Source organism: Podarcis bocagei (genome assembly GCF_964188305.1).
Source record: "Podarcis bocagei genome assembly, chromosome: 3".
Classification (NCBI taxonomy): Eukaryota; Metazoa; Chordata; class Lepidosauria; order Squamata; family Lacertidae; genus Podarcis; species Podarcis bocagei.
In genome coordinates, this window is record NC_138127.1 from 111,835,371 (window position 1) to 111,972,993 (window position 137,623).

The 137,623-nt window shown below is 51.8% G+C and overlaps 8 protein-coding genes and 3 long non-coding RNA genes across 14 annotated transcripts in view; 5 read left to right on the forward strand and 6 right to left on the reverse strand.

Annotated features, from left to right (window-relative positions):
- The window catches only part of ABHD1 (abhydrolase domain containing 1), a 128,457-nt gene extending 128,181 nt beyond the window's left edge, over nucleotides 1–276 (forward strand). The window contains exon 10 of the mRNA XM_081188736.1: nucleotides 1–276. This exon is cut by the window's left edge and continues 621 nt beyond it. The gene's annotated coding sequence lies outside the window, so the exon portion shown is untranslated.
- A 926-nt stretch (nucleotides 277–1,202) lies between these two features.
- Nucleotides 1,203–7,152, reverse strand: PREB (prolactin regulatory element binding). The gene is made up of 9 exons (XM_081188728.1): nucleotides 6,959–7,152; nucleotides 5,885–6,101; nucleotides 5,302–5,522; nucleotides 5,124–5,204; nucleotides 4,017–4,141; nucleotides 3,762–3,935; nucleotides 2,681–2,753; nucleotides 1,744–1,894; nucleotides 1,203–1,651 (listed from the first exon to the last, which is right to left on the reverse strand). The coding sequence occupies exons 1-9, from the start codon at nucleotides 7,091–7,093 to the stop codon at nucleotides 1,557–1,559; spliced, it is 1,272 nt and encodes a 423-aa protein (XP_081044854.1). The 5' UTR covers nucleotides 7,094–7,152; the 3' UTR covers nucleotides 1,203–1,556.
- Nucleotides 7,153–12,106: 4,954 nt separating this feature from the next.
- Nucleotides 12,107–14,863, forward strand: TCF23 (transcription factor 23). The gene is made up of 3 exons (XM_081186851.1): nucleotides 12,107–12,444; nucleotides 13,634–13,864; nucleotides 14,434–14,863. Exons 1-3 carry the CDS (start codon nucleotides 12,205–12,207, stop codon nucleotides 14,569–14,571), a joined length of 609 nt encoding a protein of 202 aa, XP_081042977.1. The 5' UTR covers nucleotides 12,107–12,204; the 3' UTR covers nucleotides 14,572–14,863.
- Nucleotides 14,864–19,392: 4,529 nt separating this feature from the next.
- Nucleotides 19,393–41,201, reverse strand: SLC5A6 (solute carrier family 5 member 6). 3 transcript variants are annotated; one of them, XM_081188614.1, is made up of 17 exons: nucleotides 41,025–41,173; nucleotides 37,009–37,117; nucleotides 34,403–34,956; nucleotides 33,393–33,458; nucleotides 31,399–31,450; nucleotides 31,085–31,152; nucleotides 30,244–30,398; nucleotides 28,777–28,917; nucleotides 28,261–28,390; nucleotides 27,230–27,318; nucleotides 26,272–26,384; nucleotides 26,079–26,146; nucleotides 25,761–25,847; nucleotides 24,697–24,869; nucleotides 22,999–23,102; nucleotides 21,806–21,927; nucleotides 19,393–20,202 (listed from the first exon to the last, which is right to left on the reverse strand). In XM_081188614.1, the coding sequence occupies exons 3-17, from the start codon at nucleotides 34,739–34,741 to the stop codon at nucleotides 20,023–20,025; spliced, it is 1,887 nt and encodes a 628-aa protein (XP_081044740.1). In that variant the 5' UTR covers nucleotides 34,742–34,956; nucleotides 37,009–37,117; nucleotides 41,025–41,173; the 3' UTR covers nucleotides 19,393–20,022. The 3 variants fall into 3 exon arrangements, with proteins under 3 accessions (XP_081044740.1, XP_081044741.1, XP_081044739.1); XM_081188615.1 differs by lacking the exon at nucleotides 37,009–37,117 and having other exon boundaries at nucleotides 41,126–41,201; XM_081188613.1 differs by lacking the exon at nucleotides 37,009–37,117.
- Nucleotides 41,202–50,959: 9,758 nt separating this feature from the next.
- LOC308584010 (uncharacterized protein) lies at nucleotides 50,960–61,165 on the reverse strand. The gene is made up of 5 exons (XM_081188627.1): nucleotides 61,070–61,165; nucleotides 54,912–54,987; nucleotides 54,559–54,641; nucleotides 53,710–53,836; nucleotides 50,960–53,121 (listed from the first exon to the last, which is right to left on the reverse strand). The coding sequence occupies exons 2-5, from the start codon at nucleotides 54,970–54,972 to the stop codon at nucleotides 51,131–51,133; spliced, it is 2,262 nt and encodes a 753-aa protein (XP_081044753.1). The 5' UTR covers nucleotides 54,973–54,987; nucleotides 61,070–61,165; the 3' UTR covers nucleotides 50,960–51,130.
- A 3,545-nt stretch (nucleotides 61,166–64,710) lies between these two features.
- On the reverse strand, nucleotides 64,711–66,497 carry LOC308583118. The gene is made up of 2 exons (XR_014006061.1): nucleotides 66,176–66,497; nucleotides 64,711–65,613 (listed from the first exon to the last, which is right to left on the reverse strand). It is a non-coding gene; the product is annotated as an uncharacterized lncRNA (long non-coding RNA).
- Nucleotides 66,498–73,979: 7,482 nt separating this feature from the next.
- LOC308584194 lies at nucleotides 73,980–80,573 on the reverse strand. The gene is made up of 2 exons (XR_014006619.1): nucleotides 80,435–80,573; nucleotides 73,980–74,339 (listed from the first exon to the last, which is right to left on the reverse strand). It is a non-coding gene; the product is annotated as an uncharacterized lncRNA (long non-coding RNA).
- Nucleotides 80,574–82,421: 1,848 nt separating this feature from the next.
- LOC308583994 (uncharacterized protein) lies at nucleotides 82,422–87,013 on the reverse strand. Its single transcript, XM_081188583.1, has 5 exons — nucleotides 86,121–87,013; nucleotides 85,844–85,925; nucleotides 85,305–85,387; nucleotides 84,438–84,564; nucleotides 82,422–83,859 (listed from the first exon to the last, which is right to left on the reverse strand). Exons 1-5 carry the CDS (start codon nucleotides 86,544–86,546, stop codon nucleotides 82,529–82,531), a joined length of 2,049 nt encoding a protein of 682 aa, XP_081044709.1. The 5' UTR covers nucleotides 86,547–87,013; the 3' UTR covers nucleotides 82,422–82,528.
- Nucleotides 86,893–99,771, forward strand: LOC308584183. Its single transcript, XR_014006594.1, has 3 exons — nucleotides 86,893–87,030; nucleotides 92,772–94,455; nucleotides 99,740–99,771. It is a non-coding gene; the product is annotated as an uncharacterized lncRNA (long non-coding RNA).
- A 369-nt stretch (nucleotides 99,772–100,140) lies between these two features.
- ATRAID (all-trans retinoic acid induced differentiation factor) lies at nucleotides 100,141–117,128 on the forward strand (the record flags this gene model as incomplete). Its single annotated transcript, XM_081187132.1, has 7 exons — nucleotides 100,141–100,403; nucleotides 104,112–104,651; nucleotides 106,556–106,627; nucleotides 112,188–112,259; nucleotides 112,522–112,643; nucleotides 115,393–115,493; nucleotides 116,229–117,128. 7 exons carry the CDS (start codon nucleotides 100,141–100,143, stop codon nucleotides 116,331–116,333), a joined length of 1,275 nt encoding a protein of 424 aa, XP_081043258.1. The 3' UTR covers nucleotides 116,334–117,128.
- A 6,525-nt stretch (nucleotides 117,129–123,653) lies between these two features.
- The window catches only part of CAD (carbamoyl-phosphate synthetase 2, aspartate transcarbamylase, and dihydroorotase), a 44,557-nt gene continuing 30,587 nt past the window's right edge, over nucleotides 123,654–137,623 (forward strand). For both annotated transcript variants that reach the window (XM_081188308.1, XM_081188309.1), the window contains exons 1-12: nucleotides 123,654–123,754; nucleotides 125,285–125,424; nucleotides 127,100–127,229; nucleotides 128,689–128,831; nucleotides 129,823–129,964; nucleotides 130,126–130,297; nucleotides 131,314–131,499; nucleotides 131,729–131,841; nucleotides 132,792–132,934; nucleotides 134,114–134,245; nucleotides 135,243–135,476; nucleotides 136,771–136,992. In XM_081188308.1, the coding sequence (XP_081044434.1) occupies nucleotides 123,670–123,754; nucleotides 125,285–125,424; nucleotides 127,100–127,229; nucleotides 128,689–128,831; nucleotides 129,823–129,964; nucleotides 130,126–130,297; nucleotides 131,314–131,499; nucleotides 131,729–131,841; nucleotides 132,792–132,934; nucleotides 134,114–134,245; nucleotides 135,243–135,476; nucleotides 136,771–136,992 (1,842 nt within the window). In that variant the 5' untranslated portion in view covers nucleotides 123,654–123,669. The remainder of the gene's footprint in view (nucleotides 123,755–125,284; nucleotides 125,425–127,099; nucleotides 127,230–128,688; nucleotides 128,832–129,822; nucleotides 129,965–130,125; nucleotides 130,298–131,313; nucleotides 131,500–131,728; nucleotides 131,842–132,791; nucleotides 132,935–134,113; nucleotides 134,246–135,242; nucleotides 135,477–136,770; nucleotides 136,993–137,623) is intronic.

Here is a 137,623-nt window from a genome sequence, read left to right on the forward strand (position 1 = left end):
GAGAGCAGCTGCCAGTTAAAGAACTATAGAGAGTCAGAACAGCTGGCAAAGGACACCCATCTAAAATGGTCGCAAGTTGCTTTGGGTTGCCCTAAGTGACTAACAAATTTAATCAATAATCAATAATCATAATAAAGACCCAAGAGAGCCACTCTCAGCCAGCAGTGACCACAGGAGGCCAAACTGGTGAAAGGAGAGAAAGGGCTGAGATCTTTGATTGAGTTGGGTTGATTTCCTGTAAAATAAACACACACAAATGTGCACATTCTACTCCCACCTCCCGCACAAAAATCTCTCGGTGCCACTCAGAGCCAGGCTGCATGTTGGGCGGCAGGTGTGGGCTTGTGGGGAGATTGACCCACAGAAGACCATTCATCATCCTTCCCACACCTGCTCTGGGCCTTGTCGCCCTCCAGCCTCTGATTTCCTGGTTCACTCCCTCAGGGGGTGATGGGCAGAGCACACCTGGGCTGCCGCTGAGCCAGGTAAGACTTGCTTGCACCTCAATGAGGGCAGAGGGTGGCATGCAAAGGCTGTTGGTAAGACAACTTCATTGCTGGGGAAATAAAGGGCTGGCGTCATTTCAGGACACGGCAACTGGGAGCCAATGGCATCGGCAGCAGGATCCTCACAGCTGATCTGCGGAAATGTGAGCTTCCTGGGAAGCTGGAGGAACCCAGCAGCAGCTGAGAGATTCCCGACAGGCTTTGCACATGGCGGAGCAAAGGATCGTCTCAGCCGCAGGAGGGGAGAGGTTTAGAGTTACACGGAGGGAAAACAGATACTGGAGTTGAGCAAGAGGAAGGAGGTCAGCTTACAGCTTAGGGGAATTTTTAGCGGCTTAGTTGGGTCATCGCATAAGTCGTGGGTCATCTAAGTCCAACCCACTGCAAGGAGAGAATCTGAGCTCTGATCAGCATTTCCGCAGCCTGATGGCACATGCAACCCCTAAAAAGCGCATGTACCCACAAAAGGCACAAGCCCCCTGCTCCCCTCTTTCTTGTGCCCCGACACCCTTGGGCACAAGGCCAGGTGGGGGCTGCCAGGCTGCAGCCATTTACTAGAGTGGGGAAAGGGTCCCATGCGGCAGACCACCGCCACTGCTCCAAGTCCTGGCGCAGAACAGCCCCTCGCGCACCTGCGGGGTGCTCCAGCCCCGCCCCAGCCAGGAGGGGACAGACGAGGCAGGCAGGGAGCAGAGCTCTGGCTCCATCATCTCGTTTAATGGCAACTTGCAAGACCCCCGTCGTGGGGCTGGGAGGGGCCTCGCTTGCCCAGCGCAGCCGAGGCTGGAATGTTTCAACGTGGCAGTCCAAAAACGGAGGAGTGGGGCTGCCCCACCCCGTAGTCACCAGCGGGGGGGACGGGGGACGAGGAGAGTTCATGCCCCACCCCAAGACTTCATCTGTGGGGGTTCTGCCCCCCTGGCTCAGCCAAGCACACCTGTCCGCAGGCTCTGAGGGGGCAGCCTTCGCCCCGGACCCCGGGGCCTTCTGCAGTCTGTGGGATGAGGAAGGGGTGGGCGCCCCCCAGCGCAGGAAGGGCAGAGCCGAGGCCTAGAGGAAGCCGGGGAAGGCCAGCTGGAGCAGCAGGACCGAGGCCACGACGAGTGCAGCGCACAAGAGCAGCATCAGCCACACGGGGAAGCTCCCTGCGGGGAGAGAGGGGAGACGACTGAGCAAAGCAGGGGAGGGCCCCCCCAAGCCCCCCTGTGGCAGGGCAGGGACCCCACCCCCGACCTACGTCGGCAAGGGATCCGGTGCAGGTGGCAGCGGCTGTCCACGGCCACGCTGAGCAGGGCCGCCTCGTTGTCCCGGAGCAGGTCAGGGGTGTCCGGCAGGAAAGCCAACGCCGTCACCACAATGCCGTGCGCCTCTCGCACGTAGTACAGCCTCTGCGGGAGAGAAGAAGAGCCGGCCGGGTCAGGCCAGGGGCCCCTCACGCCCCACATCCTGTCCTCACTGTCGCCAACCATATTCCCCAGTGGGAAACACATGAGAGGATCCGAGTGCGAGAGCTACTTTCCAGTAGTTTCCAGAAACTGGAATCAAATTGATTCCAAGCCAAAGGCCAGCTGGAACAACTCTGTCTTACAGGCCCTGTGGAAAGAAATCAGACCCCGCAGGGCCCTGGTCTCATGAGGCAGAGCATTCCACCAGGCCGGGGCCAGTGCTGAAAAGGCCCTGGCTCTGGTTGAGGCTAATCTGACTTCCTTAGGGCCCGGGACCTCTAGGGTGTTGCTATTTATGGACCTCAAGGTCCTCCGTGTGGCATATTGGGAGAGGCGAACCCCTAGGTATGAGGGTCCTAGGCCTCACGTGAAGGTCTTCCAGAGAGGGAGTGGGGGGTGGAGGAACAGCGATGGGGATCTCAGGATCCGCACTTGTTCCCCGATGCCATTTAGGCCCCCAGCCCTTGGAGGGAGGCGGCTGGCCATGCCTGCAGCATGCCCCACCCCTCAGGCTCAGCCCCACCCCTGCCCAGCCGGCTGGGGGGGGCTTTTCTTTTCTGACACCAGCACCGCACGGTGGATCCCTCCCAGCTGGACTCCAGCCCTCTCTGTGCTCCAGCCCCAGGACCTGCCCAGGGCCTTTGCTGGCTCTCTCCTGCCCTTGGGCTAGCAGTGTCAGGCTGCCCACGAGGCCAGGAGCCGCCTGGGAAGGAGCGGGAAGTTGCCTACCTGCAAGGAGAAGGCCACGAAGATGGCCACGGAGCCCGTGACGGTGCCCAGCCCCAGGAATGTGCCCGTGTCACTGCAAGCACAGACAGACAGCCATCAGCTTCAGAACAAGGCAGGCAGGTTTGTGGGGGACCCCACCCCAAAATTGCACAGGAAATATAAAGGCGGCATAAAACACATAACAAAAACAGGAGAGCGGGAGCATTGGCACATCTTCAGAAATCTTACGTCAGGGGGAGGCAAAGTCATTGCAAATGCAAAAACAAGCTGGACCTCAACGGGGAGAAGATCGTGCAAGGCAAATTGTTCTGGCGTTTTCAGACAGGTGCTCTTTGCGTGATCCGGAGGCAGATAAAATAATCTCCCTTTAACCTACAGCAAACGTGGGTTGTGGGTGCTTGCAGTGTCGCAAGGGCTCTGACGCCAGGCCCGCCAGGCTACATTGCGCAACGGCTTCTTGGGCTGCGCTTCTGTTTGCCTTACAGCAATCGGCAAGTATCTCAAAAGTTCTTTAGCGTATATACGGAGAGCCCTTTCAAGGCCAGACACATCTCACCCCCAGAGCGCATGAAGAACCCCTCATTGGAGGTGTTTACGCAGAGGTCGGAGGACCAGCCACCAGGGACCCTTTAGTTGTGGTTTTAGAAGATATCTAAAGGCAGCCCTGTTTAGGGAAGCTTTTAATGTTTAATAGGTTATTGTATTTTAGTGTTTTGTTGGAAGCCGCCCAGAGTGGCTGGGGGGGACCCAGCCAGATGGGCGGGGTATTAATAATAAATTATTATTATATTATTATTATTATTATTTAGCCCAACCCAGCAAGGCAGGAATCTCAACTACAGCATCCACCTGGGATTAAAGGAGAAAGGGCTCAACCCAAGGCGGCGCAGTCTGCAGGCAGCCGGGAGCTTCAGTATCAGTCTTGCTCCAGCAGCCGGCCAAGGGGACCGGCCCTCTTCCGACGCCATCAGATTCCAACCCCCAACAGCCAGCAAGGCCAGTGATTAGGGACAGGGGGAGTGGAGCCCCTCAGTGCCGGGAGGACCCCGAAAGGAGGAAAGTGAGAGAGGCGTGGCCCTACCTGACGGAGAGGCAGGAGACGACCTCGTTGCCGCAGGGCCTGGTGAGCAGCGGCAGGAAGCTGTGCCCGTCCCACTTGGTGATGTAGCAGGGGGGCGGGCGCCGCTCCCGCTTGTAGGGGATCTGCACCGTGTAGAGACGCAGCGCCTGTGCCTGGTCCTCCACCGTCCCGAACCTGCGCCAGAAGGGGGAGGAGGCGTCAGGGGACGGACAGCCCACGCAGGGGCCCCGCCTGCCCCCCTGCCCAGCCCGTTACCTGCAGGCCTGGTAGCGGTAGGCCTTTTCCGGGATGCCCGGGAGGTTCTCGTTCCAGTGGAGCCCCGTCACCATCTGGTCCCGCTGCCAGACGCAGCACTGGAAGTCCCGGCCCACCGTCACCACCTGCGGAGGGGCGAGAGGGCGGGGCTCAGGGAGGGCGAGGGACCCCTCCCGGGTCCGTCGCTTTCCTGGCTGGAGGAAGACGGAAGGCAAAGCGACGGCTGCTTCCTGCCTTTGCTCCCTTCTGCACCCAGCCTTGGGAGACTTGAAAGGTCTGGATTGGAACTCAGAGCTTCATTTCCACAAGCCGGGACTTTGCCCCAGGGGGAGCATTTTGCAAGAAGCCCAATGGCCTCACGGAAGGGCTGGAAAAGGCCTAGCGACCCAACGGCGGAGGGGACCCCGTGGGCTCAGAACCGCGCGTTCATTTTGCTCCCTGGGCCTGGCTGTGCAGCGCAGACCCACTGCCTGCCCCACTTTTTAAAAGGGGCCGTTTGCTTTGAGCCCCTGGGCTGAGAGACAAGGAGAGACAAGGAGGCAAAGCCCTCCCCAACCAAAATAAAAAACACATTTCCTTGACATACGAAGAGCCCGGCTGCTAGATTTGGCCCTGCATCCTGGTCACAGAGCGGCCGATCGGAAGTCCCCCTGGGAACCCAGTGAGCAGGATCTGAGCGCATGACCTCTCCACCCTCCTGGGGTTCCCAGAAGCGTCACTGGCTGCGACTGGGGGGGGGGGCACAGCACAGCCAGGAGCCGCCAACAGGCCTTTTCTCCATGAACTGGTCAAATCCATTGCTCCACTTGCCTTTCTGGGGGTCTCTGGAGCCCCCCTCCCTTGCTCCAGGAAGCAATATGCTGGAGACCCCTCTGCACAGTCACAAGAGGAACAAGCCTCTAGCCCCACGGACACCCCAAGGGCACCTGCCTTGGCATCGCCCATCTCCCTCCTCCTGCTCTCTCTGGGTCTCTGAACCCAGACAGCAAAGGCGCCTCTTCCCTTTGTAAGTGAGTGACTCTTCCAAGGACCACCAGGGTGGGGATCTCGGGTGCTTCTGCGCTGCCCCCCAAAAGACCCCCAGGGACCAGACCAGCACCCCCTCACCTTGTTGTCTGGGCTCAGCGCTATGTCCTCAATCTCCCCGTTGTGAGCCTGGAACTCCAGGGATTTCTTCATGCTGGGGAACTGCAGACAAAAGGAGATATTTGGCCCCCCTGGCACCAGAGCACCCCCTCTTGCCCTCCCCACCATCACAGCACCCGTTCAGGCGCCCTCCTCTTACCTCCCAGACGCGCAAGAAGCCGTCCACGCCCCCCGTGGCCAGGAGAGTGTGGTCGTGGTTGAAGCAGACGGCCTTCTGCAGGGCGTCTGGGCTGGTGTCCGTCTGGACGCAGTGCAGCGTCTCCACGGCCACCTCACTCGTCTCGCTGCGCAGGCCGCCGTTGCTGCCCGACCCGCTGGGGGTGGGGGCCTTGCGCCTGCGGGGGCCCTTGTCGCCAGCACCTGGGGGCGCAACGGAAGAGATTGAGGGGTGTGGCCAACGCTGCCCGCTCGACGCCCACCATGCCCCTTCCCTCAGGGGAGACGGAGCAAGACTGCAATGGAGGACGCCCCAAGCTGGCATTCCGGAAGGGACCCAAACCAAGAAAGGAGATTCCAGGGAAATATCAGAAAGAACTTTCTCCCCTGGAACCGATTTTGCTTCCTTGGAGGTTTATAAACAGAGACCAAACGGGATCTTTGAGCTGCGATTCCTGCGTGGCAGGCGGTTGGGCTAGATGTCCCTTGGGGATCCCTTCCCACTCTACCGTCAGCCCCACCAGCGGATCCCCCTCTGCCCCTCTCTCCAGGGGGCCGGCCCCCACCTGCATGGTCGGGAGCCCCTTCGGCCCCCGCCTCTTCCGCTTTCTTCCCACTGGGCTTCTGCAGGCGGAAGCTGAGGATGTGGCAGGAGGCGTCCTGTCCGGCCGCGATGAGGTCCCCGGCCAGCGCCATGGTCATGGTGGCACGGGTCTCCGTGTCGTGGGCATGGAGCAGCGAGGCGCACAGCTCCCCCCCTCGCCAGTCCAGCTGCAGGAAATGCTGGGGGGGGGAGAGAGAAAAGAGAGGGGGGCAGGTCAGCCATTGCTAAGAAGATTAACCCCTTCGTGCATCCCCCCCCCCGGGGACAGGGCTCCCCCTCTTTCCCCCTCGCCTGGGGGCGCTTCCAGTCCCTCCTCCCCCTCGGGCCAAGGGGAGCACCCAAGGGTGCCAAGGGGGGGAAAGGAGAGGGGGGGAGGTCAGCCATTGCTAAGAAGATTAACCCCTTTGTGCATCCCCCCCCCCCGGGGACAGGGCTCCCCCTCCTCCCCCGGGCCCTGGGGGGGTCTTCCAGGCCCTCCTCCCCCTCGCCCACGGTGCCAAGGGGGAACCCAAGGGTGCCAAGGAGGGGGGGGCAGGCCAGCCATTGCTCAGAAGATTAACCCCTTCGTGCACCCCCCCCCCGGAGACCGGGCTCCCCCTCTTCCCCCTCGCCCCCTCCCGTGCCAAGGGGCACCCAAGGGTGCCAAGGGGGATGAAGAGGGGGGGCAGGTCAGCCATTGCTCAGAAGATTAACCCCTTCGTGCCTCCCCCCCCCCCCGGACAGGGCTCTCCCTCTTCCCCAGGCCCTCCTCCCCCTCGCCCACGGTGCCAAGGGGGAACCCAAGGGTGCCAAGGAGGGGGGGCAGGTCAGGCATTGCTCAGAAGATTAACCCCTTCGCGCCTTCCTTCCCCCCCCGGGGACAGGGGTCCCCCTCTTCCCCCTCGCCCCCCCCCGTGCCAAGGGGCACCCAAGGGTGCCAAGGGGGATGAAGAGGGGGGCAGGTCAGCCATTGCTCAGAAGATTAACCCCTTCGCGCCTTCCTTCCCCCCCCCGGGGACCGGGCTCCCCCTCTCCCCCCGCCCCCCCGCGCCCTCACCAGCCCGTTCTTGATGCCCGTCTTGGCCGCGCCTCCTCCGCCCGCGACGAGCGCCAGGCGGGCCCCGCGGTGCACGCGCAGGGCGTAGAGCGGGAAGGGCGCCCGGTAGAGCTCCGGGGGCCGCCGGGGGGCCATGGCGGGCGGGTCAAAGGTCAGCTCATGCCCCCCCTCCTCCTCCTCTTCCTCCTCCGCAGCCCCGCTCGCTCTGCTCCCGAGTGGGCATGCGCGGACTCCCGGCCCACGTCAGCGCCCAGCCCGGCCGGCGAGAGAGGCGTCGCGCGTCGCGCGTCATCCCCGTCGCGCGGCGCGCCATCTTTGGGAAGGGCGGAAGCCCGGAGTCTTAAAGAGACAGCCGCCTCCGAGATGCTGCGCCTGCGCGCGATCCTGAGGTAGTGGCAGGTTCAAAAGTCTTGCCTGGGGCCGACCCGCGGCTGCTGCTTCTCCTGGGTCCCAGCCAGGCCCGGATTGAGGTCTGATGGGGCCCTCGGCTCCTGAAGGGAATGGGGCCCTTTCTCGGTCCAGCTGCCCTTGGTGCTGAATGCATGCTCGATGCTCATTGATGGACCTCATAGGCATCTCAAGCCATGTGCACATCTTTCTATTGTAGCAGGAACCCCCCCACCCCAATCATTCAGTTTGTACAAACTTCACACACTCACACTCACACACTACATATGCCACACTTCTGTTATAAATTCATAGAAAAATCAACCATACATCGGATTTGCACTGTTCCATTTTTATTTTACTCCATATGACAAGGACTATCAAAGGGGGGTGGCTTGGTTCTGGTCAGCCATAATCCCTTCACCATCCCAGCACATCCACAGGAGCCCTGCCCAGTTGCTATGTCAACCCTGATAATCCCAGACAGAAGACCATCAAGATCACAAAGAACTTGCTTATGGGAGTGGATTCAGCATGGACTGAAACAAAGGACAATGATCAGATCTTCCCTCTGGGGGCAGGAAACTGCCAACTCCCCTCTATCACCTGGAAATGACTCATGGGGAAGGGGAAAGGGGGAACCAGCCAGGTGACAGGACACTCAGGTTACCACCACAACTCCTCCCTCAACCCCTCCTTTCTGTAATGTATGCATGATGTTTCTGGGGGTGGGCTTGACCTAGAGGATGGGAATTTCAAAAGTTTTTATAAGGTCTTGCACACCATCTTTCTGGGTCTTTCCTCTCTCCTGCAAGTGAGGGGAACACCCTGTTGCAACAGTTCAATAAAGGCCAAGCCTACAGGCTGCTGTTTTGCTCCAAGTTATCCTGGTTGGTGTCTTTGTTTTTGTCCAAGGGAGCCCTCGGATTTTTCCGGTAACACTATGCAACCAGTCCATGCAAATGTCGGCAGCCTATACAAAGAAAGGAGCAAACCAGGGATCTTTTATGGAGCAGGCGAGCAGGCGGGGGCCATGACTTACATCACAGGAGCCTGCACAGCACAAAACACTGTTGCTGTATGTAGGTTTTATTTCATTTGTTTTTTATCTTACATTTTGGAAATGTATATCCAGTTTTTTTCCTTTAATATTTTTTTTGGGGGGGCAAAAGAATGGAGCCCTAAGCTATAGTTTGTTTAGCCTATACAGTGGTACCTCAGGTTAAGTAATTTGTTCTGGAGGTCCGTTCTTAACCTGAAACTGTTCTTAACCTGAAGCACCACTTTAGCTAATGGGGCCTCCCGCTGCCGGAGCACAATTTCTGTTCTCATCCTGAAGCAAAGTTCTTAACCCGAGGTACTATTTCTGGGTTAGCGGAGTCTGTAACCTGAAGCGTCTGTAACCTGAGGTACCACTGTATGTAAATCCAGCCCTGGTCCCAGCTCTGGCCAGGAGTGAAGCAGCCGCAGCAGCAGCAGCTGCCCTCCTGCCTCCCTCGGCCCTTTCTTCCCTCCCCCCCCGGGGGGGAGCACAGCTGCACCGCCACTTTTTGATCAAAAGCTCCTGGGGAGCAGAGACTTAGGAAGAGAAGTGGCCCATCTGGTCCCACAAAGACCCCAAAGATCCTAGGAACCAAGCTAGACTGCCTCTGGACCTGGAGGTTCCAGAAGAACAGAAGGCGAGACTGCTGGATCAGGCCCAAGGATCAGGCCATCTCGTCCAACATCCTGGTCTCACAGCGGCTGAGGAGAAAACCAGCAACCAGGATTCGAACGCAAGCACCATTCTCCCCTCCTCTTGTCTCCAGGAACTGGGATCCAGAAGCCTTGCTTCCTCGATGATCTACAGGTGGTACATGACCCCAGTCAAGCTAGCAAAAATCTACCATTTGCCTGACAATAAGTGTTGGAAATGTAAGGAAACTGAAGGTACCTTCTATCACCTTTGGTGGACGTGCCCGAAGATTAAGGCTTTCTGGGAAATGATATATAATGAAATGAAAAAGGTGCTTAAATGTACTTTTCCCAAAAAACCAGAGGCCTTTCTCTTGGGCATTGTCGGCCAATTGGTGCCAAAGAGGGACGGAACTTTTTTTATGTACGCTACAACAGCAGCAAGAATACTCATCGCAAAGCATTGGAAGACACAAGATCTACCCACTCTGGAAGAATGGCAGATGAAAGTGATGGACTATATGACATTGGCCGAGATGACAGGCAGAATCCGTGACCAAGGAAAAGAGACGGCGGAAGAAGAATGGAAGAAATTTAAAGGTTATCTTAAGAAATATTATAAAATTAATGAATGCTAAAATGTCGAGGTTTTAGGGGGGAAAGGGGATTACAGCTGTAAAAGATTAAGTAAAAGATAAGGGGAAATAAGGGGGAAATTTGATAAAATTAAGGGCTAGGATTTGCTTAAACAAGTTTGGAAATTGGGATGTAGAAAGGGGAGGTACGGGGAAGTCGGTGAAGGAAGGTTTAAGAAAAGAGGATATGAAATTATACATGTTTGTTTGTGTGTTTGTTTGTTTGTATTGTTTATGTTTGTGTTTATAAAAACTGTGAAAAACCAATAAAAATTTTATATAAAAAAAGAAGAAGCGTTGCTTCCTCAACTGTGGAGACAGAGCAGGGCCGTCCTGACTAGTAGCCATCGAAAGCTCCTCCTGCGTGGATTTGTCCCATCCTCTTTTCAAGCCATCCAGGTCGGTGGCCACCAGTGCTTCCTGTGGGAGGGAGTTCCACAGTCTAACACTGCGCTGTGTGAAGAAGATGGGCCAAACAGGAGACAAAGCAACTCTGGGAGCTAACAGAATTTGTTGTAAACCTCTTTTCAACACAATACCTTTGCTGCCTCCAAAGCTGTGGACAGGGACCAGCTGCACACTGTGCTTGCGATCTCTCAGTGAAAAGAAATGAAATGGACTACTACTACTCGGACTACTGCAATGCGCTCTACGTGGGGCTACCTTTGAAGGTGACCCGGAAACTACAACTAATCCAGAATGCGGCAGTAAGACTGGTGACTGGGAGCGGCCGCCGGGACCATATAACACCGGTCCTGAGATTGGCTCCCAGTACGTTTCCAAGCGCAATTCAAAGTGTTGGTGCTGACCTTGAAAGCCCTAAATGGATTTGGTCCGTATACCTGAAGGAGCATCTCCACCCCCATCGTTCTGCCCAGACACTGAGGTCCATCTCCGTGGGCCTTCTGGCGGTTCCCTCATTGCGAGAAGCAAAGCTACAGGGAACCAGGCAGAGGGCCTTCTAGGTGGTGGCACCTGCCCTATGGAAAGCCCTCCCATCAGATGTCAAGGAAATAAACAACTACCTGACTTTTAGACACCTGAAGGCAGCCTTGTTTAGGGAAGCTTTTAATGTTTGATGTATTACGGTATTTTAATATTTGGTTGGAAGCCGTCCAGAGTAGCTCAGGAAGCCCAGCCAGATGGGCAGGGTATAAATAATAAATTACTATTATTGTTATTGTTATTATTATTATTATTATTATTATTATTATTATTATTATTATTAATAATATACTTGAATTCCCAAGAGTGCCTTCTGCGCCCACAAGGCAGGCTGGTCCTCACTGCTGAAAAGGCCCCATGCGCCCGAGGAGAAGGAAGGCCAAGGATGTGATCCTGCAGAGATTTACTTGCAAGCCAGCCCTGCTGTGTTCAGGGCTGTTTACTTGCAAGCACCCCTGCATAAGGACAGAGCTGCAAGGAGCAGCTGGTCCCATCCTGCCCCCTAAGTATAGCAAGCCAGGCGGGTCCTGGGAAGGAGAGCTCCCCAGCAGGCTGGCAGGGGGGGCCCCAAGCTGCACAGCTTTTAAAAAGAATTAGACAAATTCAGAATGGCTCTGCTCTACCTCCAGAATCAGAGGCAGCCGTGCTCCTGAATCCCAGTTGCTGGAGGCCGCAGGAGGGGAGAGTTGCTCGTGTTCGAATCCTGCTTGCAGGTTTCCCATAATGTACCAAGGAAGAAGCACACCCAGAACTCTGGCCAAGATACGTTTCAATAGTGGGAGGGGTCCCTCCTCGCAAATCAATAGTCAATTGTAACAAAAACTAATCCATTCAAAAGTACGTATTCTGACAAACTCAAACTCATAAGGATATGTATAACACAATAATTTGTCACAGCATTAAAGATAAGAGTTTATGAGTAGAGATAAATTCATGTTAGTCCGTACTCAGATTTGACTCCTTATGAGTTTGAGTTTGTAACCTCTGAGTTTGTAATCCTTGTCAGAATACATACTTTGAATGGATTAGTTTTTGTTACGATTGACTATTGATTTGCGAGGAGGGACCACTCCCACTATTGGAACGTATATTGGCCAGAGTTCTGGGTCTGCATTATTCTTGGTATATTTAATAACAAGGTTTCCCTTAATGGTTGCCCACGGTGAAAACAGGAGGCTGGACTGGACGGGCCCCTGGCCTGATCCAGCAAGCTCTTCTTATGTGCTCTGTGTGTTGCCGAGCCCCTGCCTGCCTGCCTGCCCCAAAGCAAGGCCAGGCATTGCAGCGGGTTGGACTAGATGACCCTCAGGGGTCCCTCCCAATTCTGTATTTCTATGATTCTCTGGCCAGGCTCGCCTGGAGGGCTGCAGGTGCCCCTGCCATGCTCAGGGCTGGCACAGAGGCAGGGGGCCTGCGTTCTCCGAGGTCCTGTGGGTGGGAGGGAGGGTCTCTTTCTGGAGCCAGCTGGGTGGAGCTGCCTGCGCTGTCCCAGCAGGAGGCTGGGCTGGATCCTCCCAGCTGGGATAGGGGCACTGGGAGTCCTCCTGGCGGCCGCAAAGCACATCTGGCCCCAGAGGAGGAGGATCAGGGCCAGCAGCAGGAGGGATGGCTGAGCCGGAGTCTGTGGCTGGGGCCGGGGAGAAGGCGCTTGGCCCCTGCGCCCCCCAAGCTGCCTGCCTCCTGTGCCGTGGGAGCAGCAGCCAGAGGGAGTCCCAGCCGCCCTCATCCTTGGGCCGCAGACGGAGGGGACCAGTGGGGCTGAGCAGGAGCCAGAGAAGGGGCAGCAGAGCCAGAGGAGCCGGCCGGCTGCCCGGGGATGAAGTGCCAGTCGCAGCTGCAAGGAGGGTAAGGAGGGCAGCAGCCGGGGGGGGGGCAGCCGATGGCTCAGGGGAGGGGGTTGCTCTCACTCTCGGATCCTGCGCGTGGGTTTCCCGCAATGGGCATGGGAGGCTAGACTAGGTGGAATCCCCACTGACCAGCAGCTAGGCTGGTGTGATAGAACAACCCAACAAAGGCCCAACAAAACACTGATTGATTGATTGATTGATTGATTGATTGATTGATTGATTGCACTTCTATCCCACTAGAGAGCATAAGGAACATAGGAAGCTGCCTATGTTCCATCTAGCTCAGTATGGCCTACTCTGACCGGCAGCAACTGCTCTCTAGGGTTTCAGGCGCGGAGTCTCTCCCAGACCGGGACCTTTTGCAGGGAAGGTCTGCCGCTCTGCCACTAAGCTACGACCCTCCAAGGCGCTCCAGGTTGTGTGCATGGTTCTGTCCCTCCCCATTTTAGCCTCACAGCAGCCCTGCCAGGGAGGTCAGGCCAAGAGCAACTGACTGACTGACCCACGACCACACCCAGTCCGCTTCCTGGCCGAGTGGGGATTCGAACCCTGGTCTCTGCCAGGCCCCATTTGGACACTTCTGTGGCACACTGGCGCGCTTATGCAGCTGGGGTGGCGCTGTGGGTTAAACCACAGAGCCTAGGACTTGCTGATCAGAAGGTCGGCAGACGGGGTGAGCTCCCGTTGCTCGGTCCCTGCTCCTGCCAACCTAGCAGTTCGAAAGCACGTCAAAGTGCAAGTAGATAAATAGGTACCGCTCCGGTGGGAAGGTAAACAGCGTTTCCGTGCGCTGCTCTGGTTCGCCAGTAAAGCAAGATGAGCGCCGCAACCCCAGAGTCGGCCACGACTGCACCTAATGGTCAGGGGTCCTTTACCTTTACCTCTGGCACATTGGCTCTTATGTGGCTGGAAATGGAGGGAGTCGTAGGTTTGGAAGGGTCTCCCAAGGCTCATCTAGTCCACCCCATTGCAGTGCATGAATTGCAGCTAAACAGCTGGAACAAAGGGACATAAAAGGAAAACAAGGGCACCCTCAGTCCAGCCCCCAGTTCTGTGGGGAGTGGGTCATGTGATGTCCTTGCTCTGGGGCCAGAGGAATGTGTGGCTTGGGCCTGGCCAGGCAGACAGGCAGGGGCCCATTGGTAGCCCCACCTTGGGCTGACGCCGCTGCGTCTCCTCGTCCTCAGGGCCGCAGGAGGGCCCCCGTTGCCGCCCGGGAGCGAAGCCGCGTGCAGACCCTCCGCCAGGCTTTCCTCGCCCTGCAGGCGGCGCTGCCCGCTGTGCCCCCTGGCACCAAGCTCTCCAAGCTGGACATCCTCCTCCTGGCCACCAGCTACATCACCCACCTGAGCCAGACCCTCCAGCAGGGGCCCCTCGCGCCCAGGATGCCCCCAGCAGCCTTCTTGCACCCACTGAAGGTAAGGGGGGGGGGAGAGGGCTGGTCTCCACCTCCTGGGGTCTGGCATTGGCAGTTGCGAACGGGCAATGGAGGGAGCTCGCTTTGGCAGCATCTGCCAGGGAACTGGCAAGCCCAAGTCGCACGTTGAAGCACTGGTGGTTTCCTCACAAGGAGACCTGCAAGGCGGGCGGGAATATCTGTTCAGCAGCCAGAGTCCCAGAGTCCTTTGGGGAAGCCCTGGGGGGGGGTGGTAGTGGGGGTCCCTGGGCCTCCCCCAAGTTTGTTTGCTTTGCACCCTGCTCTTCCACCAAAATGACTTCCAGAGCGACCTATATACATTTGAAATGAGACAGGCCCTGCCAGCAGGCTAACACTCCCCCCACCAAAAAGCCTCACGGCATGCAAGGTAAAAGCAACAGGGAGGGAAGAGGAAAACTCAAAACTCAGGCACCAATTTTGAAACACTTGTTGATTATGATTATTAGGATTGGCTGGCCCAGGCCAGAGGCAGGAAGGACCCGACAGAGTGGCAGGGCTCCTCTCTCTCCTTCTCCCCCTCACCCCCCATCTCACCTTCCTGTCTTGCAGAAGTGGCCCCTGCGCTGCGCCCTCTACGTGGGCTCCTGGCCTGGAGGCCGCCCTTCCGCACAAGCAGCAGTCGCACCCTTGCCTGCCCCCGGCGGGTGGGCTCAGATGGGTCCTGACGCCAGGGGGGCACAGCCATGACCCCTCTCCGTGAAGCAAGACCTGACGGTGGACCAGACTCCCTCGGAAGGGAGACGATTCTCTAGCTGAGATTCCTGCACTGCAGCGGGTTGGGCTGGATGACCTTTGGGGATCCCTCCAACTTTACAGTTCTCTGATTCTCCCAGGGGTGAGGGTGCCATGGGGTGCTTCCTGCCTCGTGGAGAAGCCTGGGGGCCCCCAACCCCTCCTCTGCCCTCTGGGGCTGCATTTGGAGGGACAGTCGAGTCCCAGGCTGCTCTCTTCCCGGGTTACAGGACCCCTCTGGACCCCTTGGACTGGAGTCCATACCATCTAATGCAGGAGGTCTTCGGTGGGTCAGAGGGAGGCGACCTGGTGCAAGACCACTTCCAGCATTTCGCAGAATCCTCGAGTTGGAAGGGACACCTGGGGTCATCTAGTCCAACCCCCTGCAACACAGGAATTTGTTCAGAAACATCTTTTATAACTGCTCTATATAAGCAGCTTGCCTCCTGCAATGTGTGCCTGCTGGAACCCTAGAGGTGGAAGGGACTCCAAAGGTCCTCTAGTCCACTTCTATGCCACCCCCCCAGTCTGTTTCCAGGGCTAATGGAGAGGGCTGGCTTTGACTGCTAAAGCCCTTCGGGGTTTGGGGCCAGAAGGCTGTGGGGCTCGGCTTCCTCTCGGCCTGGAGCCCAGAGGACGGGCCTTTCCTTGCCAGAGACCCTCCCCCAGAAAGCCCTTCCTGAATTTTTGGGGGTTTGGCACAGACAAAACCCTTTTCTCTCCTCAGGCCTTTGAAACTTGCCGCAGCTCTGGACAGCTGTTCTTCTTTGAGTCTTCCATCTTGTGCAGTGGGTCCCAAACTTTTTGGGAGGGGCCTGCCCCCTAGGTTCCCTCCATGCACCCCCCCCCGTGCTCCCAACCCTACAGAAAACCCTATTCAGAATGGCAGCTTGCATGTCTCGCTACGAGGAAGAGAACGCCCTCAAATCCAAACCAGTCACGATCTTGCACAGTTTATTCAGATTCCAGTGCAAACCAGTTGAATTTGATCTGGTGAGACCAGCTGACCGTCATCTCCCCCTCCCTCTCAGCGCCCCCTAGGCAACCCCACCACCTACTTAGGGACCCACTGACCTAGTGCTTAAATCTTGATGTTGCACCATGCTTTTATTGCACTGAATTTTGCCAGCTCCCAAAACACACCAAATCTGTGGCCGCTATTAACAAAACTGCATCCTTTGCACAGTGTGGCTCCGAGCATGTGCAGAGTGCATTTCTACGGCTGCAAAAAGATTGGGGTGGATCCCCTGGGTCCCTGAGGAGGGGGTCTGGGCAGCCTGGGGCCATCTCTTTTTCTAGAAGAACCCCATGGGAGACGTGGGGGGGGGGGAGAAAAACCTACCAGAGGGCTGCCTGTGGGGCTAAGAGGAGCTCAGGCTTCCAGTTCCTGCTTGTGGGGCGATGGGGGGAGAAGGAAAGCAGCCTCGTGTGTTCTTCTCTGGGAAAGGGGGCAGGGGCCAAGGCCGAGCTCATAAATCCACCCTGGCCCCAGACCAAAGCTGCCCTAACAAGCGAGCTAACGAGCTTTTCTGCTCCTCCTCCAGGCAGGACCCTCAAAGGTCCGTGGAAAGAGGGGTCACCCAGCCCTGCAAAAGTCCAGCTGCTCCCAGACAAGAGATATTTTTAGGGGGTGAATTGACGTTCCCAGGAAAGGTTGGCTCAGCCACTCAGCAGCTGGGCCACCCCCCACTCCCTCCCCACGGCTTAAGGGCCCGGAGCAGGAGCCAGGGAGAGCGGCTTATGGGGCAGAGGAGCATGGGGGAAGGGGTGGCATGTGGGGCACCGAGGCGAGGCCTCCAGAGCTGCTAGGACTTCTTTGTGCAGTTAACCTACGGAACTCACTGCCACTGGAGGCAGCAAGGCTCTTGAATGCCAGTTGCTGGAAAGCGGGGGGGGGGGGACGGACACAGTCACGGAACGGAGAAATTACACAAAACAAATGAAATACCGTGAAAATCCCTGAAACGAGAAGTAATCGACTCGAAATAAACTAAATAATAAAAATCAAAAAGTTTACGGAAATCACAAAAACCTAGAATTGTACAAAGCCTTAACGAGGTTTGTGGCCGGCATCCCGTTAAGGCTTTGTACAATTTTCCCTTAAACTTTTTGATTTTTATTATTTTGTTTATTTCTAGTCGATTACTTCCCGTTTCAGGCATTTTCGCAGCATTTCATTTGTTTTGTGCAGTTGCTGGAAAGGGCAGGAGAGGAGAGGGCTCTGGGGTTCCAATCCTGCTTGTGGGTTTCCCAGAATGGGCATCGGGGAGGAAGTTCCACAGTTTCAAAGAATCATAGAGCTGAAGGGACCCCAGGGGTCATCTAGTCTAACCCCCAGCAATGCGGCAATCTCAACTAAATCAGATGGCCATTCAGTCTGCTTAAAAACCTCCAAGGAAGGAGAGTCCACCACCTCCCAAGGGAAACCGTTCCACGGCTGAACTGCTCTTTCCATCAGAAACTTCTTCCTGATGTTTCGTCGGAATATCCTTCCTTGTCACTTGGAAGCCATGGGTTCGAGTCTTACCCTCTACAGCAGGAGAAAACAAGCTTGTTCCCTCTTCCATGGGACAACCCATGAGATATTGGAAGATGACTCTCATGTCTCCTCTTCTCCAGCCCAGACATACCCAGCTCCTTCAACCGCTCCTCATCAGGCTTGGCTTCTTTCTCATTCTGGCTGCCCTCCTTTAACTCTAAAGGCGACGGACCAAATTTGGAAGCCGAAACCCCCAAAAGGTGTTAAACTAGGGCAACCATGGCTGCAGGAAAAGTCAGAGGGTCACAGGGAGCTGCAAAGACACCATTGCTTCTGCGCTGCCTCCCCAATTCCCCCCACTGTTGACCTCTTTTGTGGGGAAGGACACCAGGGACCCACCAAGCCAAGTTCCCCGAAGCTGGAAGCCCCGCCAGGGACCCCCAAACCCAGGGGAAAGAGCAGCAGCTTGTCTCCTGGCACAGAAGGGCCTGGCTGCTGGATCCGGCCCAAGAGGACGCATCTGGACACAGAATCCTAGAATGGCAGAGTGGAAGGGAGCCTGCGGTCATCTAGTCCAACCCGCTGCAGTGCAGGGATCCTGTTCTCGCCGAGGCCAACCAGGGGGCTGTGGGAGGTGGGCAAGAAGGATTCAAGCTCCCTGGCGACTTTCCCACCCAGAGCCTTCTAGGAGTCTTGGTTGACCACAAACTTGACATGAGCCAACAGTGTGACGCGGCAGCTAAAAAAGCCAATGCAATTCTGGGCTGCATCCATAGGAGTATAGCATCCAGATCAAAGGAAGTAATAGTGCCACTGTATTCTGCTCTGGTCAGACCTCACCTGGAGTGCTGTGTCCAGTTCTGGGCACCACAGTTCAAGAAGGACACTGACAAACTGGAACGTGTCCAGAGGAGGGCAACCAAAATGGTCAAAGGCCTGGAAACGATGCCTTATGAGGAACGGCTAAGGGAGCTGGGCATGTTTAGCCTGGAGAAGAGGAGGTTAAGGGGTGATATGATAGCCATGTTCAAATATATAAAAGGATGTCACATAGAGGAGGGAGAAAGGTTGTTTTCTGCTGCTCCAGAGAAGCGGACACGGAGCAATGGATCCAAACTACAAGGAAGAAGATTCCACCTAAACATTAGGAAGAACTTCCTGACAGTAAGAGCTGTTTGACAGTGGAATTTGCTGCCAAGGAGTGTGGTGGAGTCTCCTACTTTGGAGGTCTTTAAGCAGAGGCTTGACAAGCATATGTCAGGAGTGCTCTGATGGCGTTTCCTGCTTGGCAGGGGGTTGGACTCGATGGCCCTTGTGGTCTCTTCCAACTCTATGATTCTATGATTCTATGATTCTCCTTCATACATTTATCTCGTCTTCTTCCCAAGGGGTTGGCCACCACTTCCTCCTGTTTTCCAGGGTCTATCCAGCCTGTGATTTCCAGGTTCCCCCCTCCGCCTGCATCCCTGACTGTGGCTTGCACGAGGCAGCATGGAGTAGTGGTTAGAGTGCTGGACTGGGACCGGAGAGAAAAGGGTTCAAATCACCACTTGGCTACGAAGCTCCTTGGTTGACCATTCCCTGTCTTCTTCTAAGCCTGGCCGACCTCACAGGGTTGCTGTGGGGATTAGGAGGAGGGGGGAAGAAGAGTGGGCTCCACATTGAGCTCCTGGGGAGCAAAGGTGGGTTATAATAGTAATAATAATATTAATAAAATGTATTAATATTTATACCTCGCCCTCCCCGGCCAGAGCCAGGCTCAGGGCAGCTAACACCAATAAAAACTTCAGAAAAACATAAGGAAAAAAGGGGGGAAATTAAATTACAGGTTAAAATGCAATTTAAAATGCAGCCTCACTTTAAAAGTCAAAACCATAAGGGGAGGGAGGGATAAGGGTCAGACTGAGTCCAAACCAAAGGCCAGGCGGAACAGCTCTGTCTTGCAGGCCCTGCGGAAAGATGTCAAGTCCCGCAGGGCCCTGGTCTCTTGTGACAGAGCGTTCCACCAAGTCGGGGCCAGTACTGAAAAGGCCCTGGCCCTAGTTGAGACCAATCTAACCACCTTGCGACCTGGGACCTCCAAAGTGTTGTCATTTGTGGACCTTCAGGGCAGACCAGGAGAGGTGGTCCCATATTATAAGTGTAATAACTAAGTATTATAAAGGTAATGACACAACAATGGGCCCCACATACACATTGGGCCCCTTGAGCAGAGCCCCAGACGTCTTCCGAGAGCAGCCCAGCTTTGAACCCGGCTCCCCCAGCCCCCAGCTTCCACCCACGAAGCAGCCAGCAGCAACAAGAACCATTTTTATTAACAGCAGCCAAAATCCTCCTCTGAGCATCGTCAGAAAGGCAAAGAACCAGGGAAACAGAACTGCTCAGAGGAAGCGCAACACGGGGTACAGAAAACAGGAAAGGAGAGGGGATGACGAGGCCCACGAGCGGACGGGGGGGGCTACCGTCAAGGAAGCCGCTGAGATGGAGGAATGTCTGTGCTCCCCCCCCACTTGGTGGAAGGGCTGCTGGGGGGGGGATGGAATGAGAGGGTCGCCCCCCACCCCACTGAAGGTCCAGGGGGGCGTCTTTGGTGAGGCCTCAGGTGGGTGGGCTGGAGGGCTCAGAGGGCGTTTGGGTGGCAGGGGGACCCAGACACTCCTGCCTCGCCCAGTGTGCTTGAGTTACGGGGGGCAGCAGCCCCCCCACCCACACTTAAGAGATTGGCACATTCACAGTATGGCAGGAGGGACCCCGGAAAGGGCTGCTCCATCACCCAGGCATGGGGTCTGACCTGACCCCCCCTCCAGTGCTCATCCAGGATCCAGTGCAGAGCGGCCCCAAGGAGGGTCCGGGACCCCCTTCTCCCTGGGGGGGGGGGTCCTCTCTCGGAACAGAGCCAAGCCCCACAGACGCTCCTGCCGTCCCGCTCAGAGGGCTGTCTCCCGCAGGATGTAGCTGTGGCTCCCGCCTGGCCGGGCCGCCCCTTCCCCGGGGGGCTCCTCTCCCTCATCGCCCCCCCCAAGGGGCAGCCCCTCCGGCAGACCATTCAGCAGCCCATTGCTGGTCTTCTCCACAGCCAGGGGAACCGGCTCTGGGCAGCTTCCGTCCTGGGCAGAGAGAGAGAGAGAGAGAGAGAAAGGGCACAAGTCAAACTCCGGCTCTGCAGGGATCGCGGTTTTTCTGCACCAGCAGAACCATCTGCATTGCTTAGAACCACAGAATTTTAAAGTTCGAAGGGACCTCCAGCGCCATCTAGTCCAGCCCCTTGGAACATGGGAATCTCAGCTGAAGAATCCCTGACAGACGGCCGTCCAACCTCTGCTTCAAAAGCTCCAGTGAAACGGAGTCCCAGCTCTTATGGTCAGAAAGCTCTTCCTGATGTTGAGTCAGAATCGCCCTTCTTGTTACTAGAAGCCATGGGTTCAAGTCCTGCCCTCCAGAGCAGGAGGGAACAAATTTGCTCCCTCTTCCATGCAACAGCCCTTGAGATATTTGAAGAGGGCTCTCCTGTCTCTTCTCAGTCTCCTCTTTTCCAGGCTAGACATACCCAGCTCCTTCAACCGCTCCTCACAAGGCTTGGTTCCCAGACCCGTGATCCTCTTGGTCTCCCTCCTCTGCCCACCTTCCAGCTTATCAACATCCTTCTCAAATTGTGGTGCCCAGATCTGGACACGGGATCCTAGGTGGGGGTCTGACCAAGGCAGAATCGAGTGGGACTATTCCTTCCCTTGATCTGGACACTAGACTTCTGTGGATGCAGCCTAGAATAGCATTAGCCATTTTTGCTGCTGCATCACATGGTGGACTCATGTTCAGCTTGTGGTCTGCTAAGACCCCCAGATCCTGTTCACAAGCTAGGTGTCCCTCACCTTCTGAACTGCCCTGAGATTTTGTCACGGGGGGCGATATATAAATCTAATAATCATAATAACCTTCTATTTCTGCATCTGGTTCTTCCTGTCTAAATGCTGAACCTTTGTCACTATTGAAATTCATTCTGTGAGCTTGCGCCCAGTTCTGATTCTGACTTCTGATTCTGATTCTGACTTCTGTGGCATCAGCTACCCCATCTGCAAATTGGGCGAGGATCCCCTTGATTCCTTCATCCAAGTCATTTAAAAGGTAAAGGGACCCCTGACCATTAGGTCCAGTCGTGGCCGACTCTGGGGTTGCGGCGCTCATCTCGCTCTATTGGCCAAGGGAGCTGGCGTACAGCTTCCAGGTCATGTGGCCAGCATGACTAAGCCGCTTCTGGCGAACCAGACCAGCGCACGGAAACGCCATTTACCTTCCCGCTGGAGCGGTACCTATTTATCTACTTGCACTTTGACGTGCTTTTGAACTGCTAGGTTGGCAGGAGCTGGGACTGAGCAACGGGAGCTCACCCCGTCACGGGGATTCGAACCGCCAACCTTCTGATCGGCAAGCCCTAGGCTCTGTGGTTTAACCCACAGCACCACCCGTGTCATTTAGAAAGACGCTGAACAACAACGGTCCCAGGACAGGAGCCTGCAGCCCCCATTTGTCCCCTTTTCCCAGGATGCTAAACTTCCCCCTTGCTTACTCTTCATTGCATTTGCTGCTTTAGCGCCCCTTTCTCAGTTTGGGGGGGTCTTTCCGGAGCTCCTCGCAACCCCTCTTTTTTTGCCTTGCCCAGCCTGCCCCCTCCCAGAGCTCCCCCCCCCTCAAGGCGCATGCAGAAGACCTCACCTCTCGGGGGCTGCAGACCCCGCAGCGCAGCTTCTCTCGATACCTCGCCGGCAAGCAGCAGAACAGGCGGGGCAACACGGGGAAGATGGTGCGGGGGTCCACGTCCTCCCCCCGCGTGGGGCCTGGGGGTGGGGGAAGAAGGCAGCGTTACTGGGCTCCAGCAGCGTCACGCCCCCTCCTGATGGGGCCGGGAGAGGCAGCCCTGCTCGGCCTCCTAGGCACCCGCAGTGTGGCATGAGCCCAGCTGCCAGGCAGAATGCCAAGGCACAGCGAAGGCGCACAAAGGGTGCTGGTTGGAAGGGCCCCACCGGCACCCCCCCCCCTCACCCTTCTGCCTTCCATGCCCCCAACTCCAGGCTGATTTTATACATTACTGAGGCTTGATTTTATACATTTATTAGAGGGCCTTCTCGGTAGTGGCGCCCGCCCTGTGGAACGCCCTCCCACCAGATGTCAAAGAGATAAACAACTACCTGACATTTAGAAGACATCTGAAGGCAGCCCAGTTCAGGGAAGCTTTTAATGTATGACATTTTAATGCATTTTTTTCTTTGTTGGAAACTGCCCAGAGTAGCTGGGGAAACCCAGCCAGATGGGCAGGGTACAAATAATAAATTATTATTATTATTATTGAACACCCCCCCCCCACCATGAAATGCTGGTGGAGGCTTCTAAGAGGAATGAAATAAGGATTCCACCCCCCTTCTGCTGAAGGCCACTAGTCTGCAATGGCAAGGGGGGGGCAGAGGCCTCGCCCCCTGGCTCGCCAGGTGCAGAATACGCACACAGACCCCAGCACCTGCCCCCTTTGCCTCTTCCTCCAGTCGCAAGAACCTCTGAAGGGCCCATCAGCCCAGCCTCCTGTTCTCACAGTGGCCAACTGGGTGCCCATTATGGGAAACCCGCAAGCAGGATTCGAACTCAAGAGCAGCTCTCGCCTCCTGCGGCTTCCAGCAACTTCAGAAGCACTGCTGTCTCTGACTTTGGCTGGGAGACATCAACAGCCTTCTTTCCCTCCATGAATTTATCTGATCCTGTTTTAAAAGCATCCAACTTGGCGGCCATCATTGCCTCCTGAGGGAGCGAGTTCCGCAGGTTAACGGCAAACTGCAAGAAGTCGTCCTTTCAAATTTCCTCCGTCCCGAATCTTGGGGCGACTACGAAATCGAGCGCCACCCGTGCTCCCAGCCTACCTGTGAGGAGACTGACCAGCAGTCCCACGACAATGACGGTGGTTGAGTTGTGTGCGCTGTACCACAGGTACGACAGGTTGTAGAACTTGCGCAGCCCCGTGACCCTGCAGCAAGAGGCAGAAAGGGGGTGTTTATCTTGAAGGGAGTGTTTTGAATAATTTTCTACAAAGCACAGAAAGTTCTCCTTTTTTCTTTTCTTCTCTCCCTCCGCCCTTCTTCTGCTTTGAGTTTTTATTTACATCAGTATCTTTAACCTTTGGATATTGGAAATTAACCTTCATCAATCTTCTTTCAAACTTTAATAAAATCTATCACAGAAAGAAAGAGATGCTGGCACCTGGATGCAGCCGCCTGCCCCAGTCCAAAGGATGGTGGGGGAACGAGGGGCTTCCACAAAGGGGGCAGCCGAGACTGGGAAAATGCCCCCAGAGCGCATGGGAGGGGGGCTTTTCTACAACCACCAGCCGCAGGGGGTCTTGGGGGTCTCCCAGTGGGCCGCCGGGGAAGACAACCGCCGGTCCAGACCCAGCAGAGCTGTGCTTACAACAACCCTCTAGGGTTGGCCAGTGCTGCCCCCCCCATATTGCGACTGTGGCTTCCCCAGAGGCTCCCTCGCCCCTTGATGAGCCTGCCTGTCTCCTGCCGCTCCAAAGGGAAGGATCCGACCCAACGGCTTCCCGGGGCAAGAAAGGAGAGTCTGACTCAACACTCAGAAGGAATATCGGAGCGCAAGAGCCGTTGGGCAGAGGGACCAGCTCCCTCGGAAGGCGGTGGGCTCTCCTTCCTGGGGGGGGGGGCTGCCTGCCAGGGATGCTTGAACCGTGCATTGCAGGGGGCTGGGATGGATGACCCTCAGGGGCCCCTTCCAATTCTACAGTTCTGGAAGGAAATGGCAGGATGAGAGCTTGGAGGTAAGAGAGGAAAAGGAGGAGGAGGAGGAGGAAATCCTGGAGCAGACGGAGGAGGCATTCCCCCACCCCCAGCAAAATGCAGTCATACTTTGGGTTGAAGTAGCTTCGGGATAAGTATTTTCAGGTTGCGCGCTGCGGCGACCCCGAAGTACGTTACTTCCGGGTTTCGCCACTCGTGCATGCACAGATGCTCAATATGACATCACGCGCATGCGCAGAAGAGCAAATCGTGACCCGCGCATGCGCAGACGCAGTTTGCGTTCACTTCTGGATGTGAATGGAGCTCTGGAACGGATCCCGTTCGCATCCAGAGGTACCACTGTAACCACAAATTGCCCTGAAGCCACGCTGGGACCTGGGCAGGGGGCTTTGGGGGCTCAGATCCCGTCTGCAGCACAGGGAGCCCAGAGTCCCATCCCAGAATCCCTTGTGACCCACGGCCCCTTCGCTCAGGGCAACCAAACCTCTCTTTCCAGCAACGGTCAGGTGAAGCCAACATGGGGAAGGCATCCTGGGAACCGGAGCCCAACCCCAGACGCCTCCTCTCTGGGCAGGGGAGATGCAGGGGTTAAATGGGCTCATATCCCCCCCCCCAGCCACAAGGCTCCTTCCCTGCCTCTCTCTGCCTGGTCTACCTCGCAGGGTCGTTGTGGGGATTAAATGAGGAGCGTGGAGAATCATGGATGCCTCCTTGGAGAAAAGGGTGGGATAGGAAGGCCATAAACAATAGTAAGCTCTACCTAAACACACACACATCCTGGGGTCTCCCGGCCCCCTTCCCCATTACCTCTGTGGGGTCGCCGTCAAGGTCTGCAGCGTCGTCATGACGGCCGTTGTGAGGTTTCCGTCCAGTTGGGGGACGCCAGTCCCGGGGGCCACAAACACCTGGTTGGCCACCCAGCTCCCGATGCCCACCCAAAACGCCATGGCCAGCCCGGCAGCCAAGCCAGTGACGGCCCCCTGAGGAAGAGCAGGAGGAGGAGGAGGAAGAGAGTAGTAATAATTTATAATAATTTATTATTTATACCCCGCCCATCTGGCTGGGTCTCCCCAGCCACTCTGGGCGGCTTCCAAGCAAATATTAAAAACAATACAATGTCAGACATTAAAAACTTCCCTAAACAGGGCCGCTTTCAGATGTCTTTTAAAAGTAAAATAGTTGTTTATTGCCTTGACATCTCCTGGGAATAATAATAATTGAAGGTGTGTTTTTTTGACAATATTTTTTATTAGTTTTCAATTACAATAATCCAATGGCAGCCTCAGTATAACAGTGCCAAATTATAATACAATGACAAATCCCAATCGTTCAGATGCCAAATTATATAATTTAGGTCCCCCCCCCCCGCATGGTTTGATGACATTGCTTTGTTTCTGAGTCCCAAAATCTTGTTCATCTCAATTGCATTCCAGTCAAAATAGCAATCCCTTACACAACAACTGCAATATTAACGACATCCATTCATCTAGACACATTAAATGGTTTATAAACCCAGAGGTGAAGCATTCAAACTATATCCTTATTCCTCCTGTGTGTGACGCTATTCTGTCCTTGTAAAATGTTATGTCTGTGTATTCCCAGCCGCTGCCGCTCTCCATCCTGCCTTGGGCAGAGCCAACATCCCATTGCGAGGAAGAGAGCGTTAAGGGGATCCCGACCCCCCCATTGCAAGCTAGGCCTAGCCACCCCCACGAAAACCCCCCACCAGCTATTCTGCCACTTTCAACGCTGGCCGCCCCCTTTGGAGCGTGGGGAGAGGAAGGGAAGGCTCCTGACCCCAGAGAAAGAGGGGTGAGGGAACAACAGCTCCTAACACCCCCCCCCCAAAAAAAATAAACAGCAATACTCACCACGGAATTGGCACAAGGAAAGAACATGCCCAGGCAGAAGACCCCCAGCAGAGGGCCCCCCATCATGCCAAAGATGCTGATGGCAGCCTAGGGGGGGGGGGAAGAGAATCAGAGAACTGTAGAGTTGGGACCCCCAAAGGTCATCCAGACCAACCCCCCCAATTATTACTTTAAGAAATCAACGTGCACTGCCTCCAAACCCAGTTTTGTGGTAGTTTTATGTCGTTTTTCAATTTCATTGTTCCGCAAGGGACAATGACAATAAAGATATCGTTTCGTATCCTCCCTCCCCAGCCGCCCCCTCCACTGACCCCTTACCTGCAGCACGGAACCCATCATGGAGGAGACATAAGCCATGCCCAGGCAGAGGAGTCCGTAGGCCAGAGCTGGGGGGAGAAGATCGTCCAGTCAGAGGGAGGGGAGAGGCAAGGGCACCCCTGGAGCCGTGGAGCTAGGGGCACTGGGACGCTGCTGCCTGCCCCCCAACCCCTCTCCCCCAGGGGCAGCTCACCCAGCAGCTTGGAGTAGAGCGTGGCCCGTCCTTCGGGGATGCTGGCCACGTAAGGGCGGATCAGGTCCTCCATGGTCACGGTGGCCAGGGAGTTGAAGGCGGAGGAGATGGTGCTGCCGAGAGAAGAGGCGGGGGGGGGGGGGTTAGACGAAGGGAAGGGGGCAGAAAAAGCCCCTTGGGCAGAGCCCTCCCAGGAGACGCAATGCCCTTCCCTGGAAATAAACACAAGGCTCTAGTCCTCATGTTCCCAAAGGAAGATCTAAGCAGGAACACAGGCTCCGTAATAATTATATATATATATAAAATTTTATTTATACCCCGCCCTCCCAGGCCAGAACCGGGCTCAGGGTGGCTAACATCAATAAAATCACAGTAAAAACATAATGGGGGGGGAATCAATTTAAAATACAGGTTAAAATGCAATTTAAAATGCAGCCTCATTTAAAAGTAGCTGATAAATCAAGACCATAAGGGGAAGGAAACATAAGGGTCAGACCGAGTCCAAACCAAAGGCCAGGCGGAACAGCTCTGTCTTGCAGGCCCTGCGGAAAGATGTCAAGTCCCGCAGGGCCCTGGTCTCTTGGGACAGAGCGTTCCACCAAGTCGGGGCCAGCACCGAAAAGGCCCTGGCCCTAGTTGAGACCAAGCTAACCTCCTTGAGGCCACCAAAAGTGTTGCTATTTGTGGACCGTAAGGTCCTCCGCAGGGCAGACCAGGAGAGACAGTCCTGTAGGTACGAGGGTCCTAGGCCGCAAGTAATGTCGACACTGGCCGGCAGCAGCAGCCCTCCGGGGCTTTTCCCCCCAGCCCTCCCTGGAGATGCTGCCGGCAGGGACCGAACCTGGCAGAGCCTGCGTGCCAAGCCCTGCGCTCTGCTCCCTCCGTGGGCAGAATGAAGGGTTCTAGTCCTCATGAGCCCCAAGGAAGGAAGGAAGGGCTGGCTGCCTGCTGAGCTCACCTGAGGGAGCCGCTGAAGAGGCAAGCCACAAAGAGGCCGGGGAGGCCGGGCACTCCCTGCAGGACGTCCATCACGAAGTAGAGAACCATCTGCCAGAGTGACCACAAGACAAGAAGAATTTATTGATGTACGTCACAATATTTTATTAGTTCAAAGATGGAAAAGTGATGAAAGAACAATGGCAGGAAAAGTGGATGGAATACACAGAAATGGCAAAGCTTAAGATAAGGACAATAAGGACTTTAAGAAAGATTGGGAAGCTTTTATGATGTATATACAGAAATAACATACTGAAATGAACTCACTTGCAGGATTCAAGTAATACATTTACAATGGACAAATATAAACAGAAATTATAAATATGAGGCTAAAATGTTAAAAATGTTTCAATAAAGTATGATTTCAATTTCAATATATAAGGTGTAGAAAATCACACACAGAAGAAATGAATAAGTGATAAACCAGAAAGGGAAGTTGGGGGAATCTGAGGAGGGCGGGAATAGAAATGTATAAGTGACTGGGGAAACCCAGCCAGATGGGCGGGGTATAAATTATTATTATTATTATTATTATTATTATTATTATTATTATTATTATTATTATTATATACTTTTTTTTAGTATTGTGGTAAATTTTGTTGGAAAATTTCAGTAATAACAATAATAATAATAATAATAATAATAATAATAATAATAATAATAATAATAAACTGAAGTTGAGGTTTGCAAAGTGGAGGGGGGAGATGCAAATCAGGGGGCAACTCAGGGAGGGCAGTTGCCCCCCCAATGGAAGCCAGCCTGTGAAGATCATCTGGGGCAGCTCCTGGGACAGAGACCCCCCCCCATTCTCCTCTGATCGATAACACACTTAAGGGGTCCTGGGTCCCTGGATGGGGAGCTGGGCAGCAAAAGCCCACTCCAATTTTTGGTGTAACAGTATTGCCTGCACTGACCGGCAGCCGCAATGCCTCTCCGGGATTTTTTTTTGGGGGGGGGGTGTCTTTCTCCCGGCAGAAGCAGCGCCGGACCCACCTGATCAGAGGAGGCGCTGCTCTGCTCCGGACTCAGCTCACGCTCCTGGTAGTAAGCGAACATCACCAGGCCGGTGAGGCAACTGAGGCAGAGGACCAGCTGCTGGCAGGGGAAGACGGCGTAGCAAGACCTGGAGGGGGGGGGACAGGAAGAGGGAGGGAGGATCAGGCCGCCGGATCAGGCCCCGCATCCTGTTCTCCCCCAAAAGCCCCATAGAATCCAGATAGACTGCCCCTGGAGCTGGAGGCTCCACAAAGCCATCCGAAGAGACTGCTGGATCTGGCCAAAGGAGGAAAATCTGGGGCAGCGGCCAGGCAGATGCTCCCCAGGGAAAGAGGTCAGCCCCCCCCCCAGACAGAAGCCCCCCATAGCTCCCTCTCTCCCCCAGGACATCCTTAGGCTGCCCCCCAGCCTCCTGCCAGCTGCCCCCTTCCTGCTTCCAGACGGGGTCACCCTGGGCCCCTCAGCCCCACGTCTCCCAAGCACCCCCGCCCCGCCCCACGGCGCCCCACTCACAGCACGGCCTGCCGCTCCGAGCGAGAGCTGAGGTATCGCTGGACCTGGGACTGGTTGACCCCGTAGAGAGACAGCATCATGAAGACGCCCCCAAAGGCCAGGGTCCAGAAGGTGTGGCGCTCGTAAGGGTCGGGGTTCAGGCTGGGGAGGGAAGGGGAGAAGAGAACGGTCGAGGGGGAGGGAACCCCAAGGGTCATCTAGACCAACCCCCCCCACAATGCAGGAATCACAGCTCAAGAATCCCTGACTGCTGGCCATCCAACCTCTGTTTAAAACCTCCCAGGAAGGGGAGTCCATTCCCCCCAGAAAGTTATTCCTGATCTTAGTCAGAATCTCCCTTCTTGTAACTTGAAGCCATGGGTTCGAGTCCTGCCCTCCGTGCTCCATCTTCCATGTGACAGCCCTTGAGAAGGTACAGGGATATAAAGACTAGGACTAGCCGCCTGAGAAACAGTTTCTATCCAAATGCCATTTTGGCTTTAAACGCAGTGTAAGGAGACTCTATGGGAGTATATTGTATTTTTAAAATGGGGTATCATAGTTTTTAGGGGGCTAACCAGGCTGGGATAGCTTGGATAGCAGGTGTGTTGGTTAGGACTTGCCGATCAGAAGGTTGGCGGTTCAAATCTCCACAACGGGGTGAGCTCCCATTGCTCGGTCCCTGCTCCTGCCAACCTAGCAGTTCGAAAGCACGTCAAAGTGCAAGTAGATCAATAGGTACCGCTCCGGCGGGAAGGTAAACGGCGTTTCGGTGCACTGCTCTGGTTCGCCAGAAGCGGCTTAGTCATGCTGGCCACATGATCTGGAAGCTGTACGCCAGCTCCCTCGGCCAATAAAGCGAGATGAGCGCCGCAACCCCAGAGTCGGCCACGACTGACCTTTACCTTTACCCTAGCTCCTCAGTCTCCTCTTTCCAGGCTGAACAACCCCAGCTCCTTCAACCATTCTTAATAAGGCTTTGTTTCCAGACACTTGGTCACCTTGGTCTCCCGCCTCTGCCCACCTCCCAGCTTGTCAATATCCAATATTAATTGTGGTGCCCAGAACTGGACACAATATTCCAGAATCGAGTGGGACTCTGATTTCCCCTGACCTGGACCCTCGACTTCTGCAGATGCAGCCTGGGACGGCACTGGTCTTTTTTGCTGCTGCATCACCCTCTGGGCTCGGGTTCAGATTGGGATCCACCAAGACCCCTCGATCCTTTCCCCGTGGGCTTTCCTTGTGCAGAGGTGTAGCGTAAAGGGAAGGATCTGCACCCGTGGCTCTAAGGCCAGGGGCTCCGGGGCCCCGAGTCTGGGTTCTGCTGGGCCCATCTGGCGGGGCAGCAGACGGAAGGACCTTAATGTCAAAGTTTCCCTTTTTTAAAGGGAAATTCCCTTATTCCGAACAGGATTCCTCGCAAAAAAAGGGAAAAGTTGACAACTATGGGAAGGACCAGCCCCCCCTCTGCCCCTCCCGACTTACTCGATGCCGGACACCTTGCCCTTCTCTGCCGCCAGCTGCCAGACGCGCCCCATGCCGCCCACTTTGACGGTGCCCACCACGATCACAGCCACCTGGCCGGCAAACATGACAAAGGTCTGGAAAACGTCCGTCCAGATCACGGCTTTGAGGCCGCCCTGCAAAGGGAAGGAGGGGGCGGTTAAGGGGGGGCAACATTCGGGGCGATCGCACTGCCCCACGGTTTCCACAGTGGGTGGTCCTGCCCCCTGGCGGGTGGGCAATGGGATTTTGTGGGGGGTTCTGAGAGGCACACTGAAGGGGTCCTTGAATATCAGGCTCCCCTGGATCAAGTCCATACATTCTGTGGTTGAAATGGGATTTTGAATAAGCACGGAATTAGTTGTCGCTGTTTTGGAATTCCTCGTGTCATTCTCTTCCTTAGTGGGGAGTGCAAACTGCAATAAATATTCCCCAGAGTGGCTGGGGAAACTCAGCCAGATGGGCGGGGTATAAATAATAATAATTTATAACCTGCCCATCTGGACACTGCAATGCATTTTATAGGGTGAGGGGCACTAGGGGTGGTCTTATGGGAACAAGGGGGCCAGAAGCCACCAATCTAGACTTTCCCAGGGGCACCAGACAGGAGAAGGGGCCACTCGCACCTCCAGCCCCACCCCAGAATCATAGACTTGTGGAGCTGGGTCTCCCAAGGGACAACATCTAGCCAACCTCCAATCAGGGGCCACCCTGTTCATGGCCGGTGGTCAAGAGTTTGCCCTCTTTGGGGGCCCTGTGGAGCCCACAACCTCCTGCAGCCCCCTCAGGCTGCCCCCTTGCCCCTTGCGGGGTCCCTACTCACCAGGGCGGTGTAGAGGGTGCAGACCAGCCCAATGGTCAGCACAGAGGCCCAGAGGTCAAAGTTGGTCACTGCAAGCAAGCAAGAGTTCTCAGGGAGGGGCCCAGTGGCCGAGCGCCGGCCCCTCGAGAGCAGCAGCCCAGCATCAGACCCCCCCCCCTTCCCCGGAGGCCTGGCTCCCACCCCCCTGGGCCAGCCAAGTGGGGGGCTGGCTCCAGATTGCCCACTTTCCCTGCCCCCAGACCACCCAAAATGCTCCAGCTGCCTGCAGTGCGGAAAAGCCTTTCCCCCCCCCAGGATCAGGTCCACTTCCTCACCTGCATTGAGAGCCAGCGCTGGGGTGTAGAGGACGACCCCCATGTACACCACCTGTGGGGAGAAAGGCAGCCCCACTGTGAACTGGACCCCACAGGGCCTTTTTAGGTTGAGAGGCGCCCCGAGATCGGAGGATGGGAGGCAGCGTACAACTGACAACCCCACATGCCAGAGGGAGGGGGAGCCGACTCCAGAGGAGAATCGTGACCTTGATTCCCCCCCCCCCAGGGTCTCTGGGTCTCCCTCCCTCCCCCACCTGCCCAACAACAACCCTGTGAGGGAGGTGAGTCTGAGAAAGAAGGACCTGCACTGCGCCAACCACTGAGCGCCACAGCCGAGGCAGGAAGAATGAGAGGGAAGGACGGGGGAGACAGCATGGGGGGGGGGAGAAGGAAGCAGAAGGAGAAAGGGAAGAAGAGAAAGGCAAGAAGGAAGGAAGGAAGGAACTGTTAATGGAGAAATCTGAGGGCTCCCTTGGACCAAAAACAAGGACCCCAGCCAGGAAGACCAGAGCAAAAGAGCAGCCAGGAGGCTTGGTCTTGATTGAAGACTGTTGCCACAGGACTCCCAGCTGCCACCAGGTGAAACAGGATGGAAACCCCAAACAAAAGGGAACCCAAACTTTTATTAGCTGCTCATCCCCATGTTACACCCCCCAAACTACATCACAGTTACATCATGAAAGGGGAGGTCTGGTGGCAGTACTGTGAGCATCCTGGACCCTGCCCCATGGTTCCCCGTGCCCTCCACCAAACACCCATCAAGTGCCACAAAAGAGATATTTACATTTCCCTGTTTCCAGCCAAGTTAATCATACCCTTATTCCAGGAATGGCTACCTGTCTGGCACTCAGGTATCAGGATGCCAGGAATTACCGTATTTTTCGCTCTATAGGACACACTTTTTCCCCTTCAAAAATGAAGGGGAAATGTGTGTGCATCCTATGGAGCGAAGACGCCATAGCCCCCGACCCTCTCCCGGCTGGAGAGGTGACGCGCGGCTATGGCAGGAACCTCTACAGCCCCGTGTCACCTCTCCAGCTGGGAGAGCGTGCGCGGGGGGCTAAAGCAGCCCCCCGCGACCCTCTCCCGGCTGCAGAGGTGATGCGCGGCCATAGAGGCTCCTGCCATAGCCGTGCGTCACCTCTCCAGCCAGGAGAGCACTCGCGGGGCTAAAGCAGCCCCCCCCCCGAAACCCTCTCCCGGCTGGAGAGGTGACGCGCGGCTATGGCAGGAGCCTCTCCGCTGCCCCTTTCCTCTGCTCCCTGACCTGCTCTTTGGGGCTGGTGGTGGGCTTCCCCCCGCCAGCCCCAAAGAGCAGGTCGAAAGCAACCTGAAGCCTGGAGAGCGAGAGGGGTCAGTGCACACCGACCCCTCTCCCTCTCCAGGCTTCCAAGGTAGCCGCCTGAACGCACCTTAAACGACACCTTGTTTTAGAGCGGGAAAACAAGAGGGGGAAAGTTCTCCCCCTCTCTGTGCAGCGCCTCCTACCGCTTCACTGAAGGGGCGCTGGGCAGAGAGGGGGAGATTTTTTTTTTTCTTGTTCTCCCCCCTCTAAAACAAAGTGCGTCCTATTGTCCGGTGTGTCCTATGGTGCGAAAAATACGGTACATTTATCAGTGAACTCTTACATTTGGTAGGAGCAGAGGACCTTTGAATAGTTAGGAAGAAACTGTGATGAAGTGTTTTGCGGGGACAAGTCACAAAAGTCACAAAAGTGATTGTGCTGATTTTGGTAGTGCATGATATCTGCTGGAGGGGCAACCCCCCCCCAACCTATACAACCTATACATAAATCCCTGCAACAGGAAGGAAGGAAGGAAGGAAGGAAGGAAGGAAGGAAGGAAGGAAGGAGGAAAAGACAGAAGGGAGGGAGAGAGACATGGCAAGTTTTAAGCAGGAGGCCTGGGAGCTTGAGGGAGAAGCTTAAAAAGAAGAGGCCTCCTTTTCCCCACAACTGACGGGGCAGAGAGACCAGGGTGGTTTTCTGCACTCACCATCTGGAAGATGAAGGTGGCTGTTCCACACACCCTCACGACCTTGTTGAACCGCAGCTCCAGGTACTGGGTGGGGCGACAAAGAGAATTGGGGGTGTCAGTAGGGCAGAGAGCAAATATGGCTTGGCTTCCAGGCGCAGCCTTTGCCCTGTCGGTGGGAGGGCAGGAGCCCCACAAGATGGTCCCAGGGACCCCTGCACAGCCCCCCTGCTCTCCTGGGGCATCTGGGGCAGCATTCTTGACCCCCACCCACCCCCACATCCCCATATGCTGCAGGCACCACTTGGGAGGAGGGGAGGACCCCAGGACGGCCAGAGACCTCCAACTGCTGGCCTCCCAGTGGGGCTCTAAGCCGGCCGGCCTCCTTGCAGGACTCGACTCAGCAGCGCCCCCCAGGAAAACATCTCAGGGCAGTTTTGCCAAGAAGACAATGTGATAAAAGTGTCAGCAAGAAGAATTAATACCAGCAACAGTGTAAGACTTTCAAAAAGTTAAAACGACAACAAAATAAAAACAGACCAACTTTCCAGACGCCTGAACAGGCTTGTCTAAGTGAGAATATTTTGTTAGTAGGATTGGAACATCACTTGTAGTTTCAGGGGGCATTCTGAATACAATGGAGATGTAAAAGATTTGGACTATCATAAAAGATGCAGGAAGCAATGATAAATAATAGGACCCACAAAGGTCCAGGAGATTCTTTGGAATCTTGTTTTTATGTCTGATACATCTCTGTAAAATTTTAATTTAAAAAAACAAATAAAGTTTTATATAACAAAGAGAGTGTATTTAGTAGGTGCCAAAAAGAGTGCAATGAAGCCTGATTTTCAAGAGGCAGGGAGTTCTGCAGTGTAGATGCCACCACACCAAAAGAGCACCACACTTTGTGCCTAGGTGCCGGCTGCAGCGGGAGACCCCGAGGGAAGAGGGCCGTGGGTCCAATTCTGACCCCATCTCCAGGCCAGCCCATCTCCCAGGAGACCCTCAACTCCCCACCTGCTGCCACTCACCTCGTAGGTGCTGGTCAGGCGCAAGCGGTAGAAGATGGGGATGAAGACGTGAGCCGGGATGAGGAGCCCCAGGAAGTAGGAGCACCCCAGGAACCAGTACTCGGTGCCGAAGCGGTAGATCTCGGAGGGGACGCCCAGGATGGCCACGGCCGACTGGAAGGTGGCCAGGAGGGAGAGCGCCACGGGGAAGAAGCCCATGCTGCGGTTGGCCAGCAGGAACTCCTGCGTGGTCCTCTGCTTCCCGCCACTCAGGGCGTAGAAGAGTCCGATCCCGGCCGAGAAGACCAGCAGAAGGACGAAAATGGTGTAGTCGGCCACGCCAAACGTCAGCACCGGCATGGCTGTCCCAACGGCGCTGGCTCTCCGGAGCCTCTTTGAGGGCGAGGGGCTTCTACTGTCCCTTGGCCATCGCGGGAGGGACCCCTGCGCTGAAACCCGGCTCCAGCCACTCAGCCTGCCTTGCCAAAACCGGGCGCCGGCTCGTCACCAGCCTGCCAAGCGCCGGCCTCGCTGCCGGAGATCCGTTGTGGCTGCCATGACCCAGGCGAGGCGATCTGGAAGAGAGAGGGAGGGAGGAATGAGCCCAAGGACCCGGGAGCGCGTGACCCAGCCGGCACCCCCTCCTCCAGGCACCCCAGCTCTGGGAGGCAGCAGACCTTCGCCGCTGCTAATCTCCCCGTCTCAAGGCTGCGAGGCGGAGAGGGAGCGAGCAAAGTCTCCTGGCAGGACCCCAAGTGAGGCAAGCGCCGGCTGCCAATCTTCACGGCCCGGAGTGTTTTTGGCACCGGGGAGCCAGGCCTTCCCAGCGAGGGGGCAGGGAGGACTCGGAGAAGCGCCCCAGGAGCAGCGCCCGGGGCCAAAGCACACAGCCTGAGCCGCCCAAAAGCAGCCTCCGCGTGTCCAGGGCGCAGTGGGGGGTGTCGCCAGGAGAAGAATCTGCTGGCGCCATCTGCCCAGCCCAGGAGAAGCAGAATTTGGGGGGGTTTAGTCAAGAGAAGAGGCAAGTAGGAGCAGATGCGATGGGAGTTTATAACATGACGCCTGGAGGGAGGGGTGGAGAAAAGCTCTCCTTCCTTTCTCCTACACCAGAACTTGTCGAACAGGAAACGAAAGGCGTTATTCTCACAGCACATAGTTAGACAGTGGAACTCCCTCCCACAGGAGACTGGGGTGGCCACCAACTTGAATGGCTTTAAAAGAGGGTTGGACAAATTCATGGAGGAGCAGAGGGCTATGGATAGCCCAGTATCCCTGAAGGAGCGTCTCCACCCTCATTGTTCAGCCTGGACACTGAAGTCCAGCTCCGAGGGCCTTCTGGCGGTTCCCTCATTGCGAGAAGTGAGGTTACAGGGAACCAGGCAGAGGGCCTTCTAGGTGGTGGCACCCGCCCTGTGGAACACCCTCCCAGCAGACTTCAAGGAGACAAACAACTATCTGACTTTTAGAAGGCATCTGAAGGCAGCCCTGTTTAGGGAAGTTTTCCATGTTTGATCTTTTATCATGTTTTTATATTGTTGGCTCAGAGCGGCTTGGGAAACCCAGCCAGATGGGTGGGGTATAAATAATAAATTTATTATTATTATTATTATTATTATTAGCCAGGATAGCTCTGCTCTGTCTCCATATTCAGAGGCAGCGATGCTTCTGAATCTCCGCTGCTGGGAATTGCAGGAGGGGGAGAGGGCTCCTGTGTTCAAATCCTGCTTGTGGGGTTCCCAAAATGGGCATTTGGCTGGCCACTGTGACATTGGCCGGTTCCCTCGGGCTTCTCCTACGTTCTGCTCCTGAGGTCAGCTGCACAGAATGTCCTCTCAGCCCCACGGAAGGCCCAGAGATCTTGCAAGGGCTCTGCAAAGGGACGGGGCAGAAAAGGGGCCTGATCCAGTCCTGCTTGCTTTCCGCTTGCAGAGGGGGCCGCTAGGCCTCCCAACAGAGACTGTGGAAGGGAGCCACCCATGCCCAGGCTGGGGGGGAAGGCCATTTAAGGAGAAAGGGGGTGTCCCTGTGGAGGGGGCCTGGGAAGAGTTCATGGAATCACAGCACGGCAGAGTCGCCAGGGACCCCCAGGGCTCATCCAGTCTGACCTCTTGCAGTGCAGGAACTGCAGTTCAAGAATCCCTGCCTGATGGCCCCCCAGCCTCTGTTTGCAAACCTCCACAGAGTGAAGCCCCCACAAAAGCCCGGAGGAGGAAGGGGGTCTGGCCCGGCTGAGATCCCAGAATGTGGGGACTAAGCAGGATGGAGCCAGCTGTGAAATTGCAGCCCCAAATAGCTCCTGGTAGCCTGAGCAGAAATGGGGAGAGGGAGCCCAGCAGACCTCCGTCCAATGGGGGGGGGGAGAGCAGCACAGGCCCCTTGCAAGGGGGGGGGGGAAGGATCATTTGTGGGGGTCCCACATGCAGGATGCACGGCTGGAATCTGAGCTCAGGCCCCCAAAGCTGGACCTGCAAGGGCAGGCTGGGGGGAACGAGGGTCAGCGTGGAGGGAGGGGGGCACTGCCAGGCTGCCCTCTTTGGACTCCCCCCCCCCAGGAGAGAAGCGAGGCTCCTCTGTGTGGCTTGGAAGCCTTCCCCTGGGCAGAGCAGAAAGGAATAAGAAAGACTCGCATTTCAGCCTTTGTTATTCTCCCAATTTGCACATTCTCATCTAGGCATGACCAATATTTGTAAAGTATTTTAAGAAGGCAAAGAGCTGTCCCACACGGCAAGGCCAAGCCTGTGATTTTGCAATAAAAAAGAGTCATGTGAAGAGAAAGAGTGAGGAAGGAGACATTCTGCTTAGTAAAGGTCAAGGGACCCCTGGCCATTAGGTCCAGTCGTGGCCGACTCTGGGGTTGCGGCGCTCATCTCGCTTTACTGGCCGAGGGAGCTGGCATTTGTCCGCAGACAGCTTGCGGGTCATGTGGCCAGCATGATTAAGCCACTTCTGGCGAACCAGAGCAGCACACGGAAACGCCGTTTACCTTCCCGCCGGAGTGGTACCTATTTATCTACTTGCACTTTGACGTGCTTTCGAACTGCTAGGTTGGCAGGAGCAGGGACCAAACAACAGGAGCTCACCCCGTTGCGGGGATTCGAACCACCAACCTTCTGACTAGGCTCTGTGGTTTAGCCCACAGCACCTCCCATGTCCCCTAGTGAAGGTAAAGGGACCCCTGACAGGGGTCCCTTTACATTCTGCTTAGTTGGCTAGCAAAGAAACAAATTCTGGGTAAACCGAGGCAGCGGGTGCATTGCAAGACCTGAGGCGCAGCAAGCGAGCAGCTTGGGTTTATCAAAGCGAGCAGCAGGGGCAGAGTTCTCTTGCAAAGGGCTTTGCTTCCATCTAGCAAGCTCAGGTCTTGGAAAGTGCTCCTTAATCATCAGGCACAGTGCAGTGAGAGATTAAGCATTTAAGCAGGAGGGAGAGAGGGAGATTAGCCTCTACAACTGGCAAACTTTGAGGAGTCAGCCGGCCTCCAGGCTGCAAGTTCAAAGGAGAGGCGGGGAAGAGAACACCATGGAGGAAAATGACTTCTGGAGGGGGGGGGGGAGAAGCCGGGAGGGCACTGATCCTGCAGGGCACTGAGCCACAGAATGCCGAATGCATAGTTCCTGGGATTACGGCCCACGGTGGCTTGCTAGGGCTTGTCTGATCCTAGCAGGAGAAAAGCCGAACTGCCGGTCTGAGGGTCCGGATAGGGGCCCCGGAGAAGCGAGGAGGGGGCTTTCTCTAAAGTGCAGAAGGGGTGCTGCTGCTGCTGCCATGTCTGCTTCCTATTTCGCTTGCAAGAGTATCGGCATTTGAGGCCTTGCAGCAGAAGAAGCAAAGAAGCGTCTGGCTGCAGCCGGATCAGGCCAAAGTGCCCCCCCCCGACCAGCATCCTGTCCTCACAGCAGCCACGCAAAGGCCACAATGGGGGGGGGGCCTTGCAAACGCAACCCAGGCACTCCCTCTTCTCTGCAGCTGTGCCAAGCGGCTCAAGGCCCTCTGAGTTCAGGGGTCTCCACGGCTGACCGGGGGGGGCAGGAATAAGGAGCGGTGCTATGTGTGGCCAGCTGCCCCCCCCCCCGCCTCAGGACTCCCCTGTCTTTCACCTGCCCCAGCAGTATTCCCTGCCCTCACTATTCCCAGAAGCCCGCCCACCCACAAAATGGTCCCCCCCCCCCCCGCCATTCAGCTGAAGAACTGCTTCTGCCCAGAGACGTGACTGGCAGCCCAGCCCAATTCTCCTGCACCCCAGAGATGAGTCAGAGGGGTGGGGGTCTGGGGGAGGGAAGATGGGCTCCCCCTTCTGCCCCCTGCCCCCTGCCGCCCCCTCTCTAGGCTTTCCTGACCTTCAGCCAAGGACAACATCCGAGGAGCTGCGCTGGAGCCTGCAAATTGGGGGAGAGGGAGACTCGTGAGCTCACAGGGAGCAAGGCGGCTGAGTGAGTGGGGATTTTCCACCGCCCAGGCCAGTGGCCCCAATCCCCTCTGCAACTTGCAGAGCTCCAGGGTCCTCTGCCAATCCAGCCTCCTGCCCACCGGGGGTCCGCTAGGAACAGGCTGGCTTCCTCCCAAAGGCTCCAATGAGTCACCCAGAGCTGTGCTGTCGCAAATAAAGGGTGTTAAAGCGGCAAGGGCACCCAGAGGACATCCAGCCCACCCCGCCACTCAGTGGAAACCAGCTACAGCCTCGCTCACGGGGGGGCCATTTCCCACTGCCTCACCCCCTCCAGCAAAAGTAACCCCCTTCCCACCCCACAGCCAGCCCCACTGCCAAACAGATCGTACTGTTCAGAGGACGCTCCTGATATCTTGCGTCTGAATCACACACAAGGGGTGTTGGGGTCTTCATGGGGAGAGAAGAGCCCCCTTTGACTCTCCTTCCCTGGAGGCTTTTCAGCGGAGCTTGGGCAGCCGCCTGCCAGGGATTCTGGAGCTGCGATTCCTGCCTTCCAGGCGGGCTGGACTAGATGACCTCTGGGGGTCCCTGCCCAACTTTACAGCTCTAGGATCCTAGGATCTGGTCACGCATCCAGCGGATAGAGGTGCACTCCGCCCCCCAGCCTGACTCTTTGGGGCAGGCAGGCAAGGGGGGGGTCCCTTCACACTGTCGGCATCACGTGGCACCTCATCTGCAGGATGACCACGCTGTGTCACGCGGCCCCCAGACCCCTGGAGTGGGGGGGGCTCAAGGGGGACGGGGTGGCCTGGAGCCAGAAGGCCAGTCCTCTCCCACACCTCCACCCAGGGCCAGATTGAGGTTTGATGTGGCCCTCAGCTCCTGAAGGTAAGGGGCCCCTTTCTACAACAAATTGTCCCTGTTTTTGGTGTTGAATATATTGACTATATAGGGACGTCGGTGGCGCTGTGGGTTAAACCACAGAGCCTAGGACTTGCCGATCAGAAGGTCGGCGGTTCGAATCCCCACAACGGGGTGAGCTCCCGTTTCTCGGTCCCTGCTCCTGCCAACCTAGCAGTTCAAAAGCACGTCAAAGTGCAAGTAGATAAATAGGTACCACTCCGGCGGGAAGGTAAACGCTGCTCTGGTTCGCCAGAAGTGGCTTCGTCCTGCTGGCCACATGACCCGGAAGCTGTACGCCGGCTCCCTTGGCCAGTAATGCGAGATGAGCGCCGCAACCCCAGAGTCGGCCACAACTGGACCTAACGGTCAGGGGTCCCTTTACCTTTATAACCTATATGGTCATTTATGGACCTAATAGGTATCTCAAGCCATTTGCAGATAACAAAATATGTATTTTATCAAAGTAATTGAAATACAAATAAGAAGTATATTAACAGTGATTGGGGGGGTCCCCAAGAGAGTGGGGCCCTAAGCTATAGCTTGCTTATCTTATGGGTAAATCAGGCCCGGCCTCCACCCCTCTGAAGGGGAATGGAACGGAGCCAGAATGGGTCTAAGCAAGGCTGGGACTCCTGCTGCCCCACATGCCCCTTGGGGTCCCTTCCATTTTATTCTGAATCTCAAGAACAAAATACCGGTTTTTGGCAACAGTTCTAAGGAGAACCGACATTAGATATAAATGGGAATTCCCTGAGGGTCTTTCTTTTACATACATGAAGAGGAGATATCAACTGACATCAGAATTTCTGGATAAAAATAGGAGAGACTTAGACCCCAAAGAAGACAGGGGAGACCCCCCAGCTGAGCAAGAGAAAGTCTTGGAACACCTTGCACTGGAAGAGGCGCATCAGGGAAATCTCTGTTGGAAGCCGCCCAGAGTGGCTGGGGAAACCCAGCCAGATGGGTGGGGTAGAAATTATTATTATTATTATTATTATTATTACTACTACTACTACTACTACTACAGTTCCATGCCCACTTACTACTACTACTACAGTTCCATGCCCACCCGCCCTGGCACAGCGGGCACCCCACCCTGTGCCCAGAGACCAGCGGGTGGCAATGGGGGGGGGCTCCCTTCTTGCGGGGCCGGCAGCCCCAGAGCCCGCGTGGGGCGGGGGGGGGGGCTCCCCTCCTCTCTCAGCCCTGACCTCTCCGGCGAGCCTACCTGGCAGGGCTGTCCCTTCTGGATCTGCTGGATGGGAGGGAGGATCCGGTGGGTCTGGCGAAGGAGCCGCGTCCCTGGCGACCCCCCGCCCGGAGCCCCCACCGCGGGGCGCGCGGCTGCTGTACCTGCTGGGGGATCCGCCGAGAGGGGCAGCGAGAGAGAACACGCGTCCCGCCGCCGCCGCCGGCCCGCTTCCCACGTGCGGGGCGGGCGAGCGCGCACCCACCAGCCGGGCGTCCGCCGGGGATCGCGCTCTCCGCCCGGCCGGCAGCCCCGCCAGAGAGACCTTTGCTCGGGCCCACCACGTGCCGCCGCCGCCGCCGCCGGGTCCCTCCTCCTCCTCCTCCTCCTCCTCCTGGCGGGGTGCGCGCTGCTTGGCGGCGGCGGCGGCGGAGCTGACATTGCCAAGGACAGGCGCCGCCTCCGCCCGGCGCGCGGGGATGACGCCCGGAAGAGGGAGCCCCGCCGGGGCGGGAGGAGCCGGGAGACCCCCAGGGAGGGAGAGCCCCGAAGGGGCGAGAGAGGGAGGCCGGCTGGCGCCCCACCCGGAGCAGTGCCGCAGCAAGGGAGACTGGCTCTGGCCCTGCATGGAGCCAAAGGGGAGCCATCCGGCCCAGGATCCTGCGCCCAGAGTGGCACCCAGGCGCCCCAAGCAGGAGGAGAGCGCCTTTTGCCCTCTAAGGTAGACTGGCTCTGGCCCTGGAGGCTCCATGCAGGAAGAGCCCTGAGGCAGCTGCATGGAGCCAAAGGGGACCCATCCGGCCCAGGATCCTGCGCCCAGAGTGGCACCCAGGCGCCCCAAGCAGGAGGAGAGCGCCTTTTGCCATTCTAAGGTAGACTGGCTCTGGCCCTGGAGGCTCCATGCAGGAAGAGCCCTGAGGCAGCTGCATGGAGCCAAAGGGGACCCATCCGGCCCAGGATCCTGCGCCCACAGTGGCACCCAGGCACCCCAAGCAGGAGGAGAGCACCTTTTGCCGCTCTCAGGTAGACTGGCTCTGGCCCTGGAGGCTCCATGCAGGAAGAGCTCTGAGGCAGCTGCATCGCGCCAAGGGGGTCCCATCCGGCCCAGGATCCTGCGCCCAGAGTGGCACCCAGGCGCCCCAAGCAGGAGGAGAGCGCCTTTTGCCATTCTAAGGTAGACTGGCTCTGGCCCTGGAGGCTCCATGCAGGAAGAGCTCTGAGGCAGGGGCATCGCGCCAAGGGGGTCCCATCCGGCCCGGGATCCTGCGCCCACAGTGGCACCCAGGCACCCCAAGCAGGAGGAGAGCGCCTTTGGCCCTCTAAGGTAGACTGGCTCTGGCCCTGGAGGCTCCATGCAGGAAGAGCTCTGAGGAAGGTGCCTTGTGCCAAAGGGGACCCATCCGGCCCAGGACCCTGCGCCCCCAAGCAGGAGGAGAGCATCTTCCTCCCTGCCTTGTGCTCTGCCATTCTAAGGTAGACTGGGTGTGTCCATGGAGGCTCCATGTAGGAAGACCCTGAGGAAGCTGCATTGCGCCAAGGGGGACACATCCGGCCCAGGATCCTGCGCCCACAATGGCACCCAGGAGGAGAGCGCCTTTTGCCACTCTAAGGTAGACTGGCTCTGGCCCTGGAGGCTCCATGCAGGAAGACCCTGAGGCACCTGCATTGCGCCAAGGGGGACCCATCCGGCCCAGGACCCTGCGCCCCCAAGCAGGAGGAGAGCATCTTCCTCCCTGCCTTGTGCTCTGCCATTCTAAGGTAGACTGGGTGTGTCCATGGAGGCTCCATGTAGGAAGACCCGGCCCAGGACCCTGCCATAGCTGTCCACTTTCAGATTTGAAAAGAAGGGAACATCAGCCTCACCCGTCCCAGGGACAGTCTATGGGATGTCTAACAATCCGGCACCCAGGCGCCCCAAGCAGGAAGAGGGCACCCTCTCCCCACCTTGTGCTCTGCCACTCTAAGGTAGACTGGCTCTGGCCCTGGAGGCTCCGTGCAGGACTCCTCAGAAATAATAATAATAATAATAATAATAATAATAATAATAATAATAATAATAATAATAATTTATTATTTGTACCCTGGGTTTCCCCAGCCACTCTGGGCGTCTTCCAACAAAGATGAAAAATAAACTAAAATGTCACATACGTATTAAAAACTTCCCTGAAGATGTCTTCTGAATGCCAGGTAGTTGTTTATCGCTTTGACATCTGCTGGAAGGGCGTTCCACAGGGCGGGCGCCACCACCGAGAAGGCCCTCTGCCTGGTTCTCTGTAGCTTCACTTCTCGCAGGGAGGGAACAACCAGAAGGCCCTCGGAGCTGGACCTCAGTGTCCGGGTAGAACGATGGAGGTGGAGACGCTCCTTCAGGTATACTGGACTGAGGCCATTTAGGGCTTTCAAGGTCAGCACCAACACTTTGAATTGTGCTCGGAAACGTACTGGGAGCCAATGTAGGTCTTTCAAGACCGGTGTTATGTGGTCTTGGCGGCCGCTCCCAGTCCCCAGTCTGGCGGCCACATTCTGGATTAGTTGTAGTTTCCGCGTCACCTTCAAAGGTAGCCCCACATAGAGCGCATGGCAGTAGTCCAAGCAGGAGATAACCAGAGCATGCTCCACTCTGGCGAGACAGTATGCGGGCAGATAGGGTCTCAGCCTACGTACCAGATGGAGCTGGTAAACAGCTGCCCTGGATACAGATTTGACCTGTGCCTCCATGGACAGCTGTGAGTCCAAAATGACTCCCAGGCTGCGCACCTGGTCCTTCAGAGGCACAGTTACCCCATTCAGGACCAGGGAGTCCTCCACACCTGCCCGCCTCCTGTCCCCCAGAAACAGTACTTCTGTCTTGTCAGGATTCAATCTCAATCTGTTTGCCGCCATCCATCCTCCAACCGCCTCCAGACACTGACACAGGACTGTCACCGCCCTCACTGGTTCTGATTTAAAAGAGAGGTAGAGCTGGGTATCATCTGCATACTGATGAACACCCAGCCCAAACCCCCTAATGATCTCTCCCAGCGGCTGCATGTAGATGTTGAAAAGCATGGGGGAGAGGACAGAACCCTGAGGCACCCCACAAGTGAGAGCCCAGGGGTCTGAACACTCATCCCCCACCACCACTTTCTGAACACGGCCCAGGAGGAAGGAACGGAACCACTGTATAACAGTGTCCCCAGCTCCCAGCCCCTCAAGACGGTCCAGAAGGATGCTATGGTCGATGGTATCAAACGCCGCTGAGAGATCCAGCAGAACTAGGAAACAGCTCTCACCTTTGTCCCTAGCCCGCCGGAGATCATCAACCAGTGCGACCAAGGCAGTTTCAGTCCCATGATGAGGCCTGAATCCCGACTGGAAGGGATCCAAATGGTCCGCTTCTTCCAGGCGTGCCTGGAGTTGTTCGGCAACCGCTCGCTCAATCACCTTGCCCAGGAATGGAAGATTTGAGACTGGGCGATAGTTGGCCATCGTGGCCGGGTCTAAAGATGGTTTTTTAATAAGTGGTTTAATAACTGCCTCTTTCAGCGGGTCTGGGAAGGCTCCCTCACGGAGGGAAGCATTCACCGCCCCACGAAGCCCATTGCCCAGTCCTTCCCGGCTAGCTTTTATAAGCCAGGATGGGCAAGGATCAAGGAGACAGGTGGTTGGTTTCACTCGTCCAAGCAGCCTGTCCACATCCTCGGAGGTAACAGATTGGAATTGATCCCACACAACTTGACTAGACAGGACTCTAGCACTCTCCCGCCCCGGGAAGAGCCCAGGAGCAGGAGCATCGCGCCAAAGGGGACCCATCCGGCCCAGGATCCTGCGCCCACAGTGGCACCCAGGAGGAGAGCGCCTTTTGCCACTCTAAGGTAGACTGGCTCTGGCCCTGGAGGCTCCATGCAGGACTCCTCAGAAACCAGGAAGAGCCCTGGGGCAGGGGCATCGTGCCAAGGGGGACACATCCGGCCCAGGATCCTGCGCCCACAGTGGCACCCAGGCGCCCCAAGCAGGAGGAGAGCGCCTTTGGCCCGCTAAGGTAGACTGGCTCTGGCCCTGGAGGCTCCATGCAGGACTCTTCAGAAACCAGGAAGAGCCGTGCGGCAGGTGCATCGCGCCAAAGGGGCCCATCCGGGAATTTCCCACAAAAAACGGGAAGGTTGACAACTATGGACCAGTCGTGGGGTGCAGGGGGTTCTGTGGTCTATAAGCCACTGAGACTTGGGCTGCTGGGTCTGCGACTGCCGCTCTCGCTGCCCCTCTCCAACTTCAGCAGGAGCTATTTATCCACAGGGGGATACAATCCTGGGAGGAGGCGTTTCATTTCTTTATGCACAAAGGCTTTCAGGGCAATTCACAAAATAAAACCAGAATATAAAACCGCAGAATAATCAAAATAAAAACAACCAGCACCCGATAAACCCTGCCCCCAAATACATTTTAAAAGGCCATAGGATGTCAATCAAATCAACCAAAGGTTAAAAAGGAACATTTTTGCCCAGTACCTAAAGGTGTATAATGAAGGCGCTTGGGGGAACTTCCCTGGGGAGAGCAATCTTCACATGGGGAGCCACTGCAGAGAAGGCCCCGTTCCTGTGCTGCCACCCTCTGGGCCTCTCAAGGAGGAGGGACACGAAGAGGGGCCTCAGAAGATGATCTCAGGGTCCGGGGAGGTTCATAGGGAGAGAGGCGGTCCTTGAGGAATTGTGGTCCTGAGCTGTTTAAGGCTTTATAGGTCAAACCAGCACACTGAATGGGCACCCAGTGCAGTCGGACCAGGATTGGTATAATATGTTCAAACCGTCTTGCTCCGGTGAGCAACCTGGCCGCTGAATTCTGCACCAGCTGAAGTTTCCAAACCGTCTTCAGAGGCAGCCCTATGTAGAACACATTGCAGTAATCTAACCTTGAGGTTGCCAGAGCATAGACAGCAGTAGTTGGGTGATCCCTGTCCAGACTGGGGCGTAGTTGGGCCACCAGCCGAAGCTGATGGAAGGCACTCTGGGCCACGGAGGCCACCTGAGCCTGGAGCGACAGGAAAGGATCCAGGAGGACCCCCAAGCTATGAAGCTGCTCCTTCAGAGGAAGGGTCACCCCATCAAGAGCAGGCCATCTCCCTAGAATGGTATACTAAAAATGATGAAGTAAAATCAGTGATGGGCAAGAGACTTTGGTTATAATATACAATTTCTATCATGGGAAAAGTTATGGAATGAGGATTTGAAGTTTATGGCTTGCTGTTCTGTTGAAAGAAAACTATATGAAAATGATGTACTGTTGGTACCTAACACTGAGTAAAATTGCACAAATGCATAGAACCAGCTCAAATTTGTGCTGGAAATATAAAAGGAAAGAAGGTACCTTTTATCATATGTGGTGGTCCTGTGGAGTGGTAAAAGCATTCTGGGAAACGATATATACTGAATTAAAGAAAGTGTTTAAGAAAAATTTTGTCATCATCAACATCATCAATTTTAATTTGTATACCGACTTTCTATCTTACAATACTCAAGGTGGTTTACAAGCTGAAGAAACAGAAAATGTACATCTTCTAACAATCTAATGCATTACAAAAATGTGATAATAAAACATAACTTTAAAATTGGCATCCTACATCAAAATAGCAACATTCAACCATTAATTAGAGTAGTATAACATAATAATAACATATAAAAGTTAAACAGAAATCCACTCAACAGTTACAATAATATCTAAAGTATAATCAATAAAACAACGACAAGCCACAGTAGACAGAACAATACAAAACACATTGAGAAGCAGAGGGTGGGGCAAGGCAAGTGGAAGGAGGCCTTGCCTGGTGGAGTCTCTCCCCTCACCCTTTGGCAGAAAACCAGAGGCTTCTCTCTTATAATATCATATATGTGATGAATTCCCAAAGGAAATAAGAGACTGTTTACGTACGGAATGACGGCAGCGGGAATGTTTTTGGCCCAGAGATGGAAAGAAGGTGAAGTACCGACTAAGGAAGAGCGGCAGACCAAACTGATGGAATGCGCAGAAATGGCGAGACTAAGGGGAAAGATCAGAAACCAGGAAGAACAAGTATTTTTAAAAGACTGGAATAATTTTACTGTATACTTGAAAGACCACTGTAGACAGTTAAAATCACGGGCAGGGATGCAATGACACTTGCAATGTGAACTGAACTTTGGTTACTATGGTGACATAAGAGATGGATAATGGTAAAAGATGCAGGGAAAAGGGAAAAGATAACATGTTTAGAACTGGAACCCATGTGGGGGAAGGTCTGAAGGTGTGAACGCACCTTGATATTTTGTATGTTTTGGAAAGGTTACAGTTATTATGTATAACTTTATGTAAAACCAATTTAATTTCTTTTAAGAGCAGGCCATCTCCCAGCCATCTGGTCTAGGGCACCACCCACTAACTGCCTCAGTCTTATCTGGAATGAGTTTCCGGTTGACATTGAGTTTCAGACATCCACTCCGCCTTCCTCCCAGGGAAGGCAAAAAGAGCAGAGACTGCTTGTTGTTTAGTTGTTTAGTTGTGTCTGCCTCTTCGTGACGCCCTGGACCAGAGCACGCCAGGCCCTCCTGTCTTCCACTGCCTCCCGCAGTTTGGTCAAACTCATGCTGGTGGCTTCGAGAACACTGTCCCACCATCTCGTCCTCTCTCGTCCCCTTCTTCTTGTGCCCTCCATCTTTCCCAACATCAGGGTCTTTTCCAGGGAGTCTTCTCATGAGGTGGCCAAAGTCTTGGAGCCTCAGCTTCAGGATCTGTCCTTCCAGTGAGCGCTGATTTCCTTCAGAATGGAGAGGTTGGATCTTCTTGCAGTCCATGGGACTCTCAAGAGTCTCCTCTAACACCGTAATTCCAGTGTTGGAGAGCCAGTGTGGTGTAGTGGTTAAAAGCGGTAGTCTCGTAATCTGGGGAACTGGGTTCGCGTCTCCGCTCCTCCACATGCAGCTGCTGGGTGACCTTGCGCTAGTCACACTTCTTTGAAGTCTCTCAGCCCCACTCACCTCATGGAGTGTTTGTTGTGGGGGAGGAAGGGAAAGGAGAATGTGAGCCGCTTTGAGACTCCTTCAAGGGAGTGAAAGGCAAATTCAAACTCTTCTTCTTCTTGAGAGCCAGTGTGGTGTAGTGGTTAAGAGCGGTAGTCACGTAATCTGGGTAACCGGGTTCGCGTCTCCGCTCCTCCACATGCAGCTGCTGGGTGACCTTGGGCCAGTCACACTTCTCTGAAGTCTTTCAGCCCCACTCACCTCACAGAGTGTTTGTTGTGGGGGAGGAAGGGAAAGGAGATTGTTAGCCGCTTTGAGACTCCTGAAGGGGAGTGAAAGGCGGGATATCAAATCCAAACTCTTCTTCTTCTTCTTCTTCTTCTAATTCAAAAGCATCCATTCTTTGGCGATCAGCCTTCTTTATGGTCCAGCTCTCACTTCCATACATCACTACTGGGAAACCATAGCTTGAACTTTGTTGTCAAGGTGATGTCTCTGCTTTTTAAGATGCTGTCTAGGCTTGCCATTGCTTTTCTCCCAAGAAGCAGGCGTCTTTTAATTTCGTGGCTGCTGTCACCATCTGCAGTGATCATGGAGCCCAAGAAGGTAAAATCTCTCACTGCCTCCATTTCTTCCCCTTCTGTTTGCCAGGAGGTGATGGGACCAGTGGCCATGATCATCTTGTCCAGGTCATGGGAAGTAATACTATGTTCCTTCCTGCCTTGGTCAGACCACACCTGGAGTCCTGTGCTCAATTCTGTTGTCCCCCCCCCCCAAATATTTTTATTCAGTTTTCACATATAAAGAAATCACCAAACATATACAGTCCCTTCACCAAACAGGTAACAAACAAAAGAAAAGAAAAAAACATACATCAGCACAAACATAAAATATGAAAAACGTGACTATTTATAACATATTTTTAATAACTAGCTGGACTTCCTCACATCTCCCTTCTCTGCGTTCTCTATAATAAAGTTGAAAACAGCAAGTTGTTACCTTATTTCAGTTCCTATTATGTACTTCTCAAATATTATGTCTCTAAGCTTAAAATAATTTTTATCAAATACTTATCATCTTAGTATAAACATAATATTACCTCAAATTTCAACCTTTTCTTAAACATCACTTAGTCCCCTATATCTTTCAACTATTTTGCTGGTACCATATTGTTTTCAATCGTGCAATTTCTTAGCATTCATACAGTTTGTACTGTTTTGGTAAATAGTCCTTAAATTTTTTCCAGTCCTCTTCCAATGTCTCCTCTCCCAAATCTCGGATTCTGCCAGTCATTTCTGCCAATTCCATATAGTCTGTCAGTTGCATCTGCCATTCTTCCAAAGTGGGCAAATCTTGAGTCTTCCAATATTTTGCGATAAGAATTCTTGCTGCTGTTGTTGCGTACATGAAAAAAGTTCTATCCTTCTTTAACACTTTCTGGCGAACAATGCCCAAGAGGAAGGCCTCTGGTTTCTTGGGGAAGGTATACTTAAATACCTTTTTTAACTCATTGTAAATCATTTCCCAGAAGGCCTTCACTCTTGGACAAGTCCACCAGAGGTGAAAGAATGTCCCTTCAGCCTCCTTACATTTCCAACATTTGTTATCAGACAGATGGTATATTTTTGCAAGCTTGACTGGGGTCATGTACCACCTATATATCATTTTCATAATGTTCTCCTTCAAGGCATTACATGCCGTGAACTTCACCCTGGTGGTCCATAACCGTTCCCAGTCATCAAACATAATGTTGTACCCAATATCCTGAGCCCATTTTATCATGGCTGATTTAACCGTTTCATCCTGAGTGTTTCATTTTAGCAACAAGTTATACATTCTTGAAAGTACCTTAATCTTTGGTTCTAACAATTCTGTTTCTAGTTTCGATTTTTCCACCTGGAATCCTATCCTTTTGTCCAAATTGAAAATCTCCTTAATTTGAGCGTAATGTAACCAATCTTGCACCTTATCCTTTAGTTTTTCTAAACTCTGCAACCTCCAAGTGTCTCCAATTTTTTCTATTCCCAATATTTCGGCCATTTGGCCTCCATATTGAGTCTTTTCCGGGCCTTAGCTTCCATTGGTGATAGCCACCTTGGGGTCTTATTTTCTAATAAGTCTTTGTACTTTATCCAGACATTAAATATTGCTCTCCTGACAATATGGTTCATGAACACTTTATGAACCTTTACCTTGTCGTACCACAGATAAGCATGCCATCCAAAAGCATTATTAAACCCTTCCAGATCTAGGACATCAGTGTTCTCTAAAAGTAGCCAATCTTTCATCCAGCAGAAAGCTACAGCTTCATAATATAACCTTAAGTCCGGCAGGGCAAATCCCCCTCTTTCCTTTGCATCAGTTAGTATTTTAAATTTTATTCTGGATGTCACAATCAAAGGAGGATATTGAGGAGTTGGAATCTGTGCAGAGAAGGGTGACCAATATAATCAAACATTTGGAAACCTAGCCTTTTTAGGAACGATAGAAGGAGCTGGGTAGGCTTAGCCTGCCAAAGAGGAGATTGAGAGGACATATGAGACCCATCTTCAAATAACATGATTCTCCCTGCTGTGAGTTCCTTGATGGAAAGTTAGACTTTTCTTCTTCCTGAAGCTCTTTCCACATTCCAAGCACTGATATGGTTTCTCCCCTGTATGAATTCTTTGATAGGAAATGAGACTATTCTTGCGATTAAAACTCTTTCCACATTCCAAGCACTAATGTGGTTTCTCCCCTATTTATTTAAGTAAATGATAAAGTAAGTATTGATGGGGGAAAAAAACGAGACAAATTAGAAACAAAATATTATGTTTATTAAGAGTGTTAAAATTAAATTACAAATTTTCAAAATTGGTAACATAATAAATTTAAAGGTATAATAAGATGGGAAACAAGATAACAAATTGCTGAACTGGCTAGAACAATGAATGCAATGCCGAGAGGACGTGAGGAGGTCCAAAAGCGAATTGTTGAAAGACGTTATGAAAGTTTCTTAATTTTTTCTTCTTTCTCTCTACTTTTCTCTATATATAAAAAATGTTTCTTGCATGTTGCTATGTAAACAAATCTGTTAACCTATGGAAAGAAACGCAATAAAAATTTCTTTTAAAAAAAAAATAATAATGTGGTTTCTCCCCTGTATGAATTCTTTGATGGAAAGTGAGACTATTCTTTTGACTGAAGCTCTTTCCACATTCCAAGCACTGATATGGTTTCTCCCCAGTGTGAATTCTTTGATGGGAAGTGAGATGGCAGCCCGTAATGAAGCTCCGTCCACATTCAAAGCATTTATATGGTTTCTATCCTCTATGAATTCTTTCATGTGAAGTAAGGATATACTTCTGACTAAAATTCTTTCCACATTCCAAGCACTGATATGGTTTCTCGCCTGTATGAATTCTTTGATGATCTGTGAGCTTAGCTTTCTGCCTGAAGCTCTTCCCACACTCCAAGCACTGATATGGTTTCTCCCCTGTATGAATTCTTTGATGGGAAGTGAGATGGTCCTTCCGACTGAAGCTCTTTCCACATTCCACGCACTGATATGGTTTCTCCCCTGTATGAATTCTTTGATGAGCTGTGAGATTAGCTTTCTGCCTGAAGCTCTTTCCACATTCCAAGCACTGATATGGTTTCTTCCCTGTATGAATTCTTTGATGGGCCTTGAGCGCAGCCCTGTGACTGAAGCTCTTTCCACATTCCAAACAGTGATATGGTTTCTCCCCTGTATGAATTCTTTGATGATCTGTGAGATTAGCTTTCTGCCTGAAGCTCTTTCCACATTCCAAGCACTGATATGGTTTCTTCCCTGTATGAATTCTTTGATGGGCCTTGAGCGCAGCCCTCTGTCTGAAGCTCTTCCCACACTCCAAGCACTGATATGGTTTCTCCCCTGTATGAATTCTTTGATGATCTGTGAGCTTAGCTTTCTGCCTGAAGCTCTTCCCACACGCCAAGCACTGGTATGGTTTCTCCCCTGTATGAATTCTTTGATGGAAAGTGAGACTATACTTGCGAGTGTAGGTCTTCCCACATTCTAACCACTGATGGGGTTTCTCCCCAGTGTGAATTGTTTGATGGGAAGTGAGCTGGCAGCCCCTAACGAAGCCCCTTCCACATTCAAAACATTTATATGGTCTCTCTCCTCTGTGAATTCTTTCATGTGAAGTAAGGGTATCCTTCCTACTAAAATTCTTTCCACATTCCAAGCACTGATATGGTTTCTCCCCTGTATGAATACTTTGATGGGAAGTGAGATGACCCCTCTGACTGAAGCTCTTCCCACACTCCAAGCACTGATATGGTTTCTCCCCTGTATGAATTCTTTGATGAGCTGTGAGCTTAGCTTTCTTCCTGAAGCTCTTCCCACACTCCAAGCACTGATATGGTTTCTCCCCTGTATGAATTCTTTGATGATCTGTGAGCTTAGCTTTCTGCCTGAAGCTCTTCCCACACGCCAAGCACTGGTATGGTTTCTCCCCTGTATGAATTCTTTGATGGAAAGTGAGACTATACTTGCGAGTGAAGGTCTTCCCACATTCTAACCACTGATGGGGTTTCTCCCCAGTGTGAATTGTTTGATGGGAAGTGAGCTGGCAGCCCCTAACGAAGCCCCTTCCACATTCAAAGCATTTATATGGTCTCTCTCCTCTGTGAATTCTTTCATGTGAAGTAAGGGTATCCTTCCTACTAAAATTCTTTCCACATTCCAAGCACTGATATGGTTTCTCCCCTGTATGAATACTTTGATGGGAAGTGAGATGACCCCTCTGACTGAAGCTCTTCCCACACTCCAAGCACTGATATGGTTTCTCCCCTGTATGAATTCTTTGATGAGCTGTGAGCTTAGCTTTCTTCCTGAAGCTCTTCCCACACTCCAAGCACTGATATGGTTTCTCCCCTGTATGAATGCTTTGATGAGCTATGAGATTAGCTTTCTGCCTGAAGCTCTTTCCACATTCCAAGCACTGATATGGTTTCTCTCCTGTATGAATTCTTTGATGGGCCTTGAGCACAGCCCTGTGACTGAACCTCTTCCCACATTCCAAACACTGATGGGGTTTCTCCCTGCTGTGACTTCTTTTAGGGAAAGTGAGAAATGTCTTCTGACGAACCGTCTTACCATCTTCCAAGTACCGATAACGATTTTTCCCAGTAGGATATATTTTATGGGAAGTAGAATGGGAGCTCAGACTATAACTCTCTCCACACTCCAAATATTTATACAACTTCCCCACTGTGTGAATGTTGTCACGGTTCCCCTTGTTCATAATTTCCAATCCATCAGCACCTGCATCAAAGAGAGAAACACATTAGAGCCTCAGGAAGAAATAGAGCCCCAAATTATGGAAGACTGCTAATGAATGTTTGTGATCGATGAAGAACGGAAGGGACTTAGATCTGAGGTCTTACTACAGGGTTCACTGCCTTTGTTGACTCTCCTTGACACACAGATTGATGGGAACCTGAGATTCAAACAGACTGGCATCTTCCGGGAAGGATCTTGTTTGGCCTAATCATGGAATCTCCTCCATCTGCAAGGCCAGTTATCTCTTTGGTCAACCAGAAAGTGACCGAAGCAAAAACAGAAAACCTCACAGAAGCTGCTACTTCTTCTGCCACCACACAGAAAGTTACATTCAAGAAGGTCTGGGCAGCCTAGACCAGCCTGGTCATGCTTTAAAAAGGCATATGTGGGGCAAGAATATTTGCAGACAGAACAGGAGATTCAAGGTGAGCTGCGGGGAAGGAGAATCCCAGATGCTGTTGAGCGCCATCAAAATATTGCAGGATTCTCACAGGTGGAGGTAGGGGTGGGTGGGTTTGGGTGGGTGGGTGTATTTCAAAACATATATTATGGTCCAGCAGGAATCCTTACTGAGAGAGTCCACGATCCTACGATTCTCCTCCATGACGTCCTTATGCAGAGCTCTCTGGTCAGGATCCAGCAACGCCCACTCCTCCTCTGTGAAATACACAGCGACATCTTCAAAGCACAGAGGACCCTGAAGGAAAAGGAAAAAGGTCCTCTTCTGAGACAGCACAAAGATTATCCACTATACATTGCTCAGTTGTTTTCTGCCCATTCCTTGTTGTGTTCTTTTAATGGGTTTATTTGGCTGCACGTTTTAGGTCTGGATGCCTATTTTAGCATTTCAATGATTTATTTTACTGTGCATTCTAATGATGGGTATTAATCTTTGTGTGAATGGGTGGAACTCCGCATGCTGTTCTTCAAATTATTCTGTCTATGGAAGTATTCCTGTCTGCCAGACAGAACGATCCCTTCTCTACTCCCGCTGTGTGATGCTTGGGGGGCGATGGGACCCTCCCTCTGCCCTACAGCCAACTTCAAGGGGCTCATGGGGGCACAGAGAGGGGGAGGAAGGGGATTCCCCTTGTGCAGCTGATGGGGCTGCTGAGGTGAATCCCAGCCACTGTTTGCTATGGCTTCTCAACTGCTTAAAAGCCTGATTAGATTTTGGCATCTAACGATCAATATAGAAATATAACTGCAGCTACTGATAAATCATAATAATAAAAGTGACATTCCGAAGCCCAGTTAAGGAGAGATGGCTGTTCATTCCTGTCAGCACATAAACCTTCCTGAATGGCACTGTCCATCTTTGTTCAGGACAGAGGCTTTGACAGAAGCCAAGAGGAGGAGAAATTCTTTCCGGCCCAGAGGCTCCCTGGCTGCCCCACTCCTCTGACTCTTTCCCCATACCAGATCTGTTTCCACAGCTGCTGCTTCTCCTCCGTTCTCATGAAAAGATGGATGAGGAGGTCTGGGGGGCATCCTTCGGTCACCTGCGAGAGACAAAAGTCAAAGGGAAGCCATCAGCTCCTGCGTCTCTCAGAGCTTCAGCAGCGCATTTCAGGTGACAGATGGGCCTTAGAGAAAGTCTTTCTTGCAGAGTGCATTTAGACATTTGTACTCATTTCAAACTTACTTTGGGTACAAAATACATCTGCCCTCCTTTGGGCTCTTGGCCCCAAGTGCTCCCCCCCAAAGATGAACAGAACCCACAGATAGTTTCAAGATCCACAGAATGAGAAGAAAAACTCGCTTCTCCTTACCCAGTGGCCTCCCTCTGGTGTCCAACGGAGACCTCTGTGTCTCAGAGGAATCTGGGTCCATTTCTGCAAACAGATCCTTTCCCGGAAAGAGGAACAAGGATTCAAAGCAGAGAATAGGGAGAAGGATTAGAACAGGAATGACCGAATAAAGCACTTTAGGGGAGCAGATCTCATCCCTTGCTTCCCAAAAGACGGTGAGCCATTAGAAGAGCAGTTTGGGAGATTATCTCTCATTATAGTTCCAGCAGTTTAATAATAATAATAATAATAATAATAATAATAATAATAATAATAATAATAATAATAAATTTTATTTATATCCCGCCCTCCCCAGCCGAAGCCGGGCTCAGGGCAGCTAACAAGAATAAAACAGTACAAAAGTACAGCCCAAACAACACTCTAAAATCATTCATTATAAAATTAATTCAAATCAAGCCACTGGCAACCATTGGGCCAGAGCTCCGCGAAGATTGCCGAGGGAGGGAGTCAGGCTGTGCCCTAACCAAAGGCCTGGTGGAACAGCTCTGTCTTGCAGGCCCTGCGGAAAGATGTCAAGTCCTGCAGGGCCCTTGTCTCTTGTGACAGAGCGTTCCACCAGATCGGAGCCACAGCCGAAAAAGCCCTGGCTCTAGTTGAGGCCAGCCTAACCTCCCTGTGGCCTGGGACCTTCAAGATGTTTTTATTTGAAGACCATAAGTTCCTCTGTGGGACATACCAGGAGAGGCAGTCCTGTAGGTACGAGGGTCCTAGGCCTTATAGAGCTTTAAAGGTTACCTTAAACCTGATCCTGTACTCCACTGGGAGCCAGTGCAGCTGGTATAGCACCGGGTGAAAGTGGTCTCGCAGCGAAGACCCTGTAAGGAGTCTTGCTGCAGCATTCTGCACCTGCTGGAGTTTCTGGGTCAGTCTCAAGGGCAGCCCCACGTAGAACGAGTTACAATAATCCAGTCTGGAGGTGACTGTCGCATGGATCACAGTGGCTAGGTCAGGACGAGAGAGATAAGGAGCCAACTGCTTAGCTTGCTGGAGATGGAAAAATGCCGCCTTTGTTATAGCTGCAATCTGCGCCTCCATGGAAAAGGAGGTGTCGAAGATTACACACAAACTCTTAACGGATGGTGCTGGCACTAATTGCGCCCCCGCAAGAGATGGGAGTTGCCCCCCCAATCCCATATCACCCCGTCCCAGCCACAGGACCTCTGTCTTCGAAGGATTTAGCTTCAACCGGCTCCCACATAACCATCCAGCCACAGCTTCCAAACATCTGGTCAGTGTGTCTGGGGCCGAGTCAGGATGGCCATCCATCAACAGATAGAGTTAGGTGTCATCGGCATACTGATGGCAACCCAGCCCAAAATTCCGGACAAGCTGGGTGAGGGGGCGCATAAAGATGTTGAAAAGCATCGGGGAGAGTATCGCACCCTGAGGTACTCCATACACCAAGGAGTGGCGCGATGACAATTCCCCCCCAAGCACCACCCTCTGTCCCCGAACAGAGAAAAACGAGTGCAGCCATTGAAGGACTGTGCCCTAGATCCCCACGTCGGCAAGGCGGTGGTCCAGGAGTTCTTGATCGACCATGTCAAAGGCTGCTGACAGGTCTAGAAGAATCAGCAGCCCCGACCCGCCTCGATCCAGCTGTCTACGAAGATCATCTGTTAGGGCAACCAGAGCCGTCTCGGTCCCATGACCAGCGCGGAAGCCGGACTGGAATGGATCCAGAGCCGATGTTTCATCCAGAAACCTACCAAGCTGTTCAGCAACCGCTCTCTCAATCACCTTACCCAGGAACGGAAGATTCAAAACCGGGCAGTAATTGGATAGATCTAAAGGATCTAATGATGTTTTCTTTAAGAGCGGGCGCACCACTGCCTCCTTCAGTTCCCCTGGGAATGTCCCCGTGCCAAGGGACAAATTGATGATATCCCCCAGGAGGGCCCGCACCTTGTCTGGACATGCTCTAATCAGCCAAGACGGGCACAGGTCGAGAGGACAGGTGGTGGGCTTTCCAGCTCGGAGGAGTCTGTCCACATCGGCTGGGGATATCCGGTCAAAGTGGTCCAATACTGGACCTGAGGACAGTCGAGGGGCCTCCGGTTCCTTTATTGTATCCAAATTGGCAGGGAGGTCACAGCGGAGCAACAAGACCTTCTCCGCAAAAAAGCTCGCAAATGCCTCACAGCTGTGTGCCAGATTGTTATTTAAATTTGGCTGTCCCTCAAGGGCCGTTAAAGACCTGATTATACTAAATAATTGCGCCGGGCGAGAGCTAGCAGATGCAATGGAGGCCAAGAAGTAAGACTTCTTAGCAGCCTTCACCGCCATCTCATAGGTTTTCATAAAAGCCCTTTAAGATGTTCTTGAGGCTCCGTCACGGGCACCCCGCCATACTCGCTCTAGCCGTCTGAGGTCCCGCTTCATTTTCCGAAGCTCCTCGGTAAACCAGGGAGCCCGGTTTCTGCGGGGTCACAGAGGGCGCTTAGGTGCAATCTCATCGATGGCTGCCAGGAGCTGGGTATTCCAGCCCTCAACATGCTCAGTCAATGAGTCGCCAGGGGGAGCAAGGTCCCGCAAGGCTTGACGGAATCTATCCGGGTCCATCAGCCTCTGCGGGCGAGCCCAAATCGGCTCGCCACCTAAGCAGGGTGGGGGTGGAAAGTCAATCCTGGCTTTCAGAGTGTAGTGATCAGACCATGGCACCTTCATCGAAGGAGACATGATCACATCTATACTTACGCCAAAGATCAAATCCAGCGTGTGGCCTGCTTGATGTGTGGGGCCCGAAACAAACTGGGAGAGCCCTAGTGTCGCCATGGAAGACACCAGGTCCAGAGCCTGTGAGGAGGGAGTGGCATCAGCATGGATGTTGAAGTCCCCCAATACCAATAGGTTAGGGAACTCCAAGGCCCAGCCGGCCACTGCCTCCAGTAGGCCTGACAGGGTGGCTGCTGGTGCGCTAGGTGGCCGGTACACCAGCCAGACAGCCAAGCTCTCCTCGGAGCCCCACACTAGGCCAACACATTCAATGCCGGGGATCGATGGCGATGGCAGAGCCCTGAAAGGACAATCTTCCCGGATTAATAATGCCACCCTTCCCCCCTGGCCCACAGTCCGCGACTGGTGGAGGACAGAGAAGCCCGGGGACGCCATCTCTCGTAATAATAATAATAATAATAATAATAATAATAATAATAATAATATCTTTATTGTCATTATTGTCGTAAGGTAACTGTTGCCCCTTCGCGCACCCAGGTCTCCGTCACACAAGCCAGGTTGACCCCCTGCGAGATAAAGAAATCTCGCAGGGTGGCGGTTTTGTTGCCTATAGACCTGGCATTGCACAGCACCAGTGACGGAGGTGAGTAATCCTTGCTCACCCTACCCTCGTCCCTCGGGATGGGGCACAGATTGGAAGGGGTACGAGCATATCCATATCTCGATCCCCTTCGCCTATTACATCTGCCCCCACCGCCATACCTCCCTTGCCCCTCCACAGTAGCAATCGGTAGTTTCTCTGACATGCATTGCCCTTAATAAATTCCAGCACTCAAACGCTGTGCTGGCATTTGCTACATGCAATAACTGAGAGTTGCTCAAACACAGCATAATTTGGGCACGGGCCCTTTCATCCAGCCGTTTTTTCTCAGCAGAGTCCCGTCTCAAAACCTCAGTTTCAACACAGTCCCATAGTCCATCTCTCCTTAACAACAGCTGCATTTTAATTGACCAACTCAGCCAGTTGCTTTCTGAGAAAAGTTCAAAAGGGATGCCTCCCCCAATATTTACAACTTGGGAAGACTGGAAATCTGCCATCTCTGCTGGTGCTTGCTGAGCCCCTTCTGTGGGGTCTCCAGCAATCTCTCCTGACTCTCTCTTTAGAGTTCAACTAGATGGTCCTGGCGGGCACTCACCGGCTTCTAGCTGCTGCCTCTGTTGACCCTCAGGTCCCGCCTGGCTCTGCAACTGGTGTAGCCGCTCTGTGAGTCGCCTACTGTGGTCCTCTAGCAGCTCAAACTGTTCCAGTAGCCGACGCTGAGTGCTTTCCTGATCCTCAGATCCTAGCTGCTCCAGCGTCGCTGCAGACAGTTACAGCTTGCCACCAACTGCTCCAACCCACAGCCACTGGCTTCATACACCACCAGGACTCACCAGCTCCCTGCTCAGATGCTGTCAGTCGTTTTGCACTCTGCACATGCTCAGAAACACTGGGCCCATAACAAACTGTCAGAGTTTGTAAAAAGCGGAAAAAAGGAGGAAAGGGTTCTCTTAAACGTAACAAAGTGTTTGAGGTCATAATGCTGCCCCCGGGTGGCAGAGTGGTGTCATGCAAGTGGGTTTACAAAAGGAAAACCCTTGCATCTGGGGAACCACGTTTTCGAGCCAGATTAGTAGCCAGAGGGTTCACTCAGATTAAAGGGGAGAGTTATGATGAAGTGTTTTCTCCCACTGTAAAGAGTAAAACTTTTCATTTAATGCTTTCCATTGCTGCTCTAAGACAACTAGCAGTGCACCATTTTGATGTTGATGCTGCATGTCTGCATGCAAATTTAGACCATGAAGTGTTAATGAGTCAACCCCCTGGGTTTGAAGAGGAGAATGGTGCAGTCTGGCGTTTGAGAAAGGCTGCTTACGGTCTCAAACAAAGTGGAAGGTGTTGGAACCAGTGTTTAAATGAAGCCCTTGTAAAACTTGGGTTTAAAAGGAGTGTGGCTGATCCATGCCTGTACACCAAGGGGACAGGCAACAAATATCTAATGCTCTTAGTCTTTGTTGATGATTTGCTTGTGGCAGGGAGTTCCACAGATGAGATCCAGAAGCTCACAAGTCCACTGGAAAAGAGGTTTAAGCTTAAAGCCTTGGGGCCGGTAAGCAATTACTTGGGAGTAGAAGTAAGGCAGGAAGCTGATGGAAGCTTCCTATTGAGCCAGAACGAGAAAATTCTTCATTTAATAGAGCAGTTTGGCACTGAAAACTGCAAGCCAGTTCAGACTCCCATGACACCAGATTTCCCAAAGACAGTGTGTGATAATAAATTTGATCAGCCTGAGTTGTATCACTCAAAAATAGGATCACTATTGTATTTAAGCCAGTGGTCAAGGCCAGATATTGCATGTGCTACAAATGTTCTGAGTCAACATGTATCTAAAGCCAGTACTGCCGATTGGTGTGCTTTGAAAAGGCTTCTCAGATATCTAAAGGGGACATTAAATGTACGTTTGAAGATATCTAGTACACAAGACGAAAAACTAAAAGTATTTGTTGATGCGGACTGGGGAAGCTGTGTAGCTACCAGAAAATCTATGAGTGGAATGGTTATGATGTTTGCCAATTCCATAATTCGGTGGAGGTCAACGAAACAAGGATTTGTTGCGACCTCATCCTGTGAGGCAGAATACGGGAGCCTGTCGCTAGCATGCAATGAAATCATGTGGTTTATACAGATACTAAAAGATCTAGATTGTAAAGTCAAGTCGCACCTGCACCTCTTCAAGCAATGCACCTTGGGTTTTAACGGTTTTACGAAAAAGGAAACAAACTTGCAAGACGTTTCCGTCTTGCGAAGCAAGCCCATAGGGAAATTCGTCTTGCAAAGCAGCAGCTCAAAAACCGCAAAACCCTTTCGTCTTGCGAGTTTTTCGTCTTGCGAGGCATTCGTCTTGTGGGGCACCACTGTATTGCTGATTTGTTTACCAAGCCTTTGCCAGCAACATGCCATAATGAATTGATGACAAAACTTGGTTTATGTATATAATGCATGTATGTATCGTTTCTGTTGGGGTTTTTCGCATTTAAAAAACAGAAGGGGTGTCACAGCTAAAATGGCCGCTGTTTCTTTAATGCGAATAAAGCTGGGTCAGCATGACTCAGCGGCCTGCAGCAGGATATATATATATATAGTGAGAATTGTGAGTTTGGTGCTGAGGCTGGTGTTTGGGTTGGTTGGTGCTGGTGTGTATTCTTATTCAGTCGTGTTTTGCACAAGGACTTTTAAGAATAAAACTCTGCAAGGATATTCTCGTGGACTCTTTTATGCAGACAAGGGTCCGAGGACCAGGCTGAGGAGACAAAGGGAGGTCAGAACCCTTTTTGCTTTTGCTTTTTACGAACACTGACAGTTCTGAGCCCCTTGGGAGTTTCCAGGGGAAAGTCTCTCTCACCTGCGGCTCTGCCTGCCTTCTCTCCTCCGCCTGACTCACGAGGAAACCTTCAGCCAGGGCCAGGGCCTGGGAAGTGGTCACTGGCCCACAGTTGGGGTCTTAAGCTAGGGACCCTCTTCCTCTCCCACCCCCGCTTCAGGGCCCATTTCCTTCCTGCTTCTCTCTTATTTTCCAGCACCTGGAATCCCCAACGTCCTCAAGGGGTCCTTCTCTTTTTTCTGAGGGCCGGGTGCTTGTCTGCTCAACCCCCCCAAGGGCCAACTGGGCCACTCCAAAGTCCGTCTTCAGGGAGCCTTTCTGTGTTTTAATTTGTTGGAAGCCGCCCAGAATGCCTGGAAAATGTGGTCAGGCGGGGGGGGGGGGCATATAAATCGATGATGATGATGATTAGGGGGGGGGCAAAAGAACGCTGCTAAAAAGCAAGTAAGACTCACCTTCTGTCTGTGACAGCAAACTTTTAAAAATCTGTTTTAAGTAGAGTTTTAATGTTGCAATCTGCCCTGGGAACTCTGGGGGAAGAGAAGGTTAATAATAAATAATAATAATAATAATAATAACCGCAATGGTGATGTCCCATTGCATAATCCCCAGAGCCATAGATGCTTGGGGGTCCTCCTGCCCCCCCCCCGTCTCAGGGAGGGATCCCAGGGGATGCTGGCCCCCCTCCAGGCGGAGCTGCCAGGGGTCCCCAAGGCAGGGCTGGGCTCCCCCTGACCCCCAGCCCCCTCCCCGCCTGGGCCAGGGGGGGCAGAGGCCCCCAGCTGAGCAGCCCCTCGCACCACACGCCCCCCTGCATCCCGGGCTCCCCCTGACCCCAGCCTCCTCCCCGCCCCCCTGCATCCTGGGCTCCCCCTGACCCCCAGCCCCCTCCCCGCCCCCCTGCATCCCGGGCTCCCCCTTACCCACAGCCCCCTCCCCACCTGGGCCAGGGGGGGCAGAGGACCCCAGCTGAGCAGCCCCTCGCACCACACGCCCCCCTGCATCCCGGGCTCCCCCTGACCCCCAGCCCCCTCCCCGCCCCCCTGCATCCCGGGCTCCCCCTGACCCCCAGCCCCCTCCCCGCCCCCCTGCATCCCGGGCTCCCCCTGACCCCCAGCCCCCTCCCCGCCCCCCTGCATCCCGGGCTCCCCCTGACCCCCAGCCCCCTCCCCGCCCCCCTGCATCCCGGGCTCCCCCTGACCCCCAGCCCCCTCCCCGCCCCCCTGCATCCCGGGCTCCCCCTGACCCCCAGCCCCCTCCCCGCCCCCCTGCATCCCGGGCTCCCCCTGACCCCCAGCCCCCTCCCCGCCCCCCTGCATCCCGGGCTCCCCCTGACCCCCAGCCCCCTCCCCGCCCCCCTGCATCCCGGGCTCCCCCTGACCCCCAGCCCCCTCCCCGCCCCCCTGCATCCCGGGCTCCCCCTGACCCCAGCCCCCTCCCCGCCCCCCTGCATCCCGGGCTCCCCCTGACCCCCAGCCCCCTCCCCGCCCCCCTGCATCCCGGGCTCCCCCTGACCCCCAGCCCCCTCCCCGCCCCCCTGCATCCCGGGCTCCCCCTGACCCCCAGCCCCCTCCCCGCCCCCCTGCATCCCGGGCTCCCCCTGACCCCCAGCCCCCTCCCCGCCCCCCTGCATCCCGGGCTCCCCCTGACCCCCAGCCCCCTCCCCGCCCCCCTGCATCCCGGGCTCCCCCTGACCCCCAGCCCCCTCCCCGCCCCCCTGCATCCCGGGCTCCCCCTGACCCCCAGCCCCCTCCCCGCCCCCCTGCATCCCGGGCTCCCCCTGACCCCCAGCCCCCTCCCCGCCCCCCTGCATCCCGGGCTCCCCCTGACCCCCAGCCCCCTCCCTGCCTGGGCCAAGGGGGGCAGAGGCCCCCAACTGAGCAGCCCCTCGCAGGACCCCAACCCCCAACCCCTGCAGCCCCCCCGGACCCCCAAGGCCGAGCCAGGAAAGAGGGGGAGACTCACCGGAGGAGACAAGAGGGGGGGCCAGGGAGGGGCTCCGGAAGACCCGCCCCGCCATTTCCTGTCCTCTCTAGGAAAGGGGCGCAGCTGCTCTTAACCCTTGCCTGGCCTGGCGAGAAGGAGAAAGAGGAGCCCCCTTCCCCCCCCCGGGATGGGGAGGGCAGAAGGCAGGGCGGAAGGGGGGGCCTGGAGGGGATGCAGTTTCCGGCCTCGGGGGGGGCCAGGGCTCCAGTCAGGCAGGGCCAGAGCGGACAAGGGAGCAGCAGCCTCCCCGGTCCCGGGGACAGGCTAGGGGAGGTCTAAGAATCCGGGATAGCAGCGGGAAATAGCGCTGGAATAAGGGAATACCCCCCCCCCCAAAAAAGGGAAGGTTGACAGCTATGGATCCTGCGCCCAGAGTGGCACCCAGGCGCCCCAAGCAGGAGGAGAGCGCCTTTTGCCATTCTAAGGTAGACTGGCCCTGGCTCTGGAGGCTCCATGCAAGAAGAGCTCTGAGGCACCTGCATTGCGCCAAAGGGGACCCATCCGGCCCAGGATCCTGCGCCCACAGTGGCACCCAGGCACCCCAAGCAGGAGGAGAGCGCCTTGTGCCCTCTAAGGTAGACTGGCTCTGGCCCTGGAGGCTCCATGCAGGACTCCTCAGAAACCAGGGAGAGCCGTGGGGCAGGGGCATTGCGCCAAAGGGGACCCATCCGGCCGGGGATCCTGCCATAGCTGTCCACTTTCAGATTGGAAAATAAATAAGGGATCAGCAGCCTCCCCTGTCCCGGGGACAGTCTATGGGAGATCTAACAATCTGGGATAGCAGTGGGAAACGGGGCTGGAATAAGGGAATTCCCCCCCCCCCCAAAAAAGTGAACGTTGACAGCTATGGATCCTGCGCCCACAGTGGCACCCAGGCACCCAGGCAGAAGAGAAGAAGAGTTTGGACTTGATACCCTCCCTTTCACTCCCCTTCAGGAGTCTCAAAGCGGCTCACATTCTCCTTTCCCTTCCTCCCCCACAACAAACACTCTGTGAGGTGAGTGGGGCTGAGAGACTTCAGAGAGAAGTGGGACCGGCCCAAGGTCACCCAGCAGCTGCAGGTGGAGGAGCGGAGACACGAACCCGGTTCCCCAGATTACGTGACTACCGCTCTTAACCACTACACCACACAGGCAGGGGTTTCTGTGGTCTATAAGCCACTGAGACTTGGGCTGCCCAGCGGAAGGTCTGTGGTTCCAGTCCCCAAGACTGAGCTCCCCTTGCTCTGTCCCAGCTCCTGCCAACCGAGCAGTTCAAAAGCACACCAGCGCAAGAAGAGAAATAGGTACCACTGTGGTGTTTCTGTGCGCTCTGGCACTTCTCACAGTGTCCCGTTGCACCAGAAGCGGTTCAGTCCTGCTGCCCATAGGACCCGGAAAGCTGTCTGCGGACCAACATGGGCTCCCTCAGCCCAAAGCGAGATGAGCTCTGCGCCCCAGTCGCCTTTGACGGGACTTGACCGTCCAGCGGCCCTTCCTCACCCAACAGAGGAAGGGAAGGTCCACGTGTTGGACTGAGCAGGAAAAGGGGGGCTGCCTTGGCCTCCCCTTCCCCTTTAGAGCAAGCACCTCTGGGGCGCAAGAGGGGGGTGCTGGGTCTGCTACTGCCGCTCTCGCTGCCCCCCTGCAACTTCAGCAGGAGCTGTTTATCCAGAGGGGGAAACAAGCCTGGGAGGAGACATTTTACTTCTTTATTAAATTTATATACCGCCCTATGCCTGCAGGCTTTCAGGGCAATTCACAAAATAAAAGCAGAATATAAAACCGCAGAATAATCAAAATAAAAACAACAACCACCCGATAAACCCTCCCCCCCAAACACATTTTAAAAGGCCATAGGATGTCAATCAAATCATCCAAAGGCCTGGTTAAAAAGGAACATTTTTGCCCGGTGCCTAAAGGTGTGTAACAAAGGCGCTTGGGGGAACCTCCCTGGGGAGAGCATTCTTCACATGGGGAGCCACTGAAGAGAAGGCCCCGTTCCTGTGCTGCCACCCTCTGAACCTCTCAAGGAGGAGGGACACGAAGAGGGGCCTCAGAAGATGATCTCAGGGTCCGGGGAGGTTCATAGGGAGAGAGGCGGTCCTTGAGGAATTGCGGTCCTGAGCTGTTTAAGGCTTTATAGGTCAAACCAGCACACTGAATGGGCACCCAGTGCAGTCGGACCAGGATTGGTATAATATGTTCAAACCGACTTGCTCCGGTGAGCAACCTGGCCGCTGAATTCTGCACCAGCTGAAGTTTCCGAACCGTCTTCAGAGGCAGCCCAACGTGTAACGCATTGCAGTAATCTAACCTTGAGGTTGCCAGAGCATAGACAACAGTAGCTGGGTGATGCCTGTCCAGACAGGGGCGCAGTTGGGCCACCAGCCGAAGCTGATGGAAGGCACTCTGGGCCATGGAGGCCACCTGAGCCTGGAGCGACAGGAAAGGATCCCGGAGGACCCCCAAGCTATGAAGCTGCTCCTTCAGAGGAAGGGTCACCCCATCAAGAGCAGGCCATCTCCCTAGAATGGTATACTAAAAATGATGAAGTTAAATCAGTGATGGGCAAGAGACTTTGGTTATAATATACAATTTCTATCATGGGAAAAGTCATGGAAAGAGGATTTGAAGTTTACGGCTTGCTGTTCCGTTGAAAGAAACCTATATGAAAATGATGTACTGTTGGTACCTAACACTGAGTAAAATTGCAAAAATGTATAGAACCAGCTCAAATTTGTGCTGGAAATGTAAAAGGAAAGAAGGTACCTTTTATCATATGTGGTGGTCCTGTAAAAGCGTTCTGGGAAATGATATATACTGAATCTTGGGCCCGGTCTTATTCAACATCTTTATCAACGACTTGGATGATGGACTCAAGGGCATCCTGATCAAATTTGCAGATGACACCAAACTGGGAGGGGTGGCTAACACCCCAGAGGACAGGATCACACTTCAAAACAACCCTGACAGATTAGAGAACTGGGCCAAAACAAACAAGATGAACTTTAACAGGGAGAAATGTAAAGTATTGCACTTGGGCAAAAAAAATGAGAGGCACAAATACAAGATGGGTGACACCTGGCTTGAGAGCAGTACATGTGAAAAGGATCTAGGAGTCTTGGTTGACCACAAACTTGACATGAGCCAACAGTGTGACGCGGCAGCTAAAAAAGCCAATGCAATTCTGGGCTGCATCAATAGGAGTATAGCATCTAGATCAAGGGAAGTAATAGTGCCACTGTATTCTGCTCTGGTCAGACCACACCTGGAGTACTGTGTCCAGTTCTGGGCACCACAGTTCAAGAAGGACACTGACAAACTGGAACGTGTCCAGAGGAGGGCAACCAAAATGGTCAAAGGCCTGGAAACGATGCCTTATGAGGAACGGCTAAGGGAGCTGGGCATGTTTAGCCTGGAGAAGAGGAGGTTAAGGGGTGATATGATAGCCATGTTCAAATATATAAAAGGATGTCACATAGAGGAGGGAGAAAGGTTGTTTTCTACTGCTCCGGAGAAGCGGACACGGAGCAATGGATCCAAACTACAAGAAAGAAGATTCCACCTAAACATTAGGAAGAACTTCCTGACAGTAAGAGCTGTTTGACAGTGGAATTTGCTGCCAAGGAGTGTGGTGGAGTCTCCTCCTTTGGAGGTCTTTAAGCAGAGGCTTGACAACCATATGTCAGGAGTGCTCTGATGGTGTTTCCTGCTTGGCAGGGGGTTGGACTCGATGGCCCTTGTGGTCTCTTCCAACTCTATGATTCTATGATTCTATGTGTCAGAGTTGCTCCCCGATCCTAGCTCACAGAGGATCACGCTAGCCAGCGATCATTTAGTAAAAGTCTTTATTGAGTTACAGTTCCCATTCTCAAGCTGCTGCGTGCAACTCTACGTCTTATGGTTAGATCGGCGAAGCTCTGTCTGGGTCCCCGCCTCCTGTACACCAACTTAATATCCTAGCCTTACTCCACCTTTTCCGCCTGACTGTTCTTCTCTGGGTCCCTCTGCCCCCCGGGGTCTCTTCCTTCCGGGACTCTTCTGACGCTGACCCCCCGGACCCTTCTGTCTCCTTGCGCCGGGCTTTAGGACCTGGCTCCCTTTCTGGGCTGCTTACTGCGCCACCTTCCTGTGCATTTGAACTTGGCGCGCGCGCCCAACCTTCCACTTTCCGTCTGACCGTTTCTTCGCTCCCCGATGGAGGTGTGGCCACTCCTGACTCGTGCCCTCCCTCCTGTTGTGAGCTGCCAGCGCTTGATACCTGACTCCCTTCCTCTCCCCTGCTCTCTGTTGGTGACGCTGGTCCCGATTTCCAACTGCTCCCCTCTGAGCTCCCTCTGGCCCTTTCCTCCTGGGGTGTCCCCCTAGGCTCCCCCCTTGCCCTGGCCACTGGTGCTCCTTTCTGTGAATCTTCTGATTCACTGGAAAGACTCGGAGATCTCGGGTCGTCGTCATCACTCATCCTTTCTTCTGCCTCCTCCCCCTCGCTCTCTGTTTCCTCCCTTGCCCTTGCCTCTGCTCCTGAACCCCTGACATCCATCCCCCCCTCGAAGCCCCCTCTTCCCCCCTCCCCTCCCGGTGCGGGAGCTGGGTGCTGCCGTGTCATGGGGACGAATGTCGGATACAGTTCGCTTCCCGTGGCGGGCCTCCATCTGAAGTCTTCCGGTTCTTCCTCCCTGCTCTCGTCGACGACGGTCACTTCCGCTTCCATCTCTGTGCCGCCGTGCTCGAAACCCGGGTCGTCCCCGAATACGTCCATGTCCGTCTCTCCCTCGCTTCCTCCTGGGGGCGTTGCTCGGCCTGGACCCTCCAGCCACTTCCTGCGCCACTGCTCCTCTGGTCTATCGTCCCACCAATACGAAGGTTCTGAGGCAGATCCCGAGGGTGACCCCTCCGGGGAATGTGCGTCGCGTGTCGGTTCCTCGTCCGAGTCGAACCCCCGGAACGTGCTGGCTGAAAGCGTGGGCGTGAAAAGCCAGTCGTCGAAAAAGTCTGCTGGCATGGGCCTGTGTGGGAAGAGGGCATGAAACTCTTCTTTGAGCAGAGGTTCGTCTAGAGCGTAGCCTGGCACCCAGCTGTTGGCACTGGCCGGGGTGCCCTCCTTGGCGAGAAAGTATTCTACCCCCTCTTCCCCCCATCTAGAGTCCAAAATCTCTGTGACTTCGTTGATGCGCTCCTCCTGTGCCACTCCCCCTTGCTCGGTTCTCTCTCGGAGTGGACTTGGTGCCGTGCCTGGTTCCTGAAATCTGTGAGGTGCCTTGTAGGGAGTGAGCACCGATCTGTGGAACACCGGATGCCTCCTGGAACCCTCCGGAAGCGCCAGCCTGAAAGCCACCGGGTTGACCTGCTCTTCGACTTGGTAGGGCCCCAGTTGCTTATGCCCTAGTTTCTTCTTCGCCAACGACCTGGCCGGCACTGCGTGGGCTGCTAACCAGACCCAGTCTCCCACATGGATCTCTTCGCCAACCCTTCTGTGTTTGTCCGCTTGTACCTTGTATGCGTGTTTGGCCAGCTCCAGGTGCCGCCGCAGCTGATCGTGGACCTCCTGCAACTCCGACGCGAACGCATCTGCTGTCTGCGGCTCCCCCTCCCCCATTCTTTCCAGTCCCGGGAAGGTTCTGGGGTGCCTCCCGTTGTTGGCGAAGAACGGCGTGACCCCCGTGGACACGTGCTTCGTGTTGTTGTAGGCGAACTCGGCGAGAGGCAGGTAATCCACCCACGTCGCAGGCTGTTGATTCGCATAACATCTCAGGTACTGCTGCATGATGGCATGGACCCGCTCCGCTTGCCCGTTGGTCTGCGGGTGTCTAGCCGACGCCAGGTTGATCTTGACGTTCAGGAAGCCCATCAGCTTCTGCCAGAAATTCGAGATGAACTGTCGCCCTCGGTCGGACAGAATAGACCGCGGCAGACCGTGAACCTTGAACACGTGGTCTATGAACAGTTTGGCGGTTTGTTCCGCCGTGGCCACCTTAGCACACGGAATGAAATGTGCCATCTTGGAGAACAAGTCCACCACCACCAGCACGGCCGTCTTGCCCCTCGAGCTGGGCAGATCCGTGACAAAGTCCAGGGCCACTCTCTCCCATGGTTCGAACGGAGTTTGCAGCGGTTCCAACAGTCCGGCCGGCGGTCTGTGCACTGGTTTGGCCCTCTGGCAGGTGTCACACCTCGCCACATAGTCCGCGACTTCCCCTCTCATTCCGGGCCACCAGAAGTCTCTGGCGACTAATTCCATCGTCTTCTCCTTGCCAAAGTGCCCGGCAGTGGGCGCGTCGTGCAGCTGCTGCAGTACCTTGGCGCGAAGTTCGTCTCCCGGCACGTAGATGGCCCCTTTACGGATGAGCAATCCATCTCGCAGCTGGAACTCGTCGGTCGCTGCCGTGCCCCTGTGCACCTGTGCCATCTTTGCTTGCGCGAAGGAGTCATCCTGCAACGCTCGTCGCACCGCCTCCAGGTCAACTGTTGCCGCAGCGCATGCCCACACTGTTGGTGCGAAGATGTGCATGGCGGCCGCTGGCGTTGCCTCCTCCAGATACTGCGGCTTACGGGAGAGAGCATCCGCCATGATGTTGGTGTCCCCTGGGACATACTCTATTCGGAAGTCGAAGTTCGCAAAGAACTCAGCCCAACGTATCTGCCTCTGGTTCAGGAACTGTGCCGTGCGCCAGTGCTCCAGATTCTTGTGGTCCGTGCAGACCTGCACCGTGTGCTTGGCGCCGATCAGGAAGTGCCTCCACGCTTTGAACGCTGCATGAATGGCCAGCAACTCCCTGTCCCAGATGGTGTAGTTCTGTTCGGACTTGCTGAGCTTCCTGGAGTAAAACGCTCCCGGCCTCCAAGCCCCCTGCGGGTCCTTCTGCAGCAGGACTGCTCCCACGGCTCTGTCCGAGGCGTCTGTCTCCACCCTCATCGGCCTGCTGGGGTTGACATGAAGCAGCTGCTCTTCCGACGCAAAGAGCCGCTTGAGTGCCTGAAAGGACTGCTCCGCCTGCTCTGTCCAGATGAACTTCTTTTTCTTGGAGCTGAGCGTGTCCGTGATGGCCGCCGTCTGCATAGCGAAGCCTTTGATAAACTTGCGATAGAAGTTCGCGAAGCCGACAAACCGTTGGACCTCCTTCCGGTTGCGTGGGCTTTTCCAATCCAACACTGCTCGAACCTTGGCGCTGTCCATGGCGAGCCCCTTGTCAGACAACTTGTAGCCCAGGAAATCCACCTCCGTCACGTCGAACTGGCACTTCTCCAGCTTGGCGTAAAGCCTATGCTGCTGTAGCCTGCTCAGCACTTCCTTGACGTGTCTGTCATGCTCCTGCTGCGATTCCGAAAAGATCAGGATGTCATCCAAGAAACAGACGCACGTCTTGTAGAGGAGCCCCGCCAACACGTGATGCATGAACGCTTGAAAAACGTGGGAGCCATTTTGCAATCCAAAAGGCATAACTCTATATTCGTAGGTGCCCAGTGGCGTGAACATGGCTGTCTTCCACTCATCTCCTTCCCGCATGCGAATGAGGTTGTACGCCCCTCGCAGGTCCAACTTGGTGAACACGCTGCCCTTCCGTACCTTTGCGAGGAGGTCGTCGATTCGGGGCATGGGGAAGTCCGATGGCTTGGTCACACTGTTTAAGATGCGATAGTCCACGACCAGCCTTTTTTGGGGCGTGTCCCGCTTCTTAACAAAGAATACAGGACTGCCCCCCGCTGCCTTGGACTCTCGGATGAAACCGCGCTCCAAATTATGATCTATGAACTCTTTGAGTTCCTGCAGTTCGTCCTCAGACATGGAATACAGCTTCCCTTTGGGCAGCGCCGCCCCCGGCAGCAGGTCAATTGTGCAGTCATATGGTCTGTGGGGGGGTAGCCTGTCTGCCTCCTTCTCGCAGAAAACCTCCAAAAATTCTGCGTACTTGTGGGGAACCGCTTGCAGCGTGCCTAGCTGCAGCTGTGGCTCCTCTTCCTCTCCTTCCTGCCGGGGCACGATGCAGTGTTCAGCACAAAAGGAAGAGCCAAAGGTCAGCTGCCTCTGGTACCAAGCCAGCGTCGGGCTGTGCTTGTCCAGCCAACTCATGCCCAATACAATGGGCGTGTCCGATAGTTGAGTGACGTTGAAGCTGATGATTTCCCTGTGATTCCCAAGTCGCATCACCATTGGTGGCGTCTGCTTCACCACTTGCCCCCCTAGCAGCTCCCTGCCATCCACCGTGACAACCTGCAGGGGCAGCGTGGCAGGCAGCAACTGTATGGCGTGCCGGTCGACAAAGTCCTGCCCTATAAAGTCCGCATTGCTGCCTGAGTCGATGGTAATTGGCACGTCCATGGTGATTCCATTGGGCAGCTGGAGCGATGCGGTGAGCCTCACTACTGGCTTGGGCGGGAGGGGGTCCATGGGCTGTAAAATCTCTGGGGACTGCTTCACTGACACGTCTGGCTGGGCCCCAGTGCCTCTTCCTCCAGCCAGACTGCGTCGTTTCCCTGCTGTGGTTCTCCTTGCTGCGTTGCTGCAGTTACCATTGCTGAGGCTGCAGTGTGCTTGTGGAGCCTCCGGGGACACTCTTTCGCCATATGCTGTGGATCATCGCAGATGTAACACTTCCTGTTCCCTCTAGGAGGCTTCGCTTTCCCTGTTGCCGGTGCTAGGGCTCTGGCTGCTGACTGAGCCCTTGCACTTCCAACCTCCATAGGTTCCGCTCCTCCCCCTGTTGGAGGCGTGGATTGCGCACGCGCTGCTTCTCTGGGAAGGAAGGAGGAGCCCCTGGCTGGTTCGCGCCCTCCACGCCCTTCGTCCCTGCTCCACGGACGTTCTTCCAGCCGCACTCCCACCGCCAGCGCCCTCTGAACGATCTCCTGCGTGGTCCGGGGTCTCTCCCCCCTCGCAATTTCATCTTTAACCGAGCCGTGCAATCCCTCCCAAAACAGGTCTCTTACAGGAGCCGAATCTCTGTCCCATTCCAGGGCACTGACCAAAGCGAAAAAGCGGGCATGGTACTACCTTACGCTGGCCCTCCCTTGCTTCAGTCCGTGTATCTGCTGCCGAGCAAGATCCACGTCAATGCTTGATAAAAAACACCCATCCATCGCTTTAATAAAGGCATCCGCATTTTGGAGCGCCGGATCCTTATCCCTCCACAAATTGCGCAGCCATGCTTTAGCATCTCCATGCAAATGGGACATGATGAACCCCACTTTCTCTTGCTCATCTCTAAAGTCTTTGTTCAGCAGTTGCAGTGCACACATTACATCTGCTCTAAAGTTGGGGTACTGTTGCAGATTCCCATCGAAGTGAGAGACCAGACCGCCTGTTCTTCTTCCCAATCCAATCCCCTCCTGTCTGGGTGTCAGTTCCCCTTGCTTCGTAAGCACTTCCAACCTGACCTGGAGATCCCTGTAGGCGGCAGCTGCGTCCTCCTCTCTCTTCCTGGATGCGAGAGCCTCGGCATTCAGTCGTGTCACTGCTTCTCTGAGTTCCGCTATCTGCTGTTCAGCCGTCATGTTGTCTGCCGTTCGTGAGCTCGCTAGTAGGCACCCGCTTTCTCTCCTCTCCGTGAGACCGTAGATGCCCACAATTTAAGAGACAGAGCTTACTGTCAGAGTTGCTCCCCGATCCTAGCTCACAGAGGATCACGCTAGCCAGCGATCATTTAGTAAAAGTCTTTATTGAGTTACAGTTCCCATTCTCAAGCTGCTGCGTGCAACTCTACGTCTTATGGTTAGATCGGCGAAGCTCTGTCTGGGTCCCCGCCTCCTGTACACCAACTTAATATCCTAGCCTTACTCCACCTTTTCCGCCTGACTGTTCTTCTCTGGGTCCCTCTGCCCCCCGGGGTCTCTTCCTTCCGGGACTCTTCTGACCCCCCGGACCCTTCTGTCTCCTTGCGCCGGGCTTTAGGACCTGGCTCCCTTTCTGGGCTGCTTACTGCGCCACCTTCCTGTGCATTTGAACTTGGCGCGCGCGCCCAACCTTCCACTTTCCGTCTGACCGTTTCTTCGCTCCCCGATGGAGGTGTGGCCACTCCTGACTCGTGCCCTCCCTCCTGTTGTGAGCTGCCAGCGCTTGATACCTGACTCCCTTCCTCTCCCCTGCTCTCTGTTGGTGACGCTGGTCCCGATTTCCAACTGCTCCCCTCTGAGCTCCCTCTGGCCCTTTCCTCCTGGGGTGTCCCCCTAGGCTCCCCCCTTGCCCTGGCCACTGGTGCTCCTTTCTGTGAATCTTCTGATTCACTGGAAAGACTCGGAGATCTCGGGTCGTCGTCATCACTCATCCTTTCTTCTGCCTCCTCCCCCTCGCTCTCTGTTTCCTCCCTTGCCCTTGCCTCTGCTCCTGAACCCCTGACACCATGAATTAAAGAAAGCGTTTAAGAAAACTTTTGTCATCATCAACATCATCAATTTTAATTTGTATACCGACTTTCTATCTTACAATACTCAAGGTGGTTTACAAGCTGAAGAAACAGAAAACGTACATCTTCTAACAATCTAATGCAATACAAAACATAACTTTAAAATGGGCAGCGTACATCAAAATAGCAACATTCAACCATTACTTAGAATAGTATAACATAATAATAACATATAAAAGTTAAACAGAAATCCACCTAACAGTTACAATAATATCTAAACTATAATCAATAAAACAACGGCAAGCCACAGTAGACAGAACAATACAAAACACATTGAGAAGCAGAGGGTGGGGCAAGGCAAGTGGAAGGAGGCCTTGCCTGGTGGAGTCTCTCCCCTCACCCTTTGGCAGAAAACCAGAGGCTTCTCTCTTATAATGTCATATATGTGATGAATTCCCAAAGGAAATAAGAGACTGTTTACGTACGGAATGACGGCAGCGGGAATGTTTTTGGCCCAGAGATGGAAAGAAGGTGAAGTACCGACTAAGGAAGAGCGGCAGACCAAACTGATGGAATGCGCAGAAATGGCGAGACTAAGGGGAAAGATCAGAAACCAGGAAGAACAAGTATTTTTAAAAGACTGGAATAATTTTACTGTACACTTGAAAGACCACTGTAGACAGTTAAAATCACGGGCCGGGATACAAGGACACTTGCAATGTGAACTGAACTTTGGTTACTATGGTGACATAAGAGATGGATAATGGTAAAAGATGCAGGGAAAAGGGAAAAGATAACATCTTTAGAACTGGAACCCATGTGGGGGAAGGTCTGAAGGTTTGAAAGAACCCTGATATTTTGTATGTTTTGGAAAGGTTACAGTTATTATGTATAACTTTATGTAAAACCAATTTAATTTCTTTTAAGAGCAGGCCATCTCCCACCCATCTGGTCTAGGGCACCACCCACTAACTGCCTCAGTCTTATCTGGAATGAGTTTCACTTTGACATTGTTTTTTTTATATAAGATATTTATTAAGATTTTCAATTTTATACAAGCAAAGAAAAAAATGCAAAAACAAAAATAGAAAAAATATTAAAAACACATACAGTTCACAACTTATTTTTCAATAACATGTTTCCCTGACCTCCTCATACCTCTCCTTCTTGTTTTCTAGTTCAAATTATTTGTTCAGCAAATACTTATCTCATAAGATTACCACTAATTAACACCTTGTTTTCTATCCAACTTCTTGAAACTTAAACTTTTGCCTTAAAATAACCATTTTTCCATAACATTTTATACCATTACAGCTAGGAACCACTTAATTTCAATCCAACATCATTTAACCTTCCTTAATATTGCAATATTTATGTAAATAGTCCTTAAATTTCTTCCAGTCTTCTTCTGCCGACTTTTCTCCCTGGTCACGGATTCTGCCGGTCAATTCTGCCAATCCCATACAGTCAATCAGCTTCATCTGCCATTCTTCCAGAGTGGGTAAATCTTGCGTCTTCCAATACTTTGCAATGAGTATTCTTGCTGCTGTTGTAGCGTACATAAAAAAAGTTCTATCTTTTTTTAACACCAATTGGCCGACAATGCCCAGGAGAAAGGCCTCTGGTTTCTTTTCAAAGGTATATTTAAATACCTTTTTCAATTCATTATAAATCATTTCCCAGAAAGCCTTAATCTTAGGGCACGTCCACCAAAGGTGAAAAAATGTACCTTCATTTTCTTTACATTTCCAACATTTATTATCAGGCAAATGGTAGATTTTTGCAAGCTTGACTGGGGCCATGTACCACCTATATATCATTTTCATAATATTTTCTCTTAAGGCATTACATGCCGTAAATTTCATCCCTGTGGTCCACAACTGTTCCCAGTCAGCAAACATAATGTTATGTCCAACATCTTGAGCCCATTTAATCATAGCAGATTTAACAGTCTCATCCTGAGTGTTCCATTTCAACAGCAAGTTATACATTTTTGACAAAATCTTAGTTTTGGGTTCAAGCAATTCTGTTTCCAATTTAGATTTTTCCACCTGGAAGCCAATTTTTTTATCCAAATTATAAGCCTCCATTATCTGAAAATAGTGTAACCAATCTTGCACCTTATTTTTTAGTTTCTCAAAACTCTGCAGTTTCAATCTATCTCCTTCTTGTTCCAAAATCTCCCAATATTTCAGCCATTTGGCCTCCATATTAAGCTTTTTCTGTGCTTTCGCTTCCATTGGCGACAACCACCTTGGGGTTTTATTTTCCAATAAATCCTTATATCTAATCCAAACATTAAACAAAGCTCTCCTGACAATATGATTTTTAAATGCTTTATGAGCTTTAACCTTGTCATACCAAAAATATGCATGCCATCCAAAATGTCTGTGTTCTCAAGAAGCAGCCAATCTTTCAGCCAGCAAAACACTGCTGATTCATGATAAAGTTTGAAATCTGGCAGGGCAAATCCACCCCTTTCTTTTGCATCAGTTAATATCTTAAATTTTATCCTGGGCTTCTTGCCCTGCCAGACAAATTTAGAAATGTCTTTCTGCCACTTCCTGAAACAGTCCATCTTGTCCACAATTTGCAGTGTTTGAAACAAAAACAACATTCTAGGCAATACATTCATCTTTATAGCTGCAATTCGACCCAACAAGGAAAGCTTCAGATTTGACCATATTTCTAAGTCCTTTTTCACTTCCAACCAACATTTTTCATAGTTATCTTTAAACAAATTCCCATTTTGGGCTGTCATGTTAATCCCCAGGTATTTCACTTTCATCACAACAGTTAAGCCTGTTTCATTCTGAAACTTCTCTCTTTCAGTCAATGTTAAGTTTTTCTCTAGAACCTTAGTTTTTGATTTGTTCAATTTAAATCCTGCCACCTGACCAAATTCTTGAATTAATTCTAATACTCTTTTAGTACTAGATTCTGGCTCTTGTAGCGTCAAAACTAGGTCATCTGCAAATGCTCTCAATTTGTACTGTTTAGCTCCGACCTGTACACCTTTAACCCTTCTAATCATATTCAGCAGGACCTCCAGAACCGATATAAAAAGCAGTGGGGAAACTGGGCACCCCTGACATGTCCCTTTTTCTATCTTAAATTGTTCCGTAACCACATTATTTACAATTAACTTAGCCTTTTGTTCAGAATATATTGCATCTATACCGTTCTCAAAACCTTGGCCTACCCCCATACCCTGTAGGTTCTTTTTCATAAAACTCCAAGAAATATTGTCAAAGGCTTTCTCCGCATCCACAAATATCAAAACTGCTTTAGTGTTTATATTCACTTCTAGCTTTTCCAAAATGTCAATTACATTCCTCAGATTATCTGACAGATGTCTTCCCGGTAGAAAGCCCGCTTGGTCCTTATGAATCTCTTCAATCAGTACTTTCTTCAACCTCTTAGCTAAAATATCAGCAAAGATTTTGTAATCCACATTTAATAAGGATATGGGACGGTAGTTCTTAAGTTGAGTCTTTTCAGTCTCTGTTTTGGGTATAAGTGTAATATAAGCCTCTTTCCACGTTTCTGGTGCCCTTTTCCCCTCTAAAATTTCATTGCAGACTTCCTTCAAGGGTTGTATTAACCAGTCCTTCAAAGATCTGTAATATCTGGAGGTCAGTCCATCCGGTCCTGGAGACTTGCCTAATTGCATATTTTGAATGGCACCTTCAATCTCCTGGTCTGAAATTTTACAGTTCAACAATAATTTACTTTCTTGTGAAATTTTTTGTAATCCATTTGTCTTCAAAAAACAGTCAATGTCTGTTTCACTCTGTGGCCCTTGTGCGTATAATTGTTTAAAGTACTTCTGGAAGCAATTTCTTATTTCATTTGGATTATGTATGTCTTTTCCTTCTACTTCCAAATTTGTAATGGTATTTAATTTCTGTCTTTTTTTCATTTGCCAAGCCAATAACTTCCCACATTTGTGCGCTGATTCAAATGTCTTCTGCCTCATTTGTTTTATTTTCCATTCTATTTCCTGATTCATCAGTTCCATATATTGTACTTGGCAAAGTTTTGTTTCTCTCAAAATCTCCTGCGAATTTGGCTTTACTCTCAATTTTTTCTCACCTTCTTTAATTTTCTCTAAAATTTTATCTTTTCTCATTTCGACTTCTCTGCTTTATTGCATTCTGTTGTATCAGAAATCCTCTCATCACAGCTTTACTTGCGTCCCAGATCACTCTTTTTTCAACATTTGTTGGCATATTTATTTCAAAATAGTCTCTCAAAGTTTTTTGGGCCTTCTTGTATACTTCTTCATCTCTAAATAGGGTGTCATTCATCCTCCATCTAAAGGTGCCGCTTGTTGTTTGCTTCATCTCCATCTTAACAGCATTATGGTCAGAGCAAGTTTTTGGGCAGATTTCCACTTTTTTTATCTTTGGTGCCATTCCTCTAGTAATCCAAATTTGATCAATTCTAGTCCACGTCATCTTGGCTTCAGAGAAAAAAGTTCCCTCTCTCCCCAGGGGGTTCTTAGTTCTCCAGATGTCAATCAAGTCCATATTGTCAGTCATTTCAAAGAAAGTTTTTGGTAGTCTACCATCTTTGGTGACTACCTGTTTTTGTGCCTTGTCCATGTTTGTAGATACAACTCCATTCAAATCTCCCATCAGGATTATATTAAAGTCCATAAGAGTCTCGTGCAGCTTCTTAAAAAATTCAGATTTCCCCTCGTTCGGTGCATACACCCCTACAATCAAAAATTTCTCTCCTTGAAGTTGAATTTCAATTGCCAAATATCTTCCTTGTTCATCTTTAAAAATTAATTTCGGTAAAAGTTTCTCCTTTGCATATATCACCACTCCTCTCTTTTTAACCTTATCAGACGAAATAAACTCTTGTCCCAATCTCTTATTAATAAGTAATTTCCTGTGCAGTCTCATTACGTGTGTTTCCTGTAGACATATCAAGTCCAATTGTTCTTTTCTTAAAATATCAAAAACACCTTTTCTCTTTCGAGGGGAATTCAGTCCATTACAATTCCAGCTTAAAAGTTGCAACACCATAATGAATTACTTAGTTTTTCCTCCTACTGCACCAAGTTGTTGTTCTTCTGTCGGTGGTTTATCTTTCCCTGGGCCGAGGAGTCCAAATGATAAGTTTGCTATATCTAAGATTCCTTTTCCTGGTGCTGATGGCTCCTCACCAGACTCCACTTCCTTCTGTAGATCCTCCTCGTGGTCCTTCAAAAACTTGTCTTTATCAGTTACTGTCCTTATTCTTATTTTCTTTCCTCTATATTTGAAAGACAGACCTTGGGGAAATTCCCACCTGAAGAGTATTTTATTTATTCTCAGTGAACAACCAAATCTCTGTAGTAGGCCCTTACATCCAAAATATGTTTGGGTATATCCTTGAAAATCTCCACAAATGAATCTTGAATTTCCAGTGTTCTTTGATAGTGCAAATTTAAAATTTTATCTCTTTCTTCTTTTGTTCTTAAAGTGATCAAACAATCTCTTGCTTTGTTCTTTCCTTGTCTTTTACCAAGCCTAAATGCACTCACTATCTTAAGTTCTTCATTCCCCAGGTCCTGTTGCCAAAAGTCAGTTAGTTCCTTTGTAAGGAAGTCTACCAGATTGTCTTTCTCACTTTCTGGGACTCCCCTAATTCTTAAATTCCTCTCCTTTCTTTGTAATTCTATCATAGACAGTGTCAGGTCATACTCTTCTAATTTCTTATATACCGGTGGTATCTTCTCTTGAACAGCGGTTGCAATTTCCTTAGCTTCCTCTGCTAACTTTCGAGTTGAGGCTGATTCCTCCAATAATTTCTCGATAGACTGTGTATTAGAATTCACCTTATTTCCCAATTCATTTATACTTGTGGTATTCAAATCAATTTTTGCTGAGGCCTCAGCTACTTGTTTATTTGTCTCTGCAACCTGTTTAGTTAATTTTTCCAAAGATGCGTCAATCTTGCCCAATGCTTGAGCCAATAGCTCTTCAGATGACATAGTCTTTGATTTTACTTGTGCAGCTGCAGCCCCTACTGTACCTGCTGTTCCAGATGTTGAGGCCCTTCTCTGATGTGCAGTGTCAATCTTGTATTGTCTACCAGACCTGGCAGTTTTTTCCTGTGGCAGCTCTATCTTTCCTTTGTCATCTGCCATAACACTCTCACATGCAGCCCAAGGTCACTCTCACGCCTGGAAGAATTTATTTTGAAGAGGAATTTTCCACTGTTCAATTGCTTGGTGGCTTAGTTGTTATTGCAACATAGTCTCCTCTAGGGGGACACCGTTCCAGCTTCGCTTTGCAACTTTTAAAACTGATAAAGTCTTAAATATGCCCCCAGAATCCCTTAAAGGCCACAAAGTCCTTAAAAGTTACCTTCTTTCTTAAAACAGTTTTGGAACACTGTATCTTTTGCAGAATTGAATCACAGTTCTTGCCCCTTAAAGTGGTAACAATTCATCCCACTGTTCGGCTTCCCTAACATAAGCAGTCCGTTCCCAGGTCTCAAAGGCAGCAGAAATACCTTTCCTTCCCTCCTTTCTTGCAGAACAAGTATTTCTCAAATTTCCCCCCTCTGTGCCTGCAAACAGAGGGGGAATCTCCATTTTGGTGTTGGATTTGAAGCTTTTAAAAATACTTCTTTCAAAGTTACAGCTTTGCAGTCTCTTTGCTTTGATCTATTTGCAGTCCGGAAAGGCAGACTTCCTGTTTTTACCTTTCCCGTTTCGGCCAAATTGACAATAAATTTTCTTCCAAATGGTGCATTTACACCTACTCACGAGTAGTTACTTTGAAGTCCAATTGCCCAGAGAAGAAATCAGCACTCTCCGACCCTGGTCGTGCGGCTTCACTCCGCAGAGTTGGTAAACAGCTCTCAGCCCCGCGCCGCTCTCCCCCGTTCCGTTCCGAAGCCTTTAAAAAGGCTCCTTGCAGTGGGGGGGCGCAAATGGAGCCCGCCGAGCCTCCACGTTCACAGGCTTCACCGCCTGTGATTTCTTCGGGTCCCCGCTTCGCTGCAGCGGCAAGACCCAGCTCCGCGAAGCCGATTCCCTCCGGAGCTCAGAGGGAATCCGCCATTAGATCACTGGCGCTGACCGGAAGTGATTTTCAGTTTGACATTGAGTTTCAGACATCCACTCCACCTTCCTCCCAGGGAAGGCAAAAAGAGCAGAGACTGCTAGACTACTAAAAATGCTGAAAAACGGAGGCACACATTCCATGCTGGATGCCATCAGACGGTTGACTCATGTTCAGCTTGAGGTCCACTAAGGCCATTAGACCTCTACAATTCTATGATTCTATGGGAAACAGGGGGCCACTAGGGGGCGCATAGGAAGATGGCTGACAATAACATTGAGGTCCAGCGCCGAGGGCCTTCTGGCGGTTCCCTCACTGCAAGAAGCAAAGCTACAGGGAACCAGGCAGAGGGCCTTCTCGGTAGTGGCGCCCGCCCTGTGGAAAGCCCTCCCATCAGATGTCAAAGCGACAAATAACTACCTGACATTCAGAAGACATCTTAAGGGAGCCCTGATCAGGGAAGTTTTAAATCTGTGATATTTTACTGTATTTTTGGTTTCTATGGAAGCCGCCCAGAGTGGCTGGGGAAACCCAGCCAGATGGGCGGGGTACAAATAATAAAGTATTATTATTATTATTACTATTATTACTATTATTACTATTATTATTATTATTATTATTATTATTATTATTATTATTATCTCTCCGACCCACAGGAGGTAATTTGGAGGCTATGTTGAGAGTAATTAGCCTCCCTACCCACTCAGGTCGGTGAGTGGGGCCATATGCCTGCTGTGCCCGATACCACCCCCAAATTTTTGAGGGGGATGGGGGCATTAGGCACAAAAACCCTCCTGTGGGATCTCGGCACTCCTGGACGCTGTCTCTGACCTGCGCCACTAGCTGCAAGAACTTCAAAGGAAACAATTTGGCACGAAGGAATGCACATACTTCATGAAATGAGGAGGAGTGAGTGAAGACTGCAACAGAAGAGGTCTCTGGAAAAGCAAGTTTTAAATTATGAGAAGATACGTCAAGATACGGTATGGCAAATGACTGATGGGGGAGGGGGAAAAACATTTTATTTTACTAAGTGATACCCCAAGAATCCCCTCCCTTCAGGAGTCAAAAGCCAGAAATGAGGTTTTAAGGACTTAAGCTGTGAATCTAAGGCTGTGTGGAGATAAACTTTCGAACCAAAGCATGTTTTTAGAAGACTGTGGAATGTATAAGAGCTTTGCTTCTGATGCAGTTAAAAATGTCATCGACGCCATCTTAGGAAGCTCTGTCGGAGGAATAAGCCTGGGAGGTGGAAGAGAGTGTGTTTACATCGTGGGAGAGACCCCTCAAAGAGGCTTTAGGTACGACAGAGCTATAAATTTACGAGGGAAAAAGTGATCTTATCTCCGAAGGTGACGATTTATGGGAACTAACTGGAATTGAGGATTTACGACGGGAAATCTACGCAGGAGTATTATTGGTGTTTATCGGCTTAAGGAGACCATGAGAAGAGACAATAAAGGACAAAGAGAAAATATTTGATTAAGAGTGATGTGGAAACAGCAAGATATGAATATATGTTTGGACTGTTTGAACATCTATTTGGACTGATTTGGACATTAATGCAGAAGGAATGATTAGATCAGAATTCTTCCTCGGATCTGGAAGTATGGGCCCCCCAACAAAATTTAAAAAATTCGGCTCTGTAATTTGGAATTTATGTGATGTGGTTTGATTTGATGTGATTGGCCGGTTAATAAAATTTATTTAAAAATAAAATATGATTCTATGGGAAACATCACACTTGCCGGCAGCATATGTGAAAAGGATCAAAGGGTCTTAGGACACCGAAAGCTTAACATGAGTCAACAAGGTGAGTCCGTAGCAAAATAAGCTAATGCTATTTCAGGCTATATCAACAGGCGTCTAATGTCCAGGTCATGGGAAGTAATACTATGTTCCTTTCTGCCTTGGTCAGACCACACCTGGAGTCCTGTGCTCAATTCTGGATGTCACAATCAAAGGAGGATATTGAGAAGTTGGAATCTGTGCAGAGAAGGGTGACCAATATAATCAAGCATTTGGAAACCAATCCTTTTAAGGAACGATAGAAGGAGCTGGGTAGGCTTAGCCTGCAAAAGAGGAGATTGAGAGGAGATAGGAGACCCATCTTCAAATACCATGATTCTCCTTGCTGTGAGTTCCTTGATGGTAAGTGAGACTTTTCTTCCATTTGAAGCTCTTTCCACATTCCAAGCACTGATATGGTCTCTTCTCACAGTGAATTGTTTGATGGGAAGTAAGGGTAACCTTCTGACTGAAGCTCTTTCCACATTCCAAGCATTGATATGGCTTCTCCCCTGTATGAATTCTTTGATGGGAAGTGAGACTATTTTTGTGCCTAAAGCTCTTTCCACATTCCAAGCACTGATATGGTCTCCCCCCTGTATGAATTCTTTGATGGGAAGTGAGACTATTCTTACAAGTGAAGCTCTTTTCACATTCCAAGCACTGATATAGTTCCTCCCCTGTATGAATTCTTTGATGGGAAGTGAGTTGGCACTCCTTAATGAAGCCCCTTCCACATTCCAAGCATTTATATGGTTTCTCCACTCGGTGAATTCTTTCATGTGAACTAAGGGTACCCTTCCGACTAAAATTCTTTCCACATTCCAAGCACTGATATGGTTTCTCCCCTGTATGATTTCTTTGATGATCTGTGAGCTGAACTTTCTGCCTGAAGCTCTTTCCACATTCCAAGCACTTGTATGGTTTCTCCCCTGTATGAATTCTTTGATGATCTGTGAGCTTAGCTTTCTGCCTGAAGCTCTTTCCACATTCCAAGCACGTATAGGGTTTCTCCCCTGTATGAATACTTTGATGGGATATGAGATGGTCCTTCCAACTGAAGCTCTTACCACACTCCAAGCACTGATATGGTCTCTCCCGGCTGTGAATTGTTTGATGATAAGTGAGATGTCTCTTCAGTTTGAAGCTCTTCCCACATTCCAAACACTGGTGGGGTTTCTCCCCTTTGTGAATTATTTCATGTGAAGTAAGGTAATCCTTCCGACTAAAATTCTTTCCACATTCCAAGCACTGATATGGTTTCTCTCCTGTATGAATTCTTTGATGGGAAGTGAGACTATTTTTGCAACTGAAGCTCTTCCCACATTCTAAGCACTGATGGGGTTTCTCCCCTGTATGAATTCTTTGATGGTCCTTGAGCACATGCCTGTAACTGAAGCTCTTCCCACATTCCAAACATTGATGGAGTTTCTCCCCTGTATGAATTCTTTTATGGAAAGTGCGAAATGTCTTCTGACGAAATGTCTTACTATCTTCCAAGTTCCGATGATTTTTGCCAACAGGATATATTTTATGGGAAGTAGAATGGGAGCTCAGACTATAACTCTCTCCACACTCCAAATATTTATACAACTTCCCCACTGTGTGAATGTTGTCACGGTTCCCCTTGTTCATAATTTCCAATCCATCACCACCTGCATCAAAGAGAGAAACCGATTAGAGCCTCAGGAAGAAATAGAGCCCCAAATTATGGAAGACTGCTAATTAAAGTTTGTGATAGATGAAGAACGGAAGGGAGTTAGATCTAAGGCCTTACTACAAGGTTCACTGCCTTTGTTGACTCTCCTTGACGCACAGATTGATGGGAACCTGAGATTCAAACAGCCTGGGATCTTCCAGGGTGGATTTTGTTTGACCTAATCGTGGAATCTGCCCCATCTGCAAGGTCAGTTGTCTCTTTGGTCAACCAGAAAGTGACCAAAGCAAAAACAGAAAACCTCACAGAAGCTGCTACTTCTTCTGCCACCACACAGAAAGTTACATTCAAGAAGGTCTGGGCAGCCTAGACCAGCCTGGTCATGGTTTAAAAAGGCATATGTGGGGCAAGAATATTTGCAGACAAAACAGTAGATTCAAGGTGAGCTATGGGGAAGGAGAATCCCAGATGCTGTCAAGCGCCATCAAAATATTGCAGGATTCTCACAGGTGGAGGTAGGGGTGTGTGTGTGTGTGTATTTCAAAACATATATTATAGTCCAGCAGAAATCCTTACTGAGAGAATCCACAGTCGCACGATTGTCCTCCATGACATCCTTATGCAGAGCTCTCTGGTCAGGATCCAGCAACGCCCACTCCTCCTCTGTGAAATACACAGCGACATCTTCAAAGCACAGAGGACCCTGTAGGAAAAGGAAAAAGGTCCTCTTCTGAGACAGCATAAAGATCATCCACTATACATTGCTCAGTTGTTTTTTGTGCGCTAATTGTTGTGTTGTTACAATGGGATTATTTGGCTGCACGTTTTAGGTCTGGATGCCTATTTTAGCATTTCAATGATTTATTTTACTGTGCATTCTAATGATGGGTATTAATCTTTGTGTGAATGGGTGGAACTCCGCATGCTGTTCTTCAAATTATTCTGTCTGTGGAAGTATTCCTGTTTGGCAGACAAAACGCTCCCTTCTCTACTCCCGCTGTGCGATGCTTGGGGGGCGATGGGACCCTCCCTCTGCCCTACAGCCAACTTCAAGGGGCTCATGGGGGCACAGAGAGGGGGAGGAGGGGATTCCCCTTCTTCAGCTGATGGGGCTGCTGAGGTGAATCCCGGCCACTGTTTGTTATGGCTTCTCAACTTCTTGGAAGCTTCTCAACTGCTTAGAAGCCGGATTAGATCAATATAGAAATATAACTGCAGCTACTGATAAATCATAATAATAAAAGTGACATTCTGAAGCCCAGTTAAGGAGAGATGGCTGTTCATTCCTGTCAGCACATAAACCTTCCTGAATGGCATTGTCCATCTTTGTTCAGGACAGAGGCTTTGACAGAAGCCAAGAGGAGGAGAAATTCTTTCCGGCCCAGAGGCTCCCTGGCTGCCCCACTCCTCTGACTCTTTCCCCACAAAGCTCTTTCCCCATACCAGATCTGTTTCCACAGCTGCTGCTTCTCCTCCGTTCTCATGAAAAGATGGATGAGGAGGTCTGGGGGGCATCCTTCGGTCACCTGCGAGAGACAAAAGTCAAAGGGAAGCCATCAGGTCCTGCGTCTCTCACTTCTTTAGACACACTGAAACAGAAGTCTCTTTCAGAAACCTGTTTCAGTGTATCTGAAGAAGTGTGCATGCACATGAAAGCTCATACCAATAACAAACTTAATTAGTCTATGAGGTGCTACTAGAATGTTTTTTTTTTATATTGTTTCAACCACGGCAGACCAAGACAGCTACCTACCTGTAACTAGAGGTTCAGCACTTAGAGATAAGGGCCATAGATGTGCCATGGAAAAGGTCTTGCTTGTTGAGTGCATTTTGACATTGTACCCATTACAAATTTTCTTCAAAATATATCTTCCCCCGCTTTGGGCTCTTGGCCCCAAGTGCCTCCCCCCCTAAAGATGAACAGAACCCAAAGATTAGTTTCAAGATCCACAGAATGAGAAGAAAGACGAGTTCCTCCTTACCCAGTGGCCTCCCTCTGGCGTCCAACAGAGTCTTTTCTGCCTCACAGGAATCCAGGCCCATTTCCGCAAAGAGATCCTTTTCCTGAAAGAGTGACAAGGATTTAAAACAGAGAATGGGGAGAAGGATTAGAAAAGGAAAGATCGGAGCAAACACTTTAGGGGAGCAGATCTCATCCCTTGCTTCTCCAAAGAGGGCGAGCCGTTAGGAGAGCATCTTGGAAGGCTCCCTGTCTTGCTTGGAGCCCCTTGGGAGTTTCCAGAGGAAAGTCTCTTTCACCTGCTGCTCTGCCTGCTTCCTCTCCTCTGCCTGACTCAGGAGGAAACCTTCGGCCAGGGCTACAGCCTGGGAACTGGTCTCTGCTCCACATTCCCTCACCCAGCTCTCCATCTCCAGCGGAAGGACGGCCAGGAACTGCTCCAAGATCACCAGGTCCAACATCTGAGCTTTCGTATGACTTTCTGGCTTCAGCCACCGACAGTCGAGGTGGTGGAGTCGGCCGCAAGCCTCTCGGGGTCCTTTGGCCTCCTGAGAGCAGAACTGCCTGAACTGCTGGCTCTGCACCTCTGAGCAGAGGGGGTCCTCCCCATCCAGGATCTTTTGTACTGAGTTTTCCCATAATTCCCCACTGCTCCCAGTTTGGAGGGCAGGGCCTCCTCCTGCTTCAGGGCCAGCTGAGTCTTGCTCATCCATCTGGGCTCTCATGAAGCCTCCAAGAGATCCGAAGGAATCCTTTCGTTTTCTGCCAAGTTCTGATGGTCCGATTTAGAGGTGCTAGCAAAGCCTACAAAGCAAACATATTGGTCTGTTATCAGACTGATACATGGTCAGGAGAAGAGAAATGTTTCCTGAGCAAGCGTGGCTGAGTCTTGCTAGGAGCCAGGGCTGGACTGCACCACTGCCCTGACTCTGAACCTTCATTAACAGGAAAAAAGGAAGAGGAAAGAGAAGGAAGCGTCTAGCCCTGGTCTAAGGAAAGCGACCATGCAGAATTGCCTCACTGACAATTTCATGACCCAGAAGGTGGAAGAAACAAGAAGGGGATCATCTGTCTTGGACCTAGTCCTCAACCACAGATGGGAACTGATCAACCAAGTGGAAGTACTGGGAAACTTGGGAGGAAGTGATCATGTCCTCCCCTGAGACAGAGGGAAACGCAAGCTGAGTGTAGTCAGGAATTCACTTTAAGGCTTTCCTTAAAGGAAAGGCAAGTCTTTTTTCATTTGCTTTTGGGATAATTTAAGCTGAGAACTTTCCTCCCTTTGTGGACTTTGTAACCTTAAGAGTCCAGACCTCGGGCTGACGGAGGGGAAAAGAGCTGTCTTTGCGGATACAGTATATATTCGAATTTGCTACACTGTGACATTTGGGCGATACTGGAAGAGATAATTAAGTAACTGTAACTTGCACTCATGAGAAGCAAATAAGCTGCAACTTGGAAAGCTCTGTAAGTGGATAAAGCTTGTGGAAAAAGTTTTAAGAACTATTGCAGAGTTATTATTTAGACGCAGGGACTTCAATGGCGGCTAAGTTTTCTTCTTTCTTCTTTCTTCTTTCCTGAATTGCAACAATACTCCCTCTAGTGGAACTTGGGATTTATTAATTCCTGGGAACTAATTTTGTTTTGACTCTCTGCTGTTTTGTTATCTAATTTGAGGAACTGTCCCTCTTATGGAACAATAGACAAGTTGACCTTGGCGCTTTGACAGGTGTGGAATGAGTGGTCCTCCGAAAACAAGAGCTGCAAAAGTGAAAGCAGGGAAAGGCCAGCTTGTGCAAACAACATTGACTTCTCAGTCGCGCAGATCATCAGTCCCTGCGGTCCTTGAATCTTCAACAACAACAGCCGTGCTGAAGGAAACTGAACAGCCAACAACAGAGGATATGGCTGCAGGGGGATCTGATATCCTCTTAAAGGAAATGCTACAACAATTTGCAATTCTAAACAAGAAGGTGGATGATCAAACAGCAAAAATTGATTTAGCCACATCCTCTATTACTAAACTATCTGAACAAGTGGCACAACATTCTCAAGTAATTGCGGATTTAAAAGACGCCGCTTCTGAGAACCGGAAACTGGCCGAGGCTGCTAGTTTGAAGGCGGACCAAGCGAATCAGAAAGTGGACGAATTGAAAGGAGAGGTAAAGCCATTACAGAAGCATATCAGTGACCAGCAGGCCTACCTGTCATTGGCGGAATTGAGAAATCGGGAAAATAATTTAAGATTACGATCTATCCCAGAGCTTGAAAAGGAAGACCTGACAGGCTATCTGACAACAGAATTTGCTAAGTTCTGGGGTATAGAAGAAGACAAGGATTTCAAAATCACAACTGCGTTCAGACTGGGAAGAGTAGCAAAGAGGGACAGACCCAGAGATTGTCTGATTATTTTGAGGACTAAACAGGAGAGAGACAAAATACTTGACCTCCATTTCAAGAAAGCACTTGAGATCCAGGACAGAAGAGCAGAGATCTACAAGGATATACCAAAACAGCTCTTGGATCTCAGAGCTATTTACACTAACCTAGCTAGACTTTTGAGAAGCAACGGGATATCATACAGGTGGGAATTTCCACAAGGTTTATCATTTAACTACAAAGGAAAGAAAGTTAAAATTAAAACAACAGAAGACAACCAGAAGTTCCTGCATGACCACGGAGAAGATCTTCAGAAGGGAGCAGTAGCTTCTTGGCCACCGGCACCGCCTGGAATAGTACCAACACCTACACCCTCGGGTTCGGAAGAAAAGAAGGACACCCCAGAATAGAAACATCAGACTGATCCAGGATGTCTCTGCAGCTATACAGTTGGAACATTAATGGAGCAAATTCCCCGGAGAAAAGGAAAAGGATCTTTCATATTCTAAAAAAAGAACATTTGGACTTAATTTGCTTGCAGGAAACACACGTGACAAGACTCCATAGGAAAGTGCTAATCAATAAGAGACTAGGCCAAGAATTTATCTCATCAGACAGAGTCAAAAAGAGAGGCGTGGTGATCTACGCAAAGGAGAACTTGTCACCGAAATTTTTGTTCAAAGATGAACAAGGAAGAATCCTGGCAATTGAAATACAAACGCAAGGAGAAAAAGTTTTGATATTAGGAATTTATGCACCAAACGAGGGGAAATCGGAATTCTATAAAAAGCTGCATGAGACCTTGCTGGACTATATGGACTACTCGAACATCATTATGATGGGAGATATGAATGGGGTGGTTTCTACTCTTATGGATAAGTCACAAAATCAAAACTTGACTAAGGATGGCAGACTACCAAAAACCTTTTTTGAACTAACAGACAATATGGATTTGATCGATATTTGGCGGACAAGGAACCCCCTAGGTAAAGAAGGAACTTTCTTTTCTGAGGCCCACCTTTCATGGACAAGAATCGACCAAATTTGGACAACTAGAGGGCTGGCACCAAAGACTATAAGAGTGGAGATCTGCCCAAAGACATGCTCCGACCACAATGCCCTGAAAATGGAAGTGAGATTTACTCCAGCCGGCTCCTTCAGATGGAAAATGAATGACAGCCTATTTAGAGATCAAGAGTTGGTAAAGAAGGCCCAAAAAACTTTAAAAGATTATTTTGAAATCAACTTGAACACCTCGGTGGAAAAAAGAACGATCTGGGACGCAAGCAAAGCTGTAATGAGAGGGTTTCTGATACAACAAAATACGATTAAGAAAAAACTCTGGAATGGAAAAAAGGATAAAATACTAGAGAAGATAAGAGATGGAGAGAAAAGATTGAGATCCAACCCAAAATCAAAAGAGATTCTGCGAGAAATTAAATTCCACCAGTCACAATATATGAAATTGATAAATCAAGAAGTGGAATGGAAAATTAAACAAATGTAACAAAGATCTTTTGAGTCAGCGAACAAGTGTGGGAAACTGCTGGCATGGCAGTTGAAAAAAAGACAAAAAATGAACTATGTTACCAATCTAGAGGTGGAAGGGAAAAATATCCAGAAACCAGTTGAAATTAGAAGGTGTTTCCAGAAGTATTTTAAAAAGTTGTTTGCACAAGGGCCTGAGGAAATGTCTGAGATAGACCAGTTCTTGAAACTTAATGGCTTACCTAAACTATCTCAGGAGAAGAGATCAATCTTGAATTGTAAGATAACACAACAGGAAATTGAGGATGCCATTCAGAATATGCAGTTGGGCAAGTCTCCAGGCCCAGATGGACTTACCTCCAAGTACTATAAGACGTTGAAAGACTATTTGATACAACCACTAATGGAGGTGTGTAACCAGATTATGGGGGGAGGAAGGGCACCGGAAACGTGGAAAGAAGCCTTCATCACATTGATACCCAAAGTGGAAACTGAAAAGACTCAACTAAGAAACTACCGTCCCATCTCACTCCTAAATGTGGATTACAAAATATTTGCAGATATTTTGGCAAGTAGACTTAAAAAGGTTTTAAATGAAGTAATTCATAAGGACCAAGCAGGCTTTCTCCCTGGTAGACATTTGTTTGACAACACTAGGAATATTATAGATATTCTGGAACTTTTGCAAACAAATATCAACACCAAAGCAGTCTTAATTTTTGTTGATGCAGAGAAGGCCTTTGACAACATTTCTTGGAATTTTATGAAGAAAAACCTGGAAGGGATGGGAGTGGGACGGGGGTTTGAAAATGGCATAGAAGCAATTTATTCAGAACAAAAAGCTAAGTTGATAGTGAACAATGTGGTGACAGAGGAGATCCACATTGAAAAAGGAACACGTCAGGGGTGCCCTCTACCCCCTCTATTATTTATATCAGTCCTGGAGGTGCTGTTGAATATGATCAGGAGGGACCGGCAAATACAAGGGATACAGGTCGGAGTGAAACAATATAAACTGAAAGTATTTGCAGATGACTTGGTTTTGACATTACAGGAGCCAGAATCTAGCACAAAAAGAGTTTTAGAACTAATTCAAGATTTTGGTCGGGTGGCAGGATTTAAATTGAATAAACAAAAAACTAAAGTTTTGGGGGGAAACTTGACACTTTTAGAAACAGAGGGGTTTCAGAAGGAAACAGAGTTAACTGTGGTTAAAAAAGTGAAGTACCTGGGGGTAAACTTGACGTCTAAAAATTTGAATTTGTTTAAAGATAACTTTGAAAAATGTTGGCTAGAAATTAAGAAAGATCTAGAAACTTGGTCACGATTGAAGCTTTCCTTGCTGGGCCGAATTGCGGCTGTAAAAATGAACGTTTTGCCAAAGATGTTGTTTTTGTTTCAAACCTTGCAGATCGTGGACAGAGTGGAATGTTTTAGAAAGTGGCAGAAGGATATTTCAAAGTTTGTTTGGCAGGGCAAAAAGCCCCGAATTAAGTTTAAAATACTAACTGATGCAAAAGAAAGAGGGGGGTTTGCCCTGCCAGACCTAAGGTTATACTATGAAGCTGCAGCCTTCTGCTGGATGAAAGATTGGATTTTATTAGAGAACACAGATGTCCTAGATCTGGAAGGTTTTAATAACTCATTAGGTTGGCATGCGTATTTGTGGTATGGCAAGGCAAAAACACATGGAATGTTTAAAAACCATATTGTCAGGAAAGCAATTTTCATGGTCTGGATGAAATACAAAGACTTATTTGAAAGTAAGACCCCGAGGTGGCTGTCACCAATAGAGGCCAAGGCTCGGAAAAAACCCAATATGGAGGCCGGATGGCCGAAATATTGGGAAATAATAGAAAAAGTTGGAGATAATTGGAGGTTGCAGAGCTATGAAAAATTAAAGGATAAGGTGCAAGATTGGTTTCACTATGCCCAAATTAATGAGGTGGTTAAGCTGGACAAAAAAAATAGGTTTCCAGGTGGAAAAATCGAAACTTGAGACAGAATTGTTAGAACCAAAGACCAAGGTTTTATCGAGAATGTATAACTTGCTGCTTAAATGGAACACTCAAGATGAGACAGTTAAGTCAGCCATGATAAAGTGGGCTCAAGACATTGGGTACAACATTATGTTTGATGACTGGGAAAAGTTATGTACCACTGGTATTAAATTTACGGCATGTAATGCCTTGAAAGAAAATATCATGAAAATGATATATAGGTGGTACATGACACCAGTCAAGCTTGCAAAGATATACCATTTGTCTGATAATAAATGTTGGAAGTGCAAAGAGGCTGAAGGGACATTCTTTCACCTTTGGTGGACCTGTCCAAGAGTGAAGGCCTTCTGGGAAATGATCTATAATGAGTTAAAAAAGGTGTTTAAGTACACCTTTCCCAAGAAACCGGAGGCCTTCCTTCTGGGCATTGTCGGCCAGAAGGTGTTAAAGAAGGATAGAACCTTTTTTATGTATGCCACCACAGCAGCAAGAATTCTTATCGCTAAGCATTGGAAGACTCAAGATTTACCCACACTGGAAGAGTGGCAAACGCAATTGATGGACTACATGGAATTGGCCGAGATGACTGTCAGGATTCGAGATCTGGGAGAAGAAGCAATTGAGGAGGACTGGAGAAAATTTAAGGACTATTTGCAAAAATTCTATAAGTTATATGAACTATAGGAGTTTGCACGATCCGGAAGGTTAGCCCCAGCAACGAGAGTGGAATATATATGAAACTAGATAATAATAATGAAAGAACCAAGGTTTAAAGGTTTTTAAAAAAAGGATAACATATGAATTTAGTGAGTAATTTGGATAATAAGTAATTTAAACCTAAAATGTATTTGAAGCTACAAAAGAAACACGAAATAAGGTTATAATTTGCTGTCAAATTTATTGTTGAGAATGCACTGTGCGGGAGATGTGGGGAAGTCCGCTGGTGGATTGAAAAAAGATTTGGAAATGGTCTGTTCTTTTTTTCTATCTCTTCTTTTCTTGTTGATTTCTTCTGAGCTGTTTATTTCTATCTGAAAAAATGCAATAAAAAATATTATAAAAAAAAAAGGAATTCACTTTAAGGCGGGCAATTAAAAAAAACTTAAGGAGATACTGGGTGAGATCCTATGTTCTGAAATGCTGAAATAAATGGGAGCTTCTTCAAGGTGAAATATTGAAGGCCCAAATGCAGGCAGTGCCAACCGGAAAGAAAAGTGAGCGGCATCTAAGGAAAACAGTGTGGCTGCATAAGGAAAGTGATGCCCAGCCTAGTAATCAAAGAATGATGTAAGGAGGGAGCTGCAGTCCAGGATCGGAAAAGAGGGATGAACTGGACACCTGGCTTCTTCAAGTGAATTCAGATCTCCAGGACCTGCTGAGCTGCATCCAAGGTACTGAAGGAGCTTGGGGATGTAATCTCAGAGCCTTCATCTAGAGCTCTGAGGATTCTTGGAGAACAGGAAAGGGGCAAATGTTGTCCCCCATCTTCAAAAACAGGAAAAACTACTGACCGGTGAGCTTGAGATTGATACCAGGCAACCAGGGAAGGTCCTAGAACAGATCATTAAACCGTCAGTCTGTGAGGACTGAGAAAAGGATGCTGTGATTACTAAGACCCAGCAGGGGTTTCTCGAAAACACGTCATGCCAGACCCATCTGGCAGCTCCCAGATGACTGGCTGGGCTCCCTTTATTAATGGCATTTCTACCCCTCCTCACTGAGTCCCCACAACAATGGGGCTCCGTTCAAGGTGCTGACATGAGGGGTTCACTGGGACCCCAATCTCTGAGGAGCCTCTGGAGCAGAGCCCACCGCTAAGCACCAACTCATATGTCGCAGACTCATTATCATTGACCCACCAAATTTCTACCCTTTGCCACAGGATGCTGAAGGGGGGGGGGGCTCTTGTGTGATGGAAAACCTAGTGATTTGCAGTCTGAGGCAGGAGTTGGTCAAACCAGAAAAGCTTTTTTTTTTAACACAAAAAGATGGTGAGAGAAGGTTGGGTCAGGAGAGGCATTCTTTCAGGCAGAAGTTAAGTTATTCTTAAACTAAACTCAAAGATGTCAGAGGCCAAAACACAGTAGTAGAGGCACAGCGTCTCTCCACATCGGTTCTTCCACTTGAGGGAGACGTTGAGGGGGGCAAAGAGGGGGCCAAATGCTTCCCGGCGTTGCTGCTCCTTTCCCTAGTAATGGCAGACGTTTCCGTGAAAGGCTTGGGCGCCGCCTCATTCTTTGCCTCCAGAGAAGGGAGCTTTTCGTCCTTGACCCGACTCTCTCAGGTCTTTCCCAATAAGATCACCGACCTCGGGATCCCCTTCTCCCCTCCTGACGGGAAGAAGGAGACCCCGGTCAGACCATAGCTGTCAGCCTCCCCCTTTTTGCAGGAAATTCCCTTATTCCAGCGCCGCTTCCCGCTGCCATCCCGGATTGTTAGATCTCCCGTCGACTGTCCCTGGGACAGGGGAGGCTGCGGATCCCTTCTTTTCGAGGCTGCGGATCCCTTCTTTTCGAGGCTGCAGATCCCTTCTTTTCGAGGCTGCGGATCCCTTCTTTTCGAGGCTGCGGATCCCCCCTTCTTTTCGAGGCTGCGGATCCCCCCTTCTTTTCGAGGCTGCGGATCCCTTCTTTTCCAATCTGAAAGTGGGCAGCTCTGGTTCAGAGGGTCTTCCCCCGGCTTCTCCTCTCCTGCCCCAGACTCAGCCCCCCATGGGACGCCTGTCCGTCCATCCGCCTGCCTGCCTGCCTGCCTGCCTTCCCCACAGGCTCTTCCTCTGGCCAGAGACCAGCTTCTCCTCCTCCGAGAGGCTCCATCCAGAGCCACTTCTCCCTCCGTCCAGGCCTGGGTCCCAATCCCTCTTTCTGCCTCCCTGTCTCACTTTAAGGCCTCTTTGGGGAAGCTTCGCTTTTCAGGGTCGACGTTTTACTATGGCTTTATATGAGCTGGAAGCTGCCCAGAGGGGCTGGGGGAGCCCAGCCAGACAAGAGGGCTAGAAAGGACCAAATCATCATCATCATCATCATCATCATCATCATCCCTGACTCAAAACTCCCTCAGAAACGGCTCCTTTTCTTTTCCCGCCCAAAGTGCTGGCTCCGCCCCCTTTGACTGGGCAGCCAATCAGAGAGAGAGGCTCCGGCCCCCTGGTGGCCTTTCGGGGGACCGACTCCAGCCTGGCTCCGCTGTCAATCACTGGCTCCTCCCTCCTTCACCAGAGACTAGACTTCAGATGGCAGAGGAGGAAAATGACTCTCGAGGAGGCTGCATCTCCGCCCAGCCAGAGGCGCTCCTGACCTGGCGCATGGGGGGTCACAGGGACTGCTCTCACTCACTTCTGGCCTCCTTCCTCTTTGTTCCTGGTTTGGTTTAAACCTATTCACACGAACCAAGAGCCCCCATCCTGACCCCGGGCTGCAGAGATCTCTGCCCATTTTGTGATGCACAAATGAAAGAAGAAGAAAGCCTATTTATTTGGGCCTATTATTCCTAAGATCCTTGTTTCTAAAGGCAGCCCCGTTTAGGGAAGTTTTGAATCACGAATGTTTTAAAGTATTTTTAATCCTTTGTTGGAAGCCCCCCAGAGTGGCTGGGGAAACCCGGCCAGATGGGCTGGGTATAAATTATTATTATTATAAAGCCCATAAGAAGACCCCGGACCCCGTGGTGCATCTGCCAAGCAGGACCAGAGCCCTTTAAATTACTATAATAATAATAATAATAATAATAATAATAATAATAATAATAATAATAATAATTTATTATTTATACCCCGCCCATCTGGCTGGGCCTCCCCAGCCACTCTGGGCGGCTTCCATAAAAACCAAAAATACAGAAAAATGTCACACGTTAAAAACTTCCCTGAACAGGGCTGCCTTAAGATGTCTCCTGAATGTCAGGTAGTTGTTTATCGCTTTGACATCTGCTGGAAGGGTGTTCCACAGGGCGGGCGCCACTACCGAGAAGGCCCTCTGCCTGGTTCCCTGTAGCTTTGCTTCTCGCAATGAGGGAACCGCCAGAAGGCCCTCGGCGCTGGACCTCAGCGTCCGGGCAGACTGATGGGGGTGGAGACGCTCCTTCAGGTATACTGGACCGAGGCCGTTTAGGGCTTTAAAGGTCAGCACCAACACTTTGAATTGTGCTCGGAAACGTACTGGGAGCCAATGCAGGTCTTTCAAGACCGGTGTTATATGGTCTCGGCGGCCGCTCCCAGTCACCAGTCTAGCTGCCGCATTCTGGATTAGTTGTAGTTTCCGCGTAACCTTCAAAGGTAGCCCCACGTAGAGCGCATTGCAGTAGTCCAAGCGGGAGATAACCAGAGCATGCACCACTCTGGCGAGACAGTCCGCAGGCAGATAGGGTCTCAGCCTACGTACCAGATGGAGCTGGTAAACAGCTGCCCTGGACACAGATTTGACCTGTGCCTCCATGGACAGCTGTGAGTCCAAAATGACTCCCAGGCTGCGCACCTGGTCCTTCAGGGGCACAGTTACCCCATTCAGGACCAGGGAATCCTCCACACCTGCCCGCCTCCTGTCCCCCAAAAACAGTACTTCTGTCTTGTCAGGATTCAACCTCAATCTGTTAGCCGCCATCCATCCTCCAACCGCCTCCAGACACTCACACAGGACCTTCACCGCCTTCACTGGTTCTGATTTAAAAGAGAGGTAGAGCTGGGTGTCATCCGCATACTGATGAACACCCAGCCCAAACCTCCTGATGATCTCTCCCAGCAGCTTCATATAGATGTTAAAAAGCATGGGGGAGAGGACAGAACCCTGAGGCACCCCACAAGTGAGGGCCCAAGGGTCTGAACACTCATCCCCCAACACCACTTTCTGAACACGGCCCAGGAGGAAGGAGCGGAACCACTGTATAACAGTGCCCCCAGCTCCCAGCCCCCCAAGACGGTCCAGAAGGATGCTATGGTCGATGGTATCAAACGCCGCTGAGAGATCCAGCAGAACTAGGAAACAGCTCTCACCTTTGTCCCTAGCCCGCCGGAGATCATCAACCAGTGCGACCAAGGCAGTTTCAGTCCCATGATGAGGCCTGAATCCCGACTGGAAGGGATCCAAATGGTCCGCTTCTTCCAGGCGTGCCTGGAGTTGTTCAGCAACCACTCGCTCAATCACCTTGCCCAGGAATGGAAGATTTGAGACTGGGCGATAGTTGGCCATCGTGGCCGCATCTAAAGATGGTTTTTTAAGAAGCGGTTTAATAACCGCCTCTTTCAGCGGGTCTGGGAAGGCTCCCTCACGGAGGGAAGCATTCACCACCCCACGAAGCCCATCGCCCAGTCCTTCCCGGCTAGCTTTTATAAGCCAGGATGGGCAAGGATCCAGGAGACAGGTGGTTGGTTTCACTCGTCCAAGCAGCCTGTCCACATCCTCGGAGGTAACAGATTGAAATTGATCCCACTCAACTTGACTAGACAGAACTCTAGCACTCTCCCGCCCCGGCCCTGCTCCCACGGTGGAGTCTACTTCTTCCCGAATCTGGGCGATTTTATCTGCAAAAAACTTTGCAAAATCATTGCAGGAGAACATGTGGCCCGTACTGGGCCCCGATGTTGCAGGTGGTTCCGCTAAATTGTGAACCACCTGAAAAAGTCTCCTGCTGCTGTTTTCTGCAGATGCAATAGAGGCGGTGAAGAAATTCTTCTTCGCCGTCGCTATCGCCACTTGGTAGGCTCGACGTTGAGCTCTAACCTGTGTCCGGTCAGATTCGGAATGAGTTATCCGCCACCGGCGCTCTAGCCGTCTCAACGATTGTTTCATTGCCCTCAGATCCGTGGAAAACCACGGGGCTGTCCGGGCTCCATGCAATCGGAGAGGGCGCTTCGGAGCCAAACAGTCAATAGCCCTGGTTAACTCCACATTCCAGCGGGCCACCAGGGAATCGGCTGAAAGGCCATCAACATGGGATAAAGCATCCCCTACCACTCTCTGGAAACCATTTGGATCCATTAAGTGGCGGGGGCGGACCATCCGAATTGGTCCCACCTCCCTGCAGAGGGGATGGGTCGCAGAGAAGTCCAGTTGCACCAGGAAGTGATCTGACCATGGCACTTCTTTCATTTCGCTTTTACTTAGTGTCAGATCACCAACATCCATAGAGGTAAACACCAGGTCCAAGGCATGTCCACGGCTATGGGTTGGGCCAGACTTATTCAGGGACAGCCCCATGGAGGCCATGCTTTCCACGAAGTCCCGAGCGGCCCCTTGTAAGGCCGTGTCGGCATGGATGTTAAAATCCCCTAGGACGACCAGGCTAGGTGTCTCCAGGAGAACATCCGCCACGACCTGAAGCAGCTCGGGCAGGGAATCCTTGGTGCAGCGGGGAGGTCGGTACACCAAAAGGAATCCTGTACTGCCCCTATTGCCCAACTTCCAGAACATGCACTCAGAAAACTGGGTCTTCCCAATAGGACGCCTATTATTATTATTATTATTATTATTATTATTATTATTAAGCCCATAAGAAGACCCCGGACCCCGTGGTGCATCTGCCCAGCAGGACCAGAGCCCTTTCAAGAGCTATGGCTTCCTCCCAAGAATCCTGGGAACCGTAGTTTGTTCAGGATGCGGTGAGTGGACAGGAAAGCGCCCTCTCCCACAATTCCTAGAGTGCTTTAACAACCCACCCTCCTTGCCAGGGGCCTTGGGGAATTGGAGCTTGAGCAGAGGGGGCTGTGGAGAGAGGGTCTCCTGATTGCTCTCCTCTAACCATTAGGCCACCCTGCCTCTCCTTCCCACCATGGCCTCTCCTCTTGGATGCAAGACCTCCTGAGCCACCCTCCTGTAGAAAGGAGATTCCGACTAAGCATTTGGAAAAAGCGAAGAGCTGTTGGGCCCTGTCACCCCCAGGAGAGATGGCGGCCTCTCCTTCCTTGGAGGTTTCTGAGCAGAAGGTGGATGGCCGCCTGCAATGGGGAACTGCGCTGAGATTCCTGCATTGCAGGGGCTGGACTTTCAAAATTAGGAAAGGAGTACGACAAGGCTGTATATTGTCTCCCTGCTTGTTTAACTTCTATGCAGAATTCATCATGTGAAAGGCTGGGCTGGATGAATCCCTAGGCTGGAATTAAGATTACCGGAAGAAATATCAACAACCTCAGATATGCAGATGACACAACCTTGCTGGCAGAAAGTGAGGAGGAATTAAAGAACCTTTTAATGAGGGTGAAAGAGGAGAGCACAAAATATGGTCTGAAGCTCAACATCAAAAAAATGAAGATCATGGCCACTGGTCCCATCACCTCCTGGCAAATAGAAGGGGAAGAAATGGAGGCAGTGAGAGATGTTACTTTCTTGGGCTCCATGATCACTGCAGATGGTGACAGCACTCACGAAATTAAAAGACGTCTGCTTCTTGGGAGAAAAGCGATGACAAACCTAGACAGCTTCTCAAAAAGCAGAGACATCACCTTGCCAACAAAGGTCCGTATAGTTAAAGCTATGGTTTTCCCAGGAGTGATGTATGGAAGTGAGAGCTGGACCATAAAGAAGGCTGATCGCCGAATAATGGATGCTTTTGAATTCTGGTGCTGGAGGAGACTCTTGAGAGTCCCATGGACTGCAAGAAGATCCAATCTCTCCATTCTGAAGGAAATCAGCCCTGAGCGCTCACTGGAAGGACAGATCCTGAAGCTGAGGCTCCAAGACTTTGGCCACCTCATGAGAAGAGAAGACTCCCTGGAAAAGACCCTGATGTTGGGAAAGATGGAGGGCACAAGGAGAAGGGGACGACAGAGGACGAGATGGTGGGGCAGTGTTCTCGAAGCTACAAACATGAGTTTGACCAAACTGCGGGAGGCAGTGGAAGACAGGAGGGCCTGGCGTGCTCTGGTCCAGGGGGTCACCAAGAGGCGGACACCTCCGAGTCCCCAAGGCTTCCTCCTCGGTCTGGGGGAGGCAGATCTGAGCGATTTCGGTCTGGGCTGCAGTTCCCCGTTTCCCGGCGGAGCTGGAAGGGGGGGACACCCGCCGGGTCCTCAGTCCAGCATCTCCAGCTGGGGGACTCCACCTCCCCCCCCCCCCGCTAGCCAGGCCAGGGCTCAGGGATGAGGGGAGTTGCAGTCCAGCCCCCAGGCCCCCCCTTGGCAAAGGCTGCCCCCCCCAGGACCCCGAGGGGAGAGAGGAGACTCACCGGAGGAGGAGGAGGCCAGAGGAAGACCCGCCCCTCCCTTCCGGTCCCCTCTAGGAGGGCGGCTCAGCTGCTCTTCACCCTTGCCTCGCCAGCTGGGAGGTCTCCTTGGGGGGAGCCGGGGGGCCGGAGAAGGAGGCAGAGGAGCAGAGAGGGGAAGAGGCAGGGCGGGGGGCCTGGAGGGCCTCGGGGGCCAGGGCTCAAGTCAGGCAGGGCCAGAGCTGGCCAGGGAGCAGCAGCCTCCCCGGTCCCGGGACAGGCTAACAATCCTCTAAGGTAGACTGGCTTTGTCCATAGAGGCTCCATGCAGGACTCCTCAGAAACCAGGAAGAGCCCCGAGGCAGGTGCATGGAGCCAAAGGGGACCCATCCGGCCCAGGATCCTGCGCCCACAGTGGCACCCAGGAGGAGAGCGCCTTGTGCCCTCTAAGGTAGACTGGCTCTGGCCCTGGAGGCTCCATGCAGGAAGAGCCCCGAGGCAGGTGCCTCGCGCCAAAGGGGACCCATCCGGCCCGGGATCCTGCGCCCACAGTGGCACCCAGGAGGAGAGCGCCTTGTGCCCTCTAAGGTAGACTGGCTCTGGCCCTGGAGGCTCCGTGCAGGAAGAGCCCTGAGGAAGGTGCCTTGTGCCAAAGGGGACCCATCCGGCCCAGGATCCTGCGCCCACAGTGGCACCCAGGAGGAGAGCGCCTTGTGCCCTCTAAGGTAGACTGGCTCTGGCCCTGGAGGCTCCATGCAGGAAGAGCCCCGAGGCAGGTGCCTCGCGCCAAAGGGGACCCATCCGGCCCGGGATCCTGCGCCCACAGTGGCACCCAGGAGGAGAGCGCCTTGTGCCCTCTAAGGTAGACTGGCTCTGGCCCTGGAGGCTCCGTGCAGGAAGAGCCCTGAGGCAGGGGCATTGGGCCAAAGGGGACCCATCCGGCCCAGGATCCTGCGCCCACAGTGGCACCCAGGAGGAGAGCGCCTTTTCCCCTCTAAGGTAGACTGGCTCTGGCCCTGGAGGCTCCATGCAGGAAGAGCCCCGAGGTCGAACCGCCGACCTTCTGATGGGCAAGTCTTAGGCTCTGGGGTTTAACCCACAGCACAACCCGTGAGGGAAGGATGCACATGGGAGCAAAAAAATCTGCGTGCCAGGATCCAGAGGGGCAAGGGATGAAAGCAAAGCCTTCTTCAGGCAGCAGAATTCAATTGTGGAACTCCCTCCCACAAGCGGCAGCCAGGGCCACCAACCACTAAAGGACTCAAGAACAACAATATATATATATATATATAGAAACAATAAAGAAGCAAAACCTACATCCCGATGACCTACTTGTGAGCTTCGATGTTGTATCTCTCTTCACACAAGTGCCCATTAATGAAGCCTTGACAGCCATTCAAAACAAATACAATCCCCCCGAATACATCCTGGACCTGACCAACCACTGCCTAACCAACACGTACTTCATCCACAATGGACAAAGATACAAACAGATAGAAGGAGCACCTATGGGATCACCCCTCTCACCGGTCATCGCAAATCTGTACATGGAACACTTTGAAACCAATGCTTTAGACAAGTCAGAACACAAACCCAAACTTTGGCTCAGATATGTTGACGACACCTTTGTAATTTGGCCACACGGGAAGGAAAAACTAGATAGCTTCCTCACACATCTCAACAGCCTACACCCCAAAATACAATTCACTATGGAAATAGAAGCCAACAACCAACTTCCCTTCCTTGACGTCCTAATCTACAAAAAACCTGATGGCTCCCTAGGACACACTATCTACCGGAAAAAAACACACACCAACCGCTACTTACATGCACAATCACACCACCACCCTGCACAAATAAACTCCGTAGCCAAGACTCTCATCTCCAGAACCAAACGCCTGGCTGACAAAGACCACTTGACAACTGAGTTACAGAATCTCTCAAATGTGTTAATCGCCAACGGATACCAGCAAAACAGGGTTACGAAGCTAATCCAAAAAGAAACACCCCCCAAAAACCAAGACACAGAAGAAAACAATGGCATGGCCCTCCTTCCTTATATCAAGGGCACTACAGATAAAATTAGCAAAATCCTCCATAAACACAATATCAAAACAGCCTTTTGCACCAACCAAAAAATAGCCAATATCCTCAGAAACCCAAAAGATAAAATCCAGTTAGAAAACCAAGGGGTCTATGAAATACCCTGCAAAGTCTGCCCAGCCACGTACATTGGACAAACAAACAGACGAATAAATGCACGTATCGCAGAACACAAGAATGCCGTCAAAAAAGAAGAAAAAACTTCCTCTCTTTACCAACACATGAAAGAAACAGGACACGAAATTAATTTTGCAGATTCCAAATTGCTCTTTAACATGGAACATCACCACAAGAGAATAATCATGGAAGCCATCGAGATAGAGAAACACCCTCACAACATGAACAAGCGTGACGACACGTCCCGCCTGCCAGACATCTGGAAATTAGCCCTCCCCACAAAAACCGACACCAGAACCAGAGGCACACAGAACGCCATCTCCAATCAACCACACCAGACCCAAACCCAGACCCTCTCCACAGATAAATTACAGACACCATCCAGTAGCCAAACCATAGTGGCACCTCCGGATGCTGCACCCCCCTGCAATCCCTACACAGATCTGGCTGGCACAGGACACAAAACCACAGCTCGCCCCTATACACGAAGCCAAGCCAGAGCACAACTAAGTGCAGTACAGCCATCTTCTCAGAAAAACTTTTCACAAGCTCAAGAGGTCAAGACACGAAAGCTTTAGCAACTAATCCACACCTAATGACCCTCCTAAGTGGTACTCAGAATATCACTCAAGTAATCACTCAAGATATCCCTCAAGTAATTTATGAACAAAAGAAGAAAAGGCACATTAACCTGGGAACTTCCTCTCTGCCCAGAACGTTGGAGGCTATACACCACACCCCCTCAACAGTATTTATAGGAACTCAAACACTGAGACCCTGCTCTGTTCTAGTAACAAGAAGCCGAAAGCACCAGCCTGAAGATGACGAGTGAGACCTCGTCGAAACGTCGCCTAGACACCCCAACTCTTACACGGGAAGACACCCGAAGACACCAAAACCTGCATTCCTGTACCCGTGAAAATCTACGAAAGCAAATATATATATATATATATATATATATATATATATATATATATATATATATATATATATGTTATATGTTATATATATATATATGTTATATGCAGGTTTTGGTGTCTTCGGGTGTCTTCCCGTGTAAGAGTTGGGGTGTCTAGGCGACGTTTCGACGAGGTCTCACTCGTCATCTTCAGGCTGGTGCTTTCGGCTTCTTGTTACTAGAACAGAGCAGGGTCTCAGTGTTTGAGTTCCTATAAATACTGTTGAGGGGGTGTGGTGTATAGCCTCCAATGTTCTGGGCAGAGAGGAAGTTCCCAGGTTAGTGTGCCTTTTCTTCTTTTGTTCATTAATTACTTGAGGGATATCTTGAGTGATTTCTTGAGTGATATTCTGAGTACCACTTAGGAGGGTCATTAGGTGTGGATTAGTTGCTAAAGCTTTCGTGTCTTGACCTCTTGAGCTTGTGAAGAGTTTTTCTGAGAAGATGGCTGTACTGCACTTAGTTGTGCTCTGGCTTGGCTTCGTGTATAGGGGCGAGCTGTGGTTTTGTGCCCTGTGCCAGCCAGATCTGTGTAGGGATTGCAGGGGGGTGCAGCATCCGGAGGTGCCACTATGGTTTGGCTACTGGATGGTGTCTGTAATTTATCTGTGGAGAGGGTCTGGGTTTGGGTCTGGTGTGGTTGATTGGAGATGGCGTTCTGTGTGCCTCTGGTTCTGGTGTCGGTTTTTGTGGGGAGGGCTAATTTCCAGATGTCTGGCAGGCGGGACGTGTCGTCACGCTTGTTCATGTTGTGAGGGTGTTTCTCTATCTCGATGGCTTCCATGATTATTCTCTTGTGGTGATGTTCCATGTTAAAGAGCAATTTGGAATCTGAAAAATTAATTTCGTGTCCTGTTTCTTTCATGTGTTGGTAAAGAGAGGAAGTTTTTTCTTCTTTTTTGACGGCATTCTTGTGTTCTGCGATACGTGCATTTATTCGTCTGTTTGTTTGTCCAATGTACGTGGCTGGGCAGACTTTGCAGGGTATTTCATATATATATATATATATATATATATGTTTGCTTTCGTAGATTTTCACGGGTACAGGAATGCAGGTTTTTTTATATATATATATATATATGGCGGTGTTGTCCCCCCTGGGCCTGATCCTGCTGCAGGCTCTTTCTTCTTCTGCCCTCCCTCGGGGGGAGCTTCCAGGGGCGGAGCCAGTCTCGCTGGATCCCGAGCGCCACAGGGACTTTTGACCCGCATGAGAACACGCGTCTGCCCCGGCCTGTCGGGATCCAGCGACCCGCCTCTCCTCGCGCTCCAGCGCAGACCCCGCCCCTTCGCACGTTCCTGCGCCTTCGGCAAGCGTGGCTGCGCATGCGCCCGCGGCGTGTCGAGGGGCGGGGCCTCTGCCTCTCACGTGACGCCTCCCGAGCCGAGGTCACGTGCCGCATCATGGCTGCGCCCAGGCGCCTCTTCCCGCTGCTGCGGCTGCTGCTCCTCCTGCCCTGGCTGGGCTTCTGCCTGGCGGCGGCGGCCGGAGACGGCAAGGACGCGAGGCTGCCGGCGGTGTGCGGCGGAGGCTGCTGCCCGGGGCTCGTGCGGAACGGCTCCGCGGTGGCCACGCAGTGCTCCTCCCGGCCGGGCGCTCGGCTGCGGGGCCGCTGCTGCTGCTCGGGAGGCGAGGCCGCTGCCGCCGCGGTGCTGGGGTGAGTCCGGCCCGGGAGGGAGCCCGGGGGCTGCAGCCAAGGGAATCCCGGCCATGTTTGAAAAGGGGACCCTTCCCGGACATGATTCAGTTTTTAGCGGAGGGAGGGATGAAGACGCAGACCTCTGTCACCGAATCTGATGTCAGCGTGCCGGGAGGGGCGCTGCTTTCTGTTCATGTGTGGTTTTTATGTCCTGGATGCTTTAATTGAGATTCCTACCTCGCAGGAATTTGGACTGGATGGCCCTTGGGGTCCCTTCCAACTCTGCTATTCCATAGGACGGGATCAATGATTCTAAGTCTCTTCTGCTTTTATGTTGTGTTTTAGAATCATAGAATTGTAGAACTGGAAGGGACTCCCAAGCATAGCTGTCAACTTTTCCCTTTTCTTGCGAGGAATCCTATTCGGAATCAGGGAATTTCCCTTAAAGAAAGGGAAACGTTGACAGCTATGGTGCTCAAGGATCACCTAGTCCAGGCCCCTGCGATGCAGCAGTGTCAACATGCAGGCCCCGTTCCAATTTGAACCTACACCAGACTTTGCTTAGCTTTGCAAATAGTAGCTTTATCCTTGAGTGAAGGGCAGTATATACATTTAATAAATAAATGCCTGAAGAACAGAATGCATAAATATTTATTTTATTTATATCCCACCTTTTCCTCCAAGGACCTCAAGGCCTTGGTTCTCCCCTCCCCATTTTATTCTCACAACAACCCTGTGAGGTAGGGTTAGGCCAGGCTTCCTCAGTCTCGGCCCTCCAGATGTTTTGAGACTACAATTCCCATCATCCCTGACCACTGGTCCTGCTAGCTAGGAATCATGGGAGTTGTAGGCCAAAAACATCTGGAGAGCCGAGTGTGAGGAAGCCTGAGTTAGGCTGAGAGACAGGTCCAAGGTTCACCCAGCGAGCTTCACAGCTAAGTGGGAATTCAAACTCTGGTCTCCCAGGTCACACTTGCAGCACCTCTGCCTGGCATGTGTGCTCCCAAGGGATAGTCACCTGGGAAATGTTACCTGTCACTCTGACCTTAGGCAGCAGGGTAGCTGCTCCAGTCGCCCGATGTGAATGCCCTGTCATTCACGGTGGTAAGCGTAACAGATGTTGTGCCTCCCAGTTGTTGCTGGACTACAACTCCCATCATCCCTTGACAATTGGCCATCTTGTCTGGGGTGCAGGGAGGAAAATGTTCATCCCACATCACCGCTTGGACTTGGATGCATTGCAGAAAATCTCTTGTGGGCCCTTGGGGAAGAGATGATGCTCTCAGGTGGCCCCCCCAAAAGACTGATGCGTCTATCCCCAACCTGGTGCACAGTGCCGGATGAACCCTGTGGAGGCCCCTAGGCAGTCAAAATCTGGGGGGGAGGGGCCTTGCAATAATGTAGGCTTCTGAGTTAATGGGAGTTTCTCTTCCAAATTAAAAATTCTTTGAGGATGAAATCAATATTATTTTGATCCGTTGTCGTGGGGACCATAGGCCGGTGTCTACTCTGGCTATTTGGTAATATGGCACTGCTGGTATGCTCCAGATTTGTGGGACTAGCACCCCCATCAGCCCCTGCCAGCACGGCTGTATGGAGCTGGGGCTGATGAACATCTGGAGGGCACGTGCATTGCAGTTGGTTGGACTAGATGACCCTCAGGGTCCCTTCCAACTCTTACCATTCTATGCTTGGAAGCCTGGAACAGATTGTGACCTGACGCTGCCTAGTTGGCGGCTGTTCCAAAGGCCCAACGGAAGGGCGAGGCTCTGTGGCTGAGGTTTGGGGTGAGCCCCATATTATTGCTGCTGTGAGAAGCTCATCCTTCACCCCCAACCTCCAAAACTGCTGGAGGGCGAGGGAAGGAAGGGCAGGGACTGGGGACTCCTGTTAACTGATGCTCCTCTCTCTTTTCCCTCTAGGCTGGATCTGGGGAACTGCTCGCTGCAGCACCTGTGTTCCAGCTTCCAGGAGGCCAGCACGGCTTTGCTCATGTGAGTCCATAAACACCTAAGAGGAGCCTGGCTGCTGGATCAGGCCAAAGGGGCCCATCCAGTCCTGCATTCTGCTCCCACAGCGGCCAGCCAGGTGCCTGTGGAACTCTCTGGCACTCCAAGCCCTCTTTAGGCTCCTTTGTTCAGGCTGGATTGGTGGGGCGGATTCAGCTCTTGGGTCCTAACCTGAAGTCGCCTGTCCCTCCCCCCCCCCGCCTTCCCAGAGGGAGCTGGAGTGACAGAGTTCTGGTCTCTGCTTGGCTTTGTATTTGCTTGCTCACACGTAACGCCATGCAGGGATTAGGCTGCCCTGGAATGGGGCTGAGTCACAGTCTTGGTGCCCCATTGTACAATATTAAAATACCGTAATACATCAAACATTAAAAGCTTCCCTAAACAGGGCTGCCTTCAGATGTCGTCTGAAAGTCAGATAGTTCTTTATTTCCTTGACATCTGGTGGGAGGGTGTTCCACAGGGCGGGTGCCACTACCTAGAAGGCCCTCTGCCTGGTTCCTTATAACCTCACTTCTCGCAGGGAGGGAACCGCCAGAAGGCCCTCTGTGCTGGACCTCAGGGTCCGGGTAGAACGATGGGGGTGGAGACGCTCCTTCAGATATACTGGACCGAGGCCGTTTTGTTCAGTTTCGGTTTCAGTTCTGTTAAGTGGTTCTCGTGGGAAACTTGCAGATTCTAGCTTCACCAATTAACTCCAGCTGGTGTCAATTTACTCTTGGCAGAAAGCCCAGGTCTGCTTGACCTAGAAACTACTCGCTCTGATTGGTTAACGAGCAGCACTCAACTCTGTTATCTAGGGATTGCTAGCACAGTTTGGTGTGAGGTGTGTTAGGAGTTAGAAGTGCTGTGTATGGTTTTGAGAGAGAGAAAGAGAGGGTTTATTTTGCTTTTATTTGTATGCAGAAACTCTGCTGGTTTTATTTTTTTCTTTTTAATAAATCCTGTAAATAGTTATTCTGAGTCTAGCTGACTAGTCATTACTGCCGCAACTAGCTTCCTCGCTGTGCAGGAAAACTCTGCTACGTTTGGGCTAAAGCCAGTAGGGCTATGCCTGACACTCCAAAGTTCCATGAGGTTATGGGCATTGTGCTGCCAGCCTGAGTTGCGGTGGTGTCAGCATCAACGGCGTTGGTTCCAGTAGTTCCAGAAGTTGTTGTTCTCTGGCTGGTTCCTGACCGTGGTGAGCTGGTGACGCAGCGGACACAAGGACAACAGCTGCAGCGTGTGAGTGCTGGGTGCTGTGGTTCCTGTTTTCTCTCTCGGTGGTCGTGAGTAGCTGGTTCCGGGTTCCAGGGACATCGCTCTCAAGATGGCCTCACAACCAGTTCAGATGGCTTTTGAGCGTCTGAATGACTCCAATTACTTGCTGTGGTCGGAACGCATGCAGGCAGTGCTGCAGAGGGATCGTCTCTGGCAAGTGGTGAGTAAGTTTCCTACGAAGCCTGATGATGAAGACCTCGATAAAGACCAAAGAGCAAGGGCCACAATTGTCTTGGGGCTGGAAGATTCCCAGTTGCCGTATGTGAGGGGAATCAAGACAGCTAGAGGTGTGTGGCAAGCACTTAAAGAACTCCATGTGCGTGAGACAGCGGTTTCCAAGCTGTTCATTCGCAAGGCATTGTACAAGGCAATGTTACAGCCTGGGGTTACAATGCAGGAACACCTACACAGTTTACAGTTAAAGTTTGTTGCGCTACAGGAAAGAGACTGTGCATTAGACCAGCAGGAGAAGGTGGCTATTATTTTGAGTTCTCTCCCGGAAAGCTGGGATAATTTAGTTTTGTCTCTAGAAGGCATGCAGGAGCATGATTTATCAGTCAGTTACGTTACTGGGCGTTTGATTGAAGAATGGCAGAAGAGGCAAGAAAGGTCGTTGGCTGCAGAGGCTTCTACAGGCGGGCGGTTTGGAAGGAGTTCTCATGCCGTGCCAGAGGTGAAGCAAAAGCAGCGTACCGGTGAGGAGTCAGCGTTTGCTGTTAGGCGTTGTTTCCGATGTGGGTCCTCAGCGCATCTAAAACGACAGTGTCCGGAGTTGGTCAAGTCTCAGTTGCCGGTGCAGGAGCAGAGACGAGATCAGCAGCAGCAGCAGCGGAAAAAGAAATTCTTCAAACGAAAACAGTCGGCTCAGCTGGTGACCGGCGAGGTCAAGATTGCTGATGAGAAACAAGCGGTCTGGGTGGTCGATTCGGGAGCGTCTCGCCACATCGTGAATTCAGATGAATTGTTTGTTTCCAAGAACTCAGCACAGCGCAGCCAGGTGGCTCTAGCAGACGGAAGTACATCCGAAGTGATTTCGGGGGGTGCAGTTTTTGTTCCTTGTCTTCGTGAGTGCCTGCAAAATGTACTTTGTGTGCCGTCATTAAGGAGCAATCTGATGTCTGTAGATTGTTTGCTAAAAGCTGGGTTTAAAGTGTATTTTGAAGGAGACAGTTGCATTATTAAGAAGGCTGGTGAGATTTTAGGCACTGCTAAGTCAGAGGGAGGCTTGTTTTGGCTTAAAGCAGGATCTCAAGTTGCAGCAGTAGTCAGTAAATCTCAGCCTGCAGTGAATAACAAAGCTATACATGACAACTGTGTGCACTTATTGCATAGGAAAATGGGGCATGCTTGCTGGAAAAGTGTACTAAAAATGTCTGAATTGGCTGATGGGGGTAATTTAAAGAGTTGTAACAAGTACCTTGATTGTAATGTCTGTAAAAAGGTTAAAACCCACAGAGTCTCTTACCCCAGAAGTGACAGAGTTAGTGAGTCACCGCTACAGCTGGTTCACATGGACGTAATTGGTCCATTTGCTGTAAGCAGGGGTGGATCGCGTTTTTCACTAACAATTGTGGATGACGCCACGCGTTATTCTTGGGTTTTTCCCATGAAGAATAAGGGTGACGTGTTCACTAAGTTTAAAGGCTGGGTGGCATCTGTGGAAAGATTTCTGTCCATTAAACTCAAAAGGATTCAGACGGACAGAGGCGGCGAGTTTATGTCAAATGCCTTTAAAGATTGGTTACAAAAGCGTGGCATTGGGCATAGAAAAACGAACGTTTTTTCCCCAGAGGAGAATGGCGTTGCAGAGCGGAAAAACAGATCTTTACAAGATATGATGTTTGCCATGCTTGATGATGCTGATTTGCCCATGTCTTATTGGGGGGAGAGCATGCTCACCGCGTGTTATCTCCAAAATAGGCTCTTTCATCAAACAATAGGTACAACCCCGTACTTTAAATTGTTTCAGAAAAAACCTAAAATTGACCATTTGCATGTGTTTGGATCAAAAGCCTGGGTATTAATTCCGAAACAAATGAGGAAAAAGGGAGATCCTAAGACCAAACAGCTAGTGTTTGTGGGTTACCAGGAGCTGGGAAAAGGTTTCCGCTTTGCTGAAGGGACAAATGGCATTGTGATCTCCAGGAATGCCAGTTTTTGTGAACATAGTGGCTGGGAGAGACTACATGCCAATACTGAGGTTTGGTTTGAACCTTCCCAGGAGCTTCATGACTCTGAAGGTAGACACAGAGAGTCAGAGTCTGAGGGGGAGGAAAGTTCAGATAAGAGCTCTCAAGAAAGTGGAAGACCAGTTGCTAAGCAACAAAAGAGAGGTCATAGTTCTGAGGAGGAAAGTGGGTCAGAAGAAAAATTTTCTCCCAGAAGATCTAAAAGACAAAACAAAGGAGTGCCTCCAGTGCGTTTTTCCCCAGATACTGCAAATGTGTTTAGTGTAAGTGCAGAACCCAAGAGTTTTCAGGAGGTGTTAAAGTTACCAAAAGAGGAGGCAGAGCGCTGGAAACAGGCAATGGAGGAAGAGATGTCCTCTCTGAATGAGCACAAGGTCTTTACACCAGTAGCAGCGCCTGAGGGGGCAAAGATTGTAGGCTGCAGGTGGGTGTACAAAAGACTTAGGCCCGGTTAGGACATATCTAGGGTTGGAAGTGTGCTGGGCCCAAGATGGCAGCTGCCTAATTAGTCAGCAGAACAAAGTTAAACAACTACTGACTACATACAGGATGCAGGATTGCAAAGGGGCAGCGGTGCCTATGGATCCAGGTTTCATAAAAACACTTCACATAGATGAGAGTCCTGAATTTGAACATCCTGATGTATATCACTCTGTAATTGGAAGTTTATTGTATATAGCACAGTGGTCCAGACCTGATATTAGCTATGCAGTAGGCATATTAAGTAGATTGGTCTCAAAACCCACACTAAATGCCTGGAAAGGGGTAAAACAAGTTCTGAGGTATCTCAAACAGACAATTGGCTATATGTTACAATTAAATTCTTCAGAGGATGAAATGTTGAGTTGCTACTGCGATAGTGACTGGGGAAATTTGCCAGATAGAAAATCTGTCACAGGACTAGTCATAATGGTCGGTGGAGCTTTAATCAGCTGGCGGTCACGCAAGCAAAATATTGTAAGTGTGTCATCAACGGAATCAGAGTACGCCGCATTGAGTGAATTGTGCAACGAGGTGATTTATTTCAAGCATTTGTTAGCAGATTTAAATGTAAATTGTGGAGAACCAGTACAAGTTTACATTGATAATCAAGCTTGTATAACATTAAGTAAAACAGAGGGTTTCAAATCGCGTTCCAAACATATCTCTGTAAAATACCAAAATGTACGTTGCTGTGTACAAGACAATGTAATCACCTGTACTTATGTGTCAAGTGAAGAAAATGTAGCAGATGTGTTAACTAAACCATTGGCAAAGATAAAGAACAAGCGAATGTGCAAGGGTTTAGGTTTGCTGGAAAAATGATCTTCTACATAGGTGTATTTGGTGTTAATTGTTCAGCAGAATCTGTGAGGGGGTGTTCAGTTTCGGTTTCAGTTCTGTTAATTGGTTCTCGTGGGAAACTTGCAGATTCTAGCTTCACCAATTAACTCCAGCTGGTGTCAATTTACTCTTGGCAGAAAGCCCAGGTCTGCTTGACCTAGAAACTACTCGCTCTGATTGGTTAACGAGCAGCACTCAACTCTGTTATCTAGGGATTGCTAGCACAGTTTGGTGTGAGGTGTGTTAGGAGTTAGAAGTGCTGTGTATGGTTTTGAGAGAGAGAAAGAGAGGGTTTATTTTGCTTTTATTTGTATGCAGAAACTCTGCTGGTTTTATTTTTTTCTTTTTAATAAATCCTGTAAATAGTTATTCTGAGTCTAGCTGACTAGTCATTACTGCCGCAACTAGCTTCCTCGCTGTGCAGGAAAACTCTGCTACGTTTGGGCTAAAGCCAGTAGGGCTATGCCTGACACTCCAAAGTTCCATGACGTTTAGGGCTTTAAAGGTCAGCACCAACACTTTGAATTGTGCTCGGAATTGTACTGAATGAAGCACTCCTAGGAGCAGTTTCTTTTCATTTCCCAATGTATTTCTTCCCAGTTTAAAAGTTGGTGCAGCCAAAGCAAATTTTTATTCTGTGGCCCAGAGAAAAAAGTATGAGAACCATTGGCCTGGAGAGACCCTGTCAGCGGGCCTGACTCTGCAAAAGGCCGTTTCCTGTGTTTCCGTACCAGAGCGCAGGGTCTGACTCTGCTTCCTCCTTCTCAATGCAGCGACCTGACCGACAACCCTCTGGAGCCTCTCCCTGAAGACGCCTTCCGGAGCTTCACCCACCTGCAGACCCTGTGAGTGGGGTGGAGAGCTGGGCTGGGGGCTCCTGCTTCTCCTGGACTGTGCCAGCTGAGCCCGAGGGTGATGGGTTCCCCTGGTGCCGCTGCCTCCTGGGAAACAGCAGCTTAGTGGTGGCCGGGAAGCTTTTTGTGGCTCCCATGGCCCCTTGCTGCAGGGCAGGTCCCTGGGACATGGCTTCCAAGTCCTGCTGTTGGGACAGTTGGGGGGAAACCAGTCCTGGACTCCGTGAGATTCAAAATTCCCCTTGATCCGCAGAGCTCTGCCCCTGACGCTGGACTGCCCTGGAGGCAACGAAGGCTGGGACAACGTCACCGTCCAAGGGAGCAGCCGGATCTGCCACGGCCAGAGGAACCCCTGCAACGGCTCAGGGGGGCTCGGTATGGAGGGGGCGGGCAGGGGCTGGCCTGCTTGGGTGCTGGAGGAGCAGCCTCATGTGGAATGGCATCTGTGCCAGGGCATCTGTGGGGCACAGGAAGCATCGCGTTGGGAAGCCACCAAACTCCTTCCTATATCCGCCGCAGTGAAAGAGCTGCAGGATGATGTTGTGTGTAGTGTTGTGTTCCAAAACACAAGTGTTGTGCTTGGCAGGGGGTTGGACTCATTGGCCCTTGTGGTCTATTCCAACTCTATGATTCTATGAAAAGCAAGGAAGGATTGGACTCTGATTAATAAAATACACAGAGGCTTGGCCAGCAAGACTCTGGGAGGGCTGCCAATAATAATTCCTCCCCACCCCTTGGCCCAGGTCATTTTATTCACAAAAGAACTTTTTACACGGTGTTTGTAAGAACCAATCAGATTTCCTCTGAGCATTTCAAAAAACCCCACGTGGGACAAAGTCAGATCAGAAGAAATCCTGTTAACTGTAAAGAAGCTATTTCCTACCTGAGCATGCATACGTGGTTAATCTAAATAAACAGGAGCCAAGTAGAAGTGCATTTAGTACCCCCAGAGCTCATAAACCCATAGGAAAGAAAGACGCATTTACCATCTCCATGTAAACTCTCTTCCTGGCCCTTAAGATTTATCTAAAGATTAACAAAAGCTACATCAAAGCTACCTCCTATTTTTATGGCTCAGGATTCCTGGTGAAGCAACCAGTCTGTGTTTGGAATGCTTTACATGCCTGTCAGGTGTAGAAAATGGACAGTAGAGAAGATGGGCAGAGATGCAGAGGCTTGTGGGATTTAATCAGGAATTATTGTCAATGAATCAAGCCCAGTCAAGGCAATGCTTTCATCGTTGACACAATGGCTTGCTCCATTCTTCGTAATTCCTCATGGCAATCCCACCTGACCCCCACAGTGTAGGAACTGGAGCCGGGTCTGAACCATTCAGGGGTTCCAGAAATGCCCTGTGGACCGAGAGCGACCTGACCTGGGACCTGGGCATGGTGCCGTGTCTGTTTGGTGTTCAGATCAGGCCACAAGCAGCGCTGAGAGAGCTCCCGGGAGGGCAAACAGTCCAGAGTCCAGGGCCATCCCAGAATCCCTCGTGCCACATGGCCCAGTTGCTCAGGGCAGCCACTCGTCTCCTTCGAGGCACAACCCTAGAAAGGACGGCTGCAGCTCTTTTGTGTTCCTGCCAAGGGCTGCAGGAGGTGAGGGCAGGCGCATCTGGCTTGTGGGGCACCAGCTGCCAGGAGCTTCTCCTGCACAAGACCTGTGTCCTTAGAATCATAGAATCATAGAATCCTAGAGTTGGAAGAGACCACAAGGGCCATTGAGTCCAACCCCCTGCCAAGCAGGAAACACCATCAGAGCACTCCTGACATATGGTTGTCAAGCCTCTGCTTAAAGACCTCCAAAGTAGGAGACTCCACCACACTCCTTGGCAGCAAATTCCACTGTCAAGCAGCTCTTACTGTCAGGAAGTTCTTCCTAATGTTTAGGTGGAATCTTCTTTCTTGTAGTTTGGATCCATTGCTCCATGTCCGCTTCTCTGGAGCAGCAGAAAACAACCTTTCTCCCTCCTCTATGTGACATCCTTTTATATATTTGAACATGGCTATCATATCACCCCTTAACCTCCTCTTCTCCAGGCTAAACATGCCCAGCTCCCTTAGCCGTTCCTCATAAGGCATCGTTTCCAGGCCTTTGACCATTTTGGTTGCCCTCCTCTGGACACGTTCCAGTTTGTCAGTGTCCTTCTTGAACTGTGGTGCTAAGAACTGGACACAGTACTCCAGGTGAGGTCTGACCAGAGCAGAATACAGTGGCACTATTACTTCCCTTGATCTAGATGCTATACTCCTATTGATGAGGCCCAGAATTGCATTGGCTTTTTTAGCTGCCGCATCACACTGTTGGCTCATGTCAAGTTTGTGGTCAACCAAGACTCCTAGATCCTTTTCACATGTACTGCTCTCAAGCCAGGTGTCCCCCATCTTGTATTTGTGCCTCTCATTTTTTTTGCCCAAGTGCAATACTTTACATTTCTCCCCGTTAAAGTTCACCTTGTTTGTTTTGGCCCAGTTCTCTAATCTGTCAAGGTCGTTTTGAAGTGTGATCCTGTCCTCTGGGGTGTTAGCCACCCCTCCCAGTTTGGTGTCATCTGCAAATTTGATCAGGATGCCCTTGAGTCCATCATCCAAGTCGTTGATAAAGATGTTGAATAAGACCGGGCCCAAGACAGAACCCTGTGGCACCCCACTAGTCACTCTTCTCCAGGATGAAGAGGAACCAACGTCCTTGTGTGGGACGTTCTGCTCAGACCTCGCTGGAACAGAGGGGAGCCCTGCAAGGACCTGGGGAGCTCACAGGGGGGGGGTCTCATTGCCTTCCCCACTGAGACATCATGGCCTGGCCCTGGTAGCCCGAAAGGAGGCTGGTCGAATCCTGCGTGCAGGTTTCCCATAACAGGCATGTGGTCGGCCACTGTAAGAACAGGGCCCTAGACTGGATTTGCCCCTAGCCTGACCCAACGGGCTTCTCTTCTGTTCTTCTAGAACCTCCAGGTCCAGAGACAGTCTACCTGGACTCCGAGGTTCTTTGGGGTATTTGGCCACTGTAGGACGAGACGCTGGACTAGTTGGGCCACTGGCCTGATCCCACAGACTCTTCTTAAACGTTCCTCACCTGCAGGATGTGGGGGAAGTCACGCTCCCTTGTCCTCTTCCTCCCCCAGGCCACCTGTGCCCAAAGGACTCCTCGTGTGCCCCCAACGGGCCCGGCTTGCCCCAGTGCCTCTGCGCCAGCCCCCACTACGGCTACAAGTGCCTGCGCCAGGTGAGCTGCCCCAGAGGGTGGGGGCTTTGTGTTTGAGAGGAGGGGTGCAAAGAGGGGGCCGGGGGGGTTGTGCTACTCAACTGGAGCAGAGCGGCTTTTTTCGTGCCCCAGCACTGCAGCTGTGTGGGCGGCTCAGGGTCGCAAGTTCGAGCCCCACGATGGACAAAAAGATTCCTGCATTGTAGGGGGTTGAACCAGCGTCTTTTCAGCACTGGCCCCGACTTGGTGGAACGCTCTGTCCCAAGAGACCAGGGCCCTGCGGGACTTGACATCTTTCCGCAGGGCCTGCAAGACAGAGCTGTTCCGCCTGGCCTTTGGTCTGGACTCAGTCTGACCCTTATGTTTCCCTCCCCTTATGGTCTTGATTTATTGGCTACTTTAAAATGAGGCTGCATTTTAAATTGCATTTTAACCTGTATTTTAAATTGGCTTCCCCCCCCCTATTATGTTTCTACTGTAATTTTACTGGTGTTAGCCGCCCTGAGCCTGGCTCTGGCCAGGGAGGGCGGGGTATAAATTATTATTATATTAGATGACCCTCAGGGACCCTTCCAACTCAACCAATTGATGATTCTCTGCAAGAAGGCAGACCCTCAACCCAGCCAGGTCCAGCGGCAGCCCCCAGTCTAAGGCGCTGCCCCCTCCCGGCCTTCCCCAGACTGGCTCGGGTGTTGGGGGGCTTTGGAGGCTGCCCCAAGAGGAGACAAGTCTTCCTAACTGACCTTTCTTTTCCAGGGCACCTTCCCCTACCTGCTCTTCTTTGGGACCTTGGGAGCCATCACCATCGCCCTCTCCCTCCTTCTGTGGGTCACCCAGAGGCGGAAGGCGAAGGTCTCCTAGAGGCTCTCTCCTCCTCCTGGCCAGAGGCTGGACAGACACCCTTTGGCTTGGGCCACAAGTTTGTAATAAAGTCTGGAACCGGAACACGGAGAGGAACGGTCCTTGTGGCGGAACCGAACCCCCCCAGGGCTCAGGGGTCTCTGCCTGGGGGCTGCTGGCCAGAGGGTCCCAGAGGAAGAGGCGCCCTGGGCTCCCCCCTTCTCCGCCAAGGCCGCTCTGATATCTTGGGATTCTCACAAGGGGCAGAACCTGCATCTCACAAGCCTTGCTGCAGTTGCTGCCCTCCGAATCCCCAAAAGGCCTCACGGATGGGGTTCCTGACGCAGCCAGAGTCAGAGGAATGGTGGTTGCCCCCCTTGCTTTGCAGGTGCGTGGGACTGTCTCCCAGAAAACCCGCCGGGCGCTATTTCCCTAGAAAGATTTGTCCGTTGCCCCCCAGGAAGAGTCAGGCTGGAGCCAGGGCACTAGTGTGTTGACATCCTCACCCACAGTTGCCGAAATGAAGGAACGTCACACTTTTGCCTCTGTGTGCTGACGGCGAGTTGGAAATACAGAGGCAGCAGCTCCCTGTGAGCTGCTCACGGCCACCTCAGGTTCATTCCAGGCATTTAAGCAGAATTGCCCAAAGGTTGCATAAGAACTTTGTTTTAATTTTGAAATATTTTTTGTTTTTATCAATACAAATTTACAATCCAACAATTATATAATCGTCTCTTGAGATTCTCTGAATTTCTTGACTTCCCCCCCGTCCCCTAGAATGGTTCCTTATTAAAATATTTCTTCTTCTTCTTTGGCGATCCCTCGTAGCTGAGTAAAATTGTCTTCCATAAACAGTTTTAACAATGAGTCTGTAAGTGACTGTGGAGGCCAGTTCTGGATCCACACGTTCTTCCACAGTGGGGACAATGGTTTCTGGTTGGAAGTTGATCAGGGTGTGGATTTGCCAAGCGTGCCTTCCTCTTAGCACGTTTCCCCCTTGCGTCCTGAGTTCGAGTCTCTTCAAAGCCCAGGACCCCTTTGGTAAAGGCTGTTCTCCAGCTGGAGCGCTTGCATTCTCCAAATTTCAATTTTCAAATCATCCATACTTTTGTTACATTACAAGTGAGTCTCAGAGTCCAGCTAAAGTTTCAATGGCCTCCTAAATAAATTATGAATTTCCCCCATTATTTTTATTAAATCATATCCTCTTGATTCCTGTCTTCCTGTTAGTTTTGCCATTTCGGCGTACTCCAGCAGTTTGGCTGGTTGCATAAGAACTTCAGTTGTGATTCCTGCATTGCCCTCGCAGGTCCCTTCCGCCTGTGTGATTTTATGAACTCGGCCGCCCCCCCATTGTGAAGAGGCTCCTGTGGTCACTTGTGGAGACCTTGGCTGGCTAATTTTCCTTCTGTGAAAGAACAGGGCCTTCTTGGGACTCTTGCATTGCAGGGGACTCATTCTTCATCTTTACTGCTCCCTTCAGCTTGCCAAAGAGTTTTGAAGGGTGCCAGGAAAATACCGTATTTTTTGCTCTATAAGACTCACTTTTCCCCTCCTAAAAAGTAAGGGGAAATGTGTGTGCGTCTTATGGAGCGAATGCAGGCTGCACAGCTATCCCAGAAGCCAGAACAGCAAGAGGGATTGCTGCTTTCACTGCGCAGTGATCCCTCTTGCTGTTCTGGCTTCTGAGATTCAGAATATTTTTTTCCTTGTTTTCCTCCTCCAAAAACTAGGTGCGTCTTATGGTCTGGGTCGTCTTATAGAGCGAAAAATACAGTACTTTTTTATTGGGGAGGGGGAGATGGGGCCACGGGTGTGTCTTTTGCCTGCCTGCCTACAACTCGGATGGACGCCAGCTCCAGAACTCTCTTGGAAGGAGGCCTTTCCTTCATACACAGAATTAAACAAGGCAGGCAGGTATTCTGGGGGTGGTGTTCCATAGCCTGGAATCATAGAACTGGAAGAAGGGGCACCTGCTCCCTGCTTGATGCTAGAGCAGGCTGCCAGGTGGTATTTGCTGCTCTAAGATTTGAGTTGTGCAAACAGTTCTGCACGGATGGTGGCAGCAGGCAAGATCTGTTCGGCCAGATGCAGCAGCCCGAAGCAAGGAGCATCATTCGCACCTGGGGCCCAAAGCAGCTCTTCTGCTGATGCCAGCTTTACAACCAGGGAGCGCTTTGAAATTTGGCCCATGTGAGAGGCCTGGACTAGGTGGGTGTTAGGGAAAAATCTAGGTGTGAGGCTGCTCAGTCCCCCAGCTGGTGGGGCAGAGCCCCCGGGTCCCTGCGGAATAAAGGAAGGAGTCCAGCCACCAACCGGAGCAAATAGCCGCAGACCAAAGTTTATTGTGCAACAATTTCAAAGAGGAATTTTGAACCTCGAGGATGGGGTGACAAAGACTTTTAGAACTTTCCCACCACATCCCAGAATACAATACATACAGCATCATTGATGCATCATTGCTACATCACTGACATGTCCCGAAAGGGGAGGGGTAGACAGGGGTTACACTAGTTCAACCTTGGCAAAGATGTCCAGACAAGTCCTTGGTACAAGATTAGCATAAGGGCGAGACCCAGGTATAAGATTAGCACAGGCAAACACCTCTGAAGTCCCACCACCCAAAGTACAAGAGAACTTCCTTTGCATGTCTGGTGATGGGATTAGGCTTCCCTTGGCCAACAATCAGCTCAGCAATTGCCACCTCTGGGCACTTCCTGGGGTGGGAGGTGTGTATTCATGTCCTCACACTTGGGGAGGAGGCAGGGAAAAGAGTCCTGTTTCCAAGGGCAAAATAGTGTTGAAATGAAGGAAACTGGCAAAGGAGTTGATTTTATATGATTGTTAAAGGTAGGTAACTTCCCTGAGCCATCAAGTCGAAAGGTTACATTTATGCATAATATTTGTAACATTTAACAACTTTAAAGATGTGCCCCCCCCCGTAATTTCCGTAACCGTGGGCCATTGGTCTGATCCAGAAGGCTTTTTGTACGGTCTAATTTCCTCAAGTGTTTTCCCTTAAAACAGCTTCAGGAGCCTCTAGCAAACAAAACAAAATTCTTGCCGTGAAAATACTTGAGAGTTTGTTTCACAGAGTCTCTGGTTCAACACTTGAACATTCCCCATACACACCATAGATTTGTAGAGTGGGTCATCTAGACCAACCCCCTGCCATAATTATTATTATTATTATTATTATTATTATTATTATTATTATTATTATTAATACACAACCCATCTGGCTGGGTTTCCCCGGCCACTCTGGGCAGCTTCCAACAGAATATTAAAATATTATATTAATATATTAAAATACAATAGTCTGTCAAACATTAAAAGCTTCCCTAAAGAGGGCTGCCTTCAGATGTCTTCTCAAAGTCTGGTAGTTGTTGTTCTCTTTGACATCTGGTGGGAGGGCGTTCCACAGGGCGGGTGCCACCACTAAGAAGGCCCTCTGCCTGGTTTCCTGCAACTTGGCTTCTCGCAATGAGGGAACCGCCAGAAGGCCCTCGGTGCTGGACCTCAGTGTCCGGGGGTGGGGATGGGGGTGGAATTGCAGGAATTGCAGCTGAAGTGAGCAACCACTGAGTGGCAAACCCTCAAGGCGGCTGCTTCTGCCAGGGCATGGAGCGTGGCTTCTCCTTGCTAAGGTGCCCCACACATAAATACAGCTCAAAGCCTGTCTGGCTCTTCTATGCATGCGCTGCCCCTCCTGCAAAGCGCCCCCTGCTGGCTGCTGCGCCTGGAGATCTGCCCAGGATGAGCCTCCACCCCCCCACCTCGTGCTCCCACAATGCACTGCTCCTGCCTAAGCCGCATGCGCGTCCCCCGTGCATCGTCCTGGAGGCACAGTAGTGCCCCCTGTTGGGCTCCCTAGGAAAGACATGCCAAGGAGAGGCACGTGCCAAGGGCTGCCAGAGGCACCTGGGGCAACGGGAACCGGGGGGGCGGGTTAATAAACGGAAATCTGCCCTTATTCCCTTATGGGGACACAAGAGCCCTTGTAGAGTCCTTCGCAGGTTCTCCATTGATTGGAGAGAATAACAGAGGCCAAGCAGAGAATATTGAGAAGCAAAGCAGCTAGTAAGCCTGATCTTTATTGACTGTTGCAACAGGGTGCTCCCCTCACACGCAAGAGAAGGAGGAGGACCCAGAACCCAGGTGTGCCCACCCTTATATAGACATTTTAAATTGCCCGCCCTGGAGTCCAAGACCACCCCCAGTTACATCATACCTACATCACAGAAAGGGCGGGCTTAAGCAGAAATCTGAGTGCATTGTTTATCTCCTGTCGTCATTTATTTCCTGTCTGGCAGGTTACCTGTGTTAACGGAGAAATCTGAGGGCTCCCTTGGACAAAAAGCAAGGACCCCAGCCAGGAATACCAGAGCAAAACAGCAGCCAGGAGGCTTGGTCTTGATTGAAGACTGTCGCGACAGGACTCCCACCTGCCACCAGGTGGAACAAGATGGAAGCCCCAAACAAAAGAGAACCCAAAGTTTTATTAGCTGCTAATCCCCATGTTACACCCCCCCAAACTACAAAATTTCCTTCCAGTAGCACCTTAAAGACCAACTAAGTTAGTTCTTGGTATGAGCTTTCGTGTGCATGCACACTTCTTCAGATACCAAACTACATCACTAATACATCTCGAAAGGGGAGGTCTGGTGGCCGTAATCTGAGCATTCTGGACCCTGCCCCATGGTTCCCCTTGCCCTCCACCAAACACCCTTCAAGTGGAACAAAAGAGATCTTTACATTTCCCTGTTTCCCAGCCAAGTTCATCCCACCCTTTTGTGTCTTCATCTGGGTTTGTTCTTTCTGGAATGGCTACCTGTCCGGCACTCAGGTATCAGGATGCCAGGGATTATCCCTCAGGCAGAGGGGCTGCTGAGGAGCTGAGCTCACCTGTCTACTGTATATGAATTTCTGAAGTTTCCCCAGTGAGCCAGTACAGAGATACATTGATCAGTGAATTCTTCCATTTGGTATCGTGCAGCAGAGGCCCTTTGAAGAGACAGGAAGAAACTGTGATGAAGTGTTTTGCGGGGACAAATCACAAAAGTCACAAAAGTGATCGTTCTGACTTTGGTAGTGGGCTGCATGTGCATATCTACTGGAGGGACAAGCCCCCCCATACATAAATTCCTGCAACGCCTGTTTAATGGTTACTTGATTGGATTGCCTGGGGAGCCTGGCCAGTCTTTTGTAATGATAAATACTTAGTTCCTGGGCCAGGTCACAGGCTCACCCTATTCAGATCTTAAATGTGCCATTAAGAGAGGATTTGTGAGGAAAGAGACAATGGGGAGGTTTCCCACTTTGACCTTGCAGAGAAATACCGTATTTTTTGCACCATAACACTCTTTTTTCCTCCTAGAAAGTAAGGGGAAATGTCTGAGCGTGTTATGGAGGGAATGCCTACGGGTGGCATGCCTACGGATTTTCCTCCTCTAAAAACTACATGCGTGTTATGGTCGGGTGCGTGTTATAGAGCGAAAAATACGGTATTTGAGGTCAATTTGCTCAGGACTTTTTTTCTGTGGGGTTTCAGACATGTGCTTTATATATTTATGTACGTGTTTGCTTGGTACATTTATATTTATTTATTAGATATAGCGTGGGTGGCACTGTGGGTTAAACCACAGAGCCTAGGGCTTGCCGGTCAGAAGGTTGGCGGTTCGAATCCCCGCGATGGGGTGAGCTCCCGTTGCTCGGTCCCTGCTCATGCCAACCTAGCAGTTCGAAAGCACGTCAAAGTGCAAGTAGATAAATAGGTACCACTCCTGCAGGAAGGTAAACGGCGTTTCCATGGCGTTTCCATGCGCTGCCAGAAGCGGCTTAGTCCTGCTGGCCACATGACCCGTAAGCTGTATGCTGGCTCCCTCGGCCAATAAAGCGAGATGAGCGCCGCAACCCCAGAGTCAGTCACGACTGGACCTAATGGTCAGGGGTCCCTTGACCTTTACCTAAGACCTTAAAATTCTTAGAACAATGGCAAGAGTTCTCTGCGGCTGTGCAGCAGTGCCAGGCATTTGCTGCTCGCCGCCCATGCCCTGGGGTCTGGGCCGAAGTCTGAGCAGCCTCTGCCAACGTGGCGCCCTCCCAGATGTTGTACTACAACTCTCACTAGCCCTGCCCAGCTGCCGGCTCCCTTGCACGGGCTGTTGGCTTCCGGGGACCCTTGACCTCGTTGGGTGATGCCAGAAGCGAAATCTGCTGGCTTCTTGGCCTGGCCTCCCTGGTGGCCAGCAATCTTTCACTGCCTCCCCAGAAAAGGTTGGGCGCATTTGAAATTTGGCTTGCACAAAATGGCATTTCTGAGGCTTGCCTGGGCACAGGGCACAGTCAGCAGAGTGGGGCCTTCCCTCTGTCCGTGTAATCTATTACAGCGGGTAGCCCTCCTCTGCCAACTTCATAAACGGCACTTTTTAATGGAAAAAAAAGAAGCGATAACATTGCAAAGGATGCATCCCTCCATTAACAGCAATGCAGGAAGAGTGGGTGTGCCGTGCCACGAGGTTTCCATTCAAGTGTGGCTGGGGGGCCGTGGAGACCCCCAGCTGTATGTCTTGGGGGGGGCTCCTTTTGTCATAAGAATATTAAAGTCTTAGAATATATAATAAATGTTCCTAAACGTCCCAACCAAGCACAGGAAGACCGACCTGAAACCATTTTTGATTCCCCAACTGACCCGATGTTTCCCCTGCCAGGAGGGAGGGGGCGAGGGAGCCTCCCCATTGTCTCAGGAATTGGGAAATCACCATCTGAAAGGAATGGACAGACGATCAGATAAGATAACCTGGCAGACAGGAAAAACCACACCACCTCTTTTGTGATGCATGGATGGAGGGTGGGGGGGTCTCGGGCTCCAGGGGGGGCAATTCCCAAAGCCTATATAAGGGCTTTGTGCAGCATTGTTCAGGGATCGCCTTCCTGCGAGCGGGGACCCCGTGGCAACAGTTTCATATTGGAGATCAGGCTTGGCTTGGCTTCTCCAGATTCTCTGCTGTTTTCTCCTAGTACAGGGACCCCCTTAGGGACCCTCTCCGGGCTCTTGTGTCCCCATAAGGGAAAAGGGGCAGATTTGGGTTCACAGCCCTTTCCCCTCCGCCGGATCGAGGCCTCCCCCTCCTCCGGGGAAGCGAGCAGGCGACCCCGGCCCGGCCCGCGGCTCCCGCCCCCTGGCGGGTCATTTCCTCCCCGGCCTCGCCGGCTCCGCCTCTCCTCGGCGCGCCGCTCCTTCCTCGCCCTCCGGCCCCGATCCGGCCCTCCTCCCTCCCTCCGGCTCCGCGCGCTCCCGCTCCCCGCTCGCCCCCGCCGCCGCCGCCGCCTCCTCGCCCACGTGCCCGGCGCCGCGATGGGCAGCCTGGTGCTGGAAGATGGCACGCTGGTGCGCGGGCGCCCCTTCGGAGCCCCCAAGGTCGCCGCCGCCGGGGAAGTGGGTGAGTCTTTTTTGGGGGGGGTCTGGTGCGGGGGGGGCACAAAGGCGGGATCCCCCTCCCCTCCCCCTCCCTGTCCTCCTCCGGGTCCGGGCCTGCCCCGCCCCCCCCCAGACGGAGCCTGCTCCCTCCACGTGGGCGAGGGGCTTCCCCTTCTTCTCCGGCTTGGGGGGGCGATCGGGGGTCCCCCCCCTAGATCCGGGGCCCGGCAGCCCCGAAGCGCGCCCAGGTCGGCCGCCCGCCGCAGCCGATGATTGAGAGCGCCTCTGAGCGCGTCCAGAGTGCCTGCCGGGGCTCCGGGGAGGGTGGCGGGGGGGGGGGGTTTCGCTTGGGGCCAGGCCTGCTGGGCTGCAATGGGGCTCCAAGGCAAAGCCGGGCCCACCCCTCGGCATCTGGATCGGGCCCTTTCTCTGTTCCCCGCAGATTGGGCTGGGGGGCTCCTGGGACACCCCAGACGAAGCAAGCCTGGCTGGGGGGGGGTCTCCTCTCACGCCCCCCTTTAGGCTTCTGAGACTTTGCTTTGTGTTGCAGAAATAATCCTGGAGAAAGGGGGGGGAGCCCTTTCAGGGCCCCACAGAGACCTCTGGCTAATGCCAGTTTTTCGGGCTCCAGGCCATAATAATAGCAAAATGACAGGGCATGAAAACAAAATAAGACCCCCCCCCCAAAAAAAAGAGTGAGACTAATGTGCCGCTCTAAGCGGAGACCGGGCTCTGCGCTGGGCTAGATGACCCCTGAGGGTCCCTTCCAGCTCCCCAAGTTTGCGATTCTACGATCTGGACTTGAGGCGCCTAAAACGAGTCGGGAAACTTCCTAAATGCCAACAAATGGATGAGTGTCTGCGTGTGACGCCCCCTTTGAGGTCCAGGCCAGGCAGCCCCCCTCCTCCACTGCCCTCTCAATTAGCCCGGGGGGGGGGTCCCAGAAGTGGGCAGTGGGGCCGCTGTGTCCCCCCTTCCTGCCCCCTTCCCTCCTGCAGGGGAGCAGCACCTGATACCTGAGCGGCTTCTGGCGCACTTCTAATTATCGTCACCTGAGAAGGGATGTGGTGGCCTCGGGATTGGCAGGACCGAGATCAGCGCGGCCCCAGAGAACGCGGGAAGGGGGCAGGGAGGTCTAGGTCCAGGGTTGCTCTGTCTCTGCTTCCTCTGAAACACCCTGGGGGGGTCAGGCAATAATAATGATAATAATGATAATGATAATGATAATGATTATTGTTGTTGTTGTTGTTGATTATTGTTGTTGTTGTTGTTGTTGTTGTTATTATTATTATTATTATTATTATTATTATTATTATTATTATTATTATTTATTTGTACCCTGCCCAGCTGGCTGGGTTTCCCCATTGATGGCGCAGCAGCAGTGGCATCTGTCTCAATTCCCCCCAATGACCCTCCAGCCCCCTGAAGTGGCTTTGGCCAGGTGCCTGGGGGTGTGGCCAGCCACCCCCCCACGGATCGGGGCAGGAGGACTGACCCCTCGCCCAGGGCCTTGCGGGGCTGACCAGGCCTCCTCTGCCTTCCCTCTCCGCAGTCTTCCAGACCGGCATGGTGGGCTACCTTGAAGCGCTGACGGACCCCTCCTACAAATCGCAGATCTTGGTGCTGACGTACCCCCTGGTCGGGAATTATGGGGTCCCGCCGGACGAGGAGGGTCCGTATGGGCTCAGCCGGGTGAGTAGGCGGGCAGAGATTCCTGGTTCTGCTTCACATGGCTTGTCATCTCGATCAATGAGCGGCTTCTCAGCAGAGGCTGATATAAATGACACAGCCGCGTTTCACATCCGGTCCTGGGAATAAGCCGGTCCTTGAGGGTTCTTGTCGCTGTCAGGAAGGCCAAGCATTAGTCCTTTGGAATCCGGCCTGTGCTTGTATTTAGAGAAGTCGTAAATTAAATTTGTTTAAAAAAACCTTGATCGGATCAACGGGGTTCATGCAGGGAGCTAAGAAACAATCTTGCAGGACTGAAATGGTAATTCCCTGCTTCTGCAGATATTATGATGTGGGTCCCAGGTGGGCCTCTCCGTGGGGCGTATCCCTCTCTCACAGCCCCCCTCACGCATCAAGTGGGGGAGGAGGGATCCTCAACATGCACTGCAATGTCCCTCACGCAACACGTGGCCCGGAGTGCCTTCCATCAGCTTCGGCTGGTGGCCCAGTTCTTAAGCCCCTATCCGGACAGAGAGAGCCTGACTCCTGTTGACTATGCTCTGGCATCCTCAAGGTTAGATTACTTGCAATGCTTTACAATTTGGGCTGCCTCTGAAACTTCAGCTGGTGCAGAATTCAGCGGCCAGGTGGCTCACCAGAGCAAGACGGTTTGAACATATTGCACCAATCCTGGTCCCACCGCACTGGCTGCCAATTACCGTATCTTTCGCTCTATAAGACGCACCAGACCAAAAGAAGCACCTGTTTTTGGAGGAGGAAAACAAGGGAAAAAATATTCTGAATCCCAGAAGCCAGAACAGCAAGAGGGATCGCTGCGCAGCGAAAGCAGCAATCCCTCTTGCTGTTCTGGCTTCTGGGATAGCTGCGCAGCCTGCATTCGCTCCATGAGACGCACACACATTTCCCCTTACTTTTTAGGAGGGAAAAAGTGAGTCTTATGGAGCAAAAAAAAAAGGTAGTTTCCGGGCCCAATTCAAAGTGCTGCTTTTGACCTATAAAGCCTTAAACGGCTCAGGACCACAATATTTCGAGGACCGCCTCTCCCCATATGAACCTGAACCCCAATATCATCTTTGAGTCCCTCCTTCGTGTGTGTCCTCTGTGAGAGGCCTGGAGGGTGGCAAGACGAGAGCAGGGCCTTCTCTTCAGTGGCTCCCCATCTGTGCCATGCTCTCCCCGGCGATGCTCTCCCCTTCATTATACACCTTCAGGTGCCAGGCAAAAATGTTCCTTTTTAACCTTTGATTGATCTGATTGGCATCCTCTGCCCTTTTAAAATGTGGCTCTTTTCTCTGGGGGTGTTATTGGGGTGTTGTTTTTATTCTGATGATGTATTTTGTGGTTTTATTCCACCATGAGACCTCCAGGCATAGGGCACGTATATAAATGTTAATAATAGGCTTTGAAAGAGGATGGTGGGCTCTCTGTGGCTGCTGGCCCAGATGGCGATGGCCCCTCTCCACAGCTGGAGGCAGCCGTGCTCCCAAAAACCACAGGAGAGTTGCTCTTGTGTTAAGACCCTGCTTGCTGGTTTCCCACTAAGGACACCTGAGTGGCCCCTGGGGAAACAGGCTGCTGGACTCGATGGGCCCCTCTGGACGGACCCAGCAGGCGCTTCTGATATTCCTGGTGGTGGGCTGCTGGCCCTGATTCCCTCTCCCCTTCCTCCTCCTCCTAGTGGTTTGAGTCCAGCTCCATCCACGTCGCGGCCCTCATCGTCGGCGAGTGTTCCCGAAACCCCAGCCACTGGAGCGCCACCACCTCGCTGGACCGCTGGCTGCAGGAAAAGGGGGTTCCTGGCCTGGAAGGTAAGGTCAGGGCTGGCGGGAAGGCCCTGGGGGGCGGCAGGAGGGGCTGGCGAGGGGGGCAGAGGGCTGAGCCTGTTGGTGCCCTCCCTCTGCTGCACCCCCAGACACATCATACCTACACATCACAGAAAAGGCGGTCTGCAACGGAAATCTGAGTGCGTTGCTTATCTCCTGTCTGGCAGGTAACCTGTTAATGGTCACTTGATTGAATTACCTGGGGAGCCTAGTCAGCCTTTTGTAATGATAAATACTTTTAGTTCCTGAGCCAGGTCACAGGCTCACCCTATTCATACACAGACATACCCTTAAGACAGGATTTGTGAATGAAACGGCAATGGGGAGGCGTTTCCATTTTCCTTCTACCTTTGCAGAGAAAATATCTGAGGTCAATTTGGGAGGGACAAATGGTTTCAGGACTTTTTCTGTGGGGTTTCAGACATGTGGTTTATATATTTATGTACGTATTTGCTTGGTACATTTATGAATATTTATCTCATTTATCTTATCTTATAAGACCTTATTTTTTTTATTTCACCGCCAAGAGTCTTGTGGGGGAAAACACATAGGTGGAAAATGCAGAAATGGTGGGGGGATTATAGACACCCCCCAGGAATCCTTGTGACAAATACTCAGGTGTTTCCGCCACATTTGGGATTCTGGGAGGGAGCAGCCTGTGAGCAGACGGGGGCCTCTCCTTCCAAATCTTACCAGGGGATAAAAGAGCTTGTTCTCCAAAGCACCCTGTCCATTGTGGATTCCTCAGGCCCCCTTTGGCCCCCTTCCCTCTCGCCCCCACTTTTCCTGCTGCTGTTGATGGAAAAGACCATCTCTCTGCACGATGCAAAATGTCAGCTGAGATTGGATTTAGTGAACCCAGGAGGAGCCGGGGGGAACAAAACAAAGACGGCATCCTCATGGGGGGCCCTTTGGAAAGGGGGGGGGCACTGAAAAGGGACATATGAGCCCCCTTCATGTATCTGAAAGGCGTCCCAAGCTTGTTTTCTGATGCTCCAGTCAGTGGGGCACAAAGCAACAGATGGAAATGGCAAGAAAGAAGATTCTGGCTGAACGCTAGGAATACCTCTCTGCACCTAAGAGCTGTCAGACAGCGTTCCAGACGCCCTTGCCAGATGGCAGACTCTCCTTTGCTAGAGGTTTTAAGCAGAGGTCAGGTGACCATATGATCCACCAGGAACGCTTTAGTTCTGCTTTCTGCACTGCGGGGGCTGGACTGGATGACCCCTGGGGTCCCTTCTATAATTCCGCCACGTGGCAGGGAGAATTTGCCCCCACAGAAGTGCGATGAGCTGTTCTCTGCCCCTCGGTGGCCGAACATGGCTGTGCGTCTGCCCAGGGGCCGCTCTGTGGGGCTCCCTTGGTTCTCCTGCTGAGCCTGGCAGGGGCTGCGAGGGCCGCGGATGAGCCTGACCTGGCGCTGACCGGCCCCTTGTGCTTGCAGGAGTGGACACTCGCGCGCTGACCAAGAGGATCCGGGAGAAGGGCAGCTTGCTGGGCCGGCTGGTGCCCGATGGTGTCCCCAACACGCACCTGCCCTTTGAGGACCCCAACAAGAGGCACCTGGTGAAGGAGGTCTCCCTCCAGGTAGGGGGGGCAAGAGGGGAGCTTGGGCGGTCGGACCTTGGCTGCCCATGAGGGGGTCTGCTTTTGTGCATGGCAGAGTTTGCTTCTGGGCATGCATGTGGCCCTTGGCATTGGGGGCTTAGTAGGGCTTAGCTGTGCTCCGGTCTCCACGGCTGGAGGTTTCGTGGGCTGCTTGGACGTAGAAGAAGGGTGGGAGGAAGCAGCGAGGGACCCCCACGGAAAGAAGGCTCAGAGCCCAGAGAGGGGTGGTGGACGGTGGTGAGTGGTCAGAGGGAGAAGCCTGGGAAGAGAAGGTGTCAGTAGCAGAAGGGGTAACAGGACTTGGTGAGCGGGGAGAGTCTGTGCCAGAGAGCAGTCCAGAATCGGAGGCAGAAGCTGATGCAGGAGAGGCAGAGATGGGTCCCCCCCCCCTCCTGTGACAAACTCCCTTCCAGAACCAGAAGAGGCATGGAGAGGGAGGGGGCAGAGACAGGCACACCAACAAAGTCTCAGATTGCTTGGAAAGAACCTGGGAAAGGATATTGGGCAAATATCAGCCTCGTGTGGGCAAGATGCATCAGGAGGAGTTGCTGCGCTCACTAGGCCTGGCCTCCTGAGCAGACCTTGTTTCCTTGAATAAAGAGCTCACTTCACTGGCACCATGCGATTTCTTGCTGCCTTGCTCCTGGCAGCAATGCTTTTGAATGCCCTTTCCTGGAACCCACTGGAGGACAGAGGGCTCTTGCCCCTGAATGCTTCTTGTGGGTTTCGCAAAAGAGGCGCTGGGAGGACAGGGTGCTGGGTTCGATTTCACTGCCCTCATCCAGCAGGCTCTCCTTACGTTCTTAAGCAGAGGGTGGCCAGGAGCACAGAGCCATTGTGGGCCAGCATCCCAGGGGTTGGGGGTGTTTCCTGGGCCAGCCTGGCCCCTGAGCGCCCCCTGCCCACCCTGAGAGGCTCCCTTTCTGGCCATCAGCGTCACTCTTCCTCCCTGCCTCCCCCGACTCACTAGGCTCCCCGCCTCTTCAACCCCGGGGGATCCGTCAGGATCACGGCCGTCGACTGTGGCCTCAAGTACAACCAGATCCGGTGCCTCTGCAGCCGTGGCGCAGCCGTGAGAGTGGTGCCCTGGGACCACCCCCTGGACAGCGCAGGTGAGCGGGGCGGCTGGGGCCAGGTGGAGGCTGCTGGCAGGAGCCTTCCTGGGCGCTGCACGGACACGGGGAGGGGAGGCCTTGGGTCTGGGGGCTGCTGAGGGTCTCTCCTCGCTTGGGGAAGGGTCCCAGCTTGCCCCATTTCTGGATTCTCCTCCCAGAGTTCGACGGTCTGTTTGTCAGCAACGGCCCTGGAGACCCCCAGCTCTGCCAAGTGACGGTTGCCAACCTGCGCCGCATCCTGGAGCTGCCAACCCCGAAGCCCGTTTTTGGGATCTGCCTGGGCCACCAGCTGCTGGCGTTGGCCATCGGGGCCAAGACCTACAAGATGAAGTAGGTGTCTGTGGGGGGGAGAGTCAGGGCAGTCACACAAAAGCCCCCCTTTTTTTGCAGCTTACGGTTAACCTGTGGAACTCCCTCCCCCAGGAGGCAGTGAGGGCCTGTCAGGAGTTCAGCTTGCGCTCAAGTAGGACCCTGGCAGAGACACATCCCCGACTGGCATGTTCTGTCCCTCCTGGTCTTTCGTTCGGGAGCTTCAAAAGCTTTCTTCTGCCCAAACATCACAGCGACCGATGCCACCGACATTAGCACACTTAGGGATCCGCAGAGTTTGCGCAACTTGCGTTACAGACCTCAGCATTTTAGCTAATCTACTTTGTTTAAATATAAACACACACAGAGCACTGCAAGATGGCTCCCTCTCTCTCTCGCATCAGACAGCAAAGCGAGAGAACAAAGGACAACAGTCCCACTTCACGGAACACAGGAACACAAACATCCTGTCTCCGTCACTTCCCACTCTGTGGAGTCAAAACATACACCGTCATGGGATAGACAGCAATCCCATGACTGCAAACAGGGAGCAGGAATTCTAACATGGCCACCAACCAGGATGGCTTTAAAAGAGAATTAGGAGTTTTTAACACCCAGTGTTTCACTGTGTTTATTATATTGTGTTGCAAGCTGCCGAGAGTGACTGGGGCAACCCCTTTTGATGGGCAGGGTACAAGTAATATATTATTATTAGCACCAGGAGTTGACACATTCATGGATGGCTCCTAGCCAAGTTGGCTCTGCTTTCCCTCCGCAGTTGGTGCTTCCCATTCCCCGTTTCTGGTGCCCGGATCCTGCTTGCTGGTTTCCCATAATGGGCATTTGGTTGGCCCCTGTGAGAACAGGAGGCTGGACTGGATGGGCCACGGGCCGGATCCAGCTGCAGGGCCCTTAAGGGCCACAGAGGCCACCTCTGCCCATTCCTGTCTCTCCATTGCAAGTTCGCGCTGGGCACAGAAGTCCTTTGGCTCCTCCCTCTGGCCAGGCCTGACTGCCCCCCTCTCCCCACTGGGCAGGTACGGAAACCGCGGGCACAACCAGCCGTGTCTCCACGAGGGCTCCCAGCGCTGCTTCATCACCTCCCAGAACCACGGCTTTGCGGTCGACTCGGCTAGCCTGCCGGCCGGCTGGTCCCCCCTCTTTAGCAACGCCAACGACCTCTCCAACGAGGGCCTCGTCCACGACTCCAAGCCTTTCTTCAGGTGAGAGACGTGGGGGGGGGGTTTCCAGGGGGGAGGCTGGGGTGTCTTCCCTCCCTCCTGCCCCCTTTGGAGTGGGGAGGACGGTGCATGGCAGAGCACATGCTGGGGGTTGGGCCAGATGACTTTTGGGTTCCCCTCCGACTCTCCAGTTCCGGGATTCTGTGCGCTGGCAGGGTCTCCCCACACCCCTGGGGCTCCTGACCCCCAAAGCCTTCCCCCCCCCCTTCAGTGTGCAGTTTCACCCGGAGCACAACGCTGGACCGACAGACCTTGAGTGTCTCTTCGACATCTTCCTGGAGACGGCGCGAGGCCAGGCGGAGGGAGCGCAGAGCCCGGAGACAGGTGCCTCTTCTGGGGGGGCAGGTCTGGTCCCTGAGGGGCTCCTATTTGGGGACTTCCCTGGCTTTCTTCTGGTCCACGTCGGACCAGTCTGGATAGTTAGCCTTGGTGAAGACGTTTTCATCCCCCAAAAAGTTTTTGATTTGAGTTTCTACTGAAATGAGGCTGTGTTTTAAAGTTGTATTTTAATCTTATTTTTTAAGTTGAATTTCAATCAATTGTTTTTATACCTGGTGTTAGCTGCCCTGATCCCAGTCTTGGCTGGGGAGGGGAGGGTATAAATAAAATTTATTATGATTATTATTAGGGACGCGAGTGGCACTGTGGGTTAAACCACTGTGCTTGGAAGATTGGTGATTGGAAGGTCGGTGGTTTGAATCCCCATGATGGGGTGAGCTCCCGTTGCTCTGTCTCTGCTCCTGCCAACCTAGCAGTTCGAAAGCACGTCAAAGTGCAAGTAGATAAATAGGTACCGCTCCGGCGGGAAGGTAAACGGCGTTTCCGTGCGCTGCTCTGGTTCGCCAGAAGTGGCTCAGTCCTGCTGGCCACATGACCCAGAAGCTGTACGCCGGCTCCCTCAGCCAGTAAAGCGAGATGAGCGCCGCAACCCCAGAGTCGGCCACGACTGGACCTAGTGGTCAGGGGTCCCTTTATAATAATAATAATAATTTATTATTTATACCCCGCCCATCTGGCTGAGTTTCCCCAGCCACTCTGGGAGGCTCCCAGTCAAGTATCAAAAACAATACAGCGTTAAATATTAAAAACTTCCCTAAAACTTTACCTTTATCTGTATGATTATTATTATTATTATTTTCCGCCTTGCGTGCTGGTGGGGCCTGCCCCAGTCTCTGCCCTGTCCAGGTTGAGGTATCGCAGGTGCCTCGTGTGGGGCTGGACCACTGAGTCAACTGAGATGCCCCCTTTTTCTTTCTCTCCCCCCCCAACCTCAGTTCGTGAGCTCCTGCAGCAGCGCCTCTGCTTTGCCAAAGCGCCCCCCGCCAGCAGCACTGCCCGCCCCCACAAGGTGCTCATCCTGGGCTCAGGGGGGCTCTCCATAGGGCAGGCGGGCGAATTTGACTACTCCGGCTCCCAGGTGAGTGGAGGGAGAGAGGGGAGGGCGATTGATTTCATTTGATGGATCGTATTTCTAGGCCACTTTGCCCCCTATTGAGACGCACCCCAAAGCGGCTTACAAAACAATAAGTAGCAATAATGTAATTTTATTTTACCCTGTTTACACTATTTGCAGGCTACCCTTCACTCCGCAGAGTGAGGAGCAAAGTAATGAAAATAGTCAGAGAAAAGCAGTGTACAAAAATCAGAAAATGTAAACAACATCAATAAACAATTGTATCGTAAACAAGCAAAATTACAACATGAATTTATATTTGTAATTTAATGAGCTGGGAGCAAAGTAATAAAAACACAGAAAAGCAATGTTCAGAAATGACAGAAACATGTCAACAGCACCAATAAAGAAGTAAAATTTATCATAAACAAGCAAATCTACAACAGAATAAATATTTTGCAATTTAGCCGTGTGCGGTTAAGATTTCAGATCATCACAGGGAGAACAAAAATCATATAATTAGCAAATCAGCAATTGCAGTCTGTAGAACACTCTTGGGAAACCTGCAACTAAAAAAACAAGCTAGACATCACAGTGACCGCAGAAGTCATGTTTATGCTTAACAAATCCATGTGGCATTTATAATCTCTAAAATAATAAACAAGATAGCAGCCAGAAAACATGCTAAACCCTAGTAAATCAACACACACATGCTCCCCTCCCGGATGACTCAGACTCCTGCACTCTGTTTACTAAAATACACAACCACAGACACAAGCCGGTCCCTGATCTCGCAGAAACATCTGCAGCAGATCTAGACTTTAAAGTTCCTAGGTTGGGGGGAGAGGGGTTGGGGCTTTTGGGGGGTGACTGGCGGGAGGTCGGGGTGCTGGGAGCATGTGGGGCCTGTCAGAGTGTGGGTGCGGCTGAGACCCCCCCCCCAGCATCTTCTGGAGGGGCTAATCTCTCCCTATCAGCCAAGGCCTTGCAAACTGCTTTCCCACAATAGGACGGCCGCCCTGTGCAAGTGCGTTGCTTCAGATTGTGAACATTGTGGTTGCAAATTCGAGGTCGTTCCCTTGACTGGCGTCCTTGTTGGCGAGGCGGGTGGGGAGGGGAGGGCTGGACGACACACACACACACACACACACACACACACACAGGACTGACCCAGTTCCTTCTTCCTCCCTCCCTCCCTGCCAGGCCATCAAGGCCCTGAAGGAGGAGAACATTCAGACGGTGCTGATCAACCCCAACATTGCCACTGTGCAGACCTCGAAAGGCCTGGCGGACAAAGTCTACTTCCTGCCCATCACCCCCGACTACGTGGCTCAGGTGAGCTGAGGAATGGTAGAATTCAGAGGGACACGCAAAGGGCATCTAGCCCAACCAGCTGCAACCGTTTTACTGAGTCATCTGGAGGCAGCAAGTCGTGGCCGCTGCTACCCCTCTGCTCCAAGAATTATTGTGGCAGCGAGTTCCGCAGTTTAACTCTGCGCTGCATGAAGAGGGCTTTCTTCTCTCTGTCCTGAACCTTCTGGTTTTTTATATTATTATATATTTATTAGTTTTTTAACATATCATTTTCCACAATTATTAAACATTCTTTTATATCTTATACATTTTTTTTTTTACTTTCATCAATCACACCTGAAAGTTTTCCAATCTTTTCACTTAATTTACATTTCTTACTTTCACTATTACATAAATATCATAACCAGTATTTCTCTTCTTTCTCTTCTTTGCAATATTTCATATATTCCTCCTTACAAAACTAGTGTAATTTGTTGATTACAGTTGCTCTTCAAATAATTCGTATATTTCTACCAATCCTCTGTGAATCTCTGCTCCTGCAGGTTTCGAATCCTTCCTGTCATTTTATCCCATTCTGCGTAGTCCATTAATTTCGCCTGCCATTCTTCTTTCCTCGGTTTCTGTCCTGAACCTTCTGGTCTTCCTTGGGTGCCCCAGAGTCATACGGTTACGAGAGAGGGAGGGAGAAAAGTCTTTCACGCAGCAGGGACTTCAGGAGTGCCTGGGTGGCCCCCAGAGCTTTGGAGAGACGTGTTGCGTTAGGAGACTGCACCCGTGTGGCAGCTTCCTCTGCTCCTCCCTTTTCAGTCCCCTCCTGGTTCTGCAGGAGGAAGGACCTGATCCTTCGCTTGCCTGGCCCACCTCTTCCCCCACCTCTGAATCTTCTCCTGCCTCCAACTCTCGCTTCCTGGCCAGCACAGTTCCCCACAAACCGCTGCCCCCCTCGCCCAGGCGAGGCGCCAGCCCCCTTTCCCCTGGAGTCCCGCCAGGTCCCGACACCTCCTTCCCCTGCCCCCAGGTCATCAAGAACGAGCGCCCCGATGGGATCCTGCTGACCTTTGGGGGGCAGACGGCCCTGAACTGCGGCGTGGAGCTGACCAAGGCGGGGGTCCTGGAGCGCTACCACGTCCGCGTCCTGGGCACTCCAGTGACCTCCATCGAGATGACGGAGGACCGCAAAGTCTTCGTGGAGAAGATGGAGGAGATCGGGGAGCACGTGGCGCCCAGCGAGGCCGCCTGCTCCCTCGAACAGGTGAGGGGGCTCGCGCAGGGTGACCACCTTCAGGCTCAAGGCTGGCCTTTCCTTTGCGGGGGGTGGTCCCCAAGGCGGTGGGGGGGCTTGTTCCTGTGGGAAGAAGGTCTGGAAGAGCCCTGCTGGCTTCTCTTTGTCAAGGGGGGGCTTCTGAAAATCAGGGGGCGGGGAGGCTGCTATATCTGAGTGGCTACAAAGGGGCAGAGGGGTCCATTCCCCCTCAACACACACACACTGCCCCCAGATAATAATAATAATAATAATAATTATTATTATTATTATTATTATTATTATTATTATTATTATTATTTATTTGTACCCCGCACATCTGGCTGGGTTTCCCCAGCCACTCTGGGTGGCTTCCAACAAAGATTAGGAATACATTAAAATGTCACACATTAAAAACTTCCCTGAACAGATGTTTTCTAAATGTCAGGTAGTTGTTTATTTATTTGACATCTGGTGGGAGGGAGTTCCACAGGGCGGGCACCACCACCGATAAGGCCCTTTGCCTGGTTCCCTGTATAACTTGGCTTCTAACAGCGAGGGAACCGCCAGAAGGCCCTCGGCGCTGGACTGAGGCCATTTAGGGCTTTCAAGGTCAGCACCAACACTTTGAATTGTGCTTGGAAACGTACTGGGAGCCAATGCAGATCTCTCAGAACCGGTGTTATGTGGTCCTGGTGGCCACTCCCAGTCCCCAGTCTAGCTTCCGCATTCTGGATTAGTTGCAGTTTCCGGGTCACCTTCAAAGGTAGCCTCACGTAAAGCGCATTGCAGGATTCCAAGTGGGAGATAACCAGAGCATGCACCACTCTGGTGAGACAGTCCATGGGCAGGTAGGGTCTCATCCTGCGTACCAGATGGAGCTGGTAAACAGCTGCCCTGGACACAGATTTGACCTGCGCCTCCATGGACAGATATGAGTCCAGAATGACTCCCAGGCTGCGCACCTGGTCCTTCAGGGGCACAGTGACCCCATTCAGAACCAGGGAATCCTCCACACCCGCCTGCCTTCCGTCCCCCCAAAACAGTACTTCTGTCTTGTCAGGATTCTACCTCAGTCCATTTGCAGTGTGAATGGACTCCGAGAACTTGTGTCTGTAAGGACTGGCTGACGTATTCGTTCCACTGCACAGTGTGATTTTACCTATTAAAATGCTGGGTCTGGGGGCACTGCAGGGAGCCCACAGCGGCTTCCTGGGCACTGCCTGGAGGTGCCCTTCGCTGGGCACCCTTGGGACCCTCCTGGAGGAGGCCGGGCCCCTCACTGCTTCCTCTCCCCCCCCCCCAGGCGCAGGCGGCGGCTGAGAGGCTGGGCTACCCGGTGCTGGTGCGCTCTGCCTACGCGCTGGGCGGCCTGGGCTCCGGCTTTGCCAACGGGCGAGAGGAGCTGACGGCGCTGGTGAGCCAGGCCTTTGCCCACACCTCCCAAGTGCTGGTGGACAAGTCCCTCAAGGGCTGGAAGGAGATCGAGTACGAGGTGGTGCGGGACGCCTACGACAACTGCGTCACGGTAAGCGGCGGGGTGGGGGGGTCGTCGTTGGGTACGAGGAGGCAGGGCTGGCGCTCGCAGGACCCGGTTGGTCCTCACCTGTTGGATGTCTGTCTGGAAGCGTCCAGTCTGGGCAAGTCTCTAATGGTTCCTAGAAGAGAAAGGAAATCACAGCTAAAGGATCCGCAAGAGAGATCCCTAAAAGGTTGTGGACTCTGTGTCCTTGGAGGTTTTTAAGCAGAGGTTGGGGGACCATCTGGCACTGAGACTCCTGTATTGCAGGGGTTGGACTGGATGACCCCTGGAGGTCCCTTCCAACACGATTCTACAATTCTATTATCTCTACTTAAAAGCTTCCTTTGAAGGAGAGTTCCCCTCCTACTCTTTCTTTGAGAAAATTTCTTTAGCATTTATAAAGAGAGATAATAATAATAATAATAATAATAATAGTAATAGTAATAATAATAATAATAATTTACTTATTTATACCCCACCTATCTGGCTGGGCTTCCCCAGCCACTCCGGGCGGCTTCCAACCAAATATTAAAATACAGTAAAATACAGATACAAAGATTATTATCATTTCTCTTTTTTGCCCAGACTAAAACATTTACAGCGGAACCCTGGTTCTCGTTCTGCTTAGTTGATGAAC

Excerpts from the sequence above, each read along its gene's own strand:
- PREB (XM_081188728.1), bottom strand. The coding sequence starts at position 7,093 with ATGGCCCCCCGGCGGCCCCCGGAGCTCTACCGGGCGCCCTTCCCGCTC. Across the intron at positions 5,205-5,301 it reads GCTTCTTGCGCGTCTGGGAG|TTCCCCAGCATGAAGAAATC; the intron begins GTAAGAGGAGGG and ends TTTTGTCTGCAG. Across the intron at positions 1,652-1,743 it reads GCACCGGATCCCTTGCCGAC|GGAGCTTCCCCGTGTGGCTG; the intron begins GTAGGTCGGGGG and ends CTCTCCCCGCAG.
- TCF23 (XM_081186851.1), top strand. The coding sequence starts at position 12,205 with ATGGCTGAGCCGGAGTCTGTGGCTGGGGCCGGGGAGAAGGCGCTTGGC. Across the intron at positions 12,445-13,633 it reads CAGTCGCAGCTGCAAGGAGG|GGCCGCAGGAGGGCCCCCGT; the intron begins GTAAGGAGGGCA and ends CCTCGTCCTCAG. Across the intron at positions 13,865-14,433 it reads CCTTCTTGCACCCACTGAAG|AAGTGGCCCCTGCGCTGCGC; the intron begins GTAAGGGGGGGG and ends CCTGTCTTGCAG.
- SLC5A6 (XM_081188615.1), bottom strand. The coding sequence starts at position 34,741 with ATGCCGGTGCTGACGTTTGGCGTGGCCGACTACACCATTTTCGTCCTT. Across the intron at positions 31,451-33,392 it reads CCACCTTCATCTTCCAGATG|GTGGTGTACATGGGGGTCGT; the intron begins GTGAGTGCAGAA and ends TTCTCCCCACAG. Across the intron at positions 28,918-30,243 it reads GGCAAGGTGTCCGGCATCGA|CCTGAACCCCGACCCTTACG; the intron begins GTAAGTCGGGAG and ends TTCCCTCCCCAG.
- LOC308584010 (XM_081188627.1), bottom strand. The coding sequence starts at position 54,972 with ATGGACCCAGATTCCTCTGAGACACAGAGGTCTCCGTTGGACACCAGA. Across the intron at positions 54,642-54,911 it reads CACCAGAGGGAGGCCACTGG|GTGACCGAAGGATGCCCCCC; the intron begins GTAAGGAGAAGC and ends TGTCTCTCGCAG. Across the intron at positions 53,122-53,709 it reads TAGGATCGTGGACTCTCTCA|GTGCTGATGGATTGGAAATT; the intron begins GTAAGGATTCCT and ends TCTTTGATGCAG.
- LOC308583994 (XM_081188583.1), bottom strand. The coding sequence starts at position 86,546 with ATGAGAGCCCAGATGGATGAGCAAGACTCAGCTGGCCCTGAAGCAGGA. Across the intron at positions 85,926-86,120 it reads GGAAGCAGGCAGAGCAGCAG|GAAAAGGATCTCTTTGCGGA; the intron begins GTGAAAGAGACT and ends TCACTCTTTCAG. Across the intron at positions 83,860-84,437 it reads TGCGACTGTGGATTCTCTCA|GTGGTGATGGATTGGAAATT; the intron begins GTAAGGATTTCT and ends TCTTTGATGCAG.